The 103,618-nt window shown below is 41.5% G+C and overlaps 1 protein-coding gene across 1 annotated transcript; it reads left to right on the top strand.

Annotated features, from left to right (window-relative positions):
* The first annotated feature begins 13,218 nt into the window (after positions 1-13,218).
* On the top strand, positions 13,219-102,342 carry slc8a2a (solute carrier family 8 member 2a). Its single transcript, XM_064352075.1, has 13 exons — positions 13,219-13,312; positions 57,298-57,650; positions 58,300-58,437; positions 58,627-58,854; positions 59,062-59,364; positions 59,514-59,963; positions 78,883-79,259; positions 79,612-79,715; positions 85,785-85,897; positions 87,011-87,049; positions 89,222-89,321; positions 98,632-98,910; positions 101,490-102,342. The coding sequence occupies exons 2-13, from the start codon at positions 57,333-57,335 to the stop codon at positions 101,864-101,866; spliced, it is 2,826 nt and encodes a 941-aa protein (XP_064208145.1). The 5' UTR covers positions 13,219-13,312; positions 57,298-57,332; the 3' UTR covers positions 101,867-102,342.
* Positions 102,343-103,618: the final 1,276 nt, after the last annotated feature.

The raw sequence follows: 103,618 nt of genomic DNA, 5'->3' as shown, positions 1-103,618 counted from the left end.
CACACTGCATAGTGTATCAATCAACTGGGATGCTCATAGAAGCTGTAACATAATTCACTAAGTCAAAATAAGCACCCAAGTGTTCCCAATACCACTTTATGACATCACAGTGAACAGACTTACTTCTTAGATTGGGATGGCAGGTATGCTATCCCGCCAAGTTATGCCTTGGCAGGTGACATGCACCATACCTATACAGCACTGGGAGATTGGCACTCTTCAAGGTTTCACACAGAAATAGCCACAATGACCACAGACTCTCAGCCCTTTAAAAATATTAACATCCGTACCTGCTGACCTCAAAATAAGGACTTATTCACAGGAAGTATATTCATTTTCTAAAAGTAAGGCCAGGTATATTGATTTTCATAAAGTGATGGAGATAAAGCACCTTGTGGTGAATGTAACCGTTTGTCCTCTTAGCGCTTGTGGTGGGGTGGGCGTGGTTTGAGCGTCGGCTGCAGAGAGAGAGTGTGAGAGGAGCGGCTCTCGGATCCTTCGTCACGACTGTCAGCTGGAGGTAATCAGCGCCGATAATTGTTAATTTTTTAATTGCGCTGATTGCCTCTGATTGCTTTCAACAGTGAGCCTGGGGTTTTTAAAAGGAAGACCGGAAGCTGGAGCAAAAAGGGGCTGATGACAAGACGGCTGCGGAACCGTCGTGTTTGCGTAAATATTGTCTGTAAAAACGCATCTGTAAATAAAAGAGCACGGCAGTGCTGATTACGGAAAACTGTCTCCCGTGAGTGTGTTTAAACAGGAGGGGTGGCACTCACTTGCCACAGTGGTGGCCAGTGTGGGGGGAGTATTAAACACACAGGAGACAACATGGAACACAGCCAGGAGCAGGGGGAAACGCCACAACCGGTGGTAGCGCTGGCGAGGATGCTGGAGGGGATGGCGGCGATGCAGGAGAGGCAGGCGGCGATGCACGCCGAACAGCTGGAGGCTCTGCGGGCGCAAACTTCCCTCCAGACCCAGGCTCTACTGCAGCTGGCGGCTGCGAGAGAAACCAGCTCCCGAGAGAGACAGACCGGACCTCCGTGGCTCTCCATCTACCAAAAATGACCCCGGAGGACGACGCGGAGGCGTTCCTTGAGGGGTTTGAGGTGGCCGCGAGGGCAAGTAAATGGCCGGAGGAGGAGTGGGTCGTCCGCCTCCTGCCCCTCTTGACTGGGGAAGCACAACGAGCGGCACACAGCTTACCCCCCACAGCGCGGACGGTCTACGGTAACCTAAAGAAGGAGGTCCTGGACCGTCTGGGATGCAGCCCGGAAGAACACCGGCGACGGTTCAGGGAGACGGCCCTGGCCAGAGAGGACTGACCGTTCGCATACGCACAGAGACTGCTGGACATGGCGCGTTGGTGGCTGCGACCAGAACTCCGGTCAGCAGACGAGGTGGTGGAGCTGGTGGCCCTCGAACGCTTTATCGATGGCCTCCCGGCGGAGACGGCGAATTAGGTGAGGTGCCATCGGCCGACCGGGTTGGCGGCCGCCGTCACCCTGGCGGAGGACCACCTGGCGCTCTACCCCCGCGGCCAGTCACAGCAGCAGCAGCAGCAGCAGCAGCAAGGACGGGCAGACACGGCTCTGCGCAGGAGAGCCCTTCCTCGTTCCCTTCCTTCCCCCCTTTCTTCCTCCCTGCCCCGTGCCCAAACCCCCGCATTTTCCCGCAACAACCCTTTTTTTTCTGTTTCCCCAGCCCCAGGCTCAGTGGCGGCGGGATACGACCCACAGAGAGCTCCTCAGACGCCCGGACCGGGGTGTTGGCGGTGCGGACAACCGGGTCACCTGCGCCGCGAGTGCCCGCTCATGGAGGTGGGGCAGGTGGTTTGTGTTGTCGGCCCGCCCACCTCCGCTCCCGACCCAGACGGAGCGTACTGTATTCCGGTAAGGATTCAAGGGAGTGAACACCAGGCGCTGTTGGACTCAGGGGCTATGCAGACCATGATTCGACAAAGCCTGGTTTGACCCGAGGCGTTGTTAGAAGCATCAAGGGTATCTATAAGGTGTGTGCATGGGGATTTACACGAGTACCCTATAGTCTCAGTGGAAATTCGGTGTCAAGGGAAAAAGCATAAAATAAAGGCTGCGGTTAGCTCCCGCCTCTCGCACCCTCTGATTTTAGGCACTGATTGGCCGGGGTTCCGCCAGGCAGCTGGTAAGGTAGGGGGGGTGCGTTCACGACGGCTAGGGCTGTGTGATGTGTGTGCTGCTGTCAGCGGTGACGCGGGGTCGTCCGACGCAGCAGAGGGGGAGCCGGCACCAGTGGAGCCTCAGGGGGAGACTCCGCAGGTGCCGGTGTTTCGCCCCATGGAGGATTTCCCACTCGAGCAGTCTCGTGATGACACCCTACGCTTTGCCTTTGACCGCGTGATGTCCATTGATGGTCAACAGGTGCGCCCTGATGCAACACTCACTCACCCGTATTTTGTAATAATTCGGGATAGGTTATACAGAGTGTGTCGTAACACTCAGACTAAGGAGGAAATCACCCAATTGCTGGTGCCTAAAAGCTCTCGGGAAATGGTTTTTCAGACGGCTCATTTTAACCCCATGGCTGGTCATTTAGGGTATGAGAACACTGAACCGGATAATGGCCCGTTTCTATTGGCCGGGCATTTGGGCCGACGTGCGTCGGTGGTGTGCGTCGTGCCCTGAATGCCAACTAGTAAATTCCCCGGCTATACCAAAAGCGCCGTTGCGCCCCTTTCCGCTAATGGAGGTCCCTTTTGAGAGAGTGAGGATGGACCTCATCGGGCCGTTTGATCGGAGCACGCAGGGATACCGTTTCGTGTTAGTTCTGGTGTATTATGCGACAAGGTATCCCGAAGCAGTTCCTTTGCGCAGCATTTCGGCAAAAAGTGTTGCGCAGGCATTGTTTCAAATAATCTCCCGAGTCGGAATCCCGAAAGAGATTCTGACTGATCATTGCACACAGTTTATGTCACGCACACTACGCGAGCTGTACGGGTTATTGGGCATTCATTCTATTAGAACCAGCGTGTACCATCCCCAAACGGATGGGCTGGTTGAGCGTTTTAATAGAACGTTGAAGTCTATGATCTGGAAGTTCGTTCATGAGGATAGCCGTAATTGGGATAAGTGGTTATCTCCTCTGGTGTTTGCAGTGCGGGAGGTTCCCCAGGCCTCCACGGGATTCTCTCCCTTTGAACTACTGTTCGGTAGGCAACCCCGGGGGATATTGGACCTAGTTAAAGAAAACTGGGAGGAGGGTCCGAGTCCTAGTAAAAATGAATTACAGTACGTGCTGGACCTGCGAGCAAAACTCCATACACTGGGTAAGTTGTCACGGGAGAATTTGCTCGAGGCGCAGGCACGTCAGCAACAGCACTACAACAGAGGAGCTAAACTACGGCAATTTTCACCGGGAGATAAAGTTCTTGTGTTACTCCCTACCTCTAGTTCTAAATTACTCGCCAAGTGGCAAGGGCCCTTTGCGGTCACACGGCGAGTGGGGGAGGTTGACTATGAGGTAGAGCGTACTGATAGAGAGGGGGCAAAACAGATTTATCACCTCAATCTTCTGAAAGCGTGGAAGGAGGTGGTGGCTGTCTCTCTGGTTACGGTGGATAAGGAGAGAGATGAGCTGGAGCCGGAGGTACTAAATTCATCCAATCAGATCTCAACCCTTTCAGATGACCATCTCTCACCGAATCAGAGAGCAGACCTTGCCTTGTTGCAAAAGCGTTTTGCTGATGTGTTTTCCCCCATACCAGGACGCACGCACCTCATACACCACCACATTGAGACTTCCCCGGGGGTGACGGTGCGGACCCGCCCCTATAGATTGCCGGAACAAAAAAAGAAATTGGTTCAGGCAGAAATAAAGGCAATGCTAGAGCTGGGGGTAATAGAGGAATCCCACAGTCCCTGGAGTAGCCCCATTGTGCTGGTAGGTAAGCCTGATGGGTATATTCGCTTCTGTGTGGATTATAGAAAGGTAAATGAAGTGTCACGGTTTGATGCTTATCCAATGCCTCGGGTCGACGAGCTCTTGGATCGGCTTGGCACGGCTCAATTTTTTTCGACGCTGGATTTAACCAAGGGTTACTGGCAGATTCCCTTATCTGCCAAATCTAACGAAAAAACGGCTTTCTCCGCTCCGGATGGTTTGTACCAATTCAGGACACTTCCGTTTGGGTTATTCGGAGCCCCTGCCACCTTCCAGCGCCTAATGGATCGGGTATTGCGTCCGCATGCCGGTTATGCTGCTGCCTATCTGGATGATGTAATCATCGATAGCAGCAGTTGGGAGCAGCATTTGCAGCATGTGGGGGCAGTCCTTAATCCTCAGTCCTCGAATCCTTAAGGCAGGCAGGGCTCACGGCTAACCCAAAGAAGTGTGCTATTGGCCGAGCGGAGGTACAGTATTTGGGGTACCACTTGGGAAGTGGACAGGTGCGGCCTCTAGTGGACAAAACCGCGGCGATTGCAGCCTGTCCTCGACCCAAGTCAAAAAAAGAGGTAAGGAGGTTCTTGGGGCTGGCCGGCTATTACAGGAGGTTCATCCCGGCATTTTCGGAGCTAACCAGCCCCCTAACTGACTTAACCCGAAAAGGTGCCTCAGATCCGGTCCAGTGGACGGAACCGTGCCAGCGGGTGTTTGAGAGGGTAAAAGAAGCTCTCTGTGGGGAGCCGCTCTTGTTCACACCTAACTTCTCTCTCCCTTTTGTTTTGCAGACCGACGTGTCGGACAGAGGGCTGGGGGCTGTTTTGACCCAGCAGGTGGAGGGAGTCGACCGCCCCGTGCTGTACATTAGCCGAAAACTGTCACAACGGGAGGCGAAGTACAGCACGGTGGAGAAAGAGTGCCTCGCCATTCGGTGGGCGGTCGGAGCCCTCTGGTATTACCTTCTGGGTCGCCCATTCACCCTCTGTTCGGACCATGCCCCCCTCCAATGGCTCCACCGCATGAAGGATACCAACGCCCGGATCACTCGGTGGTATCTGGCTTTGCAGCCTTTTAACTTCAAGGTGATCCATAGACCGGGTGTACGGATGGTCGTGGCGGACTTCCTCTCTCGCCCCCAGGAGGGGGGGGGGGAGGGGGGGGTTGGTCATCGGCCGGATGGCTCCCCGGCCCAAGTCGGGCGGTGGGGGTATGTGGTGGGGTGGGCGTGGTTTGAGCGTCGGCTGCAGAGAGAGAGTGTGAGAGGAGCGGCTCTCGGATCCTTCGTCACGACTGTCAGCTGGAGGTAATCAGCGCCGATAATTGTTAATTGTTTAATTGCGCTGATTGCCTCTGATTGCTTTCAACAGTGAGCCTGGGGTTTTTAAAAGGAAGACCGGAAGCTGGAGCAAAAAGGGGCTGATGACAAGACGGCTGCGGAACCGTCGTGTTTGCGTAAATATTGTCTGTAAAAACGCATCTGTAAATAAAAGAGCACGGCAGTGCTGATTACGGCAAACTGTCTCCCGTGAGTGTGTGTTTAAACAGGAGGGGTGGCACTCACTTGCCACAGCGCTCATTCAGGTGCTGCCTACCTTGTGGCCTGGGAAGTCGGGTGTACCCTCCCATCCTTGCCTGCGGTCTCTGCTTTGGTGTGTCTGCTTTGGTGTAATCTACCCATTTGATTTTCAGTGACTTTGCATGAATGTCATCTTCTCACCATTTGATGTGTGGTGTGGATATCTCTTCTCTCTCTGTTCATTTCACTCTCCCCCCCTCAGATGCCTGTAGTTGGAGGCGGGGCTTGGCGGCAGGTAGTCGTGTGACTCTCTGGAGCGCAGGCAGCACTGTATTTTCAAACCCATCATTTTAATTAGTATAATAAATATTTTTAACATTGACATTATGTGCAAAAAGATCATTTTTGCATTTTCCTAAATCATGCCTCAATTGGTATTCTTGAACCAGTGTTTTGGGTATTACAGCTACACTCTCTAAATAAGTTTCTATTTGATCAAAACGGAATTCCCCTCTACTTCAGGTTGAGTTCCTGTCAAGACCTATTTTGCTAGTGGTGCTAGGTCAGGTCAGGTCACCACATACTCTACTGTTAAAACATTTTTAACTAGGCCATTGTAGCTACCCTACATTTTGAAATTAATGTAGCTTACAGATCCTCTAGCAACATACAATTAGTAGATTTGTCAAACACACAATACCCCATTAAAAACACTTCCATTTAAAATATGACAAACACTTTAATTTGTCATTCATAGTAAAGGAAAAATGACTGAATGTTGTTTTTTTTTTCAACTAGAATGTATGTGTTTGCATGTACAGTGGGCTCCAGAATTATTGGCACCCTTAATAAAAATGAAGAAAAAAGGCTGCATATGACAAATGACACAGATAATAATCTATATGTTACGTTCAAACATATGGGAAAGCTATATACTTTTATTTCAATACATTTATTCTCATGCTTCAATGTTTTTTTATGAAGTAATGTAATTTTTTCTGAAAAACATAGGTGCCATAATTATTGACACCCCTAACAATTATTGTAAGTAAAATCAAACAAAATGAAATTGGCAATACAATTGTACTTAATTTAGTTCATCTCAGTCTAAAGGAACTATATTGTATCATTCCATCACTTCCAGTTTCACTAGAGAATAAAAATGAGGTAACAAGCATACAAAATCCCTTTGTCATTCCTCATCAGCATGGAAAAAGCCAAGTTACTGTCAATTCAGAAGAGAACGATGGTAATTTACTGTCACAAGTCTGGTAATGGGTACAAAAAAGACATAAACATACCACTTGTCACAGTAAGGGCAATAATAAAAAGGTGTGAAACATATGGAATGGTTGCAAATTTGCCAGGAAGAGGAAGCAAGTGCATGGTGTCTCCACGAACAGTGAGGAAGATGGTGAGGGAGGCCATTAATAACCCAAGGATCACTGTTCAAGAATTGCAGAGATTGGTTTGTTTCTTGCGGTCAACAAGTCTAAAAAAAAACATAAAATGGCACCTCCATACCAATTAACTCTTTGGAAGGGTGGCACGAAGACAGCCCTTACTGAGCACAATAAACAAAACCAAGAATCTGGAGCTTGCCAGTTCTCATTGGAATTATGACTGGAAGAGAGTGCTATTGTCAGATGAGACCAAAATTGAACGTTTTGGCCATACACACCATCGACATATTTGGCGGCAAAAGAGGAATGCCTACAGTAGAAGCACCTCATACGTACTGTCAAATATGGAGGTGGGTCATTGATATTTTGGAGATGTTTTGCTAGCAGTGGTCCCAGGGCACTGTTTTAGATCAATGGCACAATGAATTCAACAAAGTACCAGGAAATTCTGGCAGATAATTTTGTTGTCTCTGCTAAGAAGCGAGGACTTGGTCATAGGTAGATTGTTCATCAGGACAATGACTTCAAGCATATATCAAAATCTAAACAGAAATGCTTAAGTGAAATCAACATCCATGTTTTCCAATGGCCATCTCAGTCTCCAGACTTAAATTCCATCAAAAACCTGTGGTCTGAACTGACGAGGGGGGGTCCATAAGCACAAACCCAAAGATATCAATGATTCTGAAAAGTTCTACATGGAGCAATGGTCAAAAATCCCTCCAATTGTGTTCTCTAACCTTATCACAAATTATAGGAAAAGACACATGGCTGTCATCTTTGCCAGGGGTGTTTTCACAAAGTTTTAAACCAGGGGTGCCAATAATGGAACCTGTTTTTGGGGGAAATATTTTTTTTATTTAAAAAATGTAAGACTTTGGTTGATTCCAATGCATCATTAATCAAGCACACTAGTTTACACATGTTGGAAAATAAAGCTTATGTCAATAACTGTATTATTTTTTAGTTTAGCATTTTTTGTGCATATGTATCAAGGGTGCCAATAATTCTGGAGCCCACTGTATTTATGTGTATTCATGTCTTTCTCTTAGCCTACATTTGTATGCATTACTATTATCACATACTCATTTAGCCAAACATGTTACCGGGGCCATCCGGTCTTAAGCCCAAACCTGTAAAACCACAGGTTTATGCTTCAATTAGCTAGATAATTACTAGCCTATAAGCCACACAATCACTCACACACCAACAGCAGAAATGAACGCAAGGTTCTTGTTGATGAATGGGCTATTATTGTAAAAAGAAAATTTATAAGGCATTGTGTTTTTAGAGGGTGACAAGATCCTTTAAGGCACATGCACAGTTATCTTTATGAACGCTACTAGTTTGGTTGTGAGGGATTTGGGGCCATTAATAGTTGTGCACATTGGCAACTCTGAGCGAAGTGAGCCGTAACGGTGACAGACACTGTATTGAGTTGAGCTCTGCTTCCTCATACCGGTACATTTTTATATGTTGTCGGCAATTCTGAAAATATAATAAACTTGAATTGTTCATTTGTTTCATACATGAAATGTGGTGTAAAATGGTCCACATTTAAGAAACATAATCATTAAAGCCAAAGAAAATAAAAGTACACTAAAGCCAGTGCAATGGTGAACACTATTAATAATGGTGTTGATGCAGATAACATGTGCAAGAGGGTTTCACATTGGTAATATTTAGCCTACATAATCATTAATAAATAAATATTTTCATAGTGTTTCCAAATGTCTTGTGAGGTTAACCACTAACTTGAACATTACCTAGTTGAAAATGTAGAATTTCTATAAGGAGGTTCACAATATATTTATCTTTGACCTGCTGCCAGCTGCTTTTGTAGCTGTTGTCTCATGCACTGAAAAATAATGTTTCAGAAACAATAATGTTTCAAAATTAACTTAATGTTTCAGCGTGGTAACATCAAAAAGCAAGTGAATGAAAGTCTTGTTAGTTAGGCACAGGCCTATTTCAATGATCTGCCAGGCTTCCTCTCATTTTGGCTGCTCTGGCCATGTTTGATTTGCAAGTTAGGGTTGCTTTCTCTTGATGAGTTCCTGATCCTTAGAGGTGAAAAAATATCACAAATATGACAAAGGTCAGCGCCACCTCCCTTTATGTCTGTATAAGGAGTATGATCCTGTTTTGGAGTGCAATTAATTCCCCTCTTTATAGGGTGCGCACAGTTATCCAAGATGATTCAATCCTGGACTAACTAATCAAATCGTAATTAACTATTTGACTAATTATTTAGGCGATGTATGTGGAACAGGGCCCAGTTTGTCTCCACCATGTGACCTGCAGGAATTTAAACTTCTATTTCAATCTTATCCTCCAGGGGTCACCATAGACATTACATTACATTACATTACAGGCATTTAGCAGACGCTCTTATCCAGAGCGACTTACACAACTTTTTACATAGCATTTTACATTGTATCCATTTATATATACTGAAGCAATTCCGGTTAAGTACCTTGCTCAAGGGTACAACGGCAGTGTCCTTACCCGGGATTCGAACCTACGACCTTTCGGTTACAAGCGCAGTTCCTTACCCACTGTGCCACACTCCGCCCCAGTACACTCCAACAGTACAGTCAAGCCGCTAATCATGTAATAGAGATTCTAATTGAGGCATTTATAAAAACAATCAGTCGATCTAATATGGGGAGAGTCAGGAAGCAATGTGAACATGGATGGAAGTATAAAATGCTACAAAAAGTATGTCTTTGAGCCAGTGGTCCTTACTTAGCAATTGATCAATTAAAGCAGTTCAGTACAGGTCACCTGGTTAACTCACGTCACCTCATGTTTCTTGGATCTGAACTAGTTGCTGAAGGACAAAACAAAAGCCAATAGACTCTTGGCTCTGCAGGACCGGGATTGAGAATCACTGCAGTAAAGAAAAATGCATCCATATAAAGCAGTGGTGTGCAATCTTATCTGAAAAAGGCCGTTGTGGCTGCTGATTTTTGTTTAAGCCCAGCAATAAGACACCTCATTCGACTTTCAGTCTTGCTTGAAGACCATGATTAATTCATTTTTTATTTAACTTTTTGTGCAAGTTAAATGTTATATAACTGTTGCTAGTAAACATCCCTGTCAATCATCATATGCACTTAATTACTTCATCAACTTATATTATCGAGGTGTTGTAAATGGCACAATGAGAAGGGGTTTGGCAAGGAGGCTATCGTGGCCTTTACCTGGCAGAGGACTTAATTACAATGTAAGAAAACAAGGGGAAACAAACTGGTGACCCTATCCATAACCAATAAAAATTAAGGAATTTTAGTCAGTGTTGCTTGACATTCTTAGAAATTGATATGCTGACTTTTTCATGTTTGCAAGCAGATGAATTTCAGAATTTGTAGTTGAGGTATGCAGCATGTGTTGTTCTACTCTGCGTACAGCTGGGGGTCCCACAGGGTGTATCGTTTGAGAGAGGAGAAAACTGGGATAGGATTATTAAAATCCAATAAAAGTGTACTTTTGTCCACAACTTATGTACTGAAAAAAAGCTTCAAAAACATAGTTTTTCGTTGGTTATGACCAAAAGTATCTGGACACCCCTTGGTCTGGGTATGTTCTTGGTTTGGGCTAAGCCCCTTAGTTCCAGTGAAAGTAAATCATAATGCTACAGCATATAATCACATTTGGGACGATTCTCTGCTTCCCCAACAGTTTGGAGAAGGCCCTTACCTGTTTCAGCATGACAATGCCTCCAGGCACACTGCGAGATCCATATAGAAATGGTTTTGTCAAGAACGATGTGTAAGAACTTGACTGGTCTGCACAGAGCCCTGACCTTGACCACATTCAACACCTTTGGGATCAATTGGGAAGCCAACTGCAAGCCAGACCTAACTGCCCAATCAGTCCCCGACTTCACTAATGCACTTCTGGCTGAATGGAAGCAAATCCCGGCAGCAATGTTCCAACAAGCCTTCCCAGAAGAGTGGAGTTGTTATAGCAGAAAAAGGTGGACCAACTCCATATTAATGCCCATAATTTTGGATGAGACATTAGATGTCAGGTGTCCACATACATTTGGCCATATAGTCTACCTAATATACCTAATTAACACTGTAAATCAATATGACTTATGAGGTTTTATTGCGGTGTACTACAGCACTGACAGGAGGCTAATCTGTCCTACTGTATGTGTTAGCTGAAGTGATTCTCACACCTTACTCAACCCTAACATGTTTAGTTAGTCTCAGTTTTGGGCTCTGGCATATGAGCTGAAAGTTATTTGAGGGCAAAAATAAATAAAGAAATTCTAACAAAAAGATAAGGGTTCCACCACTGCTGCCTATACCTCTACATTGGTGAGAGTGTGATATTATATGGTCCAGCGTCTGCGTCCTGTCATATCAACCCAGCAGTCCCTGACTCAGGTCAGCATGCTACTTGTCACCCCTCCCTCCCACGGCTGCGCGCCTCAGCCACTGTAACGTGAGAACAAGGATTAATCTACAGGAGGACAGGTCTTGCCGAGTAGAGAGCGAAGATAAATGGGATCGGTCTCCAGTATATTCAATTCTAGTTTAGCCTATGCCTTTACTTCACAGCGAGTGGTTTGAGCTACACAATGTACTAGGACAAGAGGTGAGATCATTTTTTTCCTGTCATCTTGCTCTTTTGAATTTACAGAAAGATGTATATGTCTGTCACTTCATATGGGATACTGAGATGAAATTTGAAACCGTTTTATACAGTCATCTGTAAATTGGCATGCATTAGATTCTTTGCAGGGTACCAAAGCAATTTTCAGTGTGCTTGGCTATTTGTACAGGAAACTACGTGATTATTTTTCCACAGGCAATTTAAGTTTAAATGTTTATTATGAAGCTGCACATTATAAATAGGAGTTTAGTAAAAAAAAAAAACTACCAGCATACATACTTCACTGCTATGTTATAAATAGGTACAGGAGGGTTCCTTTATTTGAATACTAAGGCACTGGGAGACCAGCATCAGTCTCTGCTCATTTTGACTGTTTCTTTTGTGCACAGATGTGTGTTTAATTTGTGCTTTGTCTGGGAGTTTGGCCTCTTGTTGTTTTTAACATTTTGTTGCAGTCCAAATGCAGTCCATTTGTTTGTGTCATTAATGGATTTGTGCCATTATATGTGTGCTCCTTTCTACTGAAACTTGAGGAGAGTGAGGTAGAGATTGAGACAAGTAGAAAGTGCTTTGCGGTTCGTTCCCTTTCAACTGTTAAATTTGGCAGTCTTCATAAGAGTCACTGACAAAAGAAATGTTACTCTGTCCAGATCCCAGATCTAAGGGCATGGCTGTCTGCCTGGACCACCATTGCTAATATTAAATGTGCTGCATTAGGACAGACTGCTAGGACGGAGTGTAGCACAGTGGGTAAGGAACTGGGCTCGTAACCGAAAGGTCGCAGGTTTGATTCCCGGGTAAGGACACTGCTGTTGTACCCTTGAGCAAGGTACTTAACTGGAATTGCTTCAGTATATATCCAGCTGTATAAATGGATACAATGTAAAATGCTATGTAAAAAGTTGTGTAAGTCGCTCTGGATAAGAGCATCTGCTAAATGCCTGTAATGTAATTAGATATCATGTATTCACATTAATGGATTAGATGTCACATATTCTCATCACTGCATTAAATAACACATTCACTTAGCTACAGTAGATTTCATATATAATTACAATTTTACACTTTTGTCTATTGATTTGGCAAAAAATTACTAAAGGGCATTTTTGCCACTGTCAAGGTGCTTGCCTGAAGAATATCACATTCACATATTGTATATCACATTCACCCTCCTGCATTAGGTTTCACATATTCACATCACTGCATTAGATATTTCATGTTCACATCCCTGCTCACATTGGGAAGTGAATGCGGACCGTCCGAAGTTGAAATGTGCTGCTGGTGGTCGGGCGGGGGGGCTAAAAAGGTGCATAAAAGGTGCCATCATTTTTACATGGTGAAACCAAAATATATCAAAATATACTTTAATAACACCTGAGAATCTGCACTTTAACTACATCTAAATTGTTTTATTACAAATTGAAAATTGTTGAGTACAGGAAAAATATGATGGAGGCAAAAAATGATGTAGGCACTGTATGTCAGCTGTATAAATAAAACATGAAGTGAAAAGTATGGCAAATGCAACCAATATTCCTAGCAATGAGGCTGTTTTGATGGTTGTGTTACTATAGTAGGCTATGCTAACTTGCAGAATACTTTTTAGCTATGGTCATGTTTTTTGCTAGTCAGCTAATGCTGGTGAATCTTCACCACCATATTTAGAAACAGCTGACTGTCTGAGAATCACTGTTCAGTGCATTGTTCAAGCTATTTGCATGATTTATATCTCTGCTTCCTTCAGTTCCCTCGCGTGAGCGGATCTAACATGATCTACGCCTAGGCTACTCGAGGACAGAAGTTTTGGGTGCCTGTTGCTCTTAACACCCAGTCTCTGCAGTTTCACGTAAGTTTAAAAAAAGTCTCTGCTATGCCCCCTGCTCCTCTGTCAGTCTCCCTCTCTGGGGACTGTGTGCCCTCACCTCTCCTCTCCACAGAAAGAAATAGAGAGATGCTCTGCTCTGAGTGTATAGGAAAACATCAAGGAATACTAGCGGTTGTGTTAAAGCAGAATTATGCATTTTTTCTGCGTTTTTTCCTGCCAAAATGCAGGAAAAAATACATTCTGTTCTATAAACGCAGATATTCTGAAGTGTTTTTAAGATTTCAAAGGGTGATGATCCAGACTTGAACCACAACAAAGTAATTACTCCTGTTTTGAGCCAATTGGTGTTTATTGATCCCGCCAAGTTACAACTTGGTGGGGCCTTATGCCCCATACCTATACAGCACCGAGAGTTTGGCATTTTTCAGGGTTTCCTAAAGAAATAATCACAATGACCACAGGCTCTCAGCTCTTAAAAAACATTCATTTCTATACCTTCTGATCTCATTTAAACTGACAGAATTCACAAACAACTTCACACGTCCATACAATAAAGCCTCAAACTGAGGGTATATTGTGTTTTTTCCTTCTTTTCTTCTTCTTTCTCTTCCTGCCTGATTACATCATCACATATTCTCCAGGCCCACAAAGAATACGTCTTCCCATTGGACATTTCGGTACGTCAGCCAATAAAAACATTGAATACAGACACAACATGGCCATGAATACATGTAAGTGCACACATTTAAAACAGCAAAACTTTGCAGCCCCAATGTCTACTTCTCTAACTGGTTACTGCGTCTGCCAATGGAATGTTTTGGCCAAGTCACAGACCGGGGTTCAAATCCACCCTTGGCGGACTGAAGCAAACCTCTGACTCATTACACTGGCTTGCTGGACAAGTTACAAGTTACAAGTTACAAGAAACGCTATTGGCTGTCTTACCTCACACAAATTAGACAATCTGTATTCCAAAGCAATGCTACCCAATGTTTCCTGAATTGTTTCAAATAACTTGGCATCATTTTGATATGAATACTTTTAATGGCAGGCCTAGATTTTGCCAGTTTGAATTATAGCCTTACAGACAGTGCTTTGTATGTGTGAGTAACTTTATCATAACGCAAGTGAATTAACATTAGTGTAAAACAGATTTTGAAATGTCCTGTATTCTAAAGACGCAGCATTCCTTGGGCTAATGCGGCCACTGAAAATGATGCGCAGTGAAAATAAGTTAGACATCGAAGGCAAAAGGAAAGGAAAAAAATATAAATGCATACTTCCCAGCTTGCTTACTTTGAAGAAATAAAAAGTGTGATATTAAAAATGGGAAACAGCACGGTGGCCCTGAAGGGCATTCCTTGTTTGCTCAGAACCGCGCACTGAAAAACACAAAAATCTCTCCATGCATACAAAAACCTCTCCATGCACACAAAAACTGGTCCACGTATACAAAAACTTCTCACTGCACAAAAATCGCTCCGCACACACAAATTTCTCCACGCACAAAAAAACTGCTCTGCGTGAACAAAAACTTGTTCAATCACACAAAGACTGCTACGTGCACAAAAAATGCTCCATGCACACAACTTCTCTGGCCTGCAAAAACTGCTCCATTCACACAAACTTCTCAGCACGCACAAAACATTCTCTGCATGCAAAAAAAGGGCTCCACACACATAAACTTCTCCGCACACACAAAAATTGCTCCACAAGCAAAAAAACTATTCTGCGCACACAAAAAAATTCTCTGCACAATCAAAAACTGCTCCATGCACAGAAACTTCTCCAAGCACACAAAGCCTGCTCCGCAAACATAAATGTGTTTGTGCACACAAAAACTGATCCATGCACATAAACTTCTCTGCACACAAAAACCGCTCCACGCACACGGAAAATTTTTTGGTGAGTTTTAATGTGCACAATGTCACTTATGCGATGGAACCCCATGTGCATTCCCTGGAACGTGGTTCATAGATTATTTTGAGCACACAAACATTTGATTGGCTCATGGTATTGGAGCTGTCAATAAAACAATGATAGATAAGCCATTTATAACTGCTTTAATGTTTAAGCAGGTTAAATCGAGCTCTCCATTTCCTCCTAAAAGGGGGTATTCCTGCGCAAAGATGGTGTCTAATTGATCGAGCAGTGAGTTTGTTGCAGCATCACAAGACAAAAGGGACAGAAACTTCATTATGCCTTGCTTTACCAGCAAGGTTTGTGGTGAACGTGACTCAGTGGAGGGTCAGTCCCACGGTCAGGAAGCCAGAGGCCACAAACATACCTCTGTATAGTTACATTGTTACACCCCTTTTATAATCACTGGTATGAGGTATGACTAGCGGGGGAGGGATGTTTAGTAAAAGGGGTCTGATTGGCAGTCTCCATCAGGAAGAATTCTTTTTGGAGATGTCCCACTTGTCCACACTGCCAACAGCCCTGCCTCTATGCTCCTGGCACAGTCATCTGACCAGAGATAGGGCAATGACTATGGGTAAAGGGGGGCTAGGCATCTATTATCAGAGCAGAGCAGGGGCTTAGAGAAATGGGGCTGGAGGGGCAGGGAATTTGGGGAGCTTATGACCGGATCTGGGACAGAGTCAGGTTTCAATATACACTACATTTACAAAAGTATGTGGACACCTGCATGTCACACCCATATGTACTTGCTGAACATCTCATTCTAAAACCATGGGCATTCACTTGGAGTTGAACCCTCCTTGTTGCTGTAACAGCCTTCCCTCTGCTGGGACGGCTTTCCAGTTGATTTTGGAATATGGCTGCGGGGATTCGCTTCCATTCAACCACAAGAGCAGTAGTGAGGTTGGGCACTGATGTTGGGCATAAGGCCTGTACAGTTGGCACTATTTGGGCCAGTACAGTTGGGCATAATACATTCCACCAAATCCAGATTCGTCCGTCAGACTGCTAGATAGTGAAGCGTATTTCATCACTCCAGAGAACGCATTTCCAGTGCTCCCGAGTACAATGGCAGTGTGTTTTACATCACTCCAGCTGATGCTTGGCATTGCGCACAGTGATTTTAGGCTTGTGTACAGCTGCTCGGTCATGGAAACCCATTTCATGAAGCTCACGACAAACAGTTCTTGTGCTAACCTTGTTTCCAGAGGTAGTTTGGAAACAAGTAATGGACAGACAGACGATTTTTATGCGCTACACGCGTCAGCGCTCCGCGGTCCCATTCTGTGAGCTTGTGTGGCCTACTTCTTCACGGCTGAACTGTTGTTGCTCTTATTCGTTTCCACTTCACAATAACAGCACATGCAGTTAACTGTGGAAGCTCTAGCAGGGCAGATATTTGACAAACTGACTTGTTGGAAAGTTGGCATCCTATGACAGTGCCACGTTAAAAGCCATTGAGTTTTTCACTACCCAGACCCATTCTACTGCCAAGGTTTGTCAATGGAAATTGAATGTATGCTTGATTTTATACACCTGTTAGCAATGTGTATGGGTGAAATAGCTGAAACCACTAATTGGAAGGGGTGTCCACATACTTTTGTAGTGTCCTTTTTAGCAAACTAACTTTGCCGTTTTGTTCTTGCAGTGAACCCTCTGATTTTATTTGAGTATAGTCTTCTCTTTGTTTTAGTCTTGGTCACGTCTATGCCTAGAGACGTGACAAAGAGTGTTTCTGATCTGTTTGGCAGTTGAAAAGCGGTCTTTCTTCACAATGGAAGGTATTCTTCAGTCATCGATTTATTCAGATTTTTTAGTAACATGATGGCCTGAGGTACTGGCATTGATACTTCCTTGGTCCTCATGTTGAGAGACAACTGCAACAGACTTCAAATGCAAATGTATAATCTAGAATCGACGCTAGACCTTTTGTTTGCTTTCTTGTGCATGAACTAATTATGCAACAACACACTGTTGGCCAAGAAACTGCTGAGCAGCCAACTGTCCAATTAGTGTACTTTTGGATCCCTAAAATCAGGGTATTATGCATAAAAAGGGCTTTCATTCCTACACGGGTCATGCAAAATGGATGTAAATACCAACAAATTAAAGCTGACAGTCTGCACTTTAATCTCATAATCATTGTCTCATTTGAACTCCAATGTGCTGGAGTCCAGAGCCAAAACAATATAAATTGTGCTGCTGTCCAAATGCTTACAGACTTTACTGTATACATATTTGTGTGGTCTGGGTGGGGCTTGGTGTGAATTTTTTGGTGCCCCTTGTTGGCAGAGATGTAATGGAGGCCCCTCCATTTTAGGGTCTTGGCAAAACTTTGACCCCCGACTGGTATAAATGAAATCCTTCCTAGAGGAGTTAGGAGAAAGTGCTGAAGTTGTGTACCAGGTGAACACTTAGTATGGCAGAGGTCTAAGAGATCTCTCAGTTCATTTACTGCAGGATGTGGGAAACAAAAAACACAACCCCATCTCTCCCTCTCTCCATTGCATTTCACTGATGATGATATATGATATGCAATTTTGAATTATTAAGTGGAGCTTGGAAAGGGCTGTGCCAGTGTGGCAGATAGAACAGTGTTCTGCCAGGTAGTCTCTCTTCCTTGAAAAGTGCAAGTAATTCAGTCAGTTGCTCCAATGTCATGCTTAATATGAAGAGCAAACATTACTTTTTTGTTTACTTTGGTGTAGATATGTCTGATCTGGGCACAACATGATAGCTATGCTATCTCATGATTGCATCCATTGGAAGCATGTTTAAAAGAACTGAAACAAATTATGATGAATGGGGATTTCAAAACTCAGTCAAGGGTACCCAATGTGTGCTGGTTTTCTTTACAACCAACATTTTGTATTAACATTTGTTTAGGCTTAATCATTTCATGCTTATTTCCTTTAATTAGGTATCCACATTTCAAGTAACTAATGCAAGGTAAATGGTAAATGGACTGCATTTATATAGCGCTTTTATCCAAAGCACTTTACAATTGATGCCTCTCATTCGCCAGAGCAGTTAGGGGTTAGGTGTCTTGCTCAAGGACACTTCAACATGCCCAGGGCGGGGTTTGAACCGGCAACCCTCCAACTGCCAGACAATCGGTCTTACCTCCTGAGCTATGTCGCCCCTTTATGGTATATGCTATCTATTAATAAATCTATTGAAAATGTACTCCCTCTCAAAAGGAAACATTTTCTACTGCACATTACATCAGATGAGTGTTAATTCAGATTTGAAATCAGGAATTGGAAGAGAAACCAGCATACACTGGGGTACCCCTGACTGACTTTGGGAATCCCTGTATTAGGTGTTCAATGTTACTACTGCAACAATAAAAAACTATTTAATCAGAAATCATAAACAAAGTTAAGTGCCATACATCTATTACAGCAACAAATCAATTATGATGTGTGTTTTATAGTAAAAACAAGCGGTGTAGACAGAAGAAATGTAGTCTCACTGGACTGTGAAGTAGAAAAACAGTTATTCACTGATTTATTGCTGAGTGACAGGTGGTTTCTACATGATAAATATTAATTTAGGTTGAAGAGACTTTATCACAGTTCTGGTGAGGGTGTGCCATGACCCGGTGGACAGTCGCTTTCCACCTAAAATGATTGATAATATAATATGGCAAAACATATTTTTTAAAATTATTTATTTATTAGATTTATTTATTGATCATAAGAACACATTCCTTGACATCCAGGCTCACACATTGTATTACTATGATGATACAGAGTAAATGTCAAGATATATATCAATGATGAATATGGGGTGTGTGAGATAACACAAATGTTTATCTCAACATTTGTGTTATCTCACACACCCCATATTCATCATTGATATACATCTTGACATTCACTCTGTATCATCATTTTACTCTGTATCATCTATTGGGATGGCAGGTATGCCATCCCGCCAAGTGACGCCTTGGCGGGGGCATGCCCCATACCTATACAGCACCGAGAGTTTGGCACTTTTCAGGGTTCCCCACAGAAATAACCACAACAGCCACAGACACTCAGCCCTTAAAAACATTAAATTCTTTACATTCTGACCCCATTTCAACAGACAGATTTCATAAACAACTTCACATGTCCACACAATAAAGCCCCAAACTAAGGGGATTTTGCGTTTTCTCCTTCTTCTTCTTCTCTTTCTTCTTCTTCTCATTCTTATTTTTCCTGCCGCCTATCCCACTAACAACATGTCTCCCCACTGGACATTTCACTGACACCAGCCAAATCTTCACCTACACGACACACACGCAAAATACCCATACCTTTTTACTCTGAAACATTTCCAGTTTAAACAGCTAGTCCACCTGTGGCCTAGTGGGCAAGGTTACAGTCTTGGGAACACGAGGTCGTAGGTTCAAGCCCAGCTAGGAACACCTTTCTTTAAAGGAGTACCATGGTGATTTTCACACTTTCTTGGTTTTATGTGCTATTTGCACAAGAGGCATTGAACAAACACAATGAGTAAAGTATTAAATATGTCCGTTCTGTATTTTTGGAGAAATATGCGTTTTAAATTTATCGTCCTATTTTCAACCGGTTGAGAAACTTCTCAACTTGGTGCCTCACGAACACAGTAACCACTCCCCTTTCCACGCCCCGTAAACCCATGGATAACTCGAGACCCATAGTTTGTGCCGCTGGCTTACGGGCAAGACAATGCAAATATTTCACTAACGTTAGGTTCACTTAAATTAGAGTGCCTTTTAAGGACTATTAGATTATTTCTGGTTATATTCATTTAGCTAGCTAGCTAGCTAACGTTAGCTAACTAGGTAGTTTGCTTTCATAAGGCAATGTTATCGATAACGTTAGCTAGCTAGTTTGCTTTTATGAGGACATTATAGTTGTGCTTTTATCTTAACTTGGCTAGCTAGATAGCAAAAATTATAATTGGATATAAGTCAACGTCCTTATCTTAGCTATCTATCGATACTTGATATACTACTAAGCTAGCTAGCTTGTGAAAAGTCTCCCAAAAATAGCGCTTATCATGGGGGTAGCTAATGGTAACGGGGCACGGTCTGTCAATCATAGCTAACTGACAGTTCTCATTACCACGCCCAGACGGTTCGGGTGAACTTTTATAGTGGGAAATTTAGGCTTAGAAAAATACGTTTTCAAGTACATTGAAATGACTGAATAATAAAAAAATTATGCACATTCGTTTTGTTGTTGCCTAAAGACAACTGGGAAGTGTCACGTTCAATCACCATGTTACTCCTTTAACCTGCTTCGACCCTCACTAATAATTGTCTACTACTCATCAATTATTGCTTTTGCACCATATCTACCCGCCGTTCACCGTTCAGTTATTAACCGGCTACAATATTGCTAAGCCATATGCATTATGACGTACCGTCTGTACTTCAGTTATTAACCGGCTACAATATTGCAAAGCCATATGGATTCAACGGGAGCTCTTCTGTGCTTACTGGCCTGTGTTCTTCTTTAAAACCACCGGCAGGTTTGCTAATGATATTTCACGCATTGCATAGCTATGGCATGGTGCTGCACTAACGAAGTCACAGACTGGTAAACCTCCGGTTTAAGGCTTGAATCCCGCCTCGCCCTCAGGCAGATCATTTCCTCTTTTACACTAACGTTTTCTTACGCTTATATTTGCTTTACCAAAACTCACTCACGGCCACCCATATGCATTTCATGACGGCAAATGTATTCCATTTATTAACAAGTTACACCAGTTCACCACTGTGCCATTTCTACTAACTATATTTCTTCACTTGGCTACCGTACAAAACCTTCTTATCAGCAAACGCCACGTCTCTACATTCATGTTACCTCGCCCTGTTCTCTATCTAGCCACATACAAACAATTACTACGTATGTACGTTCTGCAACTCCACATTAAAACATTACATTTAAAATCATGATTCACTCATAAATATAACTACTAGCACTGAACATGAGAAAAACACATTAGTGCAATAGATTGCACACGTTATTTAACCCTCCACTTCAACAACTAACATTTAATACAGACTGTTATATATACCATTTGACAAGGAAACTAAGCTCGCTCATGGTCACTTCATTTACTTCGCACTATAGTCTGTGATCATGTCAACCTTCACCTACATGCCCATTCTGCTAAAAACATATTGTTTCAACTACGCAATTTCATCATTTCGCCTAATTTATCTCACACTGTTGTTATTTTCTCATATGCAAAGTCTGCTGGGACATATGTGTCTGCTCCTATTCTCCACTATCAACTTTTCCGGTTCTAGCTTAACAAAACAGCAAAGAGGATTCCTACCTGCAGATAAGCCTATCAAAATGCCTTATAAACCTTACAAACACTAAAAGTGCATCTTCACAAAATAACAGACAACGGAGCAGGACAGAAGGGTACACAAGTTGCAACCTAGGCAGCTCTAATTCTACGGGCTTGCTGATTCTTTTGTCAATCAAGGCTCGTTGGATGCCCGTCAAATCCGTGAGTAACCTACATACACTGGCCATATTTCACCTTTTCTGATGCGTTTACAATTACGCCACCACACCAATTGTCACAGCCACTGTTTTACATATATAGCAAACCGAAACTGCTAAACGTACACGCTCATCAGACTGTACAAATTCACACAAGGATAACCATAATCCACAACCGTTTCTTACAGGGTCACTTCGCATTTCTCACTCTCGTAATAAAACGCTTTGCAAAAATAAATGATATCTCATAAAAAACACGTTTTCAACGTACAAAAATGCCAAGTTACTCACACATACAAGACATACACCGTCAATAACTCATTCATTCAGACTGCCAAAATCCAGGCCTGCCATTAAAAGTATTGATATCAAAATGATGCCACGTTACGGTACTACAAACAATATAGGCTATCTTGCCTCACCGAAATTTCATAACATGTATTCCAAAGCAATGCTACCCAATATTTCCTCAATTCTTTCAAGTCACTTGGCCCTGTGTTTTGTAATCTTACCATATGTGACGGGTGCTGGAGAAAAGGTCCGCAAGTCGCAAATCTTGAAATCGCGCTAGGAGGCAAAAAAGGTTTTTAATTTTTTTTTTACTGTTTTCCTTTTTTTCATATTACGAAAGTTAAAGTGTTGAAGAAGTCACTCAATAGAATAAACAACATTTTTAGGGTCACTAAATACTTATAATTTGTCAGCAAAGTCGGCTTGTTTTAGTGATTCTTACAGCCGGGGTTTGGAGGCGTGATGGGGGTGCAGTTTAATTAGCATGTTTGATTTTGTTGGCTATTGTCACTTTGTTTCGGTCAAGCCACCGCCCATAAATAAAGCCGTGTGGTAGTAGCCTATGTTTGTTTACTGTGTTACTGTTTACTGAGGTTGCTACAATGGCGGACTCTCAATCAGTAGGTGAGAGTATAAGCTTTCTAACGATGTATAACATGTCTAATTTTGCTTTTGGAATAGCGTTTTATAGGTTAGCATAACCGAACATTTTCTTACCATGGCATTCGCTCTATATATGGTGGCATTCGCTCTATATATGGTAGCATTAAAAGACGCTGCACCTAACGAAACATTGTCAACAATTTTTCGTAATTCCTTGGGAAATACCATTATTATTGAGGACTTCTGGGCATAGCTAAGCCATGTGTTTGCTGATAGACCTATCTGACATCGTTTTCTGGAGCAAAACAGAAGCGGATAGAACTGTCATTGATTTACTGTCTGTCTCCATCTACTGAACATAGATAAGATTTCATCATTGCTATGTAAGTATTACTGCTCAAAATATTTCGGTTATATACGTTATTTTTGAAATTTAGTGTCTTTAAATAGGTTAGTGGTGTTATGTAATGTTTAAATTATATCTATGTTTCATCTTAAACCTTCATAAGGGGCTCATATGCTTTACAATGGACAAAAAGCATTATATTCCTTTTTGGAGAGATTTTGGATTTGTTTCTGGACCCTTAGCTATTTTAGACCAGTGTTAATAATTTAGACATTTTGGGTAGATTTGGAGATGCTGGGTACACTGCTTAGTTTTTGCTTCATAGATCTTTAGTAGTTCTATATATCCACCCTTAGATTTTATGAACTTGTGGTCAAGAAGTTTTTGATCCAGGACATGTATACTTTAACCCGCAATCTCACAGTATTTCATTGCGAACTAAAAAAGGAGCAAATTCATTTTAGATTTTTTGCCTTGACCATTGCATTTGTGGCACTTTATTTCTTACAAAATTATGAATATAAAGTAATCTAATCTAGTATTATAAATGGTACAAATGTATTGCTTCATTTAAGACATTGGTCTAGTCTCTGTGGTGTTCACATCTGGAGTTATAAAGCTTTAAATAGGGTAATCCCTAAATGGACAAGGATTTACAGGTACTCTAGCGGGGGAGTGGTTGGGGTGGAGTTAACTATTGTTCCCACCCATTATCTCCCTGTGAGAAGTGTGAAAAGTTCAAGATCTTTCAAGGGGATTTTCTCTGCTACTTGATTTTAGGAGTACCAACATTCAAATAAGCATATCTTCTTCAACTATTTTCAGATTTCAATGTATGACACATCATTTGAAAGTTTATAATCTGCACTTTCATAATCTGTAAAAAACTGAAAAATGACCTTGCCCTACACATATGTGACAGGTGCTGGTGTTTTGGTCCTCAAGTAGGGCAAGGTCATTTTTCAGTCTAAATGTCTAAATTATTAACACTGGTCTAAAATAGCTAAGGGTCCAGAAACAAATCCAACATCTCTCCAAAAAGGAATATAATGCTTTTTGTCCATTGTAAAGCATATGAGCCCCTTATGAAGGTTTAAGATGAAACAGATATAATTTAAACATAATGCAAAAATATAGTCACACAATGCTGCACAGTACCTAAATGTGTAATAATTAACTCTTGTATGTATTTCTATACTCTGTACACTCCTATGTTTTCTTGTATGCGAATGAGACGATATGAAAACAATTTTCAGCTGTCCACCACGTTTTGGCAATGTTTCAACACTCTCCTCATCACTGTTGTATGCGTCACAAAAACTATTACACTACTAACTAACGCTTACATTACAGTGTGAAATATCCACATTACATAATACCACTAACCTATTTAAAGACACTCAATTTCTAAAATAACGTATATAACCGAAATATTTTAAGCAGTAATACTTACAAAGCAATGATGAAATCTTATCTATGTTCAGTAGATGGAGACAGAGACAGTAAATCAATGACAGTTCTATCCGCTTCTGTTTTGCTCCAGAAAACGATGTCAGATAGGTCTATCAGCAAACATATGGCTTAGCTATGCCCAGAAGTCCTCAATAATAATGGTATTTTCCAAGGAATTACGAAAAATCGTTGACAACGTTTCGTTAGGTGCAACGTCTTTTAATGCTACCATATATAGAGCGAATGCCATGGTAAGAAAATGTTCGGTTATGCTAACCTATAAAACGCTATTCCAAAAGCAAAATTAGACATGTTATACATCGTTAGAAAGCTTATGCTCTCACCTACTGATTGAGCGTCCGCCATTGTAGCAATCTCACACAGTAAACAAACATAGGCTACTACCACACGGCTTTATTTATGGGCGGTGGCTTGACCGAAACAAAGTGACAATAGCCAACAAAATCAAACATGCTAATTAAACTGCACCCCTATCACGCCTCCAAAACCCGGCTGTAAGAATCACTAAAACAAGCCGACTTTGCTGACAAATTATAAGTATTTAGTGACCCTAAAAATGTTGTTTATTCTATTGAGTGACTTCTTCAACACTTTAACTTTCGTAATATGAAAAAAAGGAAAACAGTAAAAAAAAATTTAAAAACCTTTTTTGCCTCCTAGCGCGATTTCAAGATTTGCGACTTGCAGACCTTTTCTCCAGCACCCGTCACATCACCCGTCACAATGTCATGCAAACTTTGTGTCAGATCAAAGTGTCAAATATTTCATATTGCCTCATGGAACACATTGAAATTCATGTAGAAAACTGCTGGTCAATCACTACAAGTAGCATATTTCTCCAGAAAACATATGTTTATACTTGCTTCTGAACTGAATTTGAGTAAATGTACAAGTGATTGTATATTTTCAACGTACAATAAATACATGTAAAATACATATTGTAGCCTACATACATACATAGAGAACTTCTTTATCCCCATGGGGACATTTCCCTCGCAGCATGTTACATTCACATTTACAAACAGACATTTATACCAAGAGTTCGCTTCATTCATTCTGGTCGATGTTTACATTCCACCGCAAGCCCTCGTGCAGGAGGCACAGCGCATGCTCGCCGACCAGATACTGTGTGTGGAGCGGACAAACCCGGACTCTTTCGTTATTGTCCTCGGCGACTTTAACAAAGGGAATCTCAGCCACGAACTGCCTAAATACCGCCAGCTGATTAAAGAGAGGAGAACACTTTAGATCACTGTTACAGTACAATCAACCGTGCCTATCACGCCGTCCCCCGCGCTGCACTGGGACACTCTGACCACGTCATAGTCCACCTGATTCCTGCATACAGGCAGAAATTAAAACTCTGCAAACCTGTTGTGAGGACATCTAAGAAGTGGACCAGTGAAGCTACGGAGGATCTTCGCGCGTGCTTGGACTGTACTGACTGGGATGTTTTCAGGACTGCTACCAACAGTCTGGAGTACACAGAGGCTGTGACATCATACATCAGCTTCTGTGAGGACGGCTGTGTACCATCACGCACCAGGGTTAGTTACAACAACGTCAAACCCTGGTTTACAGCTAAACTCAGACAGCTAAGGCTGGCAAAGGAGGAAGCATTTAGGAGTGGGGACAAGGACCGGTTTAAAGAGTCTAAATACAGGTTTAGCAAGGCGGTGAGAGATGCTAAACGACTGTACTCTGAGAAACTCCAACAGCAGTTCTCAGAAAACAACTCGGCATCTGTCTGGAAGGGCCTCAGACAGATCACCAACTACAAACCGAAAGCCCCCCACTCCACTAATGACTTGCGCCTGGCCAACGACCTGAACGAGTTCTACTGTCGATTTGAAAGACAATGGGACAGTCCTGACACCATCCCCCGTGACCCCATTCACCAGCTCCAGACCACCAGCTCCTCCTCCCCCATCTCAGCAGGGGCCCAGGCCTCTCTACAATCACCCACCTCAGAGGCCCCCTCCTCCTCCCCTATCACAATAGCCGCGTTTCCACCAAAATTACCCGGAACTTTCAGTCCCAGGAACTACTTTACCAGGAACTAAAAGGTTCCTTCAGCCAATGGTTGTCTGCGTTTCCACCGGGGTCTAAAGTACCGCGAAGATTAGGCAAATTAGCCCACTGACGTTGTCGTCGGTCCATCTGTCATATGATTTCTTCTGTAACCCCATACTACCCCTGAAGTAGCCTACATTATTTTCTAATAACCGGGACAGCCCGGAGGGGTTTATTCCACTTATATACAACGGGTTACCAACAACGACTATATATGGTTACTTTTGTATTTATTGATTTTCATATATCCTCTCAAACACATTCATTAACAGCAGAAAACATGCACACGTTGTAAACAATTTGCTGTTTTATTACTTTCTAGTCGTCAATTACATATAGGCTAATCGCAAAATGACAAGAATAGAACGAAAACTCGGACTTGCGTGAAAATGTAAATTAGTAGTGGTACAGCCACCGTTTGCTTTCCTTCGAAGTTACTGCTAGCCGAGAAGCGAAGTGTGCCCTCCAGATGCGAACCATGCACCATAAATGAGTCCATAGTCTTCCTGGTCTTTTCGTGGAATTGAAAAATGGCAGTAAAATTGAGTAAAATTACGGCAGTCTGAAAAAGCTAAAGCGAAGATTACTAGAATTAACCTGTTATTTTACCCGGATAAAAAGTGCGGAAGGTGATTTCCAGTTTGCTTGTACTGTATCACCAGAACTACCGCATACCTCACATAACTGTATCAAACGTTTTGAGTCAATTACAACGGGCTAACAAAGAAAATCCGGAAGAAAATATTCAGCAACCGAATTAATCCGTTTGAATGTTTTGGTAGCCTACGTAATATGCTGTCCCAGCACGAATGCTTAGCATTTTATAAAACGAATACTAAAGCAAGAAAAGAACAGAAGAGCACACGTTATAATTCCAAGACGTTGACAGGCTATAACCAAAAGTAGGCTACTGCGCCGCATAACATACAAGTTTGATTTGAAGTTATTATGAAAATAAATTGGTTTGCCGCTGCATATTTTCAAACATGGCGGGTAATGGCGGAAAATAAATACAACACAAATGCTACGAGTACTCGACCAATCAGAAAAGTTCAGCGCTGCAAGCTCCACCCAAAAGGTTCCTGTACTTTCGGAAAGTACTACCCCCCGAGCAGGAACGTTTTGGGGGGTAAAACAAAGCCCCCAGAACTAAATTTAGACCCTAGTTCCTGCGGTGGAAACGCACTGAGTTCCTCAAAAGGTTCCTAGTTCCGGGGTATAGTTCCTGCGGTGGAAACGTGGCTAATGACGACTCTCTCCCTCCTGGAGAGGGACGTTAATAGACTATTCAAGAGACAGAACCCCCGCAAAGCAGCTGGACCAGACTCTGTCTCTCCCTCCACCCTGAAGCACTGTGCCGATCAGCTGTCTCCGGTGTTCACAGACATTTTTAACACCTCACTGGATACATGCCACGTACCAGCCTGCTTCAAGACCTCTACCATTATCCCCGTCCCCAAAAAAACAAGGACCACAGGACTCAATAGCCGCGTTTCCACCAAAATTACCCGGAACTTTCAGTCCCAGGAACTACTTTACCAGGAACTAAAATGTTCCTTCAACCAATGGTTAGCCGCGTTTCCACCAAAATTACCCGGAACTTTCAGTCCCAGGAACTACTTTACCAGGAACTAAAATGTTCCTTCAACCAATGGTTGTCTGCGTTTCCACCGGGGTCTAAAGTACTGCGAAGATTAGGCAAATTAGCCCACTGACGTTGTCGTCGGTCCATCTTCCATATGATTTCTTCTGTAACCCCATACTACCACCGAAGTAGCCTACATTATTTTCTAATAACCGGGACAGCCCGGAGGGGTTTATTCCACTTATATACAACGGGTTACCAACAATGACTATATATGGTTACTTTTGTATTTATTGGTTTTCATATATCCTCTCAAACACATTCATTAACAGCAGAAAACATGCACACGTTGTAAACAATTTGCTGTTTTATTACTTTCTCGTCGTCAATTCCATATAGGCTAATCGCAAAATGACAAGAATAGAACGAAAACTCGGACTTGCGTGAAAATGTAAATTAGTAGTGGTACAGCCACCGTTTGCTTTCCTTCGAAGTTATTGCTAGCCGAGCAGCGAAGTGTGCCCTCCAGATGCGAACCATGCACCATAAATGAGTCCATAGTCTTCCTGGTCTTTTCGTGGAATTGAAAAATGGCAGTAAAATTGAGTAAAATTACGGCAGTCTGAAAAAGCTAAAGGGAAGATTACTAGAATTAACCTGTTATTTTACCCGGATAAAAAGTGCGGAAGGTGATTTCCAGTTTGCTTGTACTGTATCACCAGAACTACCGCATACCTCACATAACTGTATCAAACGTTTTGAGTCAATTACAACGGACTAACAAAGAAAATCCGGAAGAAAATATTCAGCAACCGAATTAATCCGTTTGAATGTTTTGGTAGCCTACGTAATATGCTGTCCCAGCGCGAATGCTTAGCATTTTATAAAACGAATACTAAAGCAAGAAAAGAACAGAAGAGCACACGTTATAATTCCAAGACGTTGACAGGCTATAACCAAAAGTAGGCTACTGCGCCGCATAACATACAAGTTTGATTTGAAGTTATTATGAAAATAAATTGGTTTGCCGCTGCATATTTTCAAACATGGCGGGTAATGGCGGAAAATAAATACAACACAAATGCTACGAGGACTCGACCAATCAGAAATGTTCAGCGCTGCAAGCTCCACCCAAAAGGTTCCTGTACTTTCGGAAAGTACTACCCCCCGAGCAGGAACGTTTTGGGGGGTAAAACAAAGCCCCCAGAACTAAATTTAGACCCTAGTTCCTGCGGTGGAAACGCACTGAGTTCCTCAAAAGGTTCCTAGTTCCGGGGTATAGTTCCTGCGGTGGAAACGTGGCTAATGACGACTCTCTCCCTCCTGGAGAGGGACGTTAATAGACTATTCAAGAGACAGAACCCCCGCAAAGCAGCTGGACCAGACTCTGTCTCTCCCTCCACCCTGAAGCACTGTGCCGATCAGCTGTCTCCGGTGTTCACAGACATTTTTAACACCTCACTGGATACATGCCACGTACCAGCCTGCTTCAAGACCTCTACCATTATCCCCGTCCCCAAAAAAACAAGGACCACAGGACTCAATAGCCGCGTTTCCACCAAAATTACCCGGAACTTTCAGTCCCAGGAACTACTTTACCAGGAACTAAAATGTTCCTTCAACCAATGGTTAGCCGCGTTTCCACCAAAATTACCCGGAACTTTCAGTCCCAGGAACTACTTTACCAGGAACTAAAATGTTCCTTCAACCAATGGTTGTCTGCGTTTCCACCGGGGTCTAAAGTACTGCGAAGATTAGGCAAATTAGCCCACTGACGTTGTCGTCGGTCCATCTTCCATATGATTTCTTCTGTAACCCCATACTACCACCGAAGTAGCCTACATTATTTTCTAATAACCGGGACAGCCCGGAGGGGTTTATTCCACTTATATACAACGGGTTACCAACAATGACTATATATGGTTACTTTTGTATTTATTGGTTTTCATATATCCTCTCAAACACATTCATTAACAGCAGAAAACATGCACACGTTGTAAACAATTTGCTGTTTTATTACTTTCTCGTCGTCAATTCCATATAGGCTAATCGCAAAATGACAAGAATAGAACGAAAACTCGGACTTGCGTGAAAATGTAAATTAGTAGTGGTACAGCCACCGTTTGCTTTCCTTCGAAGTTATTGCTAGCCGAGCAGCGAAGTGTGCCCTCCAGATGCGAACCATGCACCATAAATGAGTCCATAGTCTTCCTGGTCTTTTCGTGGAATTGAAAAATGGCAGTAAATTGAGTAAAATTACGGCAGTCTGAAAAAGCTAAAGGGAAGATTACTAGAATTAACCTGTTATTTTACCCGGATAAAAAGTGCGGAAGGTGATTTCCAGTTTGCTTGTACTGTATCACCAGAACTACCGCATACCTCACATAACTGTATCAAACGTTTTGAGTCAATTACAACGGACTAACAAAGAAAATCCGGAAGAAAATATTCAGCAACCGAATTAATCCGTTTGAATGTTTTGGTAGCCTACGTAATATGCTGTCCCAGCGCGAATGCTTAGCATTTTATAAAACGAATACTAAAGCAAGAAAAGAACAGAAGAGCACACGTTATAATTCCAAGACGTTGACAGGCTATAACCAAAAGTAGGCTACTGCGCCGCATAACATACAAGTTTGATTTGAAGTTATTATGAAAATAAATTGGTTTGCCGCTGCATATTTTCAAACATGGCGGGTAATGGCGGAAAATAAATACAACACAAATGCTACGAGGACTCGACCAATCAGAAATGTTCAGCGCTGCAAGCTCCACCCAAAAGGTTCCTGTACTTTCGGAAAGTACTACCCCCCGAGCAGGAACGTTTTGGGGGGTAAAACAAAGCCCCCAGAACTAAATTTAGACCCTAGTTCCTGCGGTGGAAACGCACTGAGTTCCTCAAAAGGTTCCTAGTTCCGGGGTATAGTTCCTGCGGTGGAAACGCGGCTAATGACTACAGACCCGTCGCCCTGATCTCTGTGGTAATGAAGTCTTTTGAGCGCCTTGTACTGTCCCACCTTAAAACCATCACGGACCCACTACTGGACCCCCTGCAGTTCGCATACAGAGCCAACAGGTCTGTGGACGATGCTGTAAACATGGCCCTCCACTTCATCCTCCAGCACCTGGACACTGCAGGAACCTATTTCAGGATCCTGTTTGAGGACTTCAGCTCCGCCTTCAATACCATCATCCCGGCTCTACTGCAGGACAAGCTCTCCCAGCTGCACGTGCCTGACTGCACCTGCAGGTGGATCATCGACTTCCTGTCTGACAGGAAGCAGCACGTGAAGCTGGGGAAACACGTCTCCGACTCCCGGACCATCAGCACCGGCTCCCCTCAAGGCTGCGTCCTTTCTCCTCTACTCTTTTCCCTGTATACTAATAGCTGCACCTCCAGTCATCAGTCAGTCACGACACCACTCTCATTGGACTCATCTCTGGTGGGGATGAGTCCGCCTACAGGAGAGAGACTGAACATCTGGTGTCCTGGTGCTGCCAAAACAACCTGGAGCTCAACGCCCTAAAGACAGTGGAGATGGTTGTGGACTTCAGAAGGAACGCAGCCCCGCCCGCCCCCATCACCCTGTGTGACTCCCCAGTCGACACTGTGGAGTCCTTCTGCTTCCTGGGCACCATCATCACCCAGGACCTCAAGTGGGAGCTGAACATCAGCTCCCTCACAAAGAAGGCTCAGCAGAGGATGTACTTCCTGCGGCAGCTGAAGAAGTTCAACCTGCCAATGACAATGATGGTTCACTTCTACACTGCCATCATTGAGTCCATCCTCACCTCCTCCATCACCATCTGGTACGCTGCTGCCACTGCCAAGGACAAGGGCAGACTGCAGCGTATCATTCGCTGAGGGTGATTGGCTGCAATCTGCCATCCCTCCATGACCTGCACACCTCCAGGGCCCTGAGGCGGGCAGAAAAGATTGTGGCCGACCCCTCCCACCCTGGACACAAACTCTTTCAAACACTCCCCTCCGGCAGGAGGCTGCGGTCCATTAGGACCAAAACCTCACGACACAAGAACAGTTTTTTCCCTACTGCAGCTGGCCTCATCAACAAGGCCTGGGACCCCCACTGATACTGTACTGTTATCCTGACCCCCACGGACACCAAAGAGACAGCACCTGTACTTATAACACGTTATCCCCTTGCACTATTGTTTATTGTTTACTGTTTACCGTTTGCACTATGTTTATGTTATGTTATGTCTGTTATGTTTTTTATTGCACTATGTTTATTTTATTTTATTTATCTTATTTTATGTTCACTGTTATGCACCACCTGACCAAAACAAATTCCTCGTATGTGTAAACCTACTTGGCAATAAAACCTGATTCTGATTCTGATTCTGATTCTGATTCTGATTCTGATTCTGATACAATCATTCACGCAACAGAAAGACTGGGCACCAAAATACATACATACCAATACGAATTGGACATATAGATGCCTATTCAATCAATCTTGACTGTGAGAAAGCCATCCACACATATGTTTGGCCTGTCCATGTACTGCACGCTTATATACACACAGGGCCAAGTGACTTGAAAGAATTGAGGAAATATTGGGTAGCATTGCTTTGGAATACATGTTATGAAATTTAGGTGAGGCAAGATAGCCTATATTGTTTGTAGTACCGTAACTTGGCGTCATTTTGATAGCAATACTTTTAATGGCAGGCCTGGATTTTGGCAGTCTGAATGAATGAGTTATTGACGGTGTATGTCTTGTATGTGTGAGTAACTTGGCATTTTTGTACGTTGAAAACGTGTTTTTTATGAGATATCATTTACATCAGCACTTGTATTATCTCACACGTCCCTTATAGATCCTTTATAACCAAAAGTCAGTGGCCAGGGCATGGGACCTCTGAGCATATACAGCTTGTTCTTCCCCAATATACCTGAAGTTATGTTCCCCAAAATAGAATGACATGGTTCAAAAGATGTATTGTCAGATATGTAGTGCTTAGAGTATGACCTTAGAGAGGAAAATAGTGAATTTGGCACAATATTATATTGTTTCTAAGAATGTGGCCTGCCCTCCTTTCCACAAGCATCAAAGCAAATGTGATTGGGGAAATTCAAAAGTCCTCTGATTCCCTAATCTAGGCAGACGATCTATGGGTGTCACCTCCTGCAGAGTTTGTCTCAGAAGAGACAAACCAGAAGACACAGGACACCATATCGGGGGTCAGAGACCCTGCATGGCTACAGTACATCCCTAACATTTCCCTTTACTTTAAATTTGAATGCAATCTTTAGGTAGGCCAGTCCTTCCCTTCTCTCCTACACCTTAATTCAGCATCACCCAATCTGGGCAAGCATCATGTAGCCATGCTGGGTAAGGTATTTAAGATAGCCACAGAAAAAAGGTGTGTTGCATTGTGGTTGGTTTTGGATGCTTAGTGAAGAAGAGTTTTTCTCTTTTCTTTTTGGTGGTGGTTCCTCGGTTGTGTGTTTTTAGCTGGTTTCCTTTCATCCTGTGGGTGACACTTCGGCAAGGTCTGGCTTATCCATCTCTCTCTCTTTCTTTTCTGGTATTTCCTATCAATTTTTTAATGTTTTGTATAATGTCTTCTGTTTTGTAATTTAGAAGTAGTGAGCCTGCATTCAATAAAGAATGTATAATTTCAATTTGTTGATCTGATTGACTGCTTCATATTGAATTCAATTATTTAATCTTAAAACCTGGTATAGAGCTTGTTTTGACTTGTTGGTTGATTCCACCAGTGCACTGTAGACTGATATATCAATGAATTCAACAATTTAATTGATAATTCTCATTTTCAATAATAATTATTAAATTAAATCACATAAAATATATTTTATATATAGGTTAAGTGAGGGGTTCTACCATACAATATCGCTTGTGTTCTGGTTCATTGACTGGTGGAATCGCTGGATTCAGAAAATACACATTTTTAATTAATCATTGCTTGTCCCACAGTATCTATATTCAAACTTCTATTCATTTCCTCTGTCACATTATCTAAAAAATCTGTTGTCTAGGACAGATTATATATGCGCACAATCCCCTATTAGACTGCATCATTTGATGATTTCTTGCTTGAGGAGTTGAAATAGTGTGCTTCATGTTGCAAAGATTCTCTCTTTGATGTCTCCGAGGTGTATACATGTGTCTCTGTTTTGCTGTCATGGTTCTGTGTTTCCGTCTGTCTTTCCTTGTTGGGCCGCCAGATGGCGGCACTTCTGTTTTGTGTCCTGCTCCCCCTGTTTAATTGTATTATTGCTTTCAATTATTGTATTATTGTTTTTGGGTTGTCTCGTTTTCCCTTCCCTCTCTGTGGCCTAATTGTTCATGGTGCCCTCCTGTGTCTCGTCAGTGTCTGGTCTATTTAAGTTCCCTTCTTCCTTGACTCAGGTGCTGGATCCTTGTTTGGTTTTTGTGTGCGTATTGGATGGTGTTTCAGTTTGTGCGTCTCCTTGTTCTGGTGACTCAGTGTTTTGCTGTGAGTGTTTTCCCCCCTTCCCGTGTTCTGTTTTTGCTTTGTTTTTTGAATTTCTGCATTTCCTGTTTTTGCGTATTAAGATCTTTTTCCCCTTTTGACTTGCCCTGCGCGGCTTTGTTTTTGTTCCCTTTTGTTTTTGTTCTAATTAAAGCAACATTCTTGGTTTTGCGTTCACTCTGTGGATTTTGGGTGTTTTTTGACTCCGCGTTTGGGTCCATTCCCTCGCCCACCCTGACACTTGCTTGTGACAGAAATAATCAGCCCATTATTTGTGCTCTGGCTACACCGCAGGAGGCATGTTCGATGATTCAATTTTATATCAGCGAGCATCTAAATACTTTCTCAAAATATTTTTGTTATTCAGCACTCTTAAATAGGGAGTATACTGAACAATAATAAACATATTTTGAGAACATTAGATCAATGGATGAGTGAACTTAGATAGCTAATATATCTATTTTCTACAATCTTCCAGACCTGCTGCTGCCTGATGTTGCAAGGTGAGAGCAAGGAGAGGGAAGTGGAGAGGGGGCAGAGGAAGGCAGAGGCTGACAGGCAGTGGGAAAGCAAGCCACTACTTCTGCTACGAGCATATAGCACACAGTATATAGAACCTCTAATAACCCATAATATAATTTGGTTACCAAGTGTCCTTTTGGACATTTGAACCATTTCTGGTGGTATTGTCATCAAATTTGAATCCGGATTTGTCCAGCATTGTGTTCTTAAGGCCACCAAGCACAGCCTGAAACACCTGTATTCACTCAAATAAACAAAATATTTTAGTTGAGAAAAAAAACTTCCCCTTCCACTTCGTTTGAGCTTCTGTTACTTTGTTTCCATAATAATTTGCATAATTCTGACTTCACAAACAACAAAAAAAACTCCCAAGGGTTACCTTTTAGAAGAGACCAGGATTATGCCTGTAGTCAATAGGGTCCAAGAATAGTAAAGCCAAATCTGTCAATTCTGATAGCCGGAAGCAAGAAAGCAACAGGTAACAAAGAAGGCATAAGATTGTTTATTTGCTCTACAGGTTACCAATACATTCAGATGCTTTCATTATTATTATTATTATTATTATTATTATTATTATTATAATAATAATAATAATAACAGAATTATTGTTATACTGTTGTTGTAGCCACACAGTGAAGGGGCTCTGATTTAATGTGGCTGAAACTTTCCTCAACTGCTTCCAGAAGAGTGCGTTTTGGCAGCTTCACACCATCGTTTTTGCCAGCACTTTATCTTTTCATTTCAGTACAGCGATGGACGGAATGGCATCTGCCGCAGTTGCTACATAAGAGTTGATCTCTCTAGTAAGCTCCACAAAAGGGGCAAGTGGAGTCAACGTGTTTTACCTTTAATGTGGATTGCCTTTATAATGTAGCTAACATTGTATTATTTCACTTGCCCAGAATTTGTTTTGAAAATTAGTTCGTGAGTACTCTAGCAGGCTCAATGTTAATAAAGCTGAATAAAGCTGAGTATGAATTATCTCCTCAAGGAAATTTTTGCTACAGGCAGGTCTGTGCATAAACCATAAAAAAACAATCAAAAACATGCACAAAACACAGGAAAGACACAACAATAAAATGACAACACAGCCAAGGATTAGGCCGTAAGAAAGCATCAAAATTCTATTCCAAATTTTGAGAGCAACAATAATTATGAGCACAGTCTTGAGTAAAATGTATTTTACATCTGGGTCACTTTGGGGATTCATCCTCTAATTGACAGTGAGTGAGAATTTTTTCAGACTGGAATGGGGCCAGGAACTCTGCAAGGAATGTTGGGAAAGGTCAGAGTTCAGGAAATGCATGGATACTTGACAAAATTCTAACAGTGACATTATCACCCCACACAGGGCACAGCCTGTCAGTGATATTGACTCTCCACTGGACACATTCCCTTCCATGGTCTGGTTTAGAGAAGGCTATGGGCCACTGTTGTTTATCAGATTATTGCCATTCTCCTAAAGCAGGGGCAAGATCTGGAACAGATATTGAGAGCAAGTATCCATGCATGGATAGCTATCAGCTGGAAACCCATCTTCAGCCTGCTGAAAACTAACCTGTGTGTTCGTGAAGCCTGTGACACAATTCAGATTGATTGGTTTTTTACTAGAGACAGACAGAAACTTTCCAAGAGTGGATTATCTTTCCCTGGCGAATTAACAGCTGATTTAATTAAACTGGACATGTTGTACTTAGGCAATTATCAAGTCTGAAGGACAGTCCACTGCAGTGTCATATGTTTTACTAACAGCAATAAACTAACCATAGTTTTAGCTGGTTAATGTTTAGTGATTTATTTCAGTAGATAGCAACTTGAATTCCTATTTGGTGCATTAGTGCATTGCACTGTCAGACCTGGGTCAATTACATAAATATTTAAATACTTTTATTTGAAAATGCTACTTTGTGTATTTGAATATTTTCATATAAAATAAACATTTCTATTTGAAAAACTCCAAATACTATTTGGAGAAGATCAAATGCATTGTGTTTTGAGGATTTAATACATCCCTATACTTTTTCAAATAAAATCAATTTCAAATTTCAAATACTATTTTTAAAGAACAAAAATGTAAAAAAAAAAAAAGCTGCACTCCCTGGAAGATTTGATACTCAAGATGCCCCAAAATGGATGCAGGAAGTTCTTAACCAGACACCCATATTATGAATTTGATACAGGAAGTATGATACTGCCTGTTTTGTCAAGTTCCAATCTTATTCAAGCGGTGACTTGACCTCACCTTTTTTCAGTTCGGCAGCCCGGTTTATCTATCATTTATATAAGCTTATCTTCTCAAGATCATTTGTGCAGTGTGATTTGAAGTTGTCTTTGGATGTATTTGTTGCCTATACTGAGTTGCTTTGTGTTTTGGCCCCTGCTTGTTTGAGATTATGGCACCAGTGAGATCCAAGACCACTACATGATACCTGAGGGTACTTCTGGTAAATAGGGATGGGCAGGGCGAAGCTTTCAAAGCACTGACCGCTTCTTGAATTGTGTCTGTTTTGTATCAGTGTCAAAACCATTTTGCACCCACCTGTTTGATGCCATCATCTGGTCATTTGTTGAAATGACCTTTGTTCGCCCACTAACAGCAATGAGGGGTAATGATAGACTCACGTTGTTGAAAATGTTGACTGTTGTTTGTGCCATTAAATAATCAGTGTTTATTGTCTTTCATTGTATTTCTCATTAGAAGTGTAAAAAGGCTTAAAAACAACCACATAAAACAAGACTTTAAAAAGATGAATAATTTATTTTAAAAACACCAGCAGTACAAATGCTCATTGTGGCTCACCTTCTCCCCCTCTGCCCCTACTGACAGTCCTTAAATAGCTTGAGCCAATCAATTGCACCTGGTTTCAATTGCCTCAAATTAACAAATTGCATTCAATTAAACAATTAAATTAAATCAATTAAACAATAAATACAATCAATTAAATAATTAACAGGCTAGTGAAGGGCCACTCCTTCACAAGAAGCTATGTAATTTGAATAGGCTTATGGCAGGTATTTGAAATTATTAAAGGCCATATAGAACACTCCATTTCCAGCTTTTCTTATTTTACATGAGTGTGATGACTGAGTGCTTTTCATTCAGGAATATATGCTTGTACCTTTGTCATTTGCATTTATAACAAACAGTGTCCTGTGACACAAAATTAACCCTTGAAAACAAAAAAAATTGGAAGAATGTTTCAGTGATTTATGAGTGACATTTTTGTAAGTTTGGATTGTTCATTTATGTAGTGGCATTGGATCCCTAAATAAGCATCCATGGTCAGTGAGGTCCAGATGTCTGCTGTAAAGCTCACATTATCAGCCTTCTGAAGTTGCACTATTGCCCTTTCATTTTCCTACTTGTTTCTCATTGCCACCATGCTCTTAAGGGCTTGTCTGCTGGGGAGAGTGTAATTACGTTTAACGTATTTAACAATAACGTTTCAGAAAATATATAACTTTAAAAGGTTTAATTCAATCTTCTACTGGGACTTTTGCCATTTATTGAGGGTGTGAAAGAAAATTTCGTGCCACTGACTATAATCAAATGTTTTTCAGATTTACCGTTCGATTGAGCAAGTATCATTCAAAGTACATTTTTATTGGTTAGTGCTGTCCGATTGTGCTAGCTACTTCACATTAACCTTGTACGGCGATCAGTAAAGGCTAACCGCACAGCACCACTTAATTATTGTCACTTCTATCACCACTGTAAATAATGAACTAAAAAAAGGCGACAAACTACCTTTTCTGTAAGAAATGTATTGTCAAGCTCATGCGCATACACATCTGTGCTGGCGACATTCTAAAGCTCCGTTTTGCCCTCCCTACTGTCAGTCCAGATTGCTGTGATAGCTCATTCTAAATCATACTTGGGGACCCATGGATAACTCATGACCCACAGTTTGTGCCACTGGCTTACAGGCAAGGCAATGCAAATATTTGACTAATATTAGGTTCACTTATTAGAGTGCCTTTTAAGGACTATTAGACTATCTCTGGTTGGTTATATTCATTTATAGCTAGCTAGCTATGTAGTTTGCTTTCATAATGTAATGTTATCGATAACGTTAGCTAGCTAGTTTGCTTTCATAAGGATGTTATAGTTGTGGTTTTATCTTAACTTGGCTAGCTAGCTAGCAAAAATTATTAGTGGATACAAGTCAACGTCCTTAGCTATCGATACTTGATATACTAACTTAGCTAGCTTGTGAAAATTCAGTCTCCCAAGATGAGCAAGTATCATGGAGGTAGCTATGGTAACGGGGCACGGTCTGTCAATCATAGCCAACTGACAGTTCTCATTACCACACCCAGACAGTTCAGGTGAACTTTTATAGTGGGAAATTTAGGCTTAGAAAAATACATTTTAAAATACATTTAAGTGACTGAATATGAATGTTTTGTTGTTGCCTAAAGACAACTGGCAAGTGTCACATTCAACCACCATGTTGCTCCTTTAATACAAAACTTATCTTACCTTGTGATGGTGCAGCAGCTTGTGCCACAGCAGCATTATTGTTTGGTGTTGGGGTAACATATTTGGATGTATAGAACGCAGGTGTTGAAGAATGGAGGATGTGTTGTTCAAATATGAAAGCTTCTGGTATCATATAGTGCATCAATGTCACAATATTAACACTGGCAGTAGATACCAATAGCAGTGAAATTCCACGATTCTCAATACCTAATTTCATACACATTTTTTTTTACTGTGGTAAGATCACAAATATGTGATTAGAATGATCTTAACTGAATGTTGAAATGTTGATGTAAAAATCACTACTGGTAACTGAAAACAATCCTAGAACACGGTCTTAGAATTCTAGGTAACATTTTACAACATTAATTTGTCAGGGTTTTCTGGGAAATGGACCCAAACGCAGAGTGGGGGGGGGGGGAAAAAACACAAAACTAAAAGGGTAAATATACACAAAGAATTTAATACAAAACTCGGGAACAAACAAAGGGGCTATGAGGGGCAAAACCACAAACTCAAAAATAAATAAAAAACACAGAACAGAACACAGGCAGGGCGGAACACAGGCAGGTCAGAAATATGGGCAGGCGGAACACACACAAACAGGCGGAAACTCACAAGCAGAAACAGTCAGAAACACAAACACAAGCAAGCAGATACATACAAGCGGAACGCAAGCGGGAATGCAGGCAGAAACACACATGAAACGCAAGCAGGACAAAAGCGGGCAGATACATACAGTCGGAAACAAACACAAGGAACCAGCACCTGAGTCAAGGGGACAAAGAACTTAAATAGACAAGACACAGGTGAACTTAATACATAATCAAACTAGAGGGAAATGTTAACGAGAGGCAGGTGGGGTGATTAAATAACGAGACAAATAATGGAAAACAATAATACAATTAACACAGGAAACCAATGAGGGAATGAACAGAAATACAAAAACTGAGAAGTGCTGCCAACTGGCGGCCCAAAAAGGAAAAAATAGAAACAGAAAGACAGAACCATGACAGAATTGGCATTAACTAATGTAGTTTTTAACATGAATCAATGATGTACCAACATTAACCTCTTAGCGCTAAGCCCCTAGAGGTCGGCACGCCGGTGTGCCGAGATTACTGAACTCAGACATTCAGTGCTACTACAACCAAAGTATGAGTTAACAAGACCAGGTCAAACCTAGTTTATGGCTGGACCTAACACACGTCATCCAGCCGACCACTGGTGTAACTTCATCACTCAGTCACAGACATTCGCGTTTGTAGGGCTGGCCCCGCTGTTGCGGCCCAGCCAAAAAGGAATCAGACACATATTCCAATCCATTGCTCAGCTTAGCAGAGAATGCACATTTCAGAGCACCTCAGAGACAGATATAATAATAATACATATTTCAAATAATAAATACGACATTGAGAAAAAATGAAACAAAAAATGTCATTGTTTTATTATACCAGCGTGTTTTCACACATTTGCAGAGAAACTGAAATACTATCAAGAAAAATGGTTTAGCTATTTCTCAGCATAATGACGGATTCAAAGAGTAAACAAACTCACCCGATATTGTCTTCAAATGTATCCATGCCAAAGAAAAGTAATTATTCATCCTCTCAAAAAGCTTTTACTAACAAACTTTTATTAGCATGCACTCTGGCACTGTCTTCCATTGCTTCCCCGACCCTCCCCTAAAACCTAGTATATGACTGGACCTAACACACGTGATTCGGCCGGCCAATGGTGTAACTTCATAACTCGGCTGACCAATGGTGTAACTTCATCACTCGGTCAGTCAGTCAGTCAGTCACAGACATTCGCGTTTGTAGGGCTGGCCCAGCTGTTGCGGTCCAGCCAAAAACAGAACACGTTGTTTTAGTTTCATTAGTAGATGATACACGACAACTATCCCTACGGTCACACGGGGCGACACAGGAGCAAGACAAACGACCGGCTGCCGTTCATTTTCAATGAGAGTTGGCTATTCACAGTGACAAGAGACAAGTGGCCATTGCAAAAAATAGGCTAGAGGTCTATTTTATGCAAATACTGAGCGATGCAACACGGCGACTACCAATGGGAGTGAAGGCAGCATGACACATTGCTGAAACAAATGATCCAAAATTTTGGTTCCAGTCAAACATGGAGGAGAAGCTCATTGTGGCAGTGTCGGGTTTCCCCATATTGTACAATTTTTCTCTTGATACATACAAAGATTTTTTTTTAATGATGCGTGGAGAAGGGTCACCTACTGCACGACATGGTGCCCCACCAGCACGCAAAAAGCTTTGATGCATTGTGTTTTCTCACTTGAAGGGCATCTAAGAGGGCACTTAATGAGTTTTTTTCATAAGAAAGGCACCTGTAGGGAACCTCAAGTTTATTGTAAGGGCACCTATATGGCACCACATCACATTTTCTCCACTGGAGGGGCATCCATTAGGAAAATTCCCCACATTCTCACGCATGTAGGGACACCCTTTACACCACTGTATCACATTTTATCCACTGGAGGGGCACTTCTCCATTAGAGGATAACCTAATTGGGCACTTCATGATGTTTTCTCACCTGTAGGAGTACCCTATACAGCACTGCATCCCATTTTCTCTACTAGAAAGGGCACCCTTTGGGACACTGTCATGTAGGGGCGGCATAGAGGGCACTTCATAACAGCACCCTTTTCCATTGGAAGGGCACCCATAGGGAACGTCAAGTTTAGACTATTGTAAGGGCACCTTATAGAGCACTGCATCACGTTTTCTCCACTAGAAGGGCACTCATTAAAACACGTTATCGAATTTTCTTGCTCTAGAGGGCACATCATCATAATTTATTGCATGAAGGGGCACCCTAGAGGGCACTCAATCATTTTTTTTCCTATGTTAAGGGCAGCCAATAGGGCACTTCCTCTCGTTTTTGCCACTCTAGAGGGCACTTTAGCGACGCTTTTTCAACCATGGGCGCCCTGCTATCCCCCCCCCCCCCCCCCCCCCGCCCCAAGGTCCGCCAGTGACCTATCTAGCTAGCTAGCTAAACTGAACAGCAACACTTGCTCACGAATGCAATGTAATTCAGCGAGGTTCAAGAGAAACGTAGTTGTTCATGTTCGTTTGCTAGGTGGCTAGCTAGCAAGTTGTTCATATTAGGCGAGCAAGAAAACTTTCACAATTGCACAACTTTCACAAAAGTTGCTACTGGTAGTCAGCTACGTTTTGTCAGTCACTGTAGCTACCTTACAAACCAGGTTTCCCTGAGCTAACTAATGCAAACACATTGCTGCTTCGTGTCATTAATGACAATAAAGTTACGGTGTTGCAAGTATGGGTAGTTTTAATCACTCTTTTAAAACACTCTAGTGATAATATGTAGTAAATTATTCTTATATGGCCATCATGATATACTCAGTTATAGTCATTATGGACTGCGACAGTAGGCTATGTAACATTTTGCCTCTGACCTGTTGTTTATGTGTCATTACACTGTCTCAATTTTCAGTTGAAGACTGTAAAAAAAAAAAAAAGTAAAAAAAAGTAAAGACAGGCAGAGAAGCGGTGCAGGAGCGGAATATGTCAGCACATGGAAATATAGTGGCATCAATGGTTTCCTAGCCCCCTGTATTGAGAATAGGCCCACCAGTGGCAACATGCCTCAGGGGGTTGGGGAGCTCATGATGCTACCAGAAGGTAAGCCCCCAGTCAGTCAGCCAGCCAGCCAGCCAGCCAGACCCCAGCCAGTCGCCAGTCAGACCCCAGCCAGCGGCCAGCAGCCAGCCAGACCCCAGCCAGCAGTCAGACCTCCACCAGTGGCCAGTCAGACCCCAGCCAGTGGCCAACAGCCAGCCAGGCCCCAGCCAGCAGTCAGACTCCCACCAGTGGCCAGTCAGTCCCCAGCCAGCCAAGCCCCAGCCAGCGGCCAGCAGCCAGCAGGCAGCCAGACACCAGCTAGCAGCCAAACCCCAGCCAGCCAGCCAGCAGCCAGCCACTTGTACCTGCACCCTTGGCAGAGGGGGCATGTGGTCAGAGATCAAAAAGGCCCAGGAGTGGAACGTTAAGCGCGTTTGAGAGGAGGCTGGTGACTGCCATTGAACGTACCGAGGCCACACCCCCTCATCCAAGTGATGACCCTGATGAGCTGTTTTTGCGGAGCCTATTGCCTCAGCTGAAGTCTCTGGCAGTTTCAAGGAGGGCGGCTGTGAAATTTAACATACACAGATTCATTTATGAGGCCCAGTGCAGGCAGGTAGACGAGGAGGGCGGGGCACAGCTGACAAGGCCGTGAGGGGTGTTAGTAAGCTCATTTACCCTCGCGGTCTTGTCAGCTGTGCCTTGCAGTCTAGACTTTTTTGGGGGGCTGACTTCAAATGTTCATTACCCATGATCTTAAAATATTACAGAATGTTTCAAAATCACAAAAGTTCATAACATCACAACAAATCAATAGTGTGGTAGCTTTTACCCAATAAACATGTTCTAAACTATTAATGGTGTTGTAGTATTCAAAGTTATTTCTAAGTGACAAGTTAAGCTGAGAGGTATTTGTTAATACCCATTTCTTCTGTAATTCTGTTATTAATATGTTAATTCTTTGTAATTGTAGTTTAAAAGTGTGTTGAAGTTTGTAATACAATACATAGGGAGTTCATGTAAACCTATTGATTCATTTACACACAAGTGTAAAGTAGTGGAACAGTGGTGAGCTAAATTACTTCTATAGAATAAGAATGTTATTGCATGTATATATTTTATGAGTAGGAGTGGGTCATGAGGTGAGACAAGGAATATTGGCTTTTCATTCAAATGTGGGTGGCTCCCAAAAGAGCCTTTGTTTCTAAATTATGCTGTTGGTTGCCAAGGGACTGTACCCTCAGCACAGAAGTATGTGGCGAAGGTCTCCCTCACACGCATTGCCTCCCGTGCAGTATGGTTGCTTCCTGCTCTTCTGATGTTATGCAGAGCAGCAGCTTCCACATCAGCAAGTTGGCCCTGCACAGCCCTTGAAGTTTTGCTGATGAAACTGTGCAGGACACAGGTGGCTTTCACATTGGCAGGACCAATGCCAATGACACGACGGTACATACGCCATTGGGCTGCTAGTATACCAAATGTGTTTTCAACAATTAGCGTTGCCCGTGAAAGCCTGTAGTTAAACACCCTCTGCCTGCTGGGGAGGTTAGTGCCAGGAAAGGGCCTCATCAGGTCTCTTCGGAGAGGAAAGGCCTCATCACCAACGGAGACATGAGGCTGGGGCCCAAGGTGCTCTGCTCTAGGCAGTGGTTTGTCCCCAGGTAAGCCAAGTGTGCCATCCCGAAGGGCCTGTCCGAAGACATTGTTGGCCAGAGTCCCACCATCACTGGTCCTCCCGTAATTGCCAACATCTATGATACGAAAGCAGGACTGTGCATCCACAACTGCTAAGAGAACAATGGCATATGTGCCCTTGTAGTTGTAGTAGGGTGACCTAGAGTTGCTGGGGGCCTGGATCTGCACTTGCTTTCCATCAATTGACCCTGGTGGGAACAGGCATGTAGTCACACACCAGGGCGTCCCAGATGGCCCTGGCAACCTCTGCCAGATGGCCCTGGCAACCTCTGCCAGAAACAGTGTTGTGCCCAACACAGTAGTCAAGTCAATGCTGCGGTATGAGTCCCCTATAGCGAGGTACCTGGGTATTAAAAATTGAACTTACATTAACGTTTGACTTTAAAAAGATCAGGCTGTATAGGAATGCACCACTGACAATAACATGCCTAGCTAGCTTACACAGTTGCGTACTTTTTTAACTTATTGAAAGGAAATTAAACTTTAGAGCTGAATATGAGCGGAGGCATTTTTCACGACAGTGTAAAATAATGGGTAAAGATATCCCGGCATTAACTGAAATTAATTATAAACACTCACCGCAAGCAAATCGCAAGCCGTTCACCTGGCCCGATGGCTGCACGGCAGATTGTGTCCAGTTTAGTGATGTGGGATCCCACCTTTGACAGAAGCTCATTGAACTGGGCTTTGCTCAGCCTGAAATACTGCTGGAACCGATCCTCATCCAGTCGCAGCCCCTGCACAAGCCGACTGTATTCTCCTTGCTGACTGCGGGCCTGGAGCATCCTATGGACCCAGATGGAGCAGTGCCGCCGACGTTTTCGAAGCAAATAATTTGCCGCAATAGCCAAGAGCAAACTTCTCCTATTCATTTTCCTAGTAAGTAGGCAATGATAGTTTTTGGAAAGAATACACTGCCTTTTTATAGATAGGATATTCATGCCCCAGAGTAGACATTTTTAGCGGGAAAGCATCTGATTTATTGACAGCAGAGATTGTTTTCTATAGAGACACAGGGTGTGACGTGTGCCCTTATTAACATAAGTAGAAATTATCTCCATCAACCAACTACTTAATACAGAAAAATCACCCGTCCTTTTGAAAAAATAGCTAAGCTAAGGCTAGCTAAGCTAACAAAAAAAACAACGTCGCATAGAGTAGCATAATTCCCTATCTTTGCAGACTAAAACCCAGGTCAGAAATTATTTTGGATTCAGATCTCCATATCAACTCAATAACAAAGTCAGCCTAATATCATCTGAAAAATATAGCAAGAATCAGAGGATTCATGTCTAAACAAGACCTAGAAAAGCTTATCCACACTTTTATTTCTAGTAGGGTAGACTATGGTAATGGTCTTCTGTCAGGCCTATCTAAAAGAGCTCTTCAACAGTTTCAGCGTATTCAAAACGCCGCTGCTGGAGTCCTAACCAAAGTAAGAAATATGAACACATTACGCCAATTCTCAGGTCTTTGGACTGGCTTCCAATCTGTCAAAGAATTGACTTTTAAGATACTGCTGCATGTCTACAAATCGCTCAATGGTCTAGGACCTAAATACATTTCTGACCTGCTTGTACCATGCAAACCCGCTAGACCCCTAAGGTCATCTGGGACTGGTCTGCTAACCATTCCCAGAGTTAAAACAAAACATGGTGAGGCAGCGTTCAGTTATTATGCTACACACACCTGGAACAAATTTCCAGAAGATCTCAGACGTGCCCAAATCTTGACTATTTTTAAAACTAGGTTGAAAATTTTTACGTACTGCATCGTATTACACCTGGTGTCGACATATGACACTGGTGTAGGAAAGTTTGTTCTTTTATTTTTACTGACGTAGCACTCAGGAAAAGTAGGCACTGTTGCTATTTAGCTAAAAACTCACTTCTGCAGCGGGGTTACAGTGCGAGGCAGGCATGGACTTTATGTAGTTCTTTCAACTCACGTTTTGTCCACATTTTGTCCACATTTTGTCCGCTTGAGACATCTGGAACTCAACCTTTGTATGAGCTTCACCACACGCTTTTTCGTTCTCTAAAACCCAATTTTCGTCTCTCTTATATCTCCATTACGTCACTTCCGTCACAACCTGCCTTGCACTGCATTGCCTCCTACTGGTCACAGTAAATGTAACTACTTTGTTTCAATGCACAAATACTGTTTGTTATTACAGAAATTCTTGCAGGTCCTACGATCGCATATGATTAAATTCTTGCACTTTGATTTTTATTCCTTTGTTAAGTGAATTTCTGCACTTTTATTTATTTATTTATTTATTTATTTTTTGCCTTGTTTTAATTGTTATTTTATATCTTACTCTATTTTATTCTTATTCTGTGTCTTATTCTGTATCTTTATGAAGCACTTTGAATTGCCTTTGTGTATGAAAGGCGCTATACAAATAAACTTGCCTTGCCTTGCCTTACAATAAGCATATTCATAACCATTAGTTTGAAAAATAGCAATGCACAAGTTCTAGTTAGTTTTTTTCCCTTTTGATTACAGTGACACAGTTATCACATCTTAGCTGGGAACCAGTAAGCTAAAGCCTCTGAAGTCAAGTTCCCATGGTAACGGCCTAAGTCAAGCCAGACACGCAGTAGCCTAAAGCTTGATTGACAAGTTTATGACTTTGTTTTGATGTGGCTGTGCAAGTGAAAATTAGGCCTTCAAAATCACAGTATTATCACATGACAATGCAATAATGTGGGGCCAACCTGAGTTCTGCATGGCTTTTACAACATTGGCAGCATTGTCAGAAACACAGGCAGCAACTTTATCTGCAATGTTCCACTTCCTTACAGCCCTTAAAATTAGAGCTATTGATTTTTTCCTTATCACAAAAATTAGCGAAGCCATTCAAACTGTTGCGGTAACCGCCATAGATTGATGTTGAAAAGGTCATTTAAGGAGGCTTGTGTCTACAGGAAACATAACCTGTCCATTACATTAATTTGTAAGCAGCTTGATAAAGGAAATGGATATTCTTTTTCAGAGTAATAATGTTGCTTTTAAGCCATGGACTACATTTGGCAGTGTGCCTCTGATTAATTTGATTAATTAGAAGTTAGAGGTCATTTCATCATTGTGGTGAAAACTGAACGGATATAATTAAATTCCTAGAACGGGGCTTTGCTGTGGTTTGGATGGATGTTTTTTAAGCCAAACTCTAATGACCCCATAGGTTACTATTTCTTGATCCTGCTGAACACATTCCAGTAATTATACAGTAAATGCTCTATATAGATTTAAATACAGCCACATTAAAACATTGTTTATGGTGGCCCACAAGGATGATCGTGCTTCGAAAACAAAAGTACCAACTTAAGGGAAACATGCTCCAAATTTAAAAAACAATGCATACCAACGATAGCACTTCAAAATGAAAGCACAAACGTGGTCCATGGAGTAAGTGCCATGGCACACTTGCGTTGCATCACTTGGTTTCGTGGCTTTTTACTCTTTGCAACATTTCTTGATTTGGAGCGCGTTCTTTTGATTGTCGATTGTCAATTTGCATCGGTTTTTTATTTGGAGCAGTAAGCGCTATGCTACAGGAACAAGGCACAGATGAGGTAAACAGTGCTGGCAATATGCCCATGGAGGGCTTTTATTGTGACAGTGGTTACAAAAAAATAAAAATGGGGAAAGTGGAACACAAGAGTAGATTCAGCCAATTCAAATGTTTGAGAAACAAAGGTGCTGGGAAAGTGCAGGTAGGGTTGGGCGGTGAGCCTCGGGGTCTGCGATTCAGTCCACGAGGAGGGCACATCCAAGCCTACAAAAATGAGAGCCATAGACACTGTTAGAGGGAGAGTGAGGAAAAAGCCTGCACCCCGCCTTGGAATGAGGTCACGAGGCTTATATAGGGCCGGCAGATACTTGGAGAAACTGTTGTGCTAATCACTGGTATGCTGCCAGGGGCCTGATAGAATTATTGGATAGGCCTCACGGTGCTGTCCAGGTTTGAATACTGAGTGGAGGTGCTGCAACTCAGCCATGTCCCACCGGCACTGTCCGTGGTTACTGCAGGCTGGGCTGTGAGACAATGGTGAAGTAGAGCAGAGTGGTGACTGATGGCAGAAAAGGGCGGGGCTCCCGAGGCCTGCACCACAGAGTGTATATTCCTTTTATGTTTGTGCTTTTGTTTTTGAAGCTTGATTGTGAATTTGCCTCTTTTGATTTGGAGTGCATTTCCCTTCATCCCTTCGTGTGCTTAAATCTTTGTAGCACGATCGTCCTAGTGGGCCACCCTAATAAGGAGATTGAAACTCAACTCTTACAGATAGGAACTCATTTAAGATATGCATCTTGTGTGGAAAGTAGAAATGTTAGGGCTGCCGGGTGGCTCATCCTGTTCTAGTGCATGGATGGGGCCCATGGTCTGATATCAGAGCGATGCACAATTGGATCTGGCACCTCCCAGGGATGGGAGGGTTTCAGTTGGCCATGATGAGAACATCTCATTGCATACTAGCATCCCCCACTGGTCGATCGGGCACCCACAAGTTCACTTGTTGATGTGCACGTGAATCCTTTTTATGCATGTCCATCTTGTGAACTACAGTGTGAAAAGAATAATTTCCCTCTAAAGGATCTTTATGTAAATATCATCAGGCTAGGGCATCTGACTTGTAATTTTTAGACAGGATCTGCTTTGGTGAACTGTGTACTAGTCAATTATTAGTTAGAGGACCTGCTTGAGTGCCATTCTACACTCAAAATATCAGTAATGTAGTCAGTGTAGCCTCAATCTAATTTTGTGGACATAAATTTGCACACTATAAAAATTAAAAATAGTTAATTTTTTGGTAAAATCTGGGTAGCCAGACCTTTAACATATAAATAACAATAAAATATGTTAAGTATACAGTATGGTAGCAGGCTGCATAACAAATGTTAAACGCATTAGTGTTTCATTGTAAATGATGCCATTATTTACATTTCATGCCTTTACTATTTTGTCTTTTTATGGGAAAATTCATGGACATTTTCTTACAATGTGGGTCAGTTTTCAATATCTAGGGTCAGGAAGAATCCTCTTTAAAGTTTGAATCATTTGCAGTATGCATAATATGCGATCCAGTTATATACCGGTTAACTGAGCTTCAGTGTTGGAAGGAAATGTTTTTGATTTTTATTTTCTTCAAGTATGTTTGAGTAGTAAGGTGCTTTTGCATGATACAACGGTGTGAGACTTTTCTTTAAACTAAGGATTCTAGATTGTTAGGTTTCATTGAACAGTACACTTTTCAGACAAATATATCATATGGAAAGAATAAGTAATTTTCAAAATATAGCTAGGAAATGTGTCAATGATATGATCATGGTGGGCAATTTATCATTCATTACTAATATTGTAGGAATTTCTTAACAAAAATGGTTGTTGAAGATAAAGATAACAAATCAAAGAGTCAGGAGCTACTAGTACAGGAAGAGGTACAAGTACAGTCTTCAAATATAAAAAAGTCCAATACGTGAGTTTATATAGTTTTCAGAGACAAAGAACTGTTGTCCCAGCCTATGAGATTCATTGAATCAGCATATGCAAAACTTCAATTTACTGCCAATCACGGATTAGGATCAGGCAGTCCATACCAAAAGTAACCATGTGGACCTTTTTCAACTTGACATGTCATCGGATCTCCTAATGTACTTCATTTATACATCAACTGGAATCTGTCTCCTTTTGCTTACATTTCAACAGATACATTGTATGGGGAGAAACAGTGGACAGTTCAATATATTGGCTATTAAAAGTAAACATTCAGCACTTAGTGAAATACATTTATCAAGTTACCATAATGTCTATATGACATTTTATATAGTTTTCTTATATAACACTTTTTCTGAGTCAACTTTGTCAATCATAACCCAGCAATATAATAATTACAATCCAAATACGTAATTGGCAGTTGTGTAGATTCTTGCCTTTGAATAAAACTTGTGCTAAAAGCTGAGATGTAGTCATAGCAAATTGCTGATGTGGTGAAAGGAGCCAGTACTGCAGGAAAACCACAGAATCAGCCTTTGGGAAGGCTTGTCCATTGCCATTGAAAAAGGCAGCCAGGCAGGCTGGAAGCAATATGCAGCAGGCGGCCACGTTCTGTTTCTGACCCTCCAGTGAGTCCATTGGATAATACACAGCTGCTGGACTATCTAACCTTATCCTTTGGCTGGAACTTTTCTCTTTCACTGACCTTCCTTTGTTTGTTTTAAAATGAATATATGGCTCTTCAAGATTAGCACATTTTACACATTAAATAAAAGTACAACACAGCCTGAAAAAAACTTGCGAGTGCCATTCTACCCAAAGTGAATCATTCTTAAGGCTTTGACATTATACCTTAGCATTATATATACCTTAACATCATTATAAACCGGTCCTAAGCATAGAAATGATTAAATTAGATGTCATGAAATATAATCTCAAATGGGATATAGCAGATGATATAACTGGACCCAAGTTGAACAACGATGTAATTTTTTGTGTAAATGCACCAAAAGTAAGTGACTGCTGGAATAGTACATTTCTTTGGAAGTTGAAATTTTTCAGTTTGAATAGGCAGACTGCAAGAGTCTGCCTGACAGAGAGAAAGGAGCATTCTTGTTACTTCCAGAGAAACTCGACAGGGGGCAGAGAAAGAATGAAAGTGAGAAAGAGGAATAAAAGAGTGATAGGGTACAAGAGACATCAATAATGCACTCACCTGTTGTCTAACTGTTCCTCTTGCCAGGCCGTTGATCATAGCATGAACCTGGCAGCAGTTAGCAGAGCTTGGAGGTGCAGTGAACCCTGATGAGTGATTCTGTGGTCAGTCAGGCACCTGTGCCCCAGTATAACCCTAGTCTGCATCTGCCTTATATCAGGTTCATACCTGTTTTGTTCTCACCTGGGTGGCTGCCTGGGCCATTGAGGTCAATCAGTACCCATGCAGCTCTGCACATGATTCAGCTGTAAGGGTGTGGAGGTGAAGAGTGTCTTATCTGGGAAATGGGAATGCAAACGGCAGTGTAGCATAGTGGGCAAGGAACTGGGCTTGTAACCGAAAGGTTATAGGTTCGATTCCTGGGTAGGACACTGCCGTTGTACCCTTGAGCAAGGTACTTAACCTGCATTGCTTCAGTATATATCCAGCTGTATAAATGGATACAATGTAAAAGTTGTGTAAGTCGCTCTGGATAAGAGCGTCTGCTAAATGCCTGTAATGTAATGCGTGTCTTATTTGGGTAATGGCAGGATAGATAAAGTTAAGGCTACCAGGGCAGGTGATTCACAGAATCACATCATGCCATTCTGTCCTGTATAAGACACCACTGAAACCAACTGTTTTGTGATTTGTGTTCCTTCACAAATCTCACGCAATTACATGGTGCCCCAGACACTTGGGGGTCCTCTGCTGTGGTCCTACAAGTGGTAGCCCATATATTAACCTTGAATATTGATAAATACATAGGTGTCATTTCCACAGGGGATGCGACTTTTACAACCATGCACAAACATGGTGTGAAAAATGAGAACTCAATATCCAAACCACTACTAGCATATGTATTATATGCCTCCAATTCAACAGACATACCGTTTTCATGATTACTGACTTTTTAAAAACACTATTTTCATTTTTTTTTTGAACACTATTAATTAAATTATCTGTATCACTTTTTTGGCAGCAGTTGTCCTCGTTTCTGATATGCAAAGATTGCTGGGAAATATGCCTGTATGCTGTTGTCTAACGTCAAGTGCCTTTTTTTATAATATGATGATGCAGAACAATGCAACAGGTAGCCGCTTGGTTTGGCGGTGAAATTTGAATGCCAGCTAATTAGCTAGTGAGGAAGATAGCAAAAAGGAGTCTTAGCTACAATTAAACAAATCAAAATGCCTTATAAAGAAGTTGATCTCAGTAGAGAAAATGGACTGGCAGAAAGGTTTGCCAAGTTGGACAGCTTTTTTAAAAGCAGTCGCCAACCTGCAACTCTACTGTGGCAAAACATCAGAAAGCCTACAGTTAGGCTACTGCTGTCAGTATGGATATATCAATAATCTTCCCTGCTCAACTGCTATCATTCCAGATTAGTTTTCGAGCGGAGATCGCTCAACACAGGTCAGTCTCCCAACTTGCAAAAATGCTTATAGTCTAACAATATTCGTGTAACGTCTATCTTCGGTGAGATGCATACCTAAAGTTACTGCACTGCTATTAGTTATGACATTGGCTGTCACAGTTACAACAGCACTCATTTTCTAAATTAAAATTAATCAAGAACTATATGTGAGGGGCAACATAGGCCAGGAGAGACTGATTGGACTGGCTACACTTTATACTGAAAGAATCAGAGCAGAGTTTGAAGGAGATTGTTGATGATTTTGAATCAAATGAGTGAGCAGACAAAGTGCTGCCATGTTAACCATCAAACCCCGATCAAATCATTTTGATTAAGGATAAAGTAATCCAAATGCTGTTTCTAAAAGTGAAGTACCAGATCATTTTCAAGCTCCAAAACTATAAGTATGGTGGGTGAGGGTGTGTTATATAACTAAATAATCTTTTTATCTTGAAAATTGCTTACTAAGGATAAAAAAATGGGAGTATGTGATGAGACATTTTGTCTTGTACTTGATTGCTAAGAGACTGAACGCGTAACAGTATTTTGTACTGAATATCTTCTCTCTGTAAACTATTCACGATGTTTATTAAGCTCAATCAGAAATCTGAAAGGTACAGGTTAACATCAAAGGAAACACTTTCATCATACGAATTGACCCCGCTGGCAGGGACGTTTGTTATGATGGGTGAGGTTAGTTGTTACAATTTATTTAATTAAAAAAATTGATTATTTCGTTTTGAAATGAAATGTATGTGTTGTGATTCACATTTCTTCATTGTACAAATAAAGATGGGGTTAATACCAGATCCAACCCTAGTTTTTATTGAAATTAAATTGGAGTTCATTTCATACACAAGCACCTCTTATTGGTCAGCGCATGACTGTCTTTCAATCCTGCAGCCACCAGCAACCGCAATATTAAAGGTGAAGCCAGATCACCTGGCATCGCTCTCACCTCCCACAATCGGTCGCTTATGAAGGTAATACAATTTTAAAATGGGATACAAGTTACAAGTCGGATCTCTAATCTGACTGCTGTTCCCCATCCTTCCGGTCGCTTCAAGGTGAATACAAATTCACTTTTTATCAGAGGATATGAGGCTTTTATTGAATAAATTATTGTTTACCAACACTTCTATTAGTTGTTTGCAAACAACTTTCTCAAGGATTTTGGAAATGACCGGAAGCTTGGAGCTGGGCCTGAAGTTATGTGGGAGTGTTGAATCAAGACTGCAATATTTTAAAGAGAGGATGGATACTGGCCTGCTTAGAGTAATTTGGAAAACAACCAGTAGATAGAGAGCTTTTGGCAATAGGGTGCAAGCTGGAGCCAGTAAAACTCATGACCTCTTTCAGGAAGGATGTGGGTAACACGTCTAGAAGACTGGATGATTATTCCATATGACATACATTCATTGCATGCAGTGACTTAGGGCTGTACTGTTTCAAGAGGAAATGAGCATTGTGATTATTAACGGTCCAGGAAACTGAAATCCGCTAGTCTCTCTGCAGATGTGTTGTTTTAATACTTTTCTGCATTCACAAAAGGTTCAGAAATATTTTTTTTATGATTTTTGGAGAGAAAAAAGCGTATATATGCCTGTGAATAAATTGCTGTGTTTTCCCCCTTGGCTAAACACCAGGTTAACTGGGTGTGAGTTATATAACAAAGCCCAGTCAAATCCTTTCTACATGTAATATGTAAATGATATTCCACAGTTGATATTCCAAGACTGATCTTTCCACAGTTTTGTGCAGGTAAGGCAAGCTACGTTGAAAATGCCTATGCATTTCTCCTTCTCTGGATGCAGAAAAAGCAATGCGCTTTTTTTCTTTTTCCAAAAATGAAGAGACCAGCAAGAAATGGGTTTTATTTCAGGAGCCCACAGGCACTGCAATATTGCAATAGCCCGTACAGTTAGCATTTGCAGTTCACAGGCCTCTGGCTCTGTCCTGCATTTCTGTCAGATGCAAGAGGCAACAGCAGGTATCGGTGAGAATGCCAGGTTTTTTTGGCCCTGACTTTGGCATGTGTAGGCACTGGGTCTGTGGCCTTGGTAACAATGGAGACATTAGAAAGTGAAATGGGATACGGGCAGCAGCTATGCCAATGTTTCAATCACAGCCAAACAATGGGTCAGGATGGCAAGCACTGCATTAATGTTGCAGTGCTGGTGTCTGTTACCTGCAGACAGTCACACTTGCATAGAGAGCCACTGCTCAGCTTTTTCATGTGAAAGGGGATGAATATATTCCATTATTATAAAGGAAGAAACTGCAGGGGAACCAGACTGTATTTTGATCAATACAAATGGGAATCCATGTAAAGACTCAGAAGGACCTCAATATTTTTATGTGTGAATATTTTTGTGCTAACCTACAAAAGTGTTTCTGAGAGTCTGTGGGACTGATAAGGAAAGAATGATGTGACAAGTGAGATCCCATGCTCTGAGGAAGATTGTAATTTGGTAATAATTTAGTGAGTTAATATTGGGACACTGGCATCTATTCTCTGTGAGTGGAATACACTGGGTCTTCAGGTGTGCATCAATTCTGTGTCTCTCATTCTCAATTGACCCTTCGTTAAGCCCCTCCCTAGAATGGCCATTGTCCAATCCTAGGTTAACAACCATAACTAGACGTGGATGGCCTGGCAAATGAGAGCAAAATGCCGAAATCGTATGCTTACGGAACCAGCAACTCTGACAGTAGGTATCCCAAACGTTTAGAGGAGGGCGTTGTTTTTTTTTTGCGTTTTCCGAAGCCAAAAACACAAGAGGAGAGATGCCGGATGTGGATTAAACAGGGTGGGAGACCTCATTCACAGTAAATCCATCCAAAATCAACAAGAATGCTAATGCTTCTGCAGATGCTAATGTTAGCTAGCACTAGCAGACAGCAAAGCTGGCTGAATAATAGCTAATTATACATAAAAATAAACTAATGCAAATATAATGGCTGACAGTATTCCTTCAAATCTTTCTTTCTAATAATCTCATTTTTTATTTTTTAATGTGGATACTCCATTTGGGCAAGGAGCCACTCCAAGGATCAGCTTGGAATATCCTGGAATATACTATGCACCTAATGTTAATTTTCTGGTCGAAATTTAATAATGAAAGCAATAATAGGAGCCAGGTTTAAACGTTATCTTAAAAATAAATAAAACCATATATTGGCTTACCCTGCAGTGCAAGAACATTGTTGCTCCTTTATATAGTGGTCGTGCACATGAATTGCCAAAACGTGAGGTGCCTGACTCTTGCATTGCGATCTGTGCGCTTTAGCCTCTATTTTAATGTCATTACTGTCACTCTTCCGACAAATTATATTATGAATGTAGCCTTCGAAAGCATATTGCAGTCCTTTCTGTCTACTTCTCTCTGATATTTGAAATGTATTACTCCACAAATATGTAATAATTTTCTTTGGAATATCTCTCGCTGGTATAATTGATAACTCCATATTTTGACATGCGGTTCCGAAAGCTTGCCAGGCGTAGCAACAGTAACCAAGGAGGGCGGGACTTAGCGAATGGCCAATTTCTTACTCTCTCTTTCCCTGTCTACTGAATTATTTCCATTGTTTGGGGCTTGCTTAATACCTCCATTATCCCTCCATTACCCCTATGAGGTCATTAATACAAGGTGTGCAATGCAGTGGTAATACAGGAGTGATAGGGATGCTATTTGACTGAAGTGGATTTATAGTTGTTTTCAGTGTGAGGTCAGGTGGTGTTACAAGCCTGAGAGAGGTAATGAAAGATTGAACATGTTTTGGTTGAGTATTGAGTTCTTACACTGTGACTAATCCTGTACTCAAGGACTGACTCTCATGACAATACAAACACTGAACCCTCCCATCCCCAGGTGATATTAGAGCCAACTGCTCTAATGCAACTGTGTCACTCTGTGAGGCTGCAGACCATAGTCAGCATTGCCGTGGTCTGGATCTGATAGCAGCCTGGGAACTAGAGTGTATGAGTGTACTAGTTCATTTTTACTGCCTGGATAGATAGATACTGTAAATTAAGGGGTGAGGGGTTGTGTTGGTGTGTAAGGGAGAGTAGAGTCTGCATTTCAGTACATAATAGCCACAATACTTTTCTGTGTCCTATGCTACCATTATCATGTGTACACAGCAGAAATACAGTTCTGGTAGGGTGCCTCCATGCCTGAGAGTGACTATATATAGGATATTTTGTAGATGCAGTCACATGTGTCTAAGGGCTCTGCTGATGATGAAGAGCTGAATGATTAACTGGGTGAGAACAGCTCTCATGCTTCTGAAATCTCTTTTACTTGGCAGGAGGCCCAGCCTGACCTCCCAACTGTGTTCCCGTCATGGCACTCCACTCCATGCCCCCCTTGCTGCCCCTCCTGCTCCTCTTTCAGTTCTGTGCCTCTGAGAAACAGAAAGTAGAAGGACATGGCTCATCCAGTGTGTCTCTGAAACCTGGCAGTAATGACAGCAAGACCTGCAGTGGAGTGGTCACCTGTACGCCTGGAATCCTGCTGCCAGTGTGGGGTCCCCAGAGCCCTGGTCTGGGGGAGCAGGCTTTACGGGCCTTTGTCTACTTCCTGTGCCTCATGTACATGTTCCTGGGTGTGTCCATCATTGCTGACCGCTTCATGGCAGCAGTCGAAGTCATCACCTCACAGGTGCTTTTTATTAAACAATCTTATTTTACTCCTCAAATCCAAATATATTTAAACAAGAAATTTGTCATTGGAATTGGAACCAGTAAACAGAACATTCTACCCAGCCCCCCACCCAAGCCTTCCCAATCCTCATGTGTACCACATACAAAATATACCAGACAGACAGAGAGATGAATCTACAGCATATCACATACATTTGGATGGGATTAAAAGGGTGGATGGGTTAGTTGGAATGCAAAAAATGCATTAGGTCACTAAATGTGCTGATGTTAATGTAGTGTTAAATGTGTTTATGTGCATAAGCATATTTCTCCATTGGAATAAGCATATTTCTCCATCACTCTCATGAACAGAATGTACCAATTAAGTCAAAATAAACAGCTTTTAGGAGCATCATGTACATCCAATGAGCTCCATAATGTTTGGGACAAAGACATATTTGTTGGCTTTGTACTCCACAGTTTTAGATTTGCAATCAAACATTTCATATGTGGTTAAAGTGATTCTCAGCTTTTATTAAGGGTATTTTTATACATTTTGGTTTCTCCATGTAGAAATTACAGCACTTCTGCCCCAAACGTTACAGAGCTTCCTGTAGGTTTACATAGAATGCACTAAGATGTATCAGCAGCACACATCATTGTGACAGGAAAAGGAGGTGACCATCACCAAACCCAATGGGGAAACATCAGTGACAACGGTGCGGATCTGGAACGAGACTGTGTCCAACCTCACACTCATGGCACTGGGCTCCTCTGCCCCAGAGATCCTGCTGTCAGTTATTGAGGTACAGTGCAGATCATCCCACTAATACACTAACCACTAACCCACCTACTACCCCACCCCACCCCACTAACCCAGCCACTCACCCACCCCACTCATCTGCCAGGTGTGTAATGAGTGTGTTGTTCTTGGAAGGTGAGCAATTACAGTGTTGTTATTGGAAAGCATGTAATGAGTGTTTTGTTTTTGGAAGGTGTGTGGGCATGGCTTTAGCGCCGGTGAATTGGGCCCTGGCACGATTGTGGGCAGCGCTGCCTTTAACATGTTTGTCATAATTGGCATCTGCGTGTGGGTCGTCCCGGATGGAGAATCTCGCAGGATCAAGCACCTGCGTGTCTTCTTCATCACTGCCTTCTGGAGCGTGTTTGCCTACATCTGGCTCTACCTTATCCTGGCTGTCATCACGCCCGGCATTGTGCAGGTCTGATACGCACTGTGTGCTACAGCTTAATTTGCTGCTGCTTTGCTGGTGTATGTGTATGTGCAGGTGTATGTGCGTGTGTGTTCATGTGTCCAGGTTTGTGAGGCCCTGATGACTCTGCTGTGCCTGTGTGTATGTGTTTGTGAGTGCATGTTTTGTGTGTGTGTATTTGTGTGTGTGCGTGCCTGTATGTGCCATTGTATGCAGGTTTGGGAGGCCCTGGTCACTCTACTGTACTTCCCTGTGTGTGTGATCCTGGCCTGGATCGCTGACCGGCGCTTGCTTTTCTACAAGTACATGCACAAGCATTACTGTGCCAAGAAGCGTCACCGCACCAGCAAGCATCAGGGAGTGGTGTTGGAGACAGAGGGTGAGCTGAGCAATGGCACAGAAATAATCCAGGATGCAAAGTTCACCTCTGAGGACAGGGCTAAGGCCACTGAAAACATGGATGTCAACCACACCTGCATCACAATGGAGTCCATAGAGCTGGATGAAAATCACAAGGAGGTGAGTGGGAACCAATGTGTGTGTGTGTGTGTGTGTGTGTGCATGTGATTTCTTGTGCATTGGCCATCACTCACATGTTTGTGTATACATTTCTATTTGTGTATGAGTTCATGTGTCTATGTGGCTGTGTGTTATGCCCTTATTTCCAGGTGATCCGCATACTGAAAGAGCTGAAGAGGAAGCACCCAGAGAAGAACTTAGAGGAACTGATAGAGTTGGCCAACCACCAGACACTGATGCCCCAGCAGAAGAGTCGCGCCTTCTATCGCATACAGGCAACACGCAGGATGATCGGCGCAGGAAATGTTCTGAAGAAACAGAACATGGAACCAGCACACCGCTCCCCACACACACTTGACAAATCTCAGGAGCAAGACCTGTCATCATGCAGCTGTATCATGTTTGAGAAAGGGCAGTATCAGTGCATGGAGAACTGCGGCACAGTTAGTCTGCACGTCGCCTGTCAGGGGGGCAGTGGCAAAAACACCATTTATCTAGACTACCACACCGAGGATGGCTCAGCCAATGCTGGTTCCGACTACCAGTTCAGTGAGGGCACACTGATCTTCAGGCCTGGAGAAACCAAACAGGAAATCAAGGTAAGAAAGAGATAGAAACAGAAAGGAGGGATCAAAGTTGGTTCAATGATATTACCAGTGGGCAGATAAAAGCTTCAAACTTGGCCAGAGACCATATTATTGGATCGCAGATTGTACATTTCAGATTTTACATTGTAGACTTTACCAGCAAGTCCATATACAATAGGTTCTCTACCATCCAAGAATTGATAAACTACCATCCAGAAAATGTATAGGTTGTATTTATGGAATGTTGATTTCCATGAAGTGGAAAAATTTTTGCACACCCAAAAATAAAAATTAGTCAATTTAAGTTATATGATGTTAAAAACCCTGGGTTTTAAAAAAAAAATTACTTTGGTGCCCAGTGCGTGGCTGATTATGTCCGATTACCACCCTAATTCGGAATATCCAATTAACTTTTTGGGGAAGTGAAGTCATCTGTGGCTATCCTCCATAGCACAAAGTGTCACCAACCTACTTCTTTTCACACCACAGCCAAGCTGACATCACGTTTAATCAGAGAAAAATATCTCATATGCGGATTTGCATGCAGTCTATGGGTACCTGCTTGACCAGTGGGGTTGCTAGAGAGCGATGAATTGCGGACCCCTAGCCAACTTAACCCTCCCGTACCCTGGGTGATGCAATTGCCAATTAAGCATCACCCAATGGGGCTACTAGTCATAGTTACCACTGGCACAGTCCAGATTCTATCTAAGAGTGTGATGCTCATCCATGCACCACGGTGTGGTGCCTTAACCTATTGAGTCATCCAGCAACCAAATAAGGCCCTTCAGCCCTCCATAATAAAAAAAAGATTCACCTAGGTAATCAGAACATATAATAAATAAACAAATGAGTAACTGCATTTTTAAAAAAAAATCTAAAATAGAATTATCCTCTTGTACTTTCCACATTGAAGAGCCCTGTCATGTTCTGCACACTTTAGAGGAAGGGGAAAAGATCAAGCTGACTTTGAAAAAGGGTTCAATATTGGGGCACGAATAGCAGGAGTGTACAGACATGGTGTAGGTACGTATAAGGTGTGTACAGATGAGGTTTAGGTGTGTTTGGTGTGTGTAAAGTTGATGTGTAGGTGTATACGGGGTGTGTACAGATTAGGTGTAGGTTAGGGTTTGGGTGTGTGCCGGGTCTGATGTGGTGTAAGTGTGTATAAGGTGTTTACACATGTGATGTAGGTGTGTATGAGGTGTGTACACTTGTGGTGTAGGTGTGTACGAGGTGTGTACAGATGTGGTGTAGGTGTGTATGAGGTGTGTACACATGTGGTGTAGATGTGTATAGTGTGTGTACAGAGGTGGAGTAGGTGTGTATAGTGTGTGTTCAGATGAGGTGCTGTTGTGTATGGTGTGTGTATAGATGAGGTGTAGGTGTGTACACATGATGTAGGTGTGTATGGTGTGTGTGTGTATAGAGGTGGTGTAGGTGTGTATGGTGTGTGTACAGATGTGGTGTAGATGTGTATAGTGTGTGTACAGAGGTGGAGTAGGTGTGTAAGATGTGTGTACAGATGTGGTGTAGGTGTGTAAAGGGTGTGTTGGGGTCTGCACAGATGTGGTGTAGGTGAGTTTCAGCTATGTACAGATGAGGTGTATGTGTGTACAGAGTGTCTTTGGGTTGTGTACAGATGTGGTATAGGTGTGCATTGAGGTATTTACAGATGTGGTGTTGGTGTGCATTGGGTGTGTTCAGGATGTGTACAGATGAAGTGCAGTTGTATAGTGTGTGTACAGAAGAGGTATAGGAGTATATGGGGTGTGTATAGATGTGGTGACAATGTGTATGGGGTGTGTTTTGGAGTGTGCACAGATGTAGTGCAGGTATGTATTGGGTGCACACAGATCTGATGTAGGTGTGTATTGGGTGTGTTTTGGGTGTTTACAGATGTGGTGTGGGTGTGTATGGGTAGTGTTTGGGGTGTGTACAAATATGATGTTGGTGTATATGGGGTGTGCTTGTGGTGTATACAGATGTGGTGTAGGTATGTATGGGGTGTGTACATGTAGCAATCATTTAGTAAAGATAGGCTTACTTCAGATAGTCATTGGACCAGTATTCTAGGTATGGTGGGAGTGGTTAATACAAATATGATAATGAGACCAGAGACTAAAGTTTAAGTAGAAGCATTATCGCCTGGTGTTATTTAAATAATAATAAATAAATAAAATTATAACCCCAGAGATGAAACAAGGAAATTGTTACAAAAAATGAAATTACAAAAATGACAGGAAATACACAGGTACATCCTGTAGGAATTTCTTAACAAAAGTGATGGTGTTGAAGATAAAGATAAAAAAAATGACAGAGTCAGTCAAATGAAGAGGTACAAGTACAGTCTTCAAAAATATAAAGTCCAATACATGAGTTTATATAGTTTTCAGAGACAAAGAAGTGTTTCAACCTATGAGATTTATTTAATCACCATATGCAAAGATTCCATTACTAGCCAATCATCAGTTAAGATCAGGGAGTCCATACAAAGCAAGAAAAAAAGATTGCAAAAATTCTTTGGTGACCACATTGTATGCTAGTCTGTTATAGCCAGCTACCATAAGCATGACTGTTCACTTTCAAACCAATTTAAAAATTGTTTATGCAACAAGGCCACATCTGCTCTCTGCTTCGGCGAGAGATGGTGTAAGGGACATGCGGCTACTTCTCATAGTGGGGCACCAAAATGTAGACGATATAAATCTATATCCTCACAGGTGGCGCCAGCATGTAATAATCAGTCTCATGAATTAAATATACAAACTATAAATCGGAAACTTAAATTAATGAAATTCATTGACAGTTCATCTTAACCAAATCGTAATATCATATTTCAGCTAATACCAAATTAATATAAATGATTCAGCTAAGAGGTGAAGGTATTCTACTAAGTTCTTCTGAGTAGCAGCAGCTGACTAAATTCAGCACAAGAGTAATATCAATACAGACAATACTTGTAAATATAATAAAGTTCATTGAATACAAAGTACCAAAAGGGGCAAAGCACAATTCACTACAATGATGTACAATAAACTATATGAGTGCACGTGTGTGTGGGTGTTGTGTATGCATGTGTGTATGTGTGCTAGCATTGTGCGCACAAGTATGCGAGGCGTGTTGTACGTTCTCCGATGCATGGGGCTGTGTACACGGTTCCAGGAGAATGAAGGAACAAAATGGAGTGTATGAAAGGAGGGGTTTTTGAAACCAGTTAAAGCTAGTGGCTACACAATGGTGCATGAAGAGTATCAAACAGATAAAGGGTAACCAAATAGCTATTGGTTTGCATTTTTCAAGATCAACATGGCATGTTATGACCAGTTTGTATTTAAAATAGATCACATGCAAGATATGTTCTGTGCATGACATATATTAAAACTAACGCAGTGCAGTGGATGGCTTAGAGCTGAGCACAAGAGAATGGTAACACAAGGAGCATTTACATTAATCATTAAAACACAATAACCATTAGCACAGTCATGTACATTCAGTCATAATTATTACTATATTCAGTCCAGGCCCGGACTGGCCATCGGGAGATTCAGGAAAATTCACAATGACCTGCCTGCCTGGTCGCTGATTTGGCCTGCAGTGCAGTCACAAGGGGTAATAAATCTTGAGTTGCACTGTGATTTTTACCCACTGTCTATAACAGGGTTTGTCTGTATGTCCCCACAAAAGCAGACCAATCACAGCTCATGCCGCTACATGTACAACGAGGAAACAAAACTTAAAAACTAAACATTACTTGCTGCAGCAACAAACACATTCGGAACGGCACATAAGCTAACGATTTGTTCACAAACTCCACACCGCAAGTAACTTGCTATCAATAGCTAAAGATTGGACAGGCAGGCCACATAGTTATTAGAGCAGCGTCTTGTTAACAATAGACCCCCCAAAAAAGAGAAAAGATGGAGCTGAAAGGGAGAGGGAGAAGAAAAGGAAGCACCTTCAAGAGGAGGCGGCCAAGTGCTCTGAAATAACTGACTTATTCAGAGCCCCCACCAGAGAACATGTTGCAAGAAAGTTAGCTAGCTAGCACAGCGTTAAGCCATATTTTTAGTTTCAGCATAGCTTGGGCAAAACTCGGCAACCCCTTAATTCAATTCAATTTCTTGCTCAACACAGTTCATGGTTATTTTATATGTTTTCCACACAGAGACTTGCCAGCTAGCTGTGATGTCAAGAAAACTAATTTTGTTCAGTCCAGATCTCAATAGGCTGGCATGTTGAGTGTAATGTTAGGTTATAAGCCCCATGTAGTATGTACTGTAGTATGGCCCTAATGAAGAAAAAAAACTTTTGAGATGTGTTTTGTGCAACAAAGGGGAGGGTGAGTCGTGCTATATTTGAATACAGGGAAAGTGAGAGAAATTCACTGTTATAACTATACTATGAATGTAAAAAGCTGTCCTCTTTTTCTATAAGGTGGAGATATGGGGATATGAGTCAAATCATTGTCAAGTGGGCGATTTGCTATTATAAAGTATAAGCTATAGTCAATTGGAAAATAAGTTGTGCTCTTTTTTCCTATGCAAAGGTGGAGATAATAGGCCTACTAGTGCTGGTGCTTCAGAGGGAGAGGTGCAGGAAGAGCCTAGTGCTAGTATAGAGGAACTGGCAGGTACAGGGCAAACAGTCTAGAGCAGGACATGTTATGACTATGAAACAGTAGAACAACAACATTTAAATAGGAAGTGGGCAATAGTATTCCTTAAACAAGCTATGTTCATATTCTTTCATAGTTAGTTATTGGAAAATTTAGTTATTGTTGATGTAATGATTACATTGGTTCTTCTTATTCAGTACCAGCAGATTCTGAGGATAGAGAGAGAGAGATTCAGTGTCCAGCACAAGGGAAACAGCAACTGAGGAGAGAGATAGGGAAAGAGATGCACTGCAGGAAGACACAGAGAGGCCTTTTGATTATTTTGCTCACCCTCAGTCCAAAGATTTGGACTTATTTTTTACCACCCACAACAAACCCCAAGATAGCCATTCCCAAAGTCTTCCACAGCAAGGATGGGACAAATAGAAAGTGGTTAACTTCCGGTGAATCATCTCACTCTCTATACTGTTCGGTGTGTCTCGCGTTTGCCAAGCCTTCTGCAAGTGATAAAGTTTTTGTTAAAGGAGGCATGCAGGCATGGAAGCATGTTCACCAAAGAATTGAGGAGCACGGAAGAAGCAAGTTACACAGAAAGAGTGCAGAGGCCTATTTCCTGAGGGAAAGCATTGCTGATATCAGTAGTCTATTGAGTGACAAACAAATCTCAGCCCACCGAGAGCAAGTGAGAAAGAAAAGGCAAGTTATGGAACGTGTGATTAATGTCATCAAAGTAATTGGTAAGCGTGGCCTTAGCTACAGGGGTGATAGACACGAAGCCGTATATAGCCTTGAAAAAATGGCCTTGGACCATCGGAATTTTTTGGAAATGATATTGCTGCTGAGTAAATATGACATTTGCCTGCAATAACATGTCAATGACTGCACTAAGAATGGTAAGAGGCTGCATGAGACTGGAGGTAAAGGAAGAGGGTCCCTTGTAATTCTGCTGTCCAAAAGAACAGTGAACATCATTGAGGTAATCAATCTCTTAATCCCAAAAACTATTGTTAGTGAAGTAAGGGAGGCAGGGATGTTTTCAGTCCAACTTGATACAACACAAGATCTGACATCCAAGGACCAGTGTGCAGTAGTACTGAGGTCGTAAACGAGAGGCTCATAGCTGTCATTGATTGTAAGTCATCGACTGGAAAATACTTTGTGGAGCTGGTGAAAAAAATTCTGGAAAAGGTTGACATTGACATCAAGAAATGTGTTGGTAACTCAACCGACGGAGCTGCTAACATGCAGGGACAGTATAACGGGTTTTCGGCATTGCTCACTGGAGGATCTCCCAACCAAGTCCACATATGGTGTTACACACATGCTCAATCTTGTGTTAACAGACACTACTGGAGTCGTCGTGTCAAGTGCATCACTCTTCTCATTGCTAAATGATGTAACAGTTTTCATCCAGGAGTCCTACAAACGTATGAATCTGTGGGAGGAAGTCAGTGAAGACAGGAGACATAGACGGCTTGCTCCAATAGGAGAAACTCATTGGTGGTCCAAGGATCAATCCTTGAGGAAAGTATTTGGATGTTTTGGAAATCCTGGCCATGCACTTTTCATTGACTGGGTGATCACCATGACAAGGCTAGAGAAAGATGACACAATGAAGCCTGCTGTGAGAGTGAAAGCCAGAGGATATGTGGAGGCACTTCTGAGGTATGAAACCGTACTCACAGCACAGGTTTTCCTAAGGACATTGGAGCTGATGTTCCCCCTGTCAAAGTCTCTTCAAGCCAGTGGCATGGAGATACTAACTGCCCAGTGCTTAGTGATGGGAACTGAAGACAGCCTGAGAAAAAGTTCCAGGGACTTTCATGGGATTAACCCTCTGGGGTCTAAGGGTAAAATGAGGCACACTGGTGATTGTGCGATGCTCTGACATTTGTGTAAATTTCATCAACTTTATATACAGTGATTCCAAAGTGTTTCATATCTTTGTTTTCAGCACAGACTCAGCTACAATAATATGGCAGCAGTAGGTCATAATCATGTGTGGATTGTAAACTGCTCTAAAAACACACAAACTGTAAACAGTAGTTTTGAACATGCACAGGAATGTTGTAATAAAGCACACTGAACAATTGTGAATAAGACTTTTGGTCACTGAAATGTGTTCATCAAGGTCTTGGGTATCAAAAGATGACAAAATATTTTAGCAAATCCAATGAGAAATATAAAATACATTGCTAAAAGTTAGTGTTGTGACTACTATTTTTCAACATCAGGTGAGAATGGGAGGGCAAATGGCCTTTCTGTAATGAATATGCATTGGGTAGGACGACCTTCCAGCTAAGTAGGCTATTCACACCTGGCCGCATGCCTCCCCACCACTAAGACAAAGACTCAGTGAGCCATTTAGAAGACAGAAACAAAGACATCTTTTGATTTTCAGAACCTTTATTGAAGCAAACTATACGCATGGAAGATGAGATGAGACTGGTGTACTCTTGCAACGCTTGCGTGGCCTCTTAGCTAGTGGTGAACTAGGCCGTGTTTCCTGATCAGCATCTTTGTAAATATGATAAAAACAAAATTGTTAGGAAATGTGACATCAAATCAAACTTTATTTATATAGCACATTTCCTTCAACAGGTGAAAATTAAATGTGCTTTACAAAAAAGGGGCAAACCACTAACTAATGAAAACAAAACTTAGGAAATGTGACATGGTTACATCATATACAAACAAAGAACCAAACAAACACAACTAGACGCAGAGAGGCAGCCTATAATTTTGAGAAGCAATGGTTAGAATCGTTCGTAGTGTGGGAATTTACAAGCGCGCATATTAGTGAATATTCCTACAAACACACAGAGAATGTAATGCAGCACACATTTACAAATAATGCAAGCTATCAACAAAACAACATTAGCTAAACTAAATAAACATTGATATTCCAGCTCAACTACATGCAACTCATCAATAACAATGCTTCAATCTGAAGTAGGCTAGGTCTGTTTAGCTAAGTGGTTATTATATTGCTATTTCCCGAATTTACTTACAGTATGCTAATATCGATTGTGCAAGGACATCAGTTTTAGAATCTTAGCCACGCCACGGGCTATTTATTACCAATATGATCGAAAAACATACAGTCTACCTGATACTTCTAACACAACCAGACGCAGAGAGCCTAGCCTATAATTTTGAGATGCAATAGTTCGAATCGTTCGTAGTGTGGGAATTTACAAACGCGCATATTGCTGGATATTCCTACAAACACACAGATACGTTGCAATGCAGTACACATATTTACCAATATGATCATAAGAAATATACTTACGCATGAAGTTGATCCTCAGCTGGATCAGTTCGCTGTTCGAAATGACACCCTCTTCATCAGTGTCAGCTTCCGGACGGACCATTTTCCAAAATTAAACGAAATGTTCACCTCAAAGGAAGTGAATTAGGTGACACGTTGACATTCTATCCTGCTTTCGCAGACTTGGCATTTCTCACATGGATCTCGCATCGCCCCTCCTTTAGTCTCCTTCTATGGAGAGTAATTATAATGTTGTTAACATGTGAATGCGATTTGGGCGGACTTCCTGCTGAGCGAAATTCACATAGTAATGAGCTCTCGGCGGAGCTCTCGACCCCAGAGGGTTAAAAGTATTGATATCAAAAGCCGCGTTTCCACCGCAGGAACTTTACCCCGGAACTAGGAACCTTTTGAGGAACTCAGTGTGTTTCGACCGCAGGAACTACGGTCTAAATTTAGTTCCGCGGGCTTTATTTTACCCCCAAAAAAGTTTCTGCTCGGGGGGTAGTACTTTCTAAAAACACCCCAACCTTTGGGGTGGGGCGCAAGCGCTGAAAATTTCTGATTGGTCGACTACTTGCAGTGTTTTATTTCAACCACCATGTTTAAAAATATGCAGCCGCAAACCGATTTATTTTCATAATAACTTCAAATCAAACTTGTATGTTATGCGGCGCAGTAGCCTAGTTTTGGTTATAGCCTGCCAACATCTTGGAATTATAACGTGTGCTCTTCTGTTCTTTTCTTGCTTTAGTATTCGTTTTATAAAATGCTAAGCATTCGTGCTGGGACAGCATATTACGTACCAAAACATTCAAACGGATTAATTTGGTTGCTGAATATTTTCTTCCGGATTTTCTTTGTTAGCACGTTGTAATTGACTCAGAACGTTTGACACAGTTATGTGAGGTATGCAGTAGTTCTGCGTAATTCACATTGGTGATACAGTAAAAGCAAACTGGAAATCACCTTCCGCACTTTTTGTCAGGGTAAAATACCAGGTTAATTCTAGTAATCGTCCCTTTAGCTTTTTCAGACTGCCGTAATTTTACTCTGCCATTCTTCAATTCCACAAAAAGACCAGGAAGACTATGGACTAATTTATGGTGCATGGTTTGCATCTGGAGGGCACACTTCGCTGCTCGGCTAGCAGTAACTTCGAAGCAAACGGTGGCTGAGCACTGCTAATTTAAATTTTCACGCAAATCCGAGTTTTCGTTCTATTCTTGTCATTTTGCGATTAGCCTATATGGAATTGACGATGAGAAAGTAATCAAACAGCAAATTGTTTACAACGTGTGCATGTTTTCTGCTGTTGTTGCCAGTTATATTGGAAATGTGAATGCATTCTGTCGCCTCGGATGTCAAGACATGAAAGTGAATGTTTGCATAAAAACATAATGAATGTGTTTGAGAGGATATATATAACAGTTAAAATCTGACTATTGGCCTGTTATATCCTATTTGTTGCATAACAACGGTCCAAGTTCAACTACCAACGACAGTTTTGCTTGACAACGGTAAAATATGCCCAAACGGCTGCAGAAGAATATTTCAATTCCAGGTGATTAAATCGATAAAAATCAATAAATACAAAAGTAACCATATATAGTCATTGTTGGTAACCCGTTGTATATAAGTGGAATAAACCCCTCCGGGCTGTCCCGGTTATTAGAAAATAATGTAGGCTACTTCGGTGGTAGTATGGGGTTACAGAAGAAATCATAGGACAGATGGACCAACGACAGCGTCGCTTTTTCATATGTCAGTGGGCTAATTTGCCTAATCTTCGCGGGACTTTAGACCGCGGTGGAAACGCAGACAACAATGGGCTGAAGGAACCTTTTAGTTCCTTGAAAAGTAGTTCCTGGGACTAAAAGTCTGGGGACTTTTGGTGGAAACACGGCTAAAATGACGCCAAGTTACGGTACTGCAAACAATATAGGCTATCTTGCCTCACCGAAATTAAATAAGATGTATTCCAAAGCAATGCTACCCAATATTTCCTCAATTCTTTCAAGTCACTTGGCCCTGTGTTTTGTAATCTTACCATTTTACAATGTTATGCAAACTTTGTGTCCAATCAAGAGTATTACACAAGCATTGTTTTAGATAATCTCCCAAATTGGAATCCCTAAAGAGATTCTAACTGATCAAGGCACTTCCTTTATGTCACACACACTGTGCAAACTGTACGAATTGTTAGGAATTAAATTGATCCAGACATCCGTGTACTATCCGCAAACGGACGGACTGGAGGAACGATTTAATAAAACTTTAAAAACAATGATTGGTAAGTTAGTACACAAGGATAATAAATATTGGGATAAGTCGCTGAACCCTGAGCCACATCATACTGTTTGTCACAGTCAATTGTTTAAAAAAAAAAAAATAATATAGCAAAGCGCCAGTGCTAAACGGTAAACCTTGATCATACTGTAAAAGTTCAGATAAGGGTAACCGTAATCCACAATATTTTCTTAAAGGGTTTGTTTGCATTTTGAGCCAAATATTGTAGATATTGAAAGACTGTAAATTTTTGATCAATCAATAATACAGATGTAAGACCATCTCTGTTTATAGAAAAGTATATTTTCCCGTCCATTTTGGCTGTGTAAAAAATGCAGAATACTATGTTAACACAGCCTCTGAGTAACCTCTGAGTCTGATATTGCCAAAAACGCGTAATTGAGCATGTGCATAAAATCAAAACAAAAAAGACTGAGTCAATGATCTTCAGTTTTAAAAAAAACCACAAAGCAATGCATGCCTGTAAACTGTATGGTCCAAAATGTTGCCCTCCAAAAAATCTCTGCTCCCCCAATCACAGCAGTCTAGATCCGGGACTGGCTGAAATGTATGTGTGTTTGCATGTATGCATGCGCATGCATACCTCTCATAACCTACATTCATATGCATTACTGTTATCAGTTACTCATTACAAACACAAATCCAAAAGAAATGATATCTGAAGAGAAACACATTTTCAACATACAAAAATGCCAAGTTACTCACACATACAAAGCACTGTCTATAGGTCATTAACACTTGCAAAATCTAGGCCTGCCACTAAAAGTACTGATATAAAATTAGGCTAAGATACAAGAAACAATACTGGCTATCTTACCAATTACCTTTCATATATATTGCTATTTATTTTACCAGATACTTTTTTCAAATTGAACATCTGTTATTATTAAGTACTTCTTAGCTCACCCTCATCTTCAGTAGTATTTCACTAGTTTTTCATTTATAATCTTTAGTGACCTGGTTTACACCTGGGTTACATACAGATGAGGTCTAGGTGTGTATGGGGTGTGTACACATGTGATGTAGGTATATATGGGGTGTGCACAGATGTGCTGTAGGTGCATATGTGGTGTGTTTGGAGTGTGTACAGATGTGGTGTAGGTATGTTTGGGGTGCATACAGATGTGGTGTCTATGTGTATGGGGTGTGTTTGGGGTAGCTTATTTGGAAATGCAGTTTAGGTGCATGCAAGATGTATACAGATATCTCATAAAAAACACGTTTTCAACGTACAAAAATGCCAAGTTACTCAAAAGTATTGATATCAAAATGACGCCAAGTTACGGTACTACAAACAATATAGGCTATCTTGCCTCACCGAAATTTAATAACATGTATTCCAAAGCAATGCTACCCAGTATTTCCTCAATTCTTTAAAGTCACTTGGCCCTGTGTGTATATAAGTGTGCAGTACATGGACAGGCCAAACATATGTGTGGATGGCTTTCTCACAGTCATGATTGATTGAAAAGGCATCTATATGTCCAATTTGTATTGGTATGTATGTATGGTGGCCAGCCTTTCTGTTGTGTGAATGATTGTATGTTTCTTGGTATAAATGTCTGTTCGTAAATGTGAATGTAACATGCTGCGAGAGAAATGTCCCCATGGGGATAAAGAAGTTCTCTATGTATGTATGTACAATATGTATTTTACATGTATTTATTGTATGTTGCAAATATACAATCACTTGTACATTTAGTCAAATTCAGTTCAGAAGCAAGTATAAACATATGTTTTCTGGAGAAATATGCTTCCTGTAGTGACTGACCAGCAGTTTTCTACATGAATTTCCATGTGTTCAATGAGGCAATACGAAATATTTGACACTTTGATCTGACACAACGTTTGCATGACATTGTAATATGGTAAGGTTACAAAACACAGGGCCAAGTGACTTTAAAGAATTGAGGAAATACTGGGTAGCATTGCTTTGGAATACATGTTATTAAATTTCGGTGAGGCAAGATAGCCTATATTGTTTGTAGTACCGTAACTTGGCGTCATTTTGATATCAATACTTTTGAGTAACTTGGCATTTTTGTACGTTGAAAACGTGTTTTTTATGAGATATCATTTCTTTTTGCAAAGCGTTTATTATGAGAGTGCGAAATGCGAAGTGACCCTGTAAGAAACGGTTGTGAATTATGGCTATCATTGTGTGAATTTGTACAGTCTGAAGAGCGTGTACGTTTAGCAGTTTCGGTTTGCTATATATGTAAAACAGTGGCTGTGACAAATGGTGCGGTGGCGTAATTGTAAACGCATCAGAAAAGGTTAAATATGGCAGGGTGTAGCTATGTAGGCTACTCACGGATTTGACGGGCATCCAACGAGCCTTGATTGACAAAAGAATCAGCAAGCCCGTAGAATTAGAGCTGCCTAGGTCGCAACTTGTGTACCCTTCTGTCCTGCTCCGTTGTCTGTTATTTCGTGAAGATGCACTTTTAGTGTTTGTAAGGTTTATAAGGCATTTTGATAGGCTTATCTGCAGGTAGGAATCCTCTTTGCTGTTTTGTTAAGCTAGAACCGGAAAAGTTGAGAAGTGGAGAATAGGAGCAGACGCATATGTCCCAGCAGGCTTTGCATATGAGAAAATAACAAGTGTGAGATAAATTAGGCGAAATGATGAAATTGCGTAGTTGAAACAACATGTTTTTTTTTTAGCAGAATGGGCATGTAGGTGAAGGTTGACATGATCACAGACTATAGTGCGAAGTAAATGAAGTGACCATGAGCGAGCTTAGTTTCCTTATCAAACGGTACATATAACAGTCTGTATTTAATGTTCGTTGTTGAAGTGGAGGGTTAAATAACGTGTGCAATCTATCGCACAAATGTGTTTTTCTCATGTTCAGTGCTAGTAGTTATACTTATGAGTGAATCATGATTTTAGATGTAATGTTTTAATGCGGAGTTGCAGAACGTACAGACGTAGTAATTGTTTGTAGCCTATGTGGCTAGATAGAGAACAGGGCGAGGTAACATGAATGTAGAAACGTGGCGTTTGCTGATATGAAGGTTTTGTACGGTAGCCAAGTGAAGAAATATAGTTAGTGGAAATGGCACAGTGGTGAACTGGTGTAACTTTTTAATAAAAGGAATACATTTGCGTCATGAAATGCATATGGGTGGCCGTGAGTGAGTTTTGGTAAAGCAAATGTAAGCGTAAGAAAATGTTAGTGTAAAAGAGGAAATGATCTGCCTGAGGGCGAGTCGGGATTCAAGCTTTCAACCGGAGGTTTACCAGCCCGTGACTTCGTTAGTGCAGCACCATGCCGTAGCTATGCAGTGAGTGAAATATCATTAGCAAACCTGCCGGTGGTTTTAAAAAAGAACACAGGCCAGTAAGCACAGAAGAGCCCCCGTTGAATCCATATGGCTTAGCAATATTGTAGCCGGTTAATAACTGAACGTACAGACGGTAAGTCATAATGCATATGGCTTAGCAATATTGTAGCCGGTTAATAACTGAACGGTGAACGGCGGGTAGATATGGTGCAAAAGCAATAATTGATAAGTAGTAGACAATAATTAGTGAGGGTCGAAGCAGGTTAAGGAAACGTGTTCCTAGCTGGGTTTGAACCTAAGACCCCATGTTCCCAAGACTGTAACCTTGCCCACTAGGCCACGGGCAGACTAGCTGTTTAGACTGCGGAGTTGCAGAACATACATACGTAGTTGTTTGTAGCCTATGTGGCTAGATAGAGAACAGGGCGAGGTAACATGAATGTACAAACGTGGCGTTTGCTGATAAGAAGGTTTTGTACGGTAGCCAAGTGAAGAAATATAGTTCGTAGAAATGGCACAGCGGTGAACTGGTGTAACTTTTTAATAAAAGGAATACATTTGCCGTCATGAAATGCATATGGGTGGCCGTGAGTGAGTTTTGGTAAAGGAAATATAACCGTAAGAAAACGTTTGTATAAAAGAGGAAATGGTCTGCCTGAGGGCGAGTCGTGATTCAAGCCTTAAACCGGAGGTTTACCAGTCTGTGACTTCGTTAGTGCAGCACCATGCCATAGCTATGCAATGCGTGAAATATCATTAGCAAACCTGCCGGTGGTTTTAAAGATCACAGGCCAGTAAACACAGATTAGCTCCCGTTGAATCCATATGGCTTAGCAATATTGTAGCTGGTTAATAACTGAACGGTGAACGGCAGGTAGATATGGTGCAAAAGCAATAATTGATAAGTAGTAGACAATTATTAGTGAGGGTTGAAGCAGGTTAAAGAAACGTGTTCCAAGCTGGGCTTGAACCTACGACCCCGTGTTCTCAAGACTGTAACCTTGCCCACTAGGCCACAGGCGGACTAGCTATTTACCCTGCAAATGTTTCAGAGTAGAAAGGTATCGGTATTTTGCGTGTGTATGCGCGTTTTTGATTGGGTCGTGTAGGTGAAGATTTGGCTGGTGTCAGTGAAATGTCCAATGGGGAGACATGTTGTTAGTGGGAAAGGCGGCAGGAAAAATAAGAATGAGAAGAAGAAAGAGAAGAAGAAGGAGAAAACGCAAAATCCCCTTAGTTTGGGGCTTTATTGTGTGGACATGTGAAGTTGTTTATGAGTTCTGTTTGTTGAAATGGGGTCAGAATGTACAGAATTTAATGTTTTTAAGGGCTGAGTGTCTGTGGCTGTTGTGGTTATTTCTGTGGGGAACCCTGAAAAGTGCCAAACTCTCGGTGCTGTATAGGTATGGGGGCATGCCCCCGCCAAGGCGTAACTTGGCGGGATGGCATACCTGCCATCCCAATGGTGTATCAGTGTACAGGGTGTGTCTGGGGAGTGTACAGATATGGTGGAGTTGTGTATGGGGTGTGTATAGATGCAGTTTATGTGTGCGTGGAGTGTGTACCGGCCCAGTGTGGATTTGAGGTGTTTCTCTGATGTAACTTTTACTGTGATGTAACCTGTCTCAGGTGGAGATCATCGATGACGATGTGTTCGAGGAGGAGGAGTACTTTTTGTGAAGCTGCTGAATTTGCGGGTTGGAAATGCAGAGGGCATAGTTGAGACTGAAGGGGAAGTGTGGTCCCTAAAGCCCGGCTGGTGGAGCCATTAGTCGCCACAGTGACCATCCTGGACGATGACCATGGTGGGATCTTCACCTTCGGTCAGCCACTGCTGCATGTGAGTGAAAGCGCTGGAATCTTGGAGGTGGCAGTGTTGCGCAACTCCGGTGCCTGTGGCACCGTTATCCTACCCTATTACAGTGAGGATGGCACCGCCCATGGAGGAGGTGTGGACTATGAGGATGTACATGGCGAGCTGGTGTTTGCCAACAACCAGACCTGGTAAGCACAGCACACTGCCTCCCTACTGGTAAACTATGCCAGGCATGCAGTCCTTATACTGAGATTGTGGCAATGTGGAAAAGATATCAAGACTTTACAGAAACATTTACAGAAATTTACAGAAATGCCCAAGAGAAACATGATACACTTTTATAGGCCAGTTTATTAAATTGGTAACTCCTCCCCTTGCTAATTTTGCTATGAGAATTCTTGGCATGACTTTCATAAGTGTACTTCTTGTTGTGTGACACAAGGATATGAATTCTCAACGTCTCCCAAAGGAATGTGTGGATTTCCACTTAGATTCCACTGAAGCATGAATTGGTTGTTTGCTTCATGTGTGCCTGCAGTCAAACTGCAGGTACGCATCATTGACGACCAGGGGTATGAGAGCAAGAAACTTCTTCATAGTGTTACAAGAACCACGATGGCTCAAGAAGGGGATCACAGGTCAGTGTCTGTGTATGTGTGGGCATACATGATGGTCTCATTCAGCTGAACAAAATCACTACAATTCATGGTCCTGAAAATTCAAGTAAAAGATTTACCGAAATCTTACTCCTATTATCTTTAATGCAGTCCATTAAATCCAATTCAATTAAATTGCATTGTGTTTTTTAGAGAGACACAGTCATAAAGATCTGATTGTGAAATAGCAACAATATACATGCATATTTAAGTGAATTTGTACAGTCTGAAGAGCGTGTACGTTTAGCAGTTTCGGTTTGCTATATATGTAAAACAGTGGCTGTGACAAATGGTGCGGTGGCGTAATTGTAAACGCATCAGAAAAGGTTAAATATGGCAGGGTGTAGCTATGTAGGCTACTCACGGATTTGACGGGCATCCAACGAGCCTTGATTGACAAAAGAATCAGCAAGCCCGTAGAATTAGAGCTGCCTAGGTCGCAACTTGTGTACCCTTCTGTCCTGCTCCGTTGTCTGTTATTTCGTGAAGATGCACTTTTAGTGTTTGTAAGGTTTATAAGGCATTTTGATAGGCTTATCTGCAGGTAGGAATCCTCTTTGCTGTTTTGTTAAGCTAGAACCGGAAAAGTTGAGAAGTGGAGAATAGGAGCAGACGCATATGTCCCAGCAGGCTTTGCATATGAGAAAATAACAAGTGTGAGATAAATTAGGCGAAATGATGAAATTGCGTAGTTGAAACAACATGTTTTTTTTTTAGCAGAATGGGCATGTAGGTGAAGGTTGACATGATCACAGACTATAGTGCGAAGTAAATGAAGTGACCATGAGCGAGCTTAGTTTCCTTATCAAACGGTACATATAACAGTCTGTATTTAATGTTCGTTGTTGAAGTGGAGGGTTAAATAACGTGTGCAATCTATCGCACAAATGTGTTTTTCTCATGTTCAGTGCTAGTAGTTATACTTATGAGTGAATCATGATTTTAGATGTAATGTTTTAATGCGGAGTTGCAGAACGTACAGACGTAGTAATTGTTTGTAGCCTATGTGGCTAGATAGAGAACAGGGCGAGGTAACATGAATGTAGAAACGTGGCGTTTGCTGATATGAAGGTTTTGTACGGTAGCCAAGTGAAGAAATATAGTTAGTGGAAATGGCACAGTGGTGAACTGGTGTAACTTTTTAATAAAGGAATACATTTGCGTCATGAAATGCATATGGGTGGCCGTGAGTGAGTTTTGGTAAAGCAAATGTAAGCGTAAGAAAATGTTAGTGTAAAAGAGGAAATGATCTGCCTGAGGGCGAGTCGGGATTCAAGCTTTCAACCGGAGGTTTACCAGCCCGTGACTTCGTTAGTGCAGCACCATGCCGTAGCTATGCAGTGAGTGAAATATCATTAGCAAACCTGCCGGTGGTTTTAAAAAAGAACACAGGCCAGTAAGCACAGAAGAGCTCCCGTTGAATCCATATGGCTTAGCAATATTGTAGCCGGTTAATAACTGAACGTACAGACGGTAAGTCATAATGCATATGGCTTAGCAATATTGTAGCCGGTTAATAACTGAACGGTGAACGGCGGGTAGATATGGTGCAAAAGCAATAATTGATAAGTAGTAGACAATAATTAGTGAGGGTCGAAGCAGGTTAAGGAAACGTGTTCCTAGCTGGGTTTGAACCTAAGACCCCATGTTCCCAAGACTGTAACCTTGCCCACTAGGCCACGGGCAGACTAGCTGTTTAGACTGCGGAGTTGCAGAACATACATACGTAGTTGTTTGTAGCCTATGTGGCTAGATAGAGAACAGGGCGAGGTAACATGAATGTACAAACGTGGCGTTTGCTGATAAGAAGGTTTTGTACGGTAGCCAAGTGAAGAAATATAGTTCGTAGAAATGGCACAGCGGTGAACTGGTGTAACTTTTTAATAAAAGGAATACATTTGCCGTCATGAAATGCATATGGGTGGCCGTGAGTGAGTTTTGGTAAAGGAAATATAACCGTAAGAAAACGTTTGTATAAAAGAGGAAATGGTCTGCCTGAGGGCGAGTCGTGATTCAAGCCTTAAACCGGAGGTTTACCAGTCTGTGACTTCGTTAGTGCAGCACCATGCCATAGCTATGCAATGCGTGAAATATCATTAGCAAACCTGCCGGTGGTTTTAAAGATCACAGGCCAGTAAACACAGATTAGCTCCCGTTGAATCCATATGGCTTAGCAATATTGTAGCTGGTTAATAACTGAACGGTGAACGGCAGGTAGATATGGTGCAAAAGCAATAATTGATAAGTAGTAGACAATTATTAGTGAGGGTTGAAGCAGGTTAAAGAAACGTGTTCCAAGCTGGGCTTGAACCTACGACCCCGTGTTCTCAAGACTGTAACCTTGCCCACTAGGCCACAGGCGGACTAGCTATTTACCCTGCAAATGTTTCAGAGTAGAAAGGTATCGGTATTTTGCGTGTGTATGCGCGTTTTTGATTGGGTCGTGTAGGTGAAGATTTGGCTGGTGTCAGTGAAATGTCCAATGGGGAGACATGTTGTTAGTGGGAAAGGCGGCAGGAAAAATAAGAATGAGAAGAAGAAAGAGAAGAAGAAGGAGAAAACGCAAAATCCCCTTAGTTTGGGGCTTTATTGTGTGGACATGTGAAGTTGTTTATGAGTTCTGTTTGTTGAAATGGGGTCAGAATGTACAGAATTTAATGTTTTTAAGGGCTGAGTGTCTGTGGCTGTTGTGGTTATTTCTGTGGGGAACCCTGAAAAGTGCCAAACTCTCGGTGCTGTATAGGTATGGGGGCATGCCCCCGCCAAGGCGTAACTTGGCGGGATGGCATACCTGCCATCCCAATGGTGTATCAGTGTACAGGGTGTGTCTGGGGAGTGTACAGATATGGTGGAGTTGTGTATGGGGTGTGTATAGATGCAGTTTATGTGTGCGTGGAGTGTGTACCGGCCCAGTGTGGATTTGAGGTGTTTCTCTGATGTAACTTTTACTGTGATGTAACCTGTCTCAGGTGGAGATCATCGATGACGATGTGTTCGAGGAGGAGGAGTACTTTTTTGTGAAGCTGCTGAATTTGCGGGTTGGAAATGCAGAGGGCATAGTTGAGACTGAAGGGGAAGGTGTGGTCCCTAAAGCCCGGCTGGTGGAGCCATTAGTCGCCACAGTGACCATCCTGGACGATGACCATGGTGGGATCTTCACCTTCGGTCAGCCACTGCTGCATGTGAGTGAAAGCGCTGGAATCTTGGAGGTGGCAGTGTTGCGCAACTCCGGTGCCTGTGGCACCGTTATCCTACCCTATTACAGTGAGGATGGCACCGCCCATGGAGGAGGTGTGGACTATGAGGATGTACATGGCGAGCTGGTGTTTGCCAACAACCAGACCTGGTAAGCACAGCACACTGCCTCCCTACTGGTAAACTATGCCAGGCATGCAGTCCTTATACTGAGATTGTGGCAATGTGGAAAAGATATCAAGACTTTACAGAAACATTTACAGAAATTTACAGAAATGCCCAAGAGAAACATGATACACTTTTATAGGCCAGTTTATTAAATTGGTAACTCCTCCCCTTGCTAATTTTGCTATGAGAATTCTTGGCATGACTTTCATAAGTGTACTTCTTGTTGTGTGACACAAGGATATGAATTCTCAACGTCTCCCAAAGGAATGTGTGGATTTCCACTTAGATTCCACTGAAGCATGAATTGGTTGTGTTTGCTTCATGTGTGCCTGCAGTCAAAACCTGCAGGTACGCATCATTGACGACCAGGAGTATGAGAAGCAAGAGAACTTCTTCATAGTGTTACAAGAACCACGATGGCTCAAGAAGGGGATCACAGGTCAGTGTCTGTGTATGTGTGGGCATACATGATGGTCTCATTCAGCTGAACAATAAATCACTACAATTCATGGTCCTGAAAATTCAAGTAAAAGATTTACCGAAATCTTTACTCCTATTATCTTTAAATGCAGTCCATTAAATCCAATTCAATTAAATTTGCATTGTGTTTTTTTAGAGAGACACTGTCATAAAGATCTGACTTGTGAAAATAGCAACAATATACATGCATATTTAAAACATTTTGATTTTCCATAATAATATTTTCTTGATCAGATCCAATGTGTCCCTCATCCTAGTATTCATGCTAACATAAATAAAATTTAAGCAAATTTAAGATATCTCTAATTCAATTTTCATTAGTTAGATTTCACCATTAAGTTGTATGGAACCTTCAGTTAAAGATATCTTCAATTCAGTTTTGACTAACTAAAATGTGAACTCCAGATAGCTCTATTTAAATTACGACTAGTCGTAACTGAAATTTGAGATTCTCTACATTAGTTCTGACTAGTCATAATTTCAATTAAAGATATATTTAATTCCTTATTATTGAAGATCTATGGCAAGCCGTTTAAGCTTTTATTCAACTTGTTTAAAATTTTAACTAGTTAAAATAGGTATTTCATCTCACCCACCACTAATATGTTACACCCACCTGGCTGATGCACGGCAGACATTTTTGCCCCAGAACGCTCACCACACATTTCTCTAAGGTGGAGAGGGAGAGAGCATTTTTTAGCCAATTAAATCAGGGGATTATTAGAAATATTAGAAAATATTACAAATCATGGCTCGGTATGAAACTGTTTCACATCGACTTGCATTTCATGTGGCACCGGAAACACGCTGCGAGGCGGAATATACAAAACAGGCATGGAGTCAACGTTTGAAGAGAGACTGGCTGAAAAGGTCAGAAGGTATAGGCACCTCTACGATTCATCCCAACGGGATTATAAAGATTTACAGAAGAACAACAATTCATAGAGAGAAATAAGCACAACGCTGGGCAAGGACGAGGCCATTTGTAGATCCAAGTGGAAATCCCTCCGCGACAGATTTGCCAAAGCCAAGCGCAAAATGAAGGGGAAAAGTGGGGATGGTGCAAGTGGAGTTGGTGTTCCTCCAATATACAAGACGCTGAGCTGGCTTGACAGCTTCGTCAAGCATCGTGAAACCGACACAAATATTCCAAATTCCAGCAGAAAAGGAAAACGACGCGAAAAGATTGTGGGAAATGTAGGCCTTGGGTATGCATTGGTACGACTGGACTATGAAAGGGCAAACGATTGTGGACTGTCCGTCCCTGGTTCGTCCGCACAGCGTATGCGCCCTGTACTTATAGACTGTTGTAAAAGCCTTAACAAGACACAGGTGAGCACAATGACTAATGGGTAACAAGACACAGGTCAGCAGAATGATTGAATAAATTAACACAATAAAACAATCAAGAAAGCAATCAGACCAATGAACACAAGAAGTGGTGACCAGAAAGGGCATAACGTGACATTACGTTTTTAATGGATATGTGGGTGTATGATTATGTGATGTGTTAGTATCATTTATATTTCGCTTTCATTATAGCAATATGTGAAATTCAAAAGTAGCAATATTTATCAGCCACTTTTTTCGATAGCCAGCTAAGAAGCTAGTAGTATTATAATTTAAATATGATATCACTGTCGGGTGTCTTATTTATTTCACTAGTACAGCCTAACGTTGTTTTGCGGTTTTGCTGTAATCACTCATTTAATACGCTCCATAACAAAAAAACGTACAAAATGTCAAGTTACTCACACATACAAAGCACTGTCTGTAAGTCATTCATTCAAACTGCCAAAATTTAGGCTTGTATCAAAAAGTATTGATGTCAAAATTACCTTACACAAATTAAACAAGCTGTATTCCAAAGTAATGCTACCCAATGTTTCCTAAATTGTTTCTAGTTGCTTGGTTCTGTGTGTATGAATGAATGAATGATTACATTTATATAGTACTTTTCCAAACGCTGAAAGTGCTTTACAGTGATAAGTGGGAACTCATCTCACCCACCACTAATATGTTACACCCACCTGGCTGATGCACGGCAGACATTTTTGCCCCAGAACGCTCACCACACATTTCTCTAAGGTGGAGAGGGAGAGAGCATTTTTTAGCCAATTAAATCAGGGGATTATTAGAAATATTAGAAAATATTACAAATCATGGCTCGGTATGAAACTGTTTCACATCGACTTGCATTTCATGTGGCACCGGAAACACGCTGCGAGGCGGAATATACAAAACAGGCATGGAGTCAACGTTTGAAGAGAGACTGGCTGAAAAGGTCAGAAGGTATAGGCACCTCTACGATTCATCCCAACGGGATTATAAAGATTTACAGAAGAACAACAATTCATAGAGAGAAATAAGCACAACGCTGGGCAAGGACGAGGCCATTTGTAGATCCAAGTGGAAATCCCTCCGCGACAGATTTGCCAAAGCCAAGCGCAAAATGAAGGGGAAAAGTGGGGATGGTGCAAGTGGAGTTGGTGTTCCTCCAATATACAAGACGCTGAGCTGGCTTGACAGCTTCGTCAAGCATCGTGAAACCGACACAAATATTCCAAATTCCAGCAGAAAAGGAAAACGACGCGAAAAGATTGTGGGAAATGTAGGCCTTGGGTATGCATTGGTACGACTGGACTATGAAAGGGCAAACGATTGTGGACTGTCCGTCCCTGGTTCGTCCGCACAGCGTATGCGCCCTGTACTTATAGACTGTGGATTATTAGGTGATAAGTTTTTTTGAGAAAGCCAGGACACCAGGAAACCCCCTACTTTTGCGATGAGTGTCATGGGGCCTTTAAGGACCACAGTGAGTCAGGTCCTCGGTTTAACGTCTCATCCGAAAGACGGCATCTCCTACAGCACAGTGTCCCTGTCACTGCACTGGGGCATTGGGGTTTATTTGATCAGAGGGAATGGACTGCATTTATATAGCGCTTTTATCCAAAGCACTTTACAATTGATGCCTCTCATTCACCAGAGCAGTTAGGGGTTAGGTGTCTTGCTCAAGGACACTTCGACACGCCCAGGGCGGGGTTTGAACCGGCAACCCTCCGACTGCCAGACAATCGGTCTTACGGTCTTACCTCCTGAGCTATGTCGCCCCGGAAGACTGCCCCCTGCTGGGCCACCAACACCACATCCAGCAGCAACTTGGTTTTCCCTGGTGGTCTCACATCCCAGTACTAACCAAGCCCACACTTGCTTCAGCCATTCTGCGGGAGCAGGGTGTATGGTGGTATGGCTGCTGGATGTGTACAAGCATACAGTACATTAACGAGCCAAACATATGTGTCGATAGGTTTGTAAGATATATTGAATACAGAGCCATACAGAGCTCCGATTTATCCGACCTCGGCACTGGTGATGTCACAGTAAGAAAAATGGCGGCACTCACAGTTTGTTGTAAGAATGGAAAATTGTATATTTGCGACTCAGGGTTTAGTTGAGTTAGGACCCAAGTGCAGAGTAATAACAGATGCCAAAAGGTAAATTCAAATAAAGACTTTACTTTCAAAACAAAACAGAGAACAAATAAAAGGCCATGAGGGGGAATTCCAGAAGAAAACTCAAAAAACAGAAAACACATAACGGAACTCAAAACACTCTAAACACACAGAGAACTTGGAACACTAGAAAACTCGGAAAACACCAGAAACTCGGACCGGACTCCGCTGGGGTCCACACAGTCAAAATGAGGAAATAGCGGACCTCAGCATACGTCCACCTGGGCATGTCCGCACGAAGCTCAATTTTTGTGACCGCACATGCCTAGCGTTCGCATACCAGTGTCACACAAATCATGGCTCGGTATGAAACTGTTTCACATCGACTTGCATTTCATGTGGCACCGGAAACACGCTGCGAGGCGGAATATACAAAACAGGCATGGAGTCAACGTTTGAAGAGAGACTGGCTGAAAAGGTCGGAAGGTATAGGCACCTCTACGATTCATCCCAACGGGATTATAAAGATTTACAGAAGAACAACAATTCATAGAGAGAAATAAGCACAACGCTGGGCAAGGACGAGGCCATTTGTAGATCCAAGTGGAAATCCCTCCGCGACAGATTTGCCAAAGCCAAGCGCAAAATGAAGGGGAAAAGTGGGGATGGTGCAAGTGGAGTTGGTGTTCCTCCAATATACAAGACGCTGAGCTGGCTTGACAGCTTCGTCAAGCATCGTGAAACCGACACAAATATTCCAAATTCCAGCAGAAAAGGAAAACGACGCGAAAAGATTGTGGGAAATGTAGGCCTTGGGTATGCATTGGTACGACTGGACTATGAAAGGGCAAACGATTGTGGACTGTCCGTCCCTGGTTCGTCCGCACAGCGTATGCGCCCTGTACTTATAGACTGTTGTAAAAGCCTTAACAAGACACAGGTGAGCACAATGACTAATGGGTAACAAGACACAGGTCAGCAGAATGATTGAATAAATTAACACAATAAAACAATCAAGAAAGCAATCAGACCAATGAACACAAGAAGTGGTGACCAGAAAGGGCATAACGTGACATTACGTTTTTAATGGACATGTGGGTGTATGATTATGTGATGTGTTAGTATCATTTATATTTCGCTTTCATTATAGCAATATGTGAAATTCAAAAGTAGCAATATTTATCAGCCACTTTTTTCGATAGCCAGCTAAGAAGCTAGTAGTATTATAATTTAAATATGATATCACTGTCGGGTGTCTTATTTATTTCACTAGTACAGCCTAACGTTGTTTTGCGGTTTTGCTGTAATCACTCATTTAATACGCTCCATAACAAAAAAATTAAGCAGCGTTTCCAGTGGGAATCCATGTTTTTCAGAGTAAAACAGCATGAACACAGTGACGATAGAAGTTGGAAATTTCCCACTTGAAATATCCGAGTTCCGATTTATTGTGAACGCAGCATATAGTCCCGTACCTGATCTGATTCAAAATCACAGAGCTAAAAATAGGCCCAATACTCAACAATATCACAGCACACCATTGGGTACCGATCAGGCTTGGGTCAGGATGCAGACATTGACTACCAATATCTGATTTCTCATGTAAATTCAATAAAGGGAATATTTACATAACCCCAACCTGTATATCTTTAATTCAGGTTTATAGTTTAGCATGCTGGACATCTTTGCTGGGTTTAACTGATACATATCTCCAAGAGGTAGAATGTACAGACAAATAACCTATTAGGGATCATTGTAGTAGTCTATAGCTTATCCTTGAACACTTAGACAACTCATTATTTACCTTGACAGAAAGATAGGATTCAAAACATAAAAGTACTTGGTCAATGACAGATATTAAGAACTTATTTTGAATACTTCCTCAATTTTTTTTTTTTCATATTTATTTTTTTCTATTTATTATCTGGGGGTTGTTGATTGGTTCTGTGCAGTAGGTGTATTTGTTCATTTCCACACAGGATATGTGTTTGCTTATTCGTTCTGTACAGGGGGTTCTTCCAAGCTTGTCAATAGTTGGGGGTTGCATTACAGCGCTGCTGTGAGACATCTCACTGAGTTCTCATACATATGGAAAGCAATTCTGCAATATCCCACAAGAGCTCAATTTTCAGATCAATAACTGCAGAACAACAGGGATGCAAATATACACTGGCCATGTGCGTCAGAGGCTGTAACTGTAGATAACAGATCACAGTTGTGTGATGTCTCAGTTTCTCAGTGAGCACCAGCCTCTGGGTCACTTCTGAATTTAGTATCAGTTCCAGTAATAGATATGGCATCGGAGTTGCATGTCTGTATGTGAAAGATAGTAATTGGATAAGAATATACTGAGTTGACATTGGGATACTGGGACCTATTCAGATTTTCTTTTCTTTTTTTGTGTCTTCAGGTGTGCATCTAGTATATGCCATTGAAATAAAGCTGAGCTCACCAACTTGATTAAATTTTCTCTCCTTCGGTCTCACTCTTTCTCTCTCTCTCTCCTTTCTCCCCCCCCCCCCACTCTATTCCCTCCTCTCTCCTTCACAATCCCTCTCTCTGTCTCTCTCCCTCAGACAGCCCCAGTGATGTGGAGGATGAATCTTGCCATACTGCAGAGATGGGGATGCCAATTCTAGGGGAGTTCAGTCGGCTCGAAGTAATCATTGAGGAGTCCTTAGATTTCAAGGTTTGGCCAGAACACTGTATAATGAATATTTTATACACCGGGCTATGCTGAACTCTACTAAACCCTGCATGCAAAACATTTGTGTACACTAAGCTGCACTGAAACCTGCATGCGCTGAGCCCTGCTGAAAACTGCTTACTGAACACAGTATACATTAAGAATGTGCAGCGATAATGCTACCTGTACCTGTATCTATATCATTATCTATTATTGAAAATGGAAATGGGCACAGCGTAAACCCAGAAGTGTGTAAATTACAGAAAATTCCAGTGTTCTAGCTTAATGTGCTTGCATTGCAATTGTACTTTCAAAGCAACCATTTTTACATAACCTAAATATTCTAAATTATCAGTCATCACAGTATATATATACAACTATTTTATAACAGTCTCTGAGCTCTAGCCGCACCAGACACTCCAGCTGCTGTGGGCGGAGGCAGCTGTGGCAAATCTCTACCTGCCTCAACTATTTAATCTTCTGCGTCCATTGGTAACAATCCTAGAATACAATATTAGGCTGTTGCTAGTTGGTCACTGTTGGCAGAGCAAGCAAGCAAATGTGCTACTACTAGCCTACTACTCACCTTTGCACTTGTCCAAGTTGTTCAGTTTGTTTGTGAATGGTTCAAGACCACCATTTATAGATCAAGAAAAGTATAAGTAAATATAAGTAAAAGTATATACGGCTTTGTCTAAAACGTTATGGAGGGCACTGTATCTGTAGCCTATATAATGCATTATCTATATCCGGATTTGGCATACACTGAGCCTTACTGAACATTTTTGTACAATAAGCCTTACTGTACAAGATGTACACCAGACCCTACTGATAAACTACTACATGCACTGAGCTGTACTGAAAATGTAACACTCTGATCACAGGCAGCTGTAGAAACATTCATTTGGAACAGTTTTTATTTCGCACATTACCCACACAACCAACCAGACTATTTACTATGCACGCATATTCACCCACACATGCATCACACACCCATACAGACAAATGCACACACTTTTACTTGTAACCATTACTGAGGGAGATTTATTGCTGTAGTGCCACTTTGGAATTGCACTGGGGAGTAGTGATGTCATCTGTGACCCTCTCAATTTTCAGATCCTGCAGGGAATGTCTCCCAATGGGATACTTGACCAGGTAAGGCCCACCTCCGCTGCATTCCACCTGTGACTGGATGAAGTATTGAACCCTCCCTGTCTGGACCGGCTTCACTGACCAAGTGCTTCATCCTTCGGAGCGAAGGGTCCTGTCCATTCATGTAGTTTTATCAGGGTGTGTGACATGAAGATAATTATTTTCAGATATTGAAATGCAATGCTTCTGTGTTGCACTGAATACTGTATAATGTCTCTGTTCTGCACAGGAGGTACACAGTAATGCTCAGTGTGTTAAATTAACTCTTACAGTACATGTGTACATGTGGTCCCTATGAGATTCATATAAACTCTGTTAGTTAAATTAATACTGGACATTTTATTGTGTATGAACAGTAAAGGCTGATATAAGCAGGTAGGAGCAGATAGAAGCAGGTATGAACAGGTAAAACAGTTTCTGTCCCTGAGATGAAACAGCAGCTGGTAGCGTGTAGATAGATAGATAGATAGGTACTTTATTAATCTCAAGGGAAATTCAGGTGTCCAATAGCTCACGTTACAAAGCATAGTGCAACAATGCACCAATGCATGTGTGTGCTTGTGTATTTGTGTATATATACAGTTGAGGCCAAAAGTTTACATACACCAAGGCTAAAGACATTCCAACTCAATTTTTCACAACTCCACACATTTCATATTACCATACATGTACTATATCAGATTTTCAGTGGGTCAAAAGTTTACATACACTTTGTTAGTATTTTGTGGCATTGTCTTTTAATTGCTTAACTTGAAATGCTTGGGGTAGCCAGTCAGTCAGACAGGTTTGTGGGCCTCCTTACTCGGACACGCTTTTTCAGTTCAGTCCGCAAGCCTCTTTTTCTTATTTTGCCATATTAGCAATGGCTTTTGTACTTCCACTCAACCTGTCAAACCTGCAGCTCGAAGTCTTCTCTTTACAGTTGAAACTGAGATTTGCTTACTTCAACCACTGTTAAGCTGTGCTTGAAGCTGTTGTCCTGTAAGCCGCCTATCACACAAGCTGTTGACTCTTAGCTTGTCTTCTGATTCCGTTGTGGCTTTCAGTCTGCTGGGCCTCTTCCTGTCACAGTTTCCTCCAGTTTCCAAGTGCCTTTTGATGGTGTAGGAAACTGTACTCACTGACACGTTGGCTTTCTTTGCAATTTCTCTAAAGGAAAGACCTACACTTTTAAGGGTTATCATGGTCTGTCTTTCTTCCTTTGTTAATTGCCTTTTTCTTGCCATTATGATAGCAATATACTACTTTCAGTGCAATATTGTCCAAATAATGCTTCAGAGAGTGTAGTAACACAGACTGTTCCAACTGATTTTATACAGACAGAGGGTTTGTAAGTAATCAACAAAAGTTGGGACACCTGTAGGAATTGTTTGCATCAACTTTCAAGGCTTAATTCACTTCCATTGCTGCAGAAAAGCTGTGAGTTGTTAACCCATTACTTGTTCCCTGAATAAGGCCTTTTTTATAACTCTGAAATTTACATTATTCTTCAGTTTTTGGTAACCTAAACTTTTTTTTTTACCTTTTGCAGTTTACCGCTTACCTTTGTTACCATTTCAGGCCATTCTCTGGTCTTGAACTGCTTAAATTGCAATAAAACTGGAAAAACGAGAGTGTTCTGAAACGGTAGTGTACACCAGTTCTGTCAGGAGAAATGGGCAAAAAGTCTGGCAACTTATTGTGAGAAGCTTGTTGAAGGCTACCCCAAGTGTTAGATTCAAGTTAAGCAATCTAAAGGCAATGCCACCAAATACTAACAAGGTGTATATAAACTTTTGACCCACTGAAAATCTGATATAGTACATAAAAGCTTAAATAAATCTGTCTCTTAGCTATTATTTTGAAATTTACGTCTGATGGAAATAAAGTAGATACCCTAATTGAATTAACACAGGAAATGTATGGTGACATGAAATGTGTGGAGTTCTGAAAAAATGAGTTTGAATATCTATAACCTTGGTGTATGTAAACTTTTGGCCTAAACTGTATGTTTGGGGAATAACTTTCATACTATGGGCTACGGAAAAATAATGTCCCCAAAAACTGGTGACTTTCTTTTCATGTTACGCAACAACAGTTCTCAGTCCTGTCTACCAACTGTGTGTATGATGGGGTGCCAATACAAACCAATAGAATAAGCTACTATGAGCTAATAGTGTTCCCTGTCACTGGCAGAGCACAGTAGACAAGCTGATAAAGAAGACCAACCTGGCACAAGTGATTGGGACTTACTCCTGGAGAGAGCAGTTTATCGAAGCGGTGACCGTCAGTGCAGGTTAGCTGGCTGTGTGTGTGCGTGCGTGCTTGTTTGCATGTGTGTGTGTGTGAGAGAGAAAGAGAGAGAGAGAGAGTGTGTGTATGTGTGTGTTTCCCAGAGCCTCTTTAATGCTCTTCAATGGTAAATTCCCTCATAAAATGATATATAGTCATTTCAAAGTCATGAAGTAAGGCAATGTAATGTATTTAGCTTCCTAATGGGGCTCTAAGAGACTATTTGATAAATATGCACCAGGCACATGGACAGTGCATTATTTATATACAATGAGCTCCATAATGTTTGGGACAAAGCCACCATATTTCTTCTTGATTTGGCTCTGTAATATTAGATTTGTAATGAAACAATTCACATGTGGTAAAAGTGCAGATTTTCAGCTTTTAAAGAGTATTTTAATACATTTTCACCATGTAGAAATAACAGCACTTTTTACAGCACCCTCCTACCATTTCCCCCGTCTTCCCATTTCAGGGCACCATAATGTTTGGGACAGATGGCTTCACAGGAGATTCTGATTTGTCAGGTGTGTTCAATTGCTTATTTACTGCAAAGAGAGCTTTGGAGTCGGTTATTGCTGTTTGTCAGCATAAGGATCAGAGTTGTGCTAATTAAAGTCGAGGGAGCCATTATGAGGCTATGTATATAAATTGCTGTTATTTATAAAGCTGAGAATGCACCTTAACCAATATGAATTGTTTGATTAAAAATAAAAAATAATGGAGTACAGAGCCAAATCAAGAAAAGAAGTAACGCATTTGTCCCAAACATTATGGAGTATGCGTTTCGTTTTTTTTGCATGTTATACAGAATCCCCCATGCTAACAGCCTGCTAAAATATCCTGTGTTATTCATTGAGGAAAGTTTCTGATCCCATAAAATATCAGACGGTTGGATTTCTTTCTGCTTTAGGCTGACTGTTTGTGATGAGTAACATATTCCAAAGCACCAAAATGTTGAGAGCATTTTACAGGACCTTTTTTTACAGGAAACAAAACCAAACTGAATGTAAAGTGTCACGAGATGGGTAGGGGGGACCCAAACGCAGAGGGAAAAAAAACACAAACTCAAAAAGGGAAAATTAACAAAGACTTTACTTACAGGACAGGCAAACAAGCAGGGAACAGAAAAGGCCACGATGGGCAAAAACACAAACTCAAAAAATATCTAATAAAACAGAAACAACAGGAACTCAAAAACACAGGCAGGGCAGAACACAGGCAGGCAGACTACAAGGGCAAACAAACACAAGCAAAACGCAGGTAGGTACATACGGTCTGAAACACACGTCGGAAACAAACACAAGGAACCAGCACCCGAGTCAAAGGAACAAAGAACTTAAATAGACAGGGGGTAACAAGACACAGGTGAACTCAAAAAACAATCAAACCAGAAAAGGAGGGGATAACAAGACACAGGTGGGAACAATGATAGAATAACGAGACAAACAATAATACAATTAACAGGGGGGAGCAGGACACAAAACAGAAGTGCCACCATCTGGCGGCCCAACAAGGGAAACACAGACAGGAAAACACAGAACCATGACAGTAAAGAGAACAGCATTCATACATACATGAAGTCATTGTAATAGCAGAGCCAACATTTTTGCCCAGTTCCTGTGCAATTGCAGGATTTGTCACAACATTCTGTGTATTGAATAAGCCACTTATTTTGCTGCTGTAATGCCCATTAGGTGAATATTCATGCTTCTGAATTGGGCATGTGTGCCTTTCAATAGATTGGCAACCAGGGTGTATTTCAGCTTCTCACCTAATGCGTGCTGGGATAGGTAATCCCCCCCCCCACACCCTGACCAGGAACAGGCAGGTTGGATGGATAATGGATGGATGGATGAATTGGGCATGTCCAAATAGACTACAGTGCACCATGCCAAGAAAACCGTACAAACTGTAAAGGCTAAACTAGATGACCAGGTGAGGGCAAGTTGCTTTGGTCCTGATATCAAGCCCTGTTTAATATCTATCTCCGGTGGACAGAGGAGCCCAGCTAAATACCAAAAGCGGAAAATATGTCAACAGCACATTAAGTGATAACTAACGAGAATTATCGTCTGTATTTAAGTCAAAGTCACACAGATGGTGATAGGCAGGGATGCAGACAATTTGATTCGCATGTAGTTGGTGGCAGATGAGTCAAGACAGGATTGGAGAAGAACAGTGTGAGCGCTGTAAAACCGAATAGGCAATGTCGCTCTGAAGGAAGAAAGTGAGAGAACGGGAGCACGCAAGAGAAAGAGAGGGAATGTTATTATGCAAGCCTGCAGAATGGTCCACAATCAAGTAGCCTGGATGAGCTGAAAATGTAAATGTAAATTAAAAACGCAAAATCAAGACAGGGTATTATACTGACCCTTAAGGAAATTCCCACAAAATGTCGGGCTCGTCATTAATGGGGGCAGATGCCGGTCATGTCCGGGGGTCTTCGACTGAATAGTGTGAACGGAGCCAAGTGGTACCTATCGTGTTGGATTCCATTGGGATAAAGGAGGTCCATGAAGTCTGAACAACAGCAGAACAGATACTCATTTCAGAACAGAGTTTTTTCATTTGAGTTAGGAAAATTATTAGATTCATATGTCCAAACCTGCGCTCATTGTTTGCAGAGCTACACAGAATTAGTTTTGTGCAGTTGACTAAGGCCCTAAACTCACTGGGAACATGCTGGACAGCGCAGTCAAGGAAATCTCGATAAGCATTAGCCTAATCGTGGATGTTTGTGAAAGTCTGAATCGCCGCCAGATATTTTTCATTTCCGGCTCAAATCCTCCGAATCCTGGAGGGATAGTGTCTAGCCAGTTATCACTTTCTATAACTTTAATGTTGCTGATCCGACTTCGATTGCACTTGATTTTCTGAGCATTTAAGAGAAGTAGTGCTTCAGATTATTTACCAGACTTGCAATTAACAGGCTGGCGATGAATGCTGACAATTTTGGCATTAACACTTAAAACCGTTCCAAGTGTCCTGTTAGCAGCCGCAATTTCAGCTTTCATGTGGGTTAACATGAATAAAATACCCTATATAATCATTCATAAGCCAATTTATTAGTTGATGGATATAGGCCTAATATCATCTATTCATTTTATTTGGTGCATTGACAATATGTTAATCATTTTAAAAAGAGCAATTTTTTACTATCAAAAATAAGTGCCGGAGTGGTGCTTCGGTGCGCTCTTTTGCACAACACCCCTGTTCACAGCCAAATTATTTCTGCTGAAAAATTCTTTCTGGGTTCTCCATAGTAGACAAAGATAAACCATCACAGAGATGGTTGCTTTTTAAAACTTCTAGTCACTTCAAAAAACAGCCGGCTAACTATTATTGGTGGTTAATAATATAAAGTTATAGTGATTGATAACTAGCAAGTTAACCTACTGATGTTAAAGTCCTCAGTTACAAATGTTTCCATTTAGCACATTCATTAGTCAGTATCTCTTGATGTTTTTAAGCACTTGAGGTATGGAAGATAACCAAAACAGAACCTGTAAAATTAGTTTTTTTTTTTTTTAACTTTCATTGGATTGTCATTAGTGGGGAAATTGCTATTTTAAAAAAAGTGTTGCCACAAAAATGCCTATATATAACAATACCAATTTGAATAAATTCTTGAGAATAAGACGTGCGGCATGAGAGAGAATGTCTTGGTCACTGTCTCACAGTCTTCAGAGGCTTCATAGTACTGGGCTAAAAAACCTAGTATAATTTTAAGCACTGAGAAATGTTTAATTAAAATGTATTCTTTTACATTGGCCAGACAGCCAAGCTATGCAGCTGCCATAGCTTGCCATAACCAAATGACACCCATGAGTTCAATAAAACCATTAACCCCAAGCATTTAAAAAGGCAATTTCCACCTGGTTTGCACTACTCTTAAAAAAAGCCTTACAACTTTGTGGCAATGCACAGCAGAGAGATTATGGCATTATTTGAAGGGCACATGTACCATCAAGACTATGTATAAAAATTTAGGAAATATGTGAAGAATTATTAATTGTGTATTTTACTATAATATACATAAAGATGCAACTCTCCTGTTTATTTCACAAAATTTACACCAGCGCACGACAGAAAAATCATACACAGTTTACTACTGCAGTAAAGTGAGCGTTGGGTGGTTAGATGGGCCAGCCATGTTTTTAGTGGACGCTTGTTGGATTGAGTTGAAAAAGCTTTTGGATTACAGAAACATTTACATTGACAAAAGAGCCATAATGATGCAAGTACTGGTATCCCGAAAGTGAATGCAATGTAAGTACATTACATACGGACACTAAACCTTTTTTCAGAATGATTTATTCCATCTGAAGTGTTGTTCTGAAACCTGATAGGGTATATGATTTTTTTCATGCAAAAATAAACAAGAGCAATTAACCGTAGAAAGTATTAAAAATATGTTTTACGATGTGGGTTTCTGCATAAATAGTGATTGGGGAGGCTCATTTTATTTTACTGTTATTTATTGGCCTGAGCACTGATAAGGGAGTAAGTTGTGTTGTTGGCCAGAAAGTAGTCTGCTGCAGGTGCTGAGCTTGAATTTGTGGTGTGTTTGTAGCCCATTTTGTAATAAATCTTTGCTTTACTAGGGAGCAGGGGGCAAAGGGTAACTTGTGCGGGAGTGGAATAGAGACTCAAAGCAGACTTGAACATGGTGACTTGGAAATGGACTCGAGTACTGGGGACTTGGGTCTTGAACACTGAAGACTTTGGATTGACTCCCACTCCAGATTTGATTTCTTGACTCCACACTCATTCATACTAAATACTTACTCGTATTTAAAAAATTGTTTTAATAAAAATGAAATATTCTACCATTTTAAAGTTAAAAGTCAGGCCTAGTCAATATATCAATGTTTATTTCCATTACAATATCTAGCTCATGTAATTTCTTATATATTTGCTGGAGAACTGTATACTGTATATTGTCATTAACATTCATTTCTAAACTCATTTTGTGCATTTGTGAAGACCATGAAATTCGGAATTGGAATTGGCATGCACCTTTGCCTATTTACGCATGAAATGGCTATTCATTTAATGAAAAGTACAGGGTACGGCTTTTTTATGTATCTTGGCACAGACTTATAGAATGTGTTACTTGTTTGCTGGCTTGGTTTCTGAATTATGGAAAATAGTGGAAAATAGAAGAGTGTGCCTATACATAACTTTGGCAGCCTATACATAAAGCTGGCTTAGTTAAGCTAATTTTGGATCAGTTCACTTTAGATCAGTGTGCATCAAAAAATAAGTTAGCAGGTTAGTCACAGAAGCTACCATGTTTCTTTCTATTCAAGCTACACCAAAGTGCACTTAATCTACAGTTGAGGTCAAAAGTTTACATACACCTAGGCTAAAGACATTCAAACTCAATTTTTCACAACTCCACACATTTCATGTTACCATACATTTCCTGTGTTAAGTCAATTAGGTTATCTACTTTATTTCCATGAGACGTAATTTTAAAATAATAGCTAAGAGACAGATTTATTTCAGCTTTTATGTACTATATCAGATTTTCAGTGGGTCAAAAGTTTACATACACTTTGTTAGTATTTAGTGGCATTGCCTTTTAATTGCTTCATTTGAATTAAGCGCTTGGGATAGCCTTCCACAAGCTTCTTACAATACTTTTTCTGAATTTTTGCCCATTCCTCCCGACAGAACTGGTGTAACTCAGCCAGGTTTGTGGGCCTCCTTGCTCAGACACGCTTTTTCAGTTCAGTCCACAAATTTTCTATGGGATTCAGGTCAGGGCTTTGTGATAGCCACTCAATACTTTTACTTTGTTGTCTTTAAGCCATTTCCTTACAACTTTGGATGTATGCTTATGACCATTGTCCTGCTGGAAGACTCCGTTGCAAAGTTTTAACTTTCTAGCTGATGTCTTGAGGTGTTGCTTCAGTATTTCTAGATAATCCTCCTTCCTCATGATGCGATCTATTTTCTGAAGTGCGCCAATCCCTTTTGCAGAAAAACACCCCCATAACATGATGCTGCCACCCCCATGCTTCACAGTTGGGATGGTGTTCTTCGGATGAAAAGTCTCACTCTTTTCCCTCCATACATAGCACTGATCATTATGGCCAAAAAGTTAAATTTTTGTTTCATCTGACGAGAGAACATTCTTCCACAAGGCTAGGTCTTCGTCCTGGTGATCACCTGCAAACTTCATTCTGGCTATTTTATGACGGTCTTGGAATAGGGGCTTCTTCCTTGCATGAAAGCCTTACAGGCCATGGCGATGTAGGATTCTCTTCTTGGTGGATGTAGATACTTTGGTACCTGATGCCTCCAACTCCTTCACCAGTTCCTTTGTTGTTGTCATGGGGTTCAGTTGAACGTTTCAGACCAAAGTGTGTTCAGCCCTGGGAGTTAATTTGTGCCTCCTTCCTGAATGATGCAATGTCTGTGTGGTCCCAAGATTTTTATATTTGCATACAATTGTTTGTACAGATGCTTGCGGTACCTTCAGTTGTTTGGAAATTGCTCCTAAGGAGGAACTGGACTTGTGATGGTCCACAATCTTTTTTTCTGAAGTCTTAGCTGAGTTGCTTGGATTTTCCCATGGCATCAAGCAAAAAGGCGGTGGCTCTAAAGGTAGGCCCTTAAATACAGCCACATGTACCAATTAACTCCCAGTTAACTTCTAATTATGACAACTGCCCAATCAGAAGCTTACAAAAGGTCATTACATCAATTTCTGGAATCTTCCAGACTGTTTAACCCCTTAGCGCACAAGCCAAATCTTGCCAATCCTTGCCCATTTAGGGGGTACCCTATTTAAAGCTTTATAACTCCAGATGTGAACATCGCAGAGACTTGAAAAATGGCTTAAATGAAGCAAGCCATTTGTAAAATTTACAATACTAACGCAGTAGTTTTTATTCATAATTTTGGAAGAAATAAAGTGCCACAAATGCAATTGTTTTTACAAAAAATCTAAAATGAATTTTCACTTTTTAAGTTTGCAATGAAATACTGAGAGATTGCATATATACAGCAGGTTAAATTATACATGTGCTAGATCAAAAACTTCTTGACCACAAGTTCATAAAATCTAAGGGTGGATATGTAGAACTACTATAGATGTATGAAGCAAAAACTAAGCAGTGTACCCAGCGTCTCCAAATCTATCCAAAATGTCTCAATTATGCATTGCTGTAAATCACAACATATTCACGTATTTCACTACAAATCAACTTTTTTGCATAATTTTCAAGTGGGAATTACAAGCTTTCAGTCAGTACAGTGGTCTAAAATATCTAGGGGTCCAGAAACATATCCAAAATCTCTCCAAAATTGAATAAAATGCTTTTACGAAATATCGTTGACCACGTTTCGTTAGGTGCAGCGTATTTTTCTGCTAAGTGAATGCGATGCTAAGAATATTTTCTGTTACGCTGACCTATAAAACGCTATTCCAAAAGCAGAATTAGACATGTTATACATCTTTAGAAAGCTTATACTCTCACCTACTGAATAAATATATTGTCAATCAAGCCAGACTATACTAAAAAGGGCGACAACGCCATAAACAACATGTGGGGTATTACGCACAGCTATTTTGGAAGATACCCAGGCGTCACAAATGCGCGTATATTTCCCAAACGGATTGTCCAAGACAATATATGACCACGCCATCTCAAAAGGGACATCTCTACACGTTGTGGCGTGGATCGGGGCATGGCTCCACAGTGCCCCTCCCAGCCCTATAGGCGTCAGCCAAAACCGGCCACCAGGCCGCCTCTTCAGAACCCAGGACAGCGCCCCAATAGGAAGCCCAGCCACAGGACCCTGGAGAGCGGCAGATTGAACATTCCTCAACTCCCTCATTGGCAGGCAGCACACCTGCAATCAATGAGGCAACACAGCTGCCGCCACTCCAGGGAGATGGCTGGGAGATTAAAAGGAGGCTGTTTGTCTCCATTGAGAGAGGGGGTTTTGGGCGGCAGGAGAGCTGAAAAACGGTTAATAACTTTGTCCCTATTTTGCAGAAGCCGGGGGAGACGCCGGACAACATACCTCTTCCTGAGTTGAAGAGGGATCCCCTCAGCGGTCTCCCGGACGCCGTTGTTTCTCATTTTTGTTCGCTTTTTCTCGTTTATTTCGTTATTCAGTGAGCAGCGTTTTCACTGCTGTATAGGCATATCTTAGGGCTACTGTCGGGTTTATCTTGTTGCTATGACGGAATATGATTTTTTACTATATTTTTATGAATGCCAAGATAGACAATATTATCCATTATGTCAAGGCTGGGCGGTGTTTTGTAGATGAGACTGCAGGGAGGGGGTCCGTGTTAAATGAACGACCAGAGCGACAATGGTGGGGCTGCGAAACTCCGTTTTCCGCATAGTTGTCGTGTATCGTCTACTAATGAAACCAAAACAACGCGTTTCTGTTTTTAACTCACACTTTGGTTGCAGTAGCACCAAATGTTTGAGTTTAGTAATCTCGGCACGCCGGCGTGCCAACCACTAGGGGCTTTGCGCTAGGTTAAACAGACAGTCAACTTGGTGTATGTAAAATTTTGACCCACTGGATTTCTGATATAGGGAATTAAAGCTGAAATAAATCTGTCTCTAATCAATTGTTTTAAAATGACCTCTGATGCAAACAAAGTAGATGCCATAATTGACTTGTGAAAAGAAATGTATGGTAACATGAAATGTGCAGAGTTGTGAAAAACTGAGTTTGAATATCTTTAGCCTAGGTGTATGTAAACCTTTGGCCTCAACTGTAGCTTGCACATGGATCTCTTAGCACTACATTTCTAACTAGCTGGCAATTAACTTGTTGGTAGCTAATGCCGAGAACAGGATGAACTGGGCTTGGATATTGGCTGGCAGCAATGTCTATTAAGTCAGAATCAGCTGGTAAAACTACATTCACAATGTGAGAGCCTGCAGGTCAGGTGATGTGCTAACAATGCTAGCATTTGGTTCTCATACTAATCATCCCACAAGAAATCCTTCAAACAAGAGAAGTTCAATCTAACTTATGTTTCCGACATGCTAAATGCAGCTGTTATTTCCTTAAATCCAAAACCAAATAAAATTTAAAAAAAAAACACTTCTATGATATCGCTACGATAGAAAAAAATTAAAGAGATCCAAATTATAAATGCATAACATTATCTCTAAGTAAATTTTTATAAAAAGGCGCTTTTTTTTGGGTTAGATATGGTTGGTGGAAATGACATTTTATTACACCACTGTTATCACATTTTGTTTGTGTGCATGCTTGCATATGTGTGATTTTGTGCTTTCTCTGTGTATCTGTTCCATCTCTCCTAGGGGATGGTGACATGGAAGACCCAGAGGAAGAAGAGGTGCAGGTTCCATCCTGCTTTGACTATGTCATGCACTTCCTAACAGTTTTCTGGAAGATTTTGTTTGCCTGCGTGCCACCCACTGGATACTGGAATGGCTGGGCATGTTTTATGGTGTCCATCATTGTGATTGGCTTCCTCACAGCAGTGATTGGGGACTTGGCCTCACATTTTGGCTGCACTGTGGGTCTGCGTGACTCTGTGACTGCAGTGGTCTTTGTGGCCTTGGGCACCTCTGTTCCTGGTGAGCCAGAAGCTTAGTTCTGCTGATTGAGGCTGCTTACGAATTAATTATATTCTAATTTCTTTATTGCTTACTGTTTACAAACTTCATTCCAAATGCTTCAAAAATAATTGTTTTGTCATGATAAACCTGGTTTGAGCAATTTCTATACAGATATCTTAAACATGCACATGACCACTTTTGCTGTTAAAGTAATAATCTCGAAGATTTTCATTAAAACAAATCGCCGAATTAGGTAACACAATGGTGATTAATAATTTATGATTAAAGAACTGGGTGTCTGTGGCGACATTCCTGGGAAAAAATCACAAGCGGCGCATAGTTAGTGACGTGTTTTCCATCACCCATCAGTGATTGGTCCGCCAGAGAGGGTAGGCGGAGCTAAGGCAACAGGCTCGCTCTTCAACTCACTTGTGTGTGAGCGGCATACTGTTTTTTCCGGTGTCTGCCAGCGTTACGATAACAGAGAAGGGGGGGGGGGGGGGGTATGGAACGCTAAAAAGTTTTTGTGTAACATGAGAGGTCATATTATTTGTTGATGTACATTTCGTATTACATTTGATGTAACGTTACTAAATTACATAGCTATTTGCAAGGCTAACGCTACCTACCGGACCATGTCAAGAAAGGCAACATTAGTTTAGACAACGTTGCGCACAGTATCCATCTCTCATATCAGGTAACGTTGCATTAGCTAGCTAGCTAATGTAAATAACACAATCTAATGTCAGCTAACAATTATAAAAAAACGTTAGCTAATGCTATCGACCGGCACCGACCTCGCAAACCGTCTCTCGAATGTAATATGCTACCTTGTTGCAACGTTGCAGTGTAGCTAACTAAAGGCCAGTTCAGATCAATGATTCGCAACAAGACTGGATGCAACTTGCAAAATTCCAATACGTCTGATTGTAAACGTTCTAAAACTGTACTTGGCGATTTGACAAGATGAGTCTTTTGAGACCCCAGGCAACGGCTTCAGACGCTCTGCAACTAACCAGTTCACACCACTTTTCTCTGCAACATTCTAAAACCTTTTTGTCTCGTTGCGAATCATTGATCCGAACTGGCCTTAACGTTACCGTTATTTACATTGCCATCAAGTTTAATGATCGGAATAAAGCCGAGGTATAGGTGGAGCAGAGCCGGGTCTGATTTCTGTGTAAAAATGTCAAGCCGGAGAAAACTAAATAAAAGAATACAGCAGTATGGATTAGCATTGTTATTATTTTATTACGCTTCCTCATATGTTCTTTCAGCCCGGATGCCCTTTTTTGATTAAATCTCCTTTGTTTTTGTTTTATTATTCTTGTTCTGATTGCTAATTTAACACCCAGCTCCGCTTTATTCTCGAACAGTTTGCTAGCAAAACCAGAAACACCAGTGGTAACATTTTGCAAGGCAGTTGTTTCAAAAATATCACACAACAATCATTCACGAGAAAGACTGTTTAGTGTGCACGAGATACATAATTGTACGAGCCGCAGCGAATACCGCAAATTCTTCTCTGCAGTGTAAAGATGTTCATACCGGGCAAAAGGTGGATAAAGAACGTCTGTGGAAATTGATCATCACTAATTCTAACCCAGCTCGGCAGTGTAAAGGCAGCTTAAGTTAACCTAATGTTAGACAATGAATGAGTGTGTACATGACGTTACTTTTATAACAACCATTTTTTATTCAGTAAATAGTAATGACTGACGTCACACAGGCGACACTGGTTGGATCTCTGGGAAGTGAGGTCCAAAAACACACCTGCAATTACTGCTTTTCGCCATTGGTACCGCCAAAGAGAACGAAACAGAAATCTTCGAGATTGTAACTTTAAAGGGATATTTCAATTTGTGTATAACACAAGTAATTTTGTGAATCTTACCCGAATGTATTTGTGTCGCGTGAATACTACATCAGATGTCCCCAATGACCGTTAATGGCAGCACCCAGTTTTTCGGTTCCCAATTCACTCCCATTATTTTCACAGTCTCATTACTTAATCATTTTAAAACACAAAACATCTACAGAATATAATTGGTCGATAAAAGAGAGTACTAACATCAAACCGATGTGTTTTGAATATCTGATAAAGAAAGAAGAAAAAGTTTTGTTATTTTAACTAAGTGATGTATCATTGAGCACAATTACATTTTCACATGGTCAGGTGCATTAAAAATAATCTAACTATGGCTTGATAAATTTCAATGCAGTAGCCAATCTGAAAATAGTTTCTATGTTTATAGCTAATTTAAACCTGAAAACAGCTTATCAGCTCGAAAAACCTGGGACCTTTTTATGTTAGTAGTCTCTTTTATCGACAACTTCATAGTTAATTTGTTTTAAAACGATTATTATACGCGATGCAAATAGAATAGGGTAAGAAAATACAAAGTTACTTGTAATACCAAAGTGAAATAACCTTTTAAATGTGACTAACCACAAGACTAGAAACAAAGCAGCTATGCAGAAGTCTTCAGGCCTTAGTCCAGTACATATGGAAAATTAGAAATGCATTTATAGATGTTCCGCTCTACTAAACTTTTTCTCTCTCTCCCTTTCCCCAATGGCCCACTCCACATGATTAGACACCTTTGCCAGTAAGGTGGCGGCCATGCAGGACAAGTATGCAGATGCTTCGGTGGGAAACGTGACAGGCAGTAATGCAGTGAATGTGTTCCTTGGTATTGGGGTGGCGTGGTCCGTCGCTGCAGTATACTGGGAGGTGCAGGGACAGAGTTTCCATGTGGACCCTGGCTCACTGGCCTTCTCCGTCACCCTGTTTACTGTCTTCGCCTTCCTCAGTGTGGGTGTGCTGCTGCTCCGCCGTCGGCCTGCCATCGGTGGCGAGCTGGGTGGCCCTCGCACTGCTAAGCTGCTTACAACCCTGCTGTTCTTGGGCCTGTGGCTGCTGTACATCCTCTTCTCCAGCCTGGAGGCCTACTGTCACATACAGGCCTTCTGAACAGGGCAGTTAGGGTTGTTAAACAGGACCACACAGGGTTGTTCAACTGGACCACACAGAGATATTAAACAGGGTCATACAGAGCTGATAAACAGAGCCAAATTGTGCCACACATTCACATGCATCACATAATAGCCTATCTGAAACACCACCACTCACTGTCTACCAAAGAAGGGATACATACAATCACAGTAGAACTCATGGTGATTAAGAGGACTCTGTCACCATAACCCTACATGGTACCCCCAGACTCCCTTAGCATGCAAGCCCAGGGTATACCCAAAGCAAGATAATTGTGCTTTTTGTCAAAACTGTGAATGGCTATAGGTTCAGATAATGTGGAATTAAAGAGAAACTATTTTAATTATATCTAGCATCAAGATTACATGTTATATGATGCTGCAAATATCTATTCATATACTTATTTTTTATTCATTCATTTATATTTGTTTGTTGAAAATATAAAGATATATGCAAAGCTGTGATTGTTGTGGAGTTTCTTTGTGTGATCAGTAAAGTGGGGTGGGGTGAACTTATGACAGCTGTATGCATCAACCTGCTTGCAAAGGATCAGTGATCATTCTGCACCGTTAGAATTCTCAGTAAATTGGTTTTATGATATATATATATATATATATATATATATATATCCTATGGAGATGTATGTATATGTATAGACAGACAGAACTATACATTTCCTCGTAACTATCCTGCTTGCATGGGTTAACAAATTGGGGCATGGGAAGACGTTTTGAGCAGGCGGTGATTCCGACGGAAATGCTAAATCATAGTGTAACTATTTTAATATTAGTTGTTTTAATTGTATTTGTCCCCCCCCCCCCCCAAAAAAAAAAAATGCTACAAGGGATCTACCACAGCAAATAGATTGGGTTAAGCAGGTAACAGCTGAGGTGAAAGCAAACAGGAGTAATAGAAAACCAAATGTATAGTGAAGTTTACAGGAGCTGGGTGATGGATCTTGCCCCAGGGATGGGCAGGGGAGACAAATAATAACCAAGGAGAAAGTTGCCGGCAACTTATGCGAGCGACAGCTGCCCTCCAACCAGCAGAGGCTTATATTTTTTTTCTCCTCTAAAGGAAATAGCTCAGTCCAGTTTAGCTCAAAAGCATACTATGCAGGATTTTTACCTGGAAAATACAAGATAACCATGCTAAGGCATATCTATGATGCACTGGCAATCCTTTACACACTTTCACCAAATGTGTGGAACTTAACCTGTATTTGTTATTCAAAAATGTGTTTGGCACGTTTCTTGGTGTGGCATGCTTTTTTGTGTGGGGGTGGGTGGTGGGTGTGGCTACAGAGTAGTCAAGTGTTTAATGGCCCAGATACAGCAAAGCAAAAAGACAACATAACATAATGACAAGAACAGGCCATTCAGCCTAACAATGCTTGCCATTTTCAACCACCTAGTGCACTGATTGCCTACAGACTAGATAGTATCTAACGTAGTACCAAGCCAATTTTTCAAAATCCCCAGGGTTTCTGCCTCTGCTACGTGCCCAGGCAGACTATTTCGAGCATTGGCTATTCTCTGCGTGAAAAAATTATTTCTAATGTCTGTACGGAATTTACCTTTTGCTCATTTCCTTTTGTGTTCCCTCATTGTACTAACAGAACTCAACCTGAAGAATCTCTTGTGGTTCACTTTGTTAATCCCCTTTATGAATTAAGTAAGTATAACTTCCTTGGATTTATACTACATACCTTTAGCTATATATCCCAGAATC

Source organism: Anguilla rostrata, chromosome 9 (genome assembly GCF_018555375.3).
Source record: "Anguilla rostrata isolate EN2019 chromosome 9, ASM1855537v3, whole genome shotgun sequence".
NCBI lineage: Eukaryota > Metazoa > Chordata > Actinopteri > Anguilliformes > Anguillidae > Anguilla > Anguilla rostrata.
The sequence above is the reverse complement of the archived record's forward strand: the minus strand, read 5'-3'. Positions and strand labels throughout refer to the sequence as shown.

Bases quoted from the DNA above. Each gene is read 5' to 3' on its own strand.
- slc8a2a (XM_064352075.1), top strand. From the start codon at position 57,333: ATGGCACTCCACTCCATGCCCCCCTTGCTGCCCCTCCTGCTCCTCTTT. The intron at 79,260-79,611 runs GTAAGCACAGCA...GTGTGCCTGCAG, and splicing joins TTTGCCAACAACCAGACCTG to TCAAAACCTGCAGGTACGCA. The intron at 85,898-87,010 runs GTTTGGCCAGAA...CTCAATTTTCAG, and splicing joins AGGAGTCCTTAGATTTCAAG to ATCCTGCAGGGAATGTCTCC.